At 35.6% G+C, this 144,179-nt stretch overlaps 3 protein-coding genes across 5 annotated transcripts in view; 2 read left to right on the top strand and 1 right to left on the bottom strand.

Moving 5' to 3' along the window:
* Nucleotides 1-1,288: 1,288 nt before the first annotated feature.
* zgc:163057 (Hemoglobin subunit alpha-D-like) lies at nt 1,289-2,499 on the bottom strand. Its single transcript, XM_056469758.1, has 3 exons — nt 2,156-2,499; nt 1,623-1,827; nt 1,289-1,502 (listed from the first exon to the last, which is right to left on the bottom strand). The coding sequence occupies exons 1-3, from the start codon at nt 2,245-2,247 to the stop codon at nt 1,374-1,376; spliced, it is 426 nt and encodes a 141-aa protein (XP_056325733.1). The 5' UTR covers nt 2,248-2,499; the 3' UTR covers nt 1,289-1,373.
* Nucleotides 2,500-34,497: 31,998 nt separating this feature from the next.
* Nucleotides 34,498-114,753, top strand: rhbdf1b (rhomboid 5 homolog 1b (Drosophila)). The gene is made up of 18 exons (XM_056469820.1): nt 34,498-34,752; nt 70,183-70,318; nt 70,441-70,583; nt 86,636-86,849; nt 88,812-89,018; nt 92,037-92,159; nt 94,426-94,589; nt 96,836-97,087; nt 97,506-97,617; nt 97,705-97,779; nt 100,217-100,378; nt 100,464-100,564; nt 100,649-100,712; nt 103,580-103,674; nt 107,722-107,797; nt 110,208-110,308; nt 110,447-110,600; nt 113,992-114,753. The coding sequence occupies exons 2-18, from the start codon at nt 70,211-70,213 to the stop codon at nt 114,409-114,411; spliced, it is 2,571 nt and encodes an 856-aa protein (XP_056325795.1). The 5' UTR covers nt 34,498-34,752; nt 70,183-70,210; the 3' UTR covers nt 114,412-114,753.
* A 24,959-nt stretch (nt 114,754-139,712) lies between these two features.
* Nucleotides 139,713-144,179, top strand: part of LOC130238519 (uncharacterized) — a 4,938-nt gene continuing 471 nt past the window's right edge. The window contains exons 1-2 of one of the 3 annotated variants that reach the window (XM_056469571.1): nt 139,713-140,926; nt 144,119-144,179. The exon at nt 144,119-144,179 is cut by the window's right edge and continues 471 nt beyond it. In XM_056469571.1, the coding sequence (XP_056325546.1) occupies nt 140,027-140,923 (897 nt within the window). In that variant the 5' untranslated portion in view covers nt 139,713-140,026 and the 3' untranslated portion in view covers nt 140,924-140,926; nt 144,119-144,179. Of the gene's footprint in view, nt 141,656-144,110 lie in introns of those variants that run through there. The other 2 variants (XM_056469570.1, XM_056469572.1) reach the window with 2 other exon arrangements.

Genomic DNA, 144,179 nt, shown 5'->3' with positions numbered 1-144,179 from the left:
GTTGGAGCTGGTTTAGCTAAGTTCTAAAGTCGCAGCAGGTACAATTTTCCACGGGTAAAGAATCTCTTGTTTAAACGCTTTCAGCACAACGGACAGCGCCATATTTCATATTGGACTGCAGCCAAGATTTCAGCACTCAAATCTGGACAGCTCCACACCCATAGCAAATATCACGTGATTAAGATATTAACGATCATTTACCTTTACTCATTTAGCAGACGCTCTGATCCAAAGCGACTTACAAGTAAGCATAAAAGACGCCTATCAAATCATCACAGTATGAGTATACTATTATAAGTATATAATATTAATATTATAAGCTATTTAGTCTACTACTGTAAAGGCTATTCAATGATACGTTTAAAGTTGCTTCATCTACAAGTCAATTTACTATTTTTTTCACAGCTATGGTCAAGTGCACATCTTAATTACTTTTAACAAAGCAAGCCCACTGAAATGATTGCATTCTGATTGTGTAAATGCAACAGCACCTCTTTCTCAATTCTTATATGCAGTCTATACAAACACTGTAAAATGCTTCTAAATTTTAAATAATGATAATATAGCCTACTTTTTTTTACAAGAAATACTTACTTTATACTTCAGAGTAATTGGAGCTTAATTCAGCGTTACCTGTCATTTCTTTTTTAATGAATGCAACATACAACACAGTAAAATTATTTGTCATTCGCAATATGCGTCAAAAACAAAATTAAATGTGTACACTTATTGACAAATTATTATAGTCTAATCAGATAACCTCAGAAGCCCAGGCTACATGTGACTCTAATATTGTGAACGCATTAGGGTAAATATAGTTTTTAGTGTACATTTATTAAAAGCAATGTTATTAGTTTCTTAAAAATAGGACAAAATCAAACTGATATAAAGGATTAACTGTAGCCTAAAGTATATCCATATGGCGTATGAAATTATTTGAAACAACACTATTTATTTTAAGCATTTAAATGCAGGTTCTCTAAAACAGAAAGAGCTACCCCTATGCTACACAACACAGCAACCTCGTTCAAAAAGGGTAGACTACCAGGCAAATTTATTAATCAACAAAAATATTAAACACAATAATCCCACAGAGGGCGCTAACGGATATATATATATATATATATATATATATATATATATATATATATATATATATATATATATATATATATATATATATATATATATATATATATATATATATATATTTTTTTTTTTTTTTTTTTTTTTTTTAATTGAACATTTTATTGCATTACATGCAGTTAGATAAGACAAAGACGCGTATTTTGGAAATTTATTTATTAAGCTAGCATATACATTAATAAAGACAAAGTCTGGCAGAACCATTCCGTCCTTCCTCTGAGGGCTCTTCATCGGAACTTCTCGGCTAAAACAGCTGAGAATGCCGACAGAAACTTGTCTATCGCCGCGTGCGTCACTGGAGTGAAGTCGTCACCCATTCGGCAGGCTAACGTCACAAGGATGCAATGATTGAAAAGCTGGAGAGAAAAAAAGTCTTAGTTATTTAAAGAGTTATTTAAAACCACCACGACAACAGGAGCAACAACAGAGAATACGTAGAAGTGTACTTGATGATTTAATCGGACAGACATGAACACCTTGAAGTTTGTAGGATGTATTCGTAGTTGGTAGGCATGGAACCTGCTTAGTGGTGCCAACGTTGTAGTAAGTGTGCTTATGTTCTTCGCACCCTCGGCCAGAGCCTCGACGATTTTCTTCCCGTGGGAGCGCAAATGCTCTGAATTAGCGCTGATATTTAGATGAGAGAAGTATGTCTTTGTTTTGGGGAACGTTGTGAACATCCTGTAAAGCCATATAAACAAGAGTGAAAACAAGCTCAAGAAGACATATTAAAACACAAGACCCCTTACAGTAGCTAACAGTCCGCTATCTCCTCCCTCTCTGTTGCCTACGTCATCTTCACTCATCATGGGCATATGCCAAATATGACAACACCATCAATCATTGACTTTTGATATTCAGAAAATTTAACGGCGAGCTATCAAGATAGGTAAGTCAGACTTTAAATAGCTTAATTCACATGATTTAGCCTCAGCCTGTTTATCAGTGTAAAAACGCTTTGTTTATAGGAATAGCTGGTTTATGCTTAATTCGATCTAAGACAGCATACCTTAAAAGAGCTTCAGATCCAATTTCCTCCGCCACTGGTGTCATTTTGGTCCATATCTCTACAATCAGCTCTTTTTCGGCACTCGAGAGCATTATTATGCCGTTAAATATTGCTTAAATACAGCTTATTAATTTACTACCAAACACAGCTGAATAAATAAGTTAGCTTAAGTTAAGACAATGGAAATAGATCGACGACTTGGCCGCTTTGCGATCACATAATTAACAATAAACTCTAGAAAAAAAGTTTAAAAAAGAAGAGTGCAGTTAACAGAACTGTTGTCGTTCCCGTCGGTCGCTCTCTTCACCTCACAGGCAAATGAGTTCATCACGTGACTGTTGAAACTGCGCAACTTGAGCCTGTTCTGCGTCACACTACTGGAGCCTGCGTTATCATTCAGGGATTCCTACTTTTTGTGATTTTTTTAATGGACTAATTATAGCCCGATAAAATGCAAACCAAACAAGTTTTTTATCACCATTAAGAGATTTATCATTTAACTTCTGTTGCATTAAGATCAACAGCTAATGTTGGTCTCCAGCACTTTTATAAATGAACTTCAAGCAGACTATCCTAACCATAAAATGTGTCCACTGTGTCACGGACTAATTCAAAGGGTAGAATAAATATATTTTTTAACACATTTTATGTGCATTTCTTTGTACACTCAACTAGTTTATTTGTTTATATGTACATATTTTTGGTGGTTTCATTATAGATAAGAACTTATATACAATATAATATACAATATAAGAATATAATATTTATTAAATATAATATATATTACATATAATATAATATTATATATAATATATTCCTGAATACATCCATGTTGTATTATTTGAGAAATAATAACATGCATCATCTTTTTTATTTTTTCATTGTTTTTTGTCTCCCTCTCAATGCTGAATTAATGATAATTGTTAAGTTGATCTTGTGTTCAGTATATGATTTTAGTATTGTTTAGATATATTTTAATGAGTCATGAGACTATAGTATTCAAACTCCAGACGCACATGATCAATGTTGCTCTGATGAAGGCAGTTGTTTGCTGAAGCATGTAGGTGTAAGGAATAGCAATGTCAATAAAGGCTTTTTAATATTTTTTCCACATTTTTCGAGTGCTTTGGATTGATTGTTGCAGTTTTTCTGATGAATCTCTTACTCAAAGAGCACCGATACATAATTTAAGCTACCCCTGAGCACTTTTTGTTTGATTTAGAATTTTTTTACATAATACATATTTTTTTAAAGTAGATTTTCAGAATTATATTCTGTCTCTGTCGCCATGATAAAATTCATTTGATACTGCCATTTAAACTTAATTGTTATGCAAACAGTTTACTTGTTTTGCAAGTGAATTTTTCATGTGGAACGTTAGCAGTTGAATAAAAGTTTAGATTTAAAAAAACTTTTTTATATTTGTAGAATCTTTTTAATTTTTATTTTATTAATCTTTTTATTGCAAAAAGATTTTTCTATTTGTATTTTTTCTTTGGCAAATTAATGATTGCCTACTATTAGAAGCTGAGTACTGAAAAGTTTTAAGCTTCTACTATGCCATTATAGTAGGGGGATATATATATATATATATATATATATATATATATATATATATATAGCAAAGTAAGGCTATGAAATAAATACAAATAAAATTAAAGGACTCTCATTATGCTCTGGTTAGCATGTACTTCAGTGATAGGGATGGGTGCTGGCAATTCCTCTGATAAACCCTCCTATCAGTGACTCAAGCTGGGGTCTTTGAGAGGGTGTAAGCAGAAGAGCAGTGTAATCACCCATCTCAGCGCTGCCCTGCCCTCCTGCTGGCACCCATTACACATGACTCAGCTAAAACTCACTGCCTTTATTTAATTCACTTCTTAATTAATGTGCAGCCTGATTAGGTCCATTCTTACTGGTTATCTGTGTTACTTACATATTGCTTGGTTTATTGAATTATTTATTTGCCGGTGTTGTATTTTTAAATGATGTTTCTATTTTTTAAATAGTGTATGATTGTAATATCATCCTCAAGAGTGTCGACCTCAAGTGCCATATCATTATCATCATGTTGTGTTAATTAAACACCAACTGGCAAAAGGGTAAGGCATTATTTTGATCCCATATAGACATTTTGTTGATTATAAGCAATTTTGGCACTATTTATGTGAACTAACCTTTAATATTGTCACATTTTTACAAGGTTTCAATAGTTAATGTGTTTACTACACTGCAAAAAAATCTTGATGTCTTTCTAGTCATCCAAATTTACTTCAGTCAAACTGAAAAAGTTATTACATTATACCTGCTAACATATTAAAACAAGTCAAAGTTGCATAAAAACATTTGTTGTAATGACTTTTTCATATTTTTTACAGTGTAACATGAACTAATAATAACAAAACATGTACAGACTTTAATAATGATAGTTTAACATTTACTAATGCATTATTAAAATACAAATTGATGTTTGTTAACATTAGTTAATGCACTGATGTGAGTTAACATGAACTAAAAACGAACCACTGTATTTTCATTAACTAACATTAGCAAACGTGAATAAATACTGTAATAAATGTATTGTTCTGTGTTTGTTCATAGTACATTAACTAATACAACCTTTTGTAGTGTTACCTTATTATCTATATCTCAATTTGTTTAATAACTAATTAATTTTGTATCTTAATTAAGTATGTCAGTGTATTCATCTGCCCTCACAGTCTGATTTTGCTGAATTAGCTGACATTTAGTTACAAACTTGCTTACAGTCAAAAGGTTGTCTAAAGGATACAATTGAGTTAGTGTTGCATTAATGTTTTTATCATGTTAAAAGAAAAATAAATCTTGGTAATACCCTGTTTGCCTCGTTTGTGAATGATTTGCTTTATTATAAAAGTTTAAAATGTAAATCGATAATATAAAAACACATAAAAGTTTGTTTTAAATAAAATATTGAGAAAAAAAGGTCATATTTGCCTCTCCAAGACAAGTAACAGAAATACAGATTTTACAACATGGATGTTTATGCAAAAAACATGCAAGCTGGAAATGATGAGGCTGACAGACAAACAGAACAGGGGTTAGGGGTGGGGTTAGGTGCCACGCCTCCTTTTTAAAATCGTACATTTTGGTGGCTGGAGTACTATATTATTTCTAATATAATAAAACAGAAATCTGTCACTTTAAATTATCATAATATTCACATGTCGATTTCACAATATTACAGTTTTCACTGCATTTTTAATGCAGCCTTGGTAAGCGTTGGCTAAAACATTTTACAAACAATAAAATTTGTACGGCAGCGTAATTATTTAAAAAGACTCAATTGCTTTGGCACATTTTTTAAAACAGACTTAACATTCTCTAAACTGTGTGTGCAAATCTCAAAACGGTTTGCTGGAACTTCAGAACTTTATTGCATGTCTGCAAAATATAGTTACTCCCCCAAAACATTTAATACCTGCTTTTTTTTGTCAGTAATTTGGCCAAGGCCACTAAAATTGTGTATTTGTCATTGTGTGGGCCACACTATTTAAAAAAAATTCTAATATTTCTTGAGAAAAGTACATAGAAAAAATATATATGAACATCTGTATTTATACAGTACATTTATTTTTGTACGAATGTATTACATGTAAAATGCAATATTGCGTGTCCAATTACTGTTTGGTATATTTCATATTTCTTATATTACCAAAGATTACAAACGATTGAGAAGTTATGAAGTCAGTTTAAATGAGAATTGATTCATCAGTTTTGATTAACAAGCCACATGCAATTAGTTTTTGTCCAAATTACAGAAAATTGTACTGTTTGCACACATTGTGCCAAAGCATTTGCAATTTGCTTAAATCAATCAGAAATGCCAATTTGATGTGAACAAAAACTGTTTAAAGATCAAGACTTGTGCTTTAATAAAATAAAAATTTAAGTCGAGAATTGAGCCAAAACAATTGAGAAAAAACTAATAATTAAATGCTTTTCTACCACCATTCGATTGTGCATAATATCCACTAGATGGCAACAGTGCAACAAAAGCAAATTTATGGAACAGATGATTCGCAAACTAGATACAGCCACTTAATGTGGGTAGCCTCTTATTTATATGCAGTAATTTGCATTTCTACTGCCAAAATATGTACTCACCCATTTATTAAAACCTCTGATCTCCAATAATTACAAGGAGTAGGCTATATATCAAAAGCATAGCCCTTTGTGTAGCATTTTGTTTGCTTGTGAGATAATCCCTTCTAAGTAAATGCTAGTTAAACGTTGGCGGAAGTGTCTTTCGTCTCTTTAAAAGAAATAAAATAAGGCAAACAGGATTATACATCAATTATTTCCCCTTCTTTAATCCTCTTGATGTGTTGTTTGCTTGAGCTCTCACTGGTAAATCACACATGCCCACCCACAATGTCTACCCTCCGCCTGCCAATATCAAACGTGTTATATTATGACTGAATTGCTCACTAATAGATATTCATCGCAGTTTACATTAGATTAGATGATTTAGAAAACCTCATGAGCTTCTATAAAGTCTAGGAGAGAGGGGAGCATTGTGAAGCATCAATAACTTTTAAGAAACTAAATATGTGAGCGCTATTTGAAATTCAAACAGACGCAATAAATCACCTGCAATGCTGCCCATCTGTTAACATGACCATCTATTTGTCCACCTCTTAGGCCATGTCATGTCTTCTGATCCCGCGAAAGCCCCCATGAGAGCCTTTAAACATCAATTTTCCGTGATAGCAACTCCCTCTCGGGACAAAAGTCTCAAGTGTTCAAAGACCGCAACAGACAGACATTGTAGTGTGGAGCTCCGTGAATGACGACATCTGTGAGATTAGGTTTAGAAGAAGCATGTGCAGATTATTTAAGTATTATATGTGTTGTATTTTATTTGGGGTTAGTAAATGTAGGCTATATTAAAGGTAGTATTTTATGAGGCTACAAAGGAATACTGTTTCAAATAAATGTTGATCCATTGAACTTTATTTTCACAAAAGTGTCCAATTTTTTTTCTTATGAATATTATAAGAAGTATAAATCAGTATATTCAAATATTTTCTGTCACTGGTGCTGTTTTTTTTTAATTACACAAATTATTTCCCCCCATGGTGCTTGGTTGTAGCTGGAAGAGCATCCACTGCATTAAACATACGCTTGAGTAATTGACGGTTCATTCCACAATGGTGACTCTTTATAAATCAGGAAATAATCCGAAGGACTTTGAGTAAATGAATGAGAGAGCAAATTACATTTTAAAGCAGAAAATAGTTGTTTTTAATAGTAATACACTGAAAAGGGTAGGGCAGTGCAAGTGAATGCAAGTGTGTATGGGTGTTTCCCAGTGTTGGGTTGCTGCTGGAAGGGCATCTGCTGCGTAAAACATATGCTGGATAAGTTGGCGGTTCATTCCGCTGTGGCAACCCCAGATTTATAAAGAGACTAAGATGAAGGAAAATGAATGAATGAATGAAAAGGGTAGGCCAAAATATATTTAAAGAGACAGTTCACCCAAAACTGAAAATTCTGTCTGCCATCATTTACTCACCATTTACAGGTCAAAAACCAAGTTTTTTTTTCTATTGAACACAACATATTTTAAAAACTGATAACAATTGACTTCCGTAGTATATTTCTATGGAAGTCAGTGTTTATAATTTTCTGACATTCTTCAAAATATGTTCTTTTGTGCTACAAACACTCAATAGTTGAGTAAATAATGAGAGTTTAAAATAATTTTGGGGCATGAGTATTTATCATGTATTATTATTATTATTATTTTTATATAATAAATTTTCGGGGTTTTCACCTTTATTGGAAAGAAAGTAGAGAGAACTGACAGGAAAGCATGGGGAGCAGAGAGAGAGGGGAAGGATCGGCACCGGACCGCAAGGCGGAATCAAACCTGGGTCACCGTGAGCATCCGAGCGCATGGGTCGACGCACCAACCACTACACCACTGGCGCCGACAATCATGTAATATTTCTAATAGTAAATATCCATAATTGCCTGATACAAGTCAAATAGAATCAAATATAATCTATTTCAAAAAATTACATTTACTATTTGACATGGCGGTGGCGCAATGGACGATCGCCTTACAGCAAGAAGGTTGCTGGGTAAAGTCGCGGCTTGGCCAGTTGGCTGTGTGGATTTTGCATTCTCCACGTGCTCGTGTGGGTTTCCTCCAGGTGTTACAATTTCCTCCACAATCCAAAGATATGCGCTATAGGTGAATTGAATAAACTAAATTGGCCGTAGTGTATGAGTGTGTATGGATGTTCCCCAGTTCTGGGTTGCAGCTAAAAGTGCATCCGCTGTGTAAGACATACGGATAAGTTGACGGTTCATTTCACTGTGGCAACCCCTGATGAATAAAGAGACTAAGACAAAGGGAAATGAAATGAAATTTGACAAACGCTTTATGAAAGAAATGCTGAAAGACTGACAGTAATATCCAGTAATGCAAACTCCTCATAAGATTTTAACAGTTGAATTTAATTAAATTTATTTTTACAGTAAGTGATTCCTAATGCAATTCCTAACTCAATGTGATGAGACAAGAATGATGTTATGGTGTTGATAGTGGCCTGCAAAGAAATGCTAGTAAATGTGTGCATATTTTAAAATATAATTTGAAAATAATTGCAAACGAATAGTCCTCAACCACAGTTAGGCCTGCATTTCCTGCAACTTTCTTCATAAAAACAACTGTGCTCTTTCAATAAATAAACATGATTATGGCCTTGTTGTATCAAAGTGTTTAGTGTGAATAAAATGTGAACATACATCTACCATCTTGTTGTCATGCGAATAAAAGTCTGTTGAGTCACTTCCAAAATCCTGATTCCTTCTCTGTGAATCCATGGAATCTTTCCATTCCACAAAAGGCTGTTTATAGGGAAAATAGTGAAAAGTTCTGATCTTCAAAACTAAGAAATAAATTATTCTTTTAAAAATTGTTGACTGAGAGGTTCCCGGAAATGGTTCTTGTGTAGCATCACTGCAAAACAACAAAAATATATATTTTGAAGAGTGTACTAAAGACAAATTTTGGACAAATGGACTTACTGTGAAGTTTTCATGCTTTCAATTGCACTTGATCTTTAACCCATTATTTGTCCCACTACATTTAGAATTCACAATTGAAAATGAAAGGTGATATATGCAGTGGGTAGCAAGATCGTCTTACAGCAAGAAGGTCGCAGGTTCGAGCCCTGGCTAGGTCAGTTGGCATTTCTGTGTGGAGTTTGCTTGTTCTCCCTGTGTTCGTGTAGGTTTCCTCTGGGTGTTCCGGTTTCCCCCACAGTCCAAAGGCATGTGCTATAAGTAAATTGGGTAAGCCAAATTGGCCGTAGTGTATGTGTGTGAATGCAAGAGTGTATGGGTGTTTCCTAGTGTTCGGTTGCGGCTGAAAGGGCGTCCGCTGCATACAACATATGCTGGATAAGTTTGCGGTTCATTCCACTGTGGTGACCCCTGACTAACAAAGCTGAAAAGAAAGTGAATGAATGAATATGCATAAAATACATAGTTTCTCAACATAAGTTCAGGTTTAGAAGGAAAATGTTCACATCCAGATATTGGGACGGTGACAGTTAATGTGTCAGTTGCATTCAAAAAGTTCAATGAATATCCATTTGCACAAGGGCTTTTGGATTTCCTGCACGTAGTGGAAAGTCAACATGGCTATTTAAAGGCTAAAAGGAAACCTAATTTACCTAATTGCAACATTTTGCAGTACAAGTGAACTTTAGAATGAGTGACCAAATGAAACCCTTGAAAATGACAGATGTAGTCATAGGAGCGTCCTTGCACTAAATTGCAATGTATTCTGAATGTATTCTATTATGCATCTATATAATGTATTAGAGTTTGGTAATATCATAGATATACTGTATATTCAGATGATAATGTGTTAGCTAAAGTATGATACATTGATTCACTTTGGTTTACATTGGATCTTGTATATAATATCCGTATTCTCTAGACTGTCCAAAATGCTGACAAACAACCTCAGCAATAAATACTGTAAGTCACCAGGGATCTGAAAAGTTTCCCCTGAACTGTATGTCAATGTATTGTTAGAGACAAGCAGTGGATTTACTGTCTGCAGTGCTGTTTGGATAAAAACATCAGCAGCAGCCCTGTTTGAAAAAAGAGAAAGCGCTCTTGTTTTTTGTCTGTTAACTATCAATGATTTACAGTTTTCTCTGTCGCTTTGGTACATTTTTCATATCAGAATTTAAATTTGCAAAGAAGTAAGTGCATTTCTCAAAAAAAATCGTACAAATAGCAAAACACTGAAATCTAATCTCTTGCTCAAAATCCTTAGTTCATCTCTCAAAAATAAATTTCTGTGTCAATGAACGTGTCAGTGCCATCAGAATGACAAGTCCTCGTGTCATTGTTTATGGATAAGACAATCAAATTACCTAGTCATGTTGTCAATATAACAGTGTACTCTGGAGGGGTCTTCTGATGTAAACTATGGATATTTTTTATTTATTTTTTGCTGTTTGTAGACTCTCAGAAATAATGGTACAATTTTGTAGCAAAGAAGGTACAAACCTTGATCACTGGGACAGTACCTTTTTATGGAACAGAATTGTACCTAAAGACAAAGAAACAAATTTGTACCATTGCAGTTTTTACCTTAAAGGGCACCTATGGTAAAAAAAATCTACTTTTCAAGCTGTTTGGACAGACATATGTGCATGTATGGTGTATAGACCATCATATTGGGGTGATATAAGCACACCCAGTGCTTTTTTTTCAATTTAACAACATAAAAAATGGTGGACCAATTGGAGCGGTTTTCAAATCGACCGCAACTTGACGTAGGAGAGCGGTCCCCCGCCCACCAATATTGATTGACAGGCGCGTCATCATATCCTCAGTTTGTTGATTCACGTCCGCCATTTTCAGCGTGAGTCGAAGCAATATCACTAAAGGAACACGCTAGCTCTATTTTTAGATGCAAGGCTCATTGGGCTCAACACAAGAGCAATATTCTCCACATTATCGCTCTAATCGGAATTATTGGTTGTATCTTTAGGTAGGTTTGCAAACATGTGTACTTCTCATTGAGTCTAACTTATACTTCAGCCGTTTGCATTTCTCACAATCCCAGAAGCTCCCTGTGATCTTAACTAGCATGCGTTTTAGAATTCTAAACATAGGTTTCTATCAGGTACACTCAAGTCGACGACTGGGCGCCACGGACCGCTGCAGAAACCTATGTTTATAATTCAAAAATGCGTGGCGCGACGATTCGGGACACTTCATGCTTCTGGTGCGCCACAGAGAGTGTCTGGTGTGCCGTGTCACGGCTTCGAGCGGCGCATCCGGTGCCTCAGTCAAAGTTAATTCAGTGTGTGGTTATTAGTTTCTGTGTACAAGCTCGGCACTTGAAACTAGCACACAGTTGGCTGTAAAACTGTACAACGACACAAATGATTTTGTACTCTCTGCTTGGTCTGTGACAGAGTCGTACATGTATGACTGAATGGTGACCCTCTCTCTCCTTCTCCGTCTGCCTGTCAGACTCTGTTGCAAACGCAGAGCGGGTGAGCTCATGGCCCCGCCCCCTTGTTACGTTGGCGGGAAGCCGAAACTAATTTACATGTGAAGCAACACACCCATAAATCAGTGAACTGTAGACACGCCCCCAACATGACACTTTTTAACATATTATAATAAAAAAATCTGAATTGTGTTTTAAACTGAACCTAAACTGGCACACTCAGAAGAACCATAATATTAATATTAAATCATAAAAAAGAGGTCAACTATGTTCCCTTTAAGGATATGATTTGTTCCATGGGAAACCAAAATGTACATTTGGTTTTTAATACCTGCAGATACAATATTGCACCTTCATCAAAGGTACAAATCTGATCCATGAAGGTACCACTACAGTGACAAGACACTTTGTACCTTAACAGTGTCAAATGTGTTCCTTCAAGAACTATTTAAAGGCATTTTGCTATATTCAAAATGTGTCAATGTCAAATGCAGATTTTTAAAGGTTATTTTTTGTGCAATTCACCTTTTCTTACAATAAAGAATAAAAAATACTTTAACATAAATCAAAAGATCAATTTTTTGCTAAACATTTCACAACACTTTTCACAAAAATGTTACAGAAATACATTCTCCCATGTACTATTTGAAACCTTTTTTTCACTAAAAAGTACATCTAAATAAATTAATTTTAAAATGGAAATAGAATTAGGCAAAAGTATTGTAATGAGATGCACAATGTCTGCATATACTAAATGTCTGCAAATACTAAAATGTCTGCATGGACACTTTGCATTTGCTGGACTGTGTCCAGCTCACGTGCTTAGTGGAAAGCAAACGCCAAAGAATGCGGATATCAGTAATGAAATTGTATTTATCAGAAAATGCTTAACAAATGTTTATTAAAAATGCCTTAAATGTTTAGTTTACAATACCTATAGTTTTGTTTTACCAGTTGGTTTGTATTATAGAACTTAATAATTAATGTTTATGAGTTTCTTTAAACATGATTTTTAATTATTTATAAAATCACTTTGCCTTAACAGTAATATTTATTTTCATAGATATTGTAATAAAGAAGTTGTTCAACACGTATGTACCTTTTTATGAGAACAATTGTGTACCTTCCTTTCAATTGTACCATAAAAGGTACAGAACGGTATCATAAGAGGTCTTTTCTGTACCATATAAGGTACAACTTTTACAAAGGGAACATTATAGAAAATTATTTGTACCACAGTGTACCTTTTTTCTGAGTGTTTACTGTAATTTGTTGCCAGATCATGTCATTGTGATGCAGAAAGGAAAAGACAGCACTGCATAGCACAAAGAAAAACAAAAGTAGAAATTTGAACTGGACAATCTCTTTTTAGATGCGCCTTCATTAGAAAAAGTCAACATTCACCTGGGACCAATTTTAGAAAGAGTTAGAAAAAAGTCTATTGGAATGTATAGAAAAATACATTATGACAAAATATTATGACAACTTGTTCAGCCATTTTTTATGTAAAGACCATGAACAAACCATGAGCAAACGATTAAATGTTGTGGGAGGTGAGACTATTCAACAGAGACCATTATTTTAATCACCATGACATAAGCAATCGATGTAGTAGGAAAAATCAGAGAATTTTACAAAATCATTTACATGGATGTACAAAAGCATTTGCAACTAGTTCCAAGAAATGAGAAACTGCTTTTTTGATGTGCGTGTTACACAATGATGTGAAGATTGAACAGGTAGTTTGGAGAATTTCAATTCTGATTTGAGAAATGTACCAAAGCGACTGAGAAAAACTGTAGGAGATCCTCCTACTATTGCTTTCGATTGCAAATGAGTAATTTGTGTGTATGTTTTGTGTAGCTATACAAAACTATGCACTGTAACTACAGCGGTTTCCCAGTCTCTTTCAGTTTTTTTAGCAGCTGTGGCCTAATGAAGTCTGAGACCTCCAAGCCATCTCTCCTCTCATGTCAAACACTGCAGTCTTTACAGGATTCACATTGCACTAAGCTACGTTTTTGTGAACCAGACATTGTATCAGTTGATGAAATACAGTTATTTTCCGTAAATTTTAACAGTTCTATAAACTTATTTTTATAACATATTTTTTACAGAAAAATTCTGGCAACCACAGCTGCTGGTATTTTTGTGTAAATTTAACACATTTTTTTAAAACTGTGTAACCGTGTTAGACCAATATTTTTTGTCATTATTTATTCACCTCAACTTTCAAATATTACTTTCTTTTGCTAAAACAAAAGAAATTTAGAAAAATGTGAGAGGGGTCTGGCTGCAGACTTGGTGCAGTGCAATCTGAGCTGCATGCTTTGCACCCCTAACCCCTCACGCTGACATCACTAGCTCCATTAAGTGCACTGTGTCTGACACTGCATTTCTGACAGATGCAATCTCAGCTTGCATCATAAAGGCTGCATCCAGATACTGTTGAAAAATGTTGGTAACTAATCAGTTGATTGCAACCACTGATTTCCATAATAATAATAAAAAAAACATTGAAATCAATGGATAGTTATCAAACTTTCTCCTTTTGAGTTCAGCTGTAGAAATTTACATAAACAAGAAGAAATTGAGTGAATATTATTGAGTAAACTATTCTTTGAAGCCAAATTCAATAATGCCATTCTTTCTGTCAGAATTTGGACTTTTTTCCCCCTAGTTTTGATTATAAACTGATAATAGAACACATATGACATGATATGACACATTATACTAAAGAAGATTAATGGTCATGTTCATTGACACATTTTTCAGTAATATTTTATTGAGGCAGAGCAGTTTTTCACTCTGGCTGCCCTACTAAAAGGCCCTTATGTAGCTACATTATAAGGAACAAGCAGGTCTCACTGTCAGCTTTCTGAGAGTATGGACATGTCATCATGTGGAGGACTACTGTAAACTATACTCCCTTCTGGCCCCCTCAAACTAGAAGGTCAGGATGGGAACACGAGAGAGCAGAAGCAGAGTGATTCTGTGAATGGCTGCCAGCTGTGCTTCCTGCTCTGGGCCTCTGCAGGGGAACACAAATCTTTGAAGTGGTCACGACGTGAAGGTGAACAGAAGAAGCTGAAGAGAAGGAGTATGAGAGCGTTTAAAAAAATGAGACTCACAGAAAAGCCTGCTCACTAATATAACAAGAAACCAATTTAAAATCATTACTGAAGTGAATTTTAAGTTTCTCTTGTTCTGAAAATCAGTAAGTCGAGTCACAAAGAGGCTTAAAGTTGACATTTAGACTAACAGCATGATTGTGAGTCTGACATTTCTTTATGCAATAGTTAGTAAAAAGTGAACGAGTAAGATTTGTTGACAAACTTTGATGCTGCCTTGACACAGCGCTTGAGTTAGCATGTTGTTAACATGTTTTAGCATGCTGCGAGCATGTTTCTAAATGTTTCTAACATAAATTAGCATTATTACAAAACTAGCTTTACTACATTGTAGTTAATATGAATTCTCTATTTTCACTCTGCTATTTTTTCTAAACAAAGATTGCTGAATTCAAAACAACATGCTAGCATGCTAACACCATTGAAGAAAAATGGTAAATACATCTAATGCCATAAATCATGTGAAAACTTGCTTGAATGCGACCGATAGCATGTGATTTGGATAATGTAATCAGATATTAAAATTTGTGATAATCAGATGACACTTTTTATGAGTTACCTGATTACAAGTTTCTACAATAGTGTCTGTCTGCAGACTTGCACATGCACGCTATTCTTTATTGATTTGTCTAATTTTACTACTTGAATTGTTTTCTTTCTATACTGTAAATAATATGTTATTGTTTCCGTTTTTTGTGTTTTCTGTTTATTTACTGTTGTGAATTGCATGATGGGATTTTAATCTCTGCTCTGTCGACTTTCTATTAAAATGTTCATAAAATTCACTTTTTTCAACTTTTTAAGGTAAAATGTTGTGAGAAGAATTATCAAGTTTTCATAATGGAATTCAAAAACATAAATAAACTGGGAAAAAAAATTAAATAAAATACACAAATCACAAAATGGGTCAATTATGCTAAATTATGGATATATTACACTGTAAAAATAGATATATTTACAGTGTAAAAATATAGTGTACTGTGAATGAATAGATGGATGAATAAATGAATGAATGGACAGACAGACAGACAGACAGACAGACAGACAGACAGACAGATAGATGGATAAAGTTAGCTCAAAAGTTAAAGGTGTACTGTATAGTGTACTGTACTAATACAGTGTAGTAGACAGACAGAAGGATGGATGAATGGATGGATGGATGGATGGATGGATGGATGGATGGATGGATGGATGGATGGATGGATGGATGGATGGATGGATGGATGGATGGATGGATGGATGGATGGATGGATGGATGGATGGATGGATGGATGGATGGATGGATAGATAGATAGATAGATAGATAGATAGATAGATAGATAGATCAAGTTATCTCAAAAGTTATAGGTGTACTGTATAGTGTACTGTACTAATATAGTGTAGACAGACAGACAGACAGACAGACAGACAGACAGACAGATAGATAGATAGATAGATAGATAGATAGATAGATAGATAGATAGATAGATAGATAGATAGATAGATAGATAGATAGATAGATAGATAGATAGATAGATAGATCATGTTAGCTCAAGTTATAGGTAAAAAACTTATATACTCAGAATAAATTATCTAAAATACGTAATCTAGTTTACTGACTACAATTTTCATCTTGTAATTTGTAATCAGTAACAGACAAAAAAAATTGTAAGTAATCTATCCAGCACAGAAGACAAATGCATTTTATGAGTACTTGGAGTATATCATGAAGTATGTTCTTAGTTATAAATGTAGTACTTAAACAGTATATATATAATTGTTGATGATTAAATACACGCCACATTGCGTATTCAGTATAACACAGTCCACCCAAAGGAGCCATAATGTCTGCAGAAACTCGAAAAGCTGGTATCTCACTTACAGATTTTGCACGGTCATAATTGATTTGATAAAGATGAAAGGAGCAAGAGCAGAAACTAAAATTACTCAAAGGTTTTCTTTGGCAGATGTGAGCTTTGAATATCAAAAGGATGAAATCATGATCTATTTTATTTTTGATGTTCTGAACAAAATCAGGCCTTTGTTATAGTGAAAAGAAGGCATTGATATTTTGCTTTGTGCTTTAAAAAAACATCTGCCTATTTTAACTCTTTTTTTTATTAACAATACTTTATCAGACATTCTTAATGTGTTACAAAATCATTTAGCATTTAGTTTTTTATTGTGCAATCTTTTGTGTTCATCAGAAAATAAGAAACTATTTTAAACAACTCAAGGGCGATTAAAATGTTTCATTTTTTGAGTTAACTACTGTATACCTTTAAAATAGTTTTTTTGCATTAATATTTATCATTTATTATTTGTAATCGCTAAATTTCCATAAATGCTTTAATACAATTCAAACACAGTATGAAATGTAAATTGTTTAAATAATGATAAACCAGTTTACATTTAATATTTGGCAGCTGTTCTATGAAAGAAATGTTAAACAACTGACAAACTACTAAGACTTTACCCTTGAAGCTTGTAATATTTGTGCTTCTGACATCCCGAATTCCTGTCTCAGGGACCATTGTCAATCCCGTCCAGCGAAACTACCATAACACACCACTCTCCCCATTATAACGACGAAATATCTTTTTAAAAAGTTGACAATAACAAGAGGAATAACTGTAACAACAGGTCACAAGAGACCATGTTTTCTGTGGCTAGGGTTTCTGTAGTGATTATTAAATCAAATTCACCACAATTCACTATGGACAGTGTAGTATATGTATGGTTTATCACCATGGACAGTACAGTATATAAAACTGCAATGGCTGCAGCAGCTCTCTCCATGCATTTAAATAGTATACTGAAAGACCCTGTCATTTACTGCTGGGATTTGCTTCACCTCAATATCATGGTTCAGAGGGTCAATGTCGCAACGTGACATCCTCTACACAATTGTATGAGTACCCTTTTCTCTGAGAAACTGGATCATTTTGAAAACCTTTTATCAATATAAACAGTTGTCTCTTCTAAGCTTTAACTTGAGGTATCCTGTTATTTTGAAGGATATGGAGCTAAGAATATGCCAAAACTATCTGAATTTGAATTGTGTTCATTTGAATGATTTACTATTGTAATTTAATAAATCTAAAAAAAATTTATATTAATTTCATTCATTTTTTGTTCGGCTTAGTCCCTTTTTTTAATCTTGGGTCACCACAGCGGAATGAACCACCAACGTATCTAGCATATGTTTTACACAGCGGATGCCTTTCCAGCTGCAACCCATCTCTGGGAAACATCCATCCACACACTCATCCACACACATAGACTACAGAAAATTTAGCCTATACCCAATTCACCTGTACCGCATGTCTTTGGACTGTGGCGGAAACCGGAGCACCCGGACAAAACCCACGCGAACGCATGGAGAACATGCAAACTCCACACAGAAACGCCAACTGACCCAGCCGAGGCTCGATTCAGCGACCTTTTTGCTGTGAGGCAACAGCACTACCTACTGTGCCACTGTGTCGCCTGAATTTCTATATACTGTTAAAAATTGTTTTGAATTTGAATCTTAATTTGAATTTGAATTTCATAACTTGAATATTGAACATCTGAAATGTAAGATTAACTGAATTTTTCAAGGCTGACTTCCAACAGTGTGTGGCTTAATTGTAACACCCTGTTACAACTAACCCCGCTGTTTCGTGTTTTTCTCAAAACTGGCTAGCAATCACTGTGTGTGTTTTACATCTTTCAAAATGGTTTAATCTTTTAGCCTATAGAAGACGGAAATCACAAAAATATAAGATTTTACATTCATACTTTCACAGATTTTTTTTAAATAAAAAAAAATGAGTATTATAAAAAATACTTTTATGCTGCAAAAATGGTTTCTCCTGTGTTTCTCATCCAAATTTTGCCAAACTTTTCAATAACTGGCAGAAAGACGTCTGCCAACACTGTGGTGAAAACCTCAGAAGCATGCCATGGTTAACCTTGAGCAAATAACTGAAAACTCTGTTACATTTAACCCTGAGTTACTTTGTGCCCCGTGCTCCTCTATGTGAGGCTCAGGAGAACACAATTCTTCTGCAAACTGACTATTGGGGGTCAGCATTTTTGTATAATAAATATATACATGCTTCAGTGAACCAAATTTAATGCAATTACATCTCATTGGTTAATCAATTTTATTGACTTTTTTGGTGTTTTGAGCGATAAAGAGCTGATTCTGACCTATACTGTAACCTCTGATGGGTTATTTCAGCAGACACCTTTACCAAAGTCACATTTAAGGACTTTTCAAGCTCTTTCCAGGTGCATTTTCACACTGTTCCAGAATTTTACAACTGTGGTAAATGACACATTTGCATGCACACACTTCTTCATCAAATTATATAAAATGCAGTATAGCATGTAGTATAGTATTTTAAGGAAAATTTTAATGATATGTTTGCCCAAAGCCATTACCAACACTGAAATGCTGCCTTTTTTAAATATCATCTGTTCACATCTAAGATGTCATATTTAACCTTACATTTATATTTGTTGAATGATCTGGTTTTTCCATATTTTTAAAAACATTACATTATTTTGCCTAAAATACATTGAAACCAAAATGTTCAATAAGTGGCGCCAAATCTCTATCTTTGTCACTGAATTGTTCATTCAGATTAATTTGAATCGGCTCATTTATAAATGAATTAAGTGACCCTCTGTGAATGACTCGCTCAGAGATTTCTTGTTAACCTCATTTGTTAAGTGCTTAAAACTTTGTTTTAAATGGTAACAACATAAGAGGTGTTAAAAAGTCTATAGTGTTGTGAATAGAGTACAGGGAAAGCCACTTGATGAGTTTTCAACATAATGTTTCTTTTATGTGACCCGAAACCAAAAGCATCCCCCCTATACTTAAAGCTAAAATACATATAAATTAAATTTTACGTTAGGATATATGTAGATTAAAAAAAAACATTTATTTTTTAACTATTTCCAGACCCGCCCAAACCCCCCACCCTTGTAATTTGCACCCTTTAATTCGTCCATAACCATGAATTAAGCGAGGCGAGTGATTCTCAGTTTGACTTTTCGGTGATCATCTACTCTTCCCTGTTGATGACTCCTGACCTACTTTCTGCTGAATTTGAATTTCATGATCTGAATTTCTGGTTTTGAGTTTTAGAATTTTGAATATGATGTTTCGAATTTCTTCATCCTGAAAATTTGAAACTGTATTTTTACAAACTGGATGTCTGCAGTCTAGGAATTCAGAACAAAAAATCTGAAGTTTAAAAATACGTCTATAAAAAAAACTGCCTTGAAAAATTAAGTAATCTTACATTTCAGATGTTCAATATTCAAGTTATGAAATTCAAATTAAGAAATTCAAATTCAAAACAAGAAATTCAAATTTAAAAAAATATATATTTTATCAGCATATGAAAATTCAGATTGATTAAATTACAACTGTCAATAATTAAAAGACAGTCATATTTACAAGGTTTTTTGGTGCACAAAGGTGTTCTTGGAGCTTTGTATGATTGCATTTGAACCTCTGAAATCACATGGAAAATGTTTTGACAGTGTTTTTGGTTCTTTTTTTGGACATCCCACGAGCCCTGCTGTCTATGGAGGATGAGAGAGCTCTATGATTTCACCTAAAATATCTTAATTTGTGTTCCAAAGATGAAAAACGGTCCCGGGGAGTTAGAACAACATGAGGGTGATTAATTAATAACAGAATTTTCACTTTTGTAATTGTAAAAACAAATAAGTTAACGTAATTCCTTAATGTTGTCCCACCACCAATCGGTTCTGTTGAAACCAGCATTTTAATATTTTACATCTATCTATCTATCTATCTATCTATCTATCTATCTATCTATCTATCTATCTATCTATCTATCTATCTATCTATCTATCTATCTATCTATCTATCTATCTATCTATCTATCTATCTATCTATGTGTACTCTAATTAGATTTAGTTTGCATTTAGTTACTTATATTCAAAAGAATATCAAAAGAAGATTGTCAAAATAAGGCATAACCAACTTGAATCCCCATGAGTTCCTAGTCAACCATTTTGACCAGTAGTTTTGTTGAATTACCAGCAAAGCCAGCGCGAATAGCACCCAACCAAATCTTTATTTTTATTGCCTAAAATAATTGCCTAAAATCAGATTCTGTACATCTGTATTACCACTTTGCACTCAAAAAAAAATATTTTTTTTGCTTGTTCAAACTGCTCATTTAAAATGTGCTAAAACAAAACAATTCTTGATATTTCATCGGGACAACTTAATTTTTTATGTTCAATCCACATACATTTGTTAAAAGTGCTAAGATAACTTTATCAATTTGTGTTGGGACAAAATGAATGATTTGTGTGGAACCCTGCAATTTTTTTACAGAGTGTTGTCTTGTATAGTTTCTTCTATTCCAAAAGCTTTATGAAAAATTTCTGGCCCTAAATTTGATGAACTAGACTAGACCCTGTCCCCCTAAGCTACTGCTAGTTCAGGTCCCTGGCTGTCTTTATTCGCTGCTAATAAACAGAGTTTGTGGGGAGCTATGGAAGCACTTACTCCTCTGACGTGTAATCATTTCCGTTCTCTTTTTTGTGTAGCCTGAAGAAGTGGAGCAGCAGAGATTGCCAGTATTGGTTAAGCGGGATGCAGACACAGAAGCCACAAAAACAGCATTGAACCTCAAATCTCTAATACACTGTGACAGATGACTGACAATAAAGAGGAACAGACTCAGTGGCTTATGTATAGGCTTTCACAATGTCACAAAACAAACTGAAGCACATGTGCCTCATAATTCAGTTTTGAACACTGTTGCAGTGTGAACAGACACTCTTGGAGGACACTAGATCTTTTATTCCAGCCATATCTCCAGAGTTTCTGGTGTTGTCTTCACTCTTCATTAACATTTAAGCCCATGATGCTTAGTAAAAAAACACTGGCTGTCACAACTAATTTTTAATACCATTACTCATTTGCAACTGAAATTTAACATGCACAAGTTCACCTATTCATTCAGTGGTAAATTAAATTGGTTTGCTGTGCTCAGAGAAGTCTGAATCCTAAGGCTCAACTTGAATTTAACACAGGCAGTATTAGAAAGAGAAAATGGAATAGAAGGGAAGTGCATAGTGACTAATGCTAGAGGCTGTGATCTTTAGCACCCTTTATTGGGACACCAATTTCCCATGCTTGACATGTCAGTTTGAGTACATTAGAACAGTAAAAGTAGATCAAGAGGGGTTACATTCCAGTAAACTCAGTTGGAGTTAAAGTTTAGTGGTTGAATGTGATAGAGGGCAACTATGGTGATATAAGTCTTTAGTCTTTTTGTTAGTTCAGCAACTAACATGCTGGAGACACCCATTTGAGTCCTGTAAAAGTAGAACCAGGGAATTTATGTAGGTGCCGTGACCCACATGAGAGTGAGCTTTAGTGGGGTGAGGCCATGCAGCTAGTATATGCTGTGGAAGTAAACCTCAGTCCTCTGACCTCAAGAGACAAAATAATGACTGAAAGTGTGGGAAAACTCTTTTAAAATCTTTTTAGTCAGCCAGACTCTGAAGACCCATTTGAACCTCGATTGGTAATTTGGTGATTTGAATGAGAGTGAGATTTAGAGAGGTGACTGTAGCATAGGCAAGCGTATCTGAATTGCTAAACCAAACATCCTTGGTTTCAAGAGGCACATCATAACTGACAGTAGAGTTACATTCTAGTGTTTTTGATAGTGTGTCAGGCCTCCATGCTGGAGACACCATATCAGGTTGGAATGGTGGGAGCAGAAATGTATGCTTTAGATTGGTGTGACCTGGATGGGAGTGAATTTTGTTGAGGTAACTTAAATGAGCTTTGCAGGTAAACCTCAATGTCCTGGTCTTCAGAGGTGCACCAGTGACTGACACTAAAGGCTACATGTTTTAGCTTACTCGCCCTACCTGCTGGAAATAATCTATTCAAGTCTTGCTTGAAATGGCATGAGCCGTAAACGATGGCGTAGAGTGCAGTATTTAGTCAACAACTTCTGGTCACGTTGGAAAAAAGAGTATCTTTTAAATCTTCAGCAGAGACAGAAATGGAATAAGAATCGCAGGAATGTGAAAGTGAATGACATAGTTATCCTTCAAGAGGATGTTTCACCACGCAACAAATGGAAATTGGCAAAGGTGGTAGAAGTGTACCAGGGAAAAGATGGCAAAGTGAGACAAGTCAAGTTGTTAATGAGCGACTCTTCCCTTGATGGAAAGGGTAAGCGATTGTCTAAACCAAGTTACCTTGAGCGTCCAATACAGAAGGTAGTCATTCTTCTTGAAGCTGATTGAAGACCGCTTGATTTACCTTATTTCTCCATGGGTTGCATTATTTTTCATAATTATGTGTAAGTGTGATTTATAAAAATATATATTTTTTATCAAATAAAATCACAAGTGATTTGGTGGGAGTGTAGCGTATGTCATGTGTCTTAAGATCTTATGCCAGTTTCACCTAGGAACTAATTAAGGCGGAGCTGATTGCAGGGGGAACTATAAAAATGATGCACCACTGTGAGCAGACAGACAAATGCATTCACTTTCTAGCATTCAACAAGCTAAGGGATGCTTATGCTTTTCTGGAGTTTCTCCCTTCTGTAACCAGCCAATGAGGTATGTTTCTTTTGTATGATTTGTTGATTTTGTTTGATTTAAAGTGTAATGTTGTTGTTGTTGTTGGTTTGTTTGGTGTGTGTATTTAACTTTGTTTATGAGCTATGCGATTTTTATGAAGTTAAGTTTGTGATCATTATATTGCTTGTGACCTTAATGTGATGATTTGGATTAATTTGATATGGAAATGCACTGTTGTAATTTTTATTTGTTGTATGTTTTTAGTTCTTACGTCTGATGTCTTCTGATCTGCCCTCTATGTTGAGAACTGAAGAATTGATATGAAAATAAACCAGTCAGTAGAAAAAAGACTCTTGCTTGTTTGTTGCTGGAGGGGAGCTACAAGAACCATAGGGTTAATGTTGGTTCCACGACCCAGATGAGAGTATGATTTAGTAGATAAGTACTAAAGAAGCAGACTCATAAGGGCTGTGCAGGAAAACCTCACTCCCTGGTCTCTAAAGACTCCAATTATTGATGGTAAAGGCTACATTCTTTTGCATTCTTGTGCTAGAAAATGTACAAATCCCACTTTGAGGGGTGCAAATAGATGGGTGGCAATGGCCCTGTGAACTGATATGAGTGAGCTTTGAGTGTAAAGCCCTGATCATTAGTCCCAGCTAACAATTTTAGGTTATACAAATTTGCCCTGAAGTTATAAAAACTTATGTTTTAAATGTTCTTAGAATGTTTTTTTTACTCAGAAAATATAACATTTATAAGGACAAACGGAGAACATTGTTCTACAAACTTTTTCTTCCAACATAATGAGAACATTCATCAAGCATAAATAAAAGAATTTTTTTTTTTTTTTTTTTTTCCACCAACATGAGGTACAAGTAACGTCTTAAAGAAGTTCCAAGACATCAACATTATGAGAACATTCAAGCTCATATAATGTCCTAAAGATGTTCCAAGAATGTTGTTCATGGTAACGTTAACTGGGGTGATGCTGATGCCAACCCAGCAAACTATTTTACATTTAATAGACGTCTAATAGACATCTAAATGTAGACAGCTTTGCTAAAACAGGGCTAAACTTGGGTTGTCAATGAAAATCTAATAGCCATCTAAGAATAGGCCAAAACTAGACTAGTCGTCATATAGACAGACTTTATTTGTGTAGTCATTAATTTCTGTCTATTTAGATTTTTACTGATAGTCCAAATTCAGCCTGGTTTTATCAAAGACAACTATGTTTAGACATCTTTAAAAACAAAAAAAAATGCTTACTGGGAAGGGTTCAAAATACAAATCTACCAATTTGGTTACAGTTCACAATTTCCCTTTATTTGATTCTGATTCATTTGAGCATGTTTCAGTGTTGCTATTGGTTATGTGACTCAAAGATACACAGCTGCGTGAGCAAAATATAAATCTATTCTGATGCCTACTAAAGAACCTATTTGCTGATAGCTGCTTATATTGTTATATAAATTTCAGAGAACAGTATAGGTGGTTTTACAACTGACACTTCCAGGAAACAACCATATTAGTTTGCACAATTTGGATAATTTGAATGCAATTTTTTTTTTTTGTGTGTGCATTAAACTGTACTGTCGTCCACGTACCGTAGTCTCTGTATGGTTAATGCAAACTCCAATGCAGATTGATTCTGATGTAAATGCAGTCATGCTAATTTTCAGAAATATGTAAGTAAAGTTTATTTATAAAGCACATTTAACTTCAATTTGGCACTGACCAAAGTGCTGAACAAAACCATAGCACACAGTCTAAAACAGTAAAATAACAAAAGTAATAATAATAGTAGTATTACAGCAACAATGCACAATAAAGATTAAAAACCTGTGAACGCTATAGAATAAAAATGTGTCTTAAGCCTGGATTTAATTGAGACAGAAGAAGCACTTGTAATGTCCGGTGGCAGCAGGTTCCACAAACGTGGAGCAATGACTGCAAAGGCTCTATCACCTTTCAGTTTCAGTCGTGACCAAGGAATTTGCTGTAAAATTTTATTTGACGACCTAAGAGAGTGAGAAGTTGGCTGTAGGTTAATAAGTTCTGATATATAAGATATGCAGTTCAGTCACACTACTTGATACAGACAAAATAAACCAATTGTGAAAGCAACCTCAGACTCAAACCTTACATTCAAATCAGTTTCCATTTTATTTTAGGAATTGCCCTAGGCTGCAAACTCATCCACTCTTCTATGCTGTAAAGAATCAGCTCAGAGGACTCATTTATTTAGGACAGCATGCTACATTAATCTCGCTTTAAAAAAAACACACATTTTAAAACAAGGTGTTCCTCATGAGGCATAAAGTACTGCCATTTCTTACTTTGAAATATGAATGAATACTGATCTGAAATGAGGCTTAATCAGTAATGCGCTGCATGTGGCCAACAAAAAAAAATCAATGGAACTCAAAAGAATTATATCTACAATATTGCTTTTTTTACAGGTTAGTTCATTCATGTAAAATACCACTTATTTTACAGTGAAGATTTAACAGCGAGGGGTTGATTCATTGGCAAGTGTTTTAGAGCCATGAGCACATATATTAAACCACAAACACACACCACTCGGCCCACAATCCATAAAGCAGGAAAACACAGAGGGTTCAGACAGGGTTAAATCTCAGGTCAGGACGTAATGTCTTCCACATGCTGATAGAGCTAATGATATGTATGCTCTCTCTCCTCTTTCTACCTGCATTCCTTTGTCAACGCAGAGCACTAAATCTCTGATAGTTCCCCCATGGAGGGATTGGGTGATACTAAGATATCAGTGCCTTTTCACTGCTTCCTCTGTGTAGAAAATGTACCCTTATGTGGAGCAGCATATCTGATTTGTTCTGCTTTCAGTTGTGTGCTGATTTTGTTATATCAGTGTGCAGGATCAAAGCTCTTCACACCTCATGACAAAAGCATAAGCCTGAGTGGCAAGAAGCAACTGCTGTTCTCAAGTACAGAACTTTTAAAATAGTGTTCACATTTCTGCACTAGCAAAAATGCTTTGGTTGACATGCAGACTTAAAGCGCACATATGATGAAAATCTACTTTTGTAAGCTGTTTGGGTGGATCTGTGTGTAGGTATAATGTGTCCACTGTCATATTGGAGTGATATAAACACTTTCCTGACATTAAAATAGGACCAGATCCCAGTGATTTTGAGGCCCACTGCAACGTGACGTAGGAGTGCAGTTTTTCCCACCCACCAAACTTATTGTCAGGTGCCATGTTTCAACCTTTTTTCGACTGAGATTTGTTACAACTCTCTGTGATTTTTTTTTATTTTTTTATTTTTTTTTTATTTTTTATTTTATTTTTTATTTTTTATAAGTTTTGTAAGTTTAAAATGTTTTTAAAACAGAGCATGTTTGTAATAAAGACGGTAAAATCGCTATTTAATTCTTTTCCGCTGTAATCACCACGGCCGTATGTTGTCAGTAAACGCTAATTTGTGTGTCTGTGTACTGCAAACAGCATTTGTGTGAGGCTCATCGTTTCAGAAAGGTTTGATACACTCCACCACAAATGCATCAAATAAATGTACTTGGTATTTTTGACTAATGAGCTGTATATCAGCCTCATCCGTCTCTGTCACTGTCGCTGACTGCTGTTTATCTGACTTAACGCATGACACCGAAGGCTTATCTTACATCTTGTAAAAGGGGTCAAATAGGTGTTAGAGCCAGTTTATTATTAATAATTGTATGTTATTTTGTTGTTGAAATGTTACGTTATGTAAGGGATAACTAAAGATTAAAAGATTCCTGACATATTTGTTTCATATTCATGTATGGCAAAATTATTTCTGATGCTTTATTATGTATAATTTGTATGATGTTTCTTTAATGCTCGCATTGTTTTCTCATGAGAATTTCAGTAAAGTATTAATGCAGGTAGTGGAGAAACAGTTTTCTTACCTGTTGTCAGTAAAAAAAAAAAAACCTTACTTTGTGTGTCTAAACGCTGTAGGAGACAAACTTAATGGGTTAATAAGGATGCAGGATGTAAGAATCATTTGGAATTTTATACTTTCATTTAAATAAACGCGCATTTGTTTACAGATTTGTCTGACATTGTGACGAGTAAAACTGAACATTCCTGTGAAGCAAAGAAAGATATAGTTTGCAGCTATAATAAGTGCGCTTCAAGGAACCAAAGACATTGTCAAAACTTTCTATTTGAGTTACTCGGTCCATGCGATTCAACCAAAGTTTCAAGAACACTTTTTGTGTAGCAAAAATTTTAAAATAAAGTAAATGCAACATTATTCAGGTTGGAGTGCATGTACGACATATTACCATTAGAGTCTGCAGCACGACACACAAGCGCCATATTGCCCATAGTAAACACACCCTAACATGATGCAAAAGACTTAAACAAAGAAAGTAATTTTTACATTATTATTTAGTTTTTGGCACCTAACAGTGTTGAAGTTTGATCACTGAAGTCACATGGAATGTTTTGACAATGTTCTTGGTTCCTCTTCTGGAGATTAAATGTATTGGGACCATTGCTGTACACAGCAGCATGAGAGAGCTTCTGATCTTAATCTAAAACATATTAATTTGTGTTCTGATGATGCATGAAGGTCTCAGGGGGTTGGAATGATATGAGGGTGAATAACAGAATATTTATTTTTGGATGAACTAACCATTTAAGGTTAACCCAAAATTATATTATGGCACATTTTCTGAATATTTTGTATTCCATTTCTAATAATAGCAACTGTAAGTTAATAAATGAAGATGCACAATAAAAGCCTAAAATGTGAAATTCAGTCAAAGGCTGAGCACTGGAAAATCCCATCCGGAAGTTTGTCCATCCTGCTGGAGGAATGCTACTCATTTTCAGGAAGGGGAAGAGGATGCATCCACATGCAAATCCAATCAACAAAGGGATGTTCTTTAGGGACAAGTTTACTTTTGTTTCCACTCATCAAATATGTCTCAGTGTTTTCTGCACCAGAAGGAGAAGTGATACCTGTTGGAATTAAAGACATGCAACACTGCATGTTAAAAAAACAAAAGACAACTATAAATCCCAAAAACATTCATAAGATATTATGCTGATGAAACGTTGCAGCTGCACTGGTCTAAATAAAATGATAGCCACACTTCTCTCTCTCTCCTTTTCAGCAGACACCGTGGTAACTACAAGAAATAAAGCATATAACATTCAAAATATGTATTTAAATGTCTCTCATATAAATGTTCACTGGTATGCATATGAACATGTAGGACAACTCTGAATCCAGTAACATCAGTCTTTACACATAACATCATTCACGTAAACTGACATAAAACAACACTATACACTAAATATAACAGACTTAAACATGAATTACCATGTGCGCCCTCTTAGACCAGGCAGATTATTGAACTTTTTCTGGCTTTGTATTGTTAGCTTTTTTCTGCCACCATGTTATTTTGGCCCATAATGGAATGGTCCCGCACTCCACTCAACTTAAACATGTGATCTGTTATGCAATAGTAATTCTTTCTTTTAAAAACCCATGACTTCAAACATTTCAAGGGCGCACATTCTCTTCTTTGAAATTAAATGTCACATTCATACATTTTGGCAAGTATTTAACACAATAAATTAACTCAAATTAAAATGACTTTATAACAGAAACATGTGAAGTGGGATGCTGACAAGGTGTGCTGATCCAAACGCAGGTTCATTGAGAATGGTCAGGAAAGCAACGGTCACAATCAGAAGCAAACAGATGTGTGCAGGCAAATCCAGAGTTGTAGTGAAAAACAGGCGATGGGTCAGTATAGGCAGGAGGCAGACAACACAAACAACAAACAAGGTGAGAGTCAAAAACACAGTAAGGCAAGGAACACATGTTGTAAAGTCACAAAACTGTAAAACAAGACTCAGCACTGATGTGTACGTGTGCGCGCTGTTTAAATAGTCTTGTAATCAGTCTATGAGCAGCTTCAGTTGTGTGTGTTAGCAATCAGCCAGGATTAGTAACCGGTGTGAGTGTGCAGTGCATGACTGGATCTTGTAGTTCATATAATAGCAGATTTGTAGTTCTATGCAATCTGTGTGTTTACCAGCGATCTGCCACGGTTAGATCACTGGTGATTGTGACATAAATATACATAACTTTGTGAAAAACCTGTGTTTGATATTTACGTGTTAAAAAGTTTCAGCCAATCTATGAGAAACAGGGGTCTAATTTCCAATGCAATCTCATGGCAATTCATAACTTTTTGACTTAGTGACTAATTTGTAGTAATTTGTACAATCTAATTTGAACATTTTAGTACAATCTAGTCATCCCCCAATGAGGATTATAGTAAGGGTTTAAAGGGACACCTCTTTTAAAAATGGTACATTTTCACATAAATGAAGTGAACTATGAATTTATCAGTTTTCTGAAAATAAGTAAAATAGTTACATTTGCATCAACACTATAAAGAAAGTGTTTCCAAAATGGTCAACTGAAATACAAAAACAACTACAAACAAACATACAAACAAACAAACATTTTAAAGAGCCCCTATTATGCATTAAAAGGTCATATTTTGGTGTTGGGGGTCTCCAACAACAGGCTGATATGCATGCAAGGTCAAAAAACACTTTCATTGTCTTATGAAATGCACTAATTTTTTTCTAATTATCCCAACGACTCCCATATGATTTGGTCAGCGATTCATTTGTTCCCAAATCCCTCCTTTGCGTGATGCTAATCTGCGCTGATTGATCCGATGACCCCGTCTGTTGTGATTGGGTGACTGCGTTCAGTGCGAGACAGAGAGAAATGCCCACCACGGCTTATCAACATTGTTGAAGTAGTCAGAGTGCAGAGTATATGTGTGAGTCCAATTCAGGAGTGCATTAAAGCAATGCAGTTGAACACCAGCATATTGCTCTTATCTTAACCATAAGTAAAACCAATGACACACATTCAGTGGCCCAGTGGCAAAAGCTGGACTATTTTGAAACTTGACCACCGCACGTGTGTAGGACAACTGACGATGGTCATAGAAATAACAAACAGCAGTGGATTGCAAGCTCACAAACGCATGGTAAAGAAAGCAGCACGCAACGCGTTTTCACCTTGGCTTTAGATGCATTATGTGAATATAAAGAGTTAACCAGATACAGTACAAGCCTTGTGGAGCAATTACAAGTAACAAAACACGATTAAATACATATTTACAAAGGAAACAAAGAGGCAACCATTTCAATTCAACTTACTTACACTTGTGAAATGGAGGAAACTGATCCGTGAACTGTGTACTGTAAAGTTCCTGACTAAGAAAGTCCCATACATCAATAGTCCTTTCTGATCCTTCCTTTAACAAACAACCTAAGAATTCCCTGTTGCAGGGTAGATTATTGCATTAATCACCAGAACGTTCACTCATTAATGATCACTCATCTTCAGTCATAATGTTATGGAAGCAGACGGACAAACAAGGTGAGTAAGTATAAATGATGTTTCCAACAGTTGAGCAGTAAAGGATGATATATGGATAAGTGAATGGAGTTCGGTGGAACTGATGATCCTTTGTGGCAGGTGGGATGACAAACACTGAGGATGACCGAATGCACACACCAGAGGGCTTGCGGGGAAGACAGACTGACGATACACACCGGGAACACTGGACAGACTGGAAGGAAATAGAGTAATGGTAAGTACAAAATGCTGAGAAAAAAGGGGAGTGATAACCAGGAGGTGTTTCACTCAGAGTCCGCTTCGTTGGAACGAGACCGGACAATGAGCGAAGTGAGGTGTGTGCTTTTATAGTGTGCTAGAGTGATTGGGTGCAGCTGTGCGTGATTAGAACTCAGGTGAAGGTGCTCATTGCGTGATACTGGTGGAAGAGCCTGGCCAATCCGTGACACATAATCAGTCCCATAGACACCCGCACTCTGTTAACGCTTGAAGGGAAAGGCGCGTTCACATTTAACTGTATCTGGCACTTCATATTTAGTAGTGTTTCGTGTTAATGTCAATACGAACAGGCAAAAGATCTGGATGAAAGATAAAGTCTGAGTCAAATCTTTCATTAAAAAAATCTATATATTTTTAAACAAGGTGCACTTTCAGATTTAAACCTCAGCTAAATGCTTTCACACACACTGCATAGAAGGTCATATTCACAATCTCATAATAGGAACTCTTTAACATAAAGCCAAATGCTTTGAATGTTCAGAGGTTTTGCCTGTATCTTCTTTATGTGTGGGGATTCCTGTTGGATAGTTTAGATTTTCTTTTAAGATTTTCATCATTATACTGTCATTTGTTTTGTTATAAACCCTATTACTGTTGCCACAGTGACTGTGTCCAGACTCTACAGTAATTCTGTTCTGAAAAGCAATTATAGTAGCTATAAACAGCTAAACTGGATCCACAGATGAGGGACCACATTTTACATCTCATTACAATGGCATTTAGTCCATGGCTACAAAATAACACTGGCGCGAGAGCTGTCAGTTTGAGTTACTTTAGTTTCCCTCATGCAAAACTGAAAGTGTTGTGATTTCTGACTTGGTCTTTTCATGTAATGTGGCAGATGTGAAATCTGTACCACAGATAACAGCATGGACTCCATTATACGTTACATAATAGCATCAGTGATATCTGTAAATATTGTGACTGATTGCTGACTAAATATTATCAAGCTATATGTGTAATCATATGTTTTGGCTCTTTACGTATAGATCTTTTCAGCACAAGTTCAAAATTTCAAAATGTACTAGTCTATCCAATAACACATGGTGAAAGTGCATTAGCTGTTGAGTTGAGTAGCTTGAAACCTGAAAAAGAATTAGCATGTCTAAGTTGAGAGTTTCATTTGGAATTGTCTATGTGCTTTTAAAATAGCTGTTTCTGGATGTATGGGTAAAATAAAATATGTGATTGGCTTTACTTAAAGAGATTTCACATTTTGAACATAAATTATGCATAGTTTTCTTGCTAATAACAGACATTCATTCACAGCGGAATGAACCGCCTACTTATCCAGCATATGTTTTTAACGCAACGGATGTCCATTCAGCTGCAACCCATCACTGGGAAATACCCATACACTCTCATTCACACACACACACACACTATGAACATTTTTTCTTAGACAATTCACCTAAAGCACATGTCTTTAGACTGTGGGGGAAACCGGAGCACCTGAAGGAAACCCATGTGAACATTGGGAGAACATGCAAACTTCACACAGAAATGACAACTGATCCAGCCGAGGCTCAAACCAGCGACCATTTTGCTGTGAGGCGACAGCGATACATACTTGCTAATAATAAATGAACAATATAAAAGCACTACAACAAAGATCATAAGCAGGGTGTAAAATAGTACTCTTGAGCGCTTCATGGTTAAGTATTATTTTGGCATATACATACCTACTCAAGGGCTCTTGATTACATGAAGAAAAAAAAACATTTTATTTAATAATAATTACATTGCAGTGATTTATTTTCCTTAGGTAATCGCTACTTTGCTTTCAAGCTTCTTTTTGGACAGATATATTGTAATTTAATAAAATTTTACTCAGTATTTTGAGTGACAAAACAAACCTTATTGGTCCTTTATATAGCAACATGCTAGTAGTAAACATGCATGTTTTTAAAAACACAAATGCTGAATTAGGAAGCAGAAAACATCTTTAATTCAGCTATTTAATTAAAGTCATGTTTGATAACTGTGTATAATAATGTATTATCAATCATATTGTAAATAAAGGTTTTTAACCCCTTCGGACCCTTTGTCCTTTACAATGGATATCTCGTCAGCCACTTGTTTTTTTTTTTTTTTTTTTTTTTTGAGGTTCCTGAGCATCTCATCTAATTTAAAGCCTGCAGTCAATGAAAGTGGACGATTGTCATCCAATCAAATGGCAGTAAGGCTCAGCATGTTGTAATTTGAAAAAAATCCACTACACTGAAAAGCAGCATGACCATACTTTACTCCACACACGTAAGCCACTTTACAATGTTTTTATTCAGATTTATTGATATGCTTGCCAATATTTCATAGATTGTATGTAAAAAAGAGACATTGCACTTACTAATTAAAGATCATTAACAAAAATCTTTTGTTACATTGCAAGCTTTAGATCAGGATTTTTTCAAATATGTCTGTCCATTAGGATGTACAATGGGTTCAAGATCTGTTACTGAAATTCAATCTCCAGTAATGCCGATTGAACTTTTTTATATATTAAAATATATTGATGTACTAATTCATTCCTGAAACAATTTCACATGCAGAATATTCAGATCTTGAAGTTCCTGAACGTATAGTAGATGGAAATATCTCAAATGTGGATGTTATGTGGAGTGATGAAGATAAAGTTAGTTATAAACAAGGTGCAATCTAAACAACAAAACCCTAAAAATGTAAGTAAAAATGTTACAATCTTAATGTTTGTGATTTTGATGATAATTTTTAAGATTATACCAGCAATCATGTATGTTTTTTGTATATTATGTTGGTATAAAGTTAGGGAAGTACAACTGTTCTAAAATGGACAAAATGTACATACAATATCTATACTTAAATGTCGTTGGATTTTTATTATAATGTGGTCTCATTTATAGGAGCCGATCAGAACTGGGAACATACTTTTACATTTTTCAGAAACTTGGAACATATGAGTTTGATATGAACTTGGAATGAAGGGGTTAATAACCCCTAAAAAGTAAACATCTTTGAATCCGCTGTTGAATGCAAGTCATGTTTGATAGCTATGATAGCTTTGTATAATAATATAGTCTTATCTCAAAATATAAATTGTAAAGAACAGGAATACAATACCATATGTGAAATAGTTGTATATATGATAACAAAACAACAACAACAACCCACCAAACAACAACAACAATAATTGTGCAGTATGTTTGTTGTGATAAAGCAATTGATGTTTCTTGCAATTGACATGACGTACATCAGTGGTTTCTGCATCCTTTTGCGGTTAGACTAGTATACATCAGTAGTCATTTTTTTAAGCCCATGATCGCCGCTGATTGGTGAGTGGAGCCCGCACGTCTTTGTAGTCTCCGCCCACTCTGTCTCTTCCTGCGCGTGTGGGCGTATTTACAGCTTGATACTGAACTAGTGCAGACTGATACTCGCTGCTCTGTGCTTGGCTCCAGAGTGGGAATTTACGCGACAAGAAGATGTTTTTTTATTTGCAGCGTTGTCGCGAATTTTGGATTAAGATCTGACTATGTAAGAAAAGTCCTAGCGCTTTTTGTACAGTTCAGTTATGCTCTGACAATATATTTCCTCTGCCTGCGAAGAAGGTGCATCACACTATACGCCGGTTCATGAACAAACAGTCGCTGAGATCTGCGAGTCCATCAGAAGGTATGGCTTTATTTTACGTTTGGTGTTTTTAAGTATACACCTAAAGTGTATTGTGAGTCAAATGTGTGTATACTCACGTCCATCTGAATGCGATATACAGATACTGCACGTTATTATTATTACTATTATTATTTATTTATTTATTTTAATTATGGCTGGTTTACAAACTAGTTAGCTCTCTACCTATTTAGTATTTTGGTGCACTTTATACGTGTGCTGACTAAAGAATGTATGTGATTGGCAACAACAACAAAAAAACTATACAAAAAGCATGCAGCTCCTTTACTATTCCTTTTATGAATATGTGCCTTTGTAAAATGGGTTTGCTAAGCGATTGCATGCATCTGTAATCTGACTGCTTGATAATCTGGCGTTTGGTGGATTAAGTGTAACGAACGTCACTGCTTTAGTCATTTTAATGCACATGGATTCTCCTCAATCATGGGCTTTTCTCTGTGCTCCAGAAAAGAATGAAACACTGACATCTTCATCTTATCAACAAATATAAACAGCTTGCACAAAATACTGTTTTATATTTTAAAATATATTTTGACGTCTGTCATTTTTGTAAAAAAAAAAAGGTCAACTCATTCTCACATCATGCGAGTATAGAAGATTATTTTCTTCAGGAGTATATAAAAGAAGATTCTGAGCTACTAGCTTTGTGAAGTAATCTACAAAATAATATACACCGGCAAAAGTAAAAGCAAAAGCAAAACCAACACTTGTGGTTTCTGAAAATACATCAAGGTTTTATGAAGTGAAATTATAACATGAAGATAATTAGTTATGCATTGAGTGCAAGTGAGCTGACACCATTTGTTCACAACATTTTCCCATATATGACAGTGTGATAAACACAAAATTGAGGTGAAGTTGGTTTTATATTCACACATACAGACTTATTAATATAATTTCAGAAAAGTATTCTTTGCATATTGTCCAGTGACTATCAAATTATAACATTGTTCACAGTCGAACAAGATTAAATATTGCTAATGTTGTTTTCAAGTCATACTTACATGTGATTTCAGACCAAGTATTCAAAGTACCATGATAAACTACATAGGGAGCGAAGGAACAAATGTCGATAAACGAATGTGCCAGTAAAAAACAACTTTACCTCAATAAACACAAGTTCCATTTTGGTTACCAATGGAAGACACATGGACCCACTGCATTATAAACACACAGCATAAGCTCACATGTGAGTTTGCTTCCATACATACAGTATCACATACTGTAGGTACTGTAATTATACTGGATAGGACAATAAGCTTCCAAACGATCATATCATTCTTGTGGGTGAACATTCCTTTTAATTGCAGCATTCTGGTATCAGTTTATCCCAGATAGTATAACATCCCTGCTTATTTCCAAGGCAGTTACTGCAGAAATTGTTTAAAATTTCTGCAGTAAAATTTGTTCAGAAATGTATACAAAGTAGGCTTAATGAATTTTTTTAAAATAAATGAGCCACTGAAGCCTTCATTCAAACTGAGCATTAAAAAAAAAAACTGAAATTAATGATAGGGGTGTAAATCAAGGGTGGCTCAGTGGCCTCAGTTACCTCACCCCACATTGAGAAGGTTGCTGGTTCGAGTCCCGACTGGGCCCGATGGCATTTCTATGTGCATGTTTCGAGTATTCTGGTTTCCTCAACAGTCCAAGTACATGCAGTATATGTGAATTGAATAAGCTAAATTGGCTGTAGTGTATGAGTAGTGTATGAGTGTGTGCGTGAATGAAATAATATATGGATGTTTCTCAGAGATGAGTTGCAGCTGGAAGGACATCCGCTGCGTAATACATGTGCAGGATAAGGTGGCGGTTCATTCTGCTGTGGCGACCCCGGATTAATAAAGGGGCTAAGCCCTAAGAAAATGAATGAATGAATGTTTCCCAGTGCTGGGTTGTGGCTGGAAGGTCTTCTGCTGCATAAAACTAATTCCAGACATATTCCAGAGTATATGGTGGTTCATTCTGCTGTGGCGACCCCTTATAAATCAGGGACTATGCCGAAGGATAGTGAGTGAGGGTGTAAATCGAATGTGTTGTCATGATTCATTCATTCATTCATTTTCTTTTCATCTTAGTCCCTTTATTTATCTGGGGTCGCCACAGCAGAATGAACCGCCAACTTATCCAGCATTTGTTTTATGCAGCGGATGCCCTTCCAACATGCAAACTCCACACAGAAACGCCAACTGACCCAGCCAAGGCTTAAACCAGCGACCTTTTTGCTATGAGGCGACATCACAACCTACTGCACCACTGTGATGCCTGTGTTGTCATGATATTTTTATGATATTGATACTCTTGGCCAGCAATATGATATTCATATATACAGTATTATACAATAAATTACCAAAATGCGAACAATATGAAGATGGTAAAAAATAAAAGTGTCTTAAAAATATTGATGGAGGTATCTTTTTTCTTTACACAAAAATGATTTATTGGTGCATACTGATGTATTGTTAATAAAATATTTAAAAAGTAGAGATTGTAACAAATAAAATTAATCAGAATAAAATTAATTGTTTCTGTTCTTTTAGAATTGTGGGGATCTGTACTTGTAATTTTAATATAAAGTTGTGATTCTGTTTATCCCAAGTCACGCAACTCTGTATGGACTAAACTGTTATTTTCAACCATCAATTTCCTCAAAAAAAAAAAAAAAAAAGAATTACAATTCAGAATACAGAACAGAAACTGTCTTCATGTTTGTGAAAGCTGCATCACACATTTTGCAGCTGCAGGTATGCACAAGGTGCACATGCAAAGCTCAAATGTCTGATGTCTAGAATTTGATTTTTCTTTTGTTTATTTTAATGGTTCCAATTCAAAAGTGTATTTTTAGAAAAAAAAGTCCAGAGCCTTGCAAAGCTTTCCACATTAATTTGTTCTCACTTGTGTTGTAGTGACTGACTTTTACAGTCATACCAGTATTTAGCCTGCGGGCACCATTAAAGAGGCCATAAAGAGGAAAGTGTCGCCCAGGAAATGCAGGAACACATTCCTTAAAATGGCTCCAAGTAGGGCTGAACAATATATTGTTTGAGCATCAATATTGCAATGTGTGTGTCTGCAATAGTCACATCGCAGAATTAGATTATTAATTAAAGATTAAAACATAAAGATATTATTAAATATTGTTATTTTATTATTTATGCATTGATGATGACCATGTTATTTTACTTTGCATTGTTCAATTTCTGTAGTTGAATACTATAAGACTCCCAAGAAAAAATATTAAGCACTGTTTATTTATTTTATTTTGCTTGTAATTTATTATAATTTATGCAGATGCACTAAATTAAATCCTATTCAATCTAAATTAATGAAATCTGTCCAAATATAGATTTTCAGATAATCTGGTGAAATGATATTAATATTGCAATATATATCACGGCAAAACAAAATATTACAATGTCATATTTTTTCAATATCATGCAGCCCTAGATCCAAGCGTAGTGTCTGGACACAGGAGCTAAGTTCAATGGTGAAAATACATATTTGGTGAAAAACAAAAACTGTTCTTCTCAGTCAACATCAGGAAAGTTGTTTCTATTCATTGTGTTATTAAACCATTATAATGCTTGCTCAAAATCAATAATTATTCAGTAGTGGACACACAGAGACAGCATGCTGTGTGCAGATTTTTGTGAAGATTTGGGGCCAACATTCAGCCATCTGGTGACTACAATACTCACTGAATCTCATTTAATACATTGCAGATTTGCATAAATAGGGCCATTTACAGTTCTTCTATATTGAGCTTGGACATTTTGGAGTCATTATTTCCATGCATGTTTTGTAACAACATAAGCATTTATCAGTGTGGCTGCTTTATGTTGGGTGTAATAAGTTAGTTATTGTAATTCAATTGCTTATCTGCTAAAAAAGTAAATTAAGGGATTACTGTTTATTTGTAGGTACTGTAATTTAATTACAGTTAAATATAATTTACTTGCCTTAAACTGTAATTAAATTCAACAGTTCTGCATAAATCATTGCAAAAAAGCAAATAATATATATTACATTTATTAAGGTTATATTTATGAGGACAATTTGATAATTTGTCAATGATATACTGTACAAATTAAGAGCAATTTTATAGTTTTTGTTATTCTGGTAATAACAATGAATAATTATTTCAATTAAAATGGTTTCATTTATAAGACTATGGTGTACTCTATGCATGAGAAACAATGAAATGGCTAAGAAATTGTTGACAATGGTGTATAAGAAATATGGTGTCATTGCAATTGTTTTTTCTATTTCAGGGGTAACCAAACTTTTTCTTATAAAGGGCCATAAATCAAACTTGATTGAGGGCTGCGGCCCGAAGTTAAATATACAGTTGAAGTCAGAATTATTAGAATATAGAATAGAAAATCAGGATAAATTATTAATGCAATGCCAAAAAGATGTCCATAGCTGCCAAAAATCATCAGACCCTTGACATATGTTATAGGTGAGTTTCTCGAGTGGAAATAGCTACACACTTGAAACTTGAACCAAATTTTAAAGGAGGGTACCTGAGGAGATGACCACAAAAAGGTATACATTTCTTTGCCAGATAGACCAAGATTAAAAACAAATGATTTAAAACACATTCTCCACTCAAATAAAACAAATACAATTCCAGAGAAAAACTAAATTTGATTAAGTATTTTTAAAAACAAACTAGGCTATTTTGATTCAAATTGAAACAATTAAAATTCACTCAAAAATATTTTTTGTTGCTTTTTCAAACTACTTATTTAAAATGAGCTGAAACAACACAATTCTTAAGATTTTGTTGGGACAACTTAATTGTTTTATGGTGAATCCACTTAAATTTGTAAAAACTAATAAGTTACCTTAACTCGTTTATGCTGTCCCAACACAAATCGATTGTGTGGAACCCAGCATTTTTTTACAGTGTAGATATTTCTATTGTCAATACCTATTTTGTCTAGATTTTTTTGTCATCTGTTGTTGAGATTTATAGGGATTTTTAGTAGCTCTCAATAAAAGAAGAGTAGAGTCATTAAATGCTTTATTGAAAAATAATTAATTACTTTTCACATAAACTAATTATTAGAAAGTCTATTTAAACTCAATTCAAAAGATATCATTAGTGGTTAATTACTTTTCTTTTTAAATAACGTACTGTGAAAATATAAATTTATATAATCTAATTTCAAATGAACAATAATCTACATATAACTGAAAAGTTCCATTCTTTGGTTTTTGATTATATCGTTTTATTAACAGCCCAGCCAGAGACATTAACCTTTGTCTTTCAGACTACAGGCTGAGCCAAAGTGATGCAAATGCCATGGGCAGGCTTTTTTACAACTCTGCCTTTGCCTTTGGGTGATGATTTCATGCTAAAGAAACCCTTTTGTTGATTAACTCATCTGATCAGTAGCTGGGCCGGTTTCTAACACCTATATGCAGGTTATCATGCTGACTCCAAAACTTAATTTGTATGCTTTGTTTAGCTATCTCCCCTCCTCCTAAGAAGACATTCAGACTTGTGATAAAACTCGCAGACCTCAGGCTGTCATCCACTCTGCAGACTTACATGCTGATGAGATCCGATCTGGAAAGGCAATTTACCCTGCCGACAACAAAACTTAGTTTGCATGCTTTGTGTTAGACTGTCCCCATCTACATGAATTACTGTCTGTAAAATGTATAAAAACTAGTGCTTGCTGTACTGTTGAGAGTTTCTTTCGATGACGCCACAGCCACGCTGAGTTCTTCTTATTAACGGATTCTGCTTTGAAGACAACTGAAAATTCGACTTGGTTTTTTGGGCTCGTCTTAGAATTTCACAACAGTTTGGTGACGTGAGCCAGACTAGAGAAATTCACAACAGTACCCATCCCTGGCTATATGTTTATAACTGAAGCGTATTACAGTGGAGTGTGAGTTGAATTTTTCTCTTGTGACCCTGGATGAGGATGTTGTGTGCGAGAATGATCCCATTTGTGGATTTATCATAAGCTTGGGTGATTTGCACTCACACACTTTGCAATAGCCTAGCAACTCTCAATTTGGTAATAGCATCAGATAAACACAGCAATTGACTATTTCTTGGAATAGGTGTTGTGTTATGAAATCACAGCAGACTGCACGGCTTTGTTCCAGTAGGCTCTCACACATCTCCCTCAAGCTCTTGTTAAATTCTGTGTCACAGCTTCCTTTCACAAGATCATATTATTGCTTATTCTTTGTAATTTTTTTAGAATTAAGTTTCATCCCTGTTGGTGTTTAGCAGTAAGTGTACACATCAGTTTTTTTTATTTCATTGGGCTGAATGACCTGTCCATTCTTGAGCGCAGACTGAAACAATTTTATTCATTCATTCATTTTGCCTTGGCTTAGTCCCTTTATTCTTCAGGGATTGCCACAGCGGAATGAACCACCAACTTATCCAGATGTTTTACACAGCGGATGCCCTTCCAGCTGACACCCTGAACTGGGAAACATCCATACACACTTATTCACACACATACACTACAGGCTATTTAGTTTATTCAATTCACCTATAGCTCATGTTTTTGGGCTGTGGGGGAAACCAGAGCACCCAGAGGAAACCCACACAAACACTAGGAGAACTTCCAAACTCCACACAGATATGTCAACTGACCTAGCCAGGACTCGAACCAGTGACCTTCTCGCTGTGAGGTGACTGTGCTAACAGCTAAAATTAAAATTTTTATCTAAGAATTGCAAAACAAAAAAGCATGTTTTTTTTTGTTTTTTTTATACAAAAGTATTAAGCCGTTTAATCATTTTCAGCATTGATGATAGTAATAAGAAATATTTTATATTCCTGTTGTACCAAACTCATATCGAATTATGACCCCAAAACTGAGGTACGTAACGAACCGTTGAAAGAGCCATATTTCAAAGTTTATTTTTCAGGTTAATTATCATCATTTTTTGAGTTAAATAATGACTTCTACTGAGTTGTATTTAAAATATTGTATTTCCTGTTAGTTTTTTTATTGCTCATGTGTCTTATGCATGTTGGCGGTAGCGCACGATTTGACCATAAAGGTAATAAAACTGGACTCAGAATTCCTCAACAGAAACAAATAAGTTGTAATATGTTGTAATACTCTAAGATACAAAGAACTTGATAGACTCTAAAGTTGTAAGCAAGCCAAGAGCACAGATACTGTCACGTGTGAAATAAGAGTACAAATATGGATCCAGATGCAAGTGAGATATTTAATGGAAACAGTGAAAATAAGCCAACAGGGCTACAAAAAGGTGAGGACACTGGAACTCTGGGGCAGGAACAGAGGGACGAAACCAATACCAGCAGTCACTCTTCTAGTCCTGAGCACAACACAGATACACATAAGCAAACACAACGAACTGACATAGAGACATAGAAACGTAGCCCAGATATAGGCTCCGTAATGAACCTCAGCTGGTGATCAATCAAACAGCTGAGTGCCGTCATAACACGTGACCAAACAAATACACGTGGAAAAACAAACAACACAAACCCATGTGACAAAACAGATACTCCGGAAAGCGCACAAACCTGCAACCGTGACAGATACGCATCAAAACTTGTGAAATAATCTTAAGAAAGTTACATGGTTCATACACCTTAACTTCAGTATACACCCCTACACCCCAAATATTTACATATAATAATATTTCACGAGTTCACACTTGCAATAGTTTCAGAATAAAGCGTATTTGGCGTGCTGTCCAGGGAGAGGGCTCTGAGCTCGGGGAAGACACCCAAACTCGAGTTATTCCTCTTATCAGGAAACAGAGAGGAATTGGGATTCGAGCGAAGTATCTAGCCCGACCCCAGAACGCTCCCCCCGGGATTGTAATGCTTAAGAGGTGAGGTGACGGGGTGGTGGAGGGATGCTAAAGTCGTAAGATGCTGCAGGTAAGACAGCTTTGGTATATATAGGGGTTTGGTCAAGAACTGATTGGATAATAGAATAATTGTCAATGACGTGCAGTATTTGATACTGAAACTTCTGCGCGTGCTCCTCCCGAAATTTGTTTATAAAACATCATTTCAAGTAAAAATCTGTTGTTTTAAGTTTTTTTTTTCAGCAGCTGGGGTTAAATTACAGATATTTACCATAAAATAACAGATGGTAAATTACAGAAATTTACCAGAAATTTAATTTAAGGAAATTTCTGTAATTTAAAGTCTGTTATTTTACGGTAAATTTCTGTGGTGAATCCTGATAAATCAGGGACTAAGCCAAAGGCAAGTGAGTGAGTGCATGTTGTTTTCAATTTCTCCACCCAAAATTTCACTTTTAAAGTTAGGGGTGTAAGTCATGGTTCAGCTTTGTTTGTTGTGGGAGCAGATTTTGTTGTAGTGTGGCCCAGCAAGATTAAAAACACTAGATTTACTTCTGACTTAATAGTAGCAACAATTAAACTTAATTGCTCTATTAACCTCATTCACTGGCTTTACATGTTTCTTTTTAGTTCAGTCAGCTGATGAGAGTGTCTGTGAGAGTATTTTACATGTAAGGAGGTTTCTACTCTTAAATTTCTGCAGATGGCTGCATTTATAAAACTGTAACAGAAAGTATACAAACAAACAGTTAAGTGGAGATGGGCTAGTTTAGACACATCCCACTGTGTTCACTTTCCAAATTTTTTTTTTGAGCAATTGGTTGAGATATTTGCATCACTGTCTTACACCTTCAAATGGATCCTTTGTATATTGTTACTATATCAGCACTCAGCAGCAACTCATATTTTTTATGGCAATACAGTAAATATAAATGAGAGATTTGTGAGGGGTGTACTCACTGTATGTTGCAATATGAACACAGTTTCACTAGATTCGTTGCATAACTATTTGCAAATAGGTGTCACGGTGGCCCAGTGGGTAGCACGATCACCTTGATTGCCCCCCTGTGTTCGTGTGGGTTTCCCCCGGGTCAGAACTTGAATAGAAAGCATTCTACGTCAACACTCGTCACCAAGGAGGACAAAGGCGCCCAAAAACACAGCGGCCTGAAATTGGATTTTTGTGCAGGATCGGGAGTGTAGGTATATTCTGAATGTAAAGAGAAGCTTGAAGGGCCGTTCGCATATTTCGTGTCTTTTGCGCGCACACCCAGTTGAAAACAACGAGTTAACAAGACAAGAATAAACCAATCAGCTTCATACTTTGCATGGAATATACACATTTCAGTAGACTAATTACCTCAGACAAATACAGAACACCCAAACACTGCAGTGCTTTTTCATACTATGGATGTCAGTGGTTACAGGTGTCCAGTTTTTATAAGCCAAACATTTTTGTGTTAAAAAAAAGACAAACAGGTTTGGAACAAGTGAGAGAATTTTGAGTTAAGTCTTTCGAATATATCAAGCTGCTGTGATCAACCCGTTGTATCGTTTTTCAATCAATATTAAATTACTGAAGATGCTGCAGTTTATTTAGTATTTTTATAGGTATATTTTATTTGTTTTAAAAGTAAATTCAAAGTAAAGTAATTAGTAATCTGATTACTTTTTACATTAAGTAATTTGTAAAATAATCAGATTACAATTTTTAAGAAGTAGTCAGTAATTTGTAGTCTATTACGTTTTTAAAGTAACTTACACAACACTGCTCTCAGGAGACAGGAAGTAAAGCTAGATTAGGATTCGGGTGTACCTTGATGACTTCCTGCCTTGGAATGCATCCATTAAAAGCAGCTTTTTCCAGCTTTTGGATGCAGTCATTGTCTTTGAAAAGAACCAATTTTGAACTGCCTGAAATGAGTTGTTCCATCATTGCTGTCAGTGAGACAGGAGCAGATGCTGTAATTTATTTTCTGTGAATTTAATTAAGCACCAGGGTATTTGTGTGGAAACGAAGAGATGGGAAAAACTGATACAGTAAGGGATTTGTGGAATATTCACCAAAAGTATAGATTTAAAAGAAGATTTGCAGAAATTATGTGAAGTAGTGGAAAGTTAAGCAAATTAAATGAGAACTGATGATCCATCTTATCTGTAGAATCAAATTTCTTTTATACATGATATTTTTAACTTATTTCTTAATTCTTTCTGTGAGTTCTGGCTGCTGATTTTGGAAGAACGAGCAGACCGGCAAGTAAACCCCATGTGTGGATAACCAGCCCTTTCTCTGCTCCTTCTGTCCTATCATTAAACCGCAGGCCTCGTCCAGTCTCCGTCTACTGTGACACGTTTTAGAAGATGCCACATTTGTGTTAATTAGTGAAGCATATTCAGCAGGAGCAGGATTTGACTGTAGTTTATTGTCACTGTAAGCTGATTTTTCTCCCCCACTTTGGTTTAGAGAAGGAAATATTATGAAGATTTAAGTTTATCCTGAATGAGCAGGGATTTTATAATCCTGGTAGCCTCTGTGTTGCTGGGTGGAGCAGCAGAGACATGGGTGGTGTCTGGTGCCTTAGGACATCACGTGGTAGGACAAGTTCATCTGCTCTCGGGGCAATCTGTGCGTCATCATATATTTCAGAGGCTTTTAGGCTCTTGTCAATGACCTCAATATATTTGATCATTCGACTTAATGCCCATCACTGAGGATCAAAACGCTTCTTAAAAAAAGAAAATAACTCAGTGTAGGCAGGCAATAGAGTGTATATTATGCTCCCCTCACACTAATTTGATTGTATAAATGTTAAAGAAGTGAATGCAGACTCTTTTCTTCTATTTGGTTTCATTTTTTTGAAACCATTGGCTGAAACACCCACATTTCCATGTCTAGCGCCGCAGGAACTTGGAACGGTTTTTGTTATAAGAACACATTTAGGGGTATTAAATTATCTCCTCTTTCAAAGTACAGCCTAATGCCGAGTTAAGACTGCACGATTTTAGCCCTGATTTTGACTTGCCTGATTTTGACTTGACAAATGGCTGAAATCACAGGCAAAACGGTTCTTGTTCTTGTGAGTAACATTCACGCAGTATGAACTATCAAAGACACAATTTTTAGAGAATCACCGATGAGTCTCTGATGCCGGTAAGATATTTGGCATGCTAAATATCAGGACCTGTCAGCGATTCGAATCATGCCGTGTGAAATGTTTTCTGATTGAAAATAACATCGGTGAGCCAATGAGAGAGCAGCATCAACTAGTATGGGTATATGCAGTCCAGCAGGAGGTTGAGGGAAGAAGTTAAAAGCGCTCATTTTCAGTTTATTTTAAGTAGGTATCGCTGCAGCTCGGAGACCTCGAGGGTGAAGAGGGAGGGACTTTCGCCACAAGTAGGTTGGGTTTAGGTGGTGTAGGTGGAGTAGACATTAATAAAACACATCAGGTTACTGTGAGGTTGGGTTTAGGGTTGGGGTAGGTATAGACATTCATAAAGCACAATATAGGACTCAAATTCCAGGTTTGTACAGCCCACTTGGAGATCAAGGCCTACCCACTTGAAGCTCAAGTCCCACCCACTTGGAGCTGGCTTCGACCTCCGTTTATACGTTTCTCATTTATTTGGACCCAAGAAATGGATGAAAAGCTAGTGGAAATTTGGCAGGAGCACCCGTGTCTGTTAGATCTGAGCAATATCACAACCGGGTCAAAAAAGAAATAAAGTTGAGGAGAAATTGCTAATTCCATGCCACTTCTCATGTGTTTGGTTGTGAGACGTAGTTTGCAGACCGAGACAAAAGTTGTCAGCGATACTTCCTATTGTAAAGTCATGCAGTGTATAACCTCCTGTCGCCGATCCATCTTGCAGTGTAAACAAAGCAGCGAGGAACGACTAACTGCTACCCCAGGGTCTTGCAGTGTGAAAACATCTGTGACGTGACTACTTTGAAAATCATGCAGTCGGAACTCGGCATAACCAGCACAAGAGGGACTACCAGTGATACAGTAGAGGGGTCTCGTTCAGATCATGAACATACAGTAGTTTTAACTTAACCAAAATTTTCAAACTCTGAAATTATAGAGAATACAACTAGAATAATTTCCAGGAGGGAAAATAAATTCTCAGGTGACTAGTTTCTATGACTGAGGATATTTGCTAACTTAATACAAAGTTCTGACATGAAACTCTGTTGGGTGTGCCTGACAGGACATATCTAATCTGCTCCTACTATGCCATTATTTATGTGGTGCATGTGATTGGTTGCTATTGCCTCACCAGCCAATGAGCTTGCTCATTAACATTTAAATGCCTAAAACTGTGGTCACACTGCACATTTTGCCCAATAGACAATTGTATGCATGGAAATACGACAGACCAGAAGCGCAAGCTAGTGCGATGAATATTGCATGTCACCGTGTTCCTTAATTCAAGCTTGGTCAAGCAAAATGTGACTTCTCTGTGCAGAAATTTGAAAAATATAGAGCAATCATTCGCTTCATCAATGTTAAATCTGATCTTGTTTTATCCTGTCCCTTTTTGCAGTGCCATATGTCAGAATTTCACATCCCCAAATTCTAGTGTGACTGTAGCTTTGGTGTTGTTTGCATTAGCAATGTGCGTTGCAACTTTGGATCTCTCCTCCACCTAGAGTATGTATTAATCTGCTACGTGATTACATGAATAATAGGTTGGCAGCAGTAGTGTAGAGTATCGCAGCATTTCTGTGAATATACTGGCAGTAGCAAATCTCTCCACCAGTAATCAAAAGCATCAACGTAGAAAATCTATGCAGCCAAGATCAAACATTGCCATATTTATTAGGACTGCATGATATTGGTATTGATATTTAGTTTTTCCGCGATTATAAATTACAGTATACTTTTTTGTTATACCTGGAAAGTTCTTTTTTATGTTAAGGTTCAGTTCTCGCTCTTAGCAAACCATTTTGACTTGCTTCAATAAACTTTTAACAAACAGGACTAGTAACCACTCATCCAGCCAGCAGAGTGGAGCCTTTGCCGGAATTCTGACTGCCTGTTCTTCGTTGGTTACTTCCTGTTTGGTGGCCATATTAACCTGGCCAACATTCAGTGCGAACTATTGCCAGTATCTGCTGCATTACCAAGTGTTTTCTCTTTGTTTTGTACTGCCTTTCTGTTCTGACCATTGTGCCTGTTTTGCTGACCACTGCTCTTGGATTACTGATTTTTCCTACACTGCCTTGTTTGGACTGTCTGTTTGTAGTGATGGTGAAATTAAGTTTTCTGAACCAGTGAAGTGCTCATTTCAATTATATTGGAAAAAGGTTTGTTACTCTAAGCTTTCTAAATCAGAACTCGATGGGGAACTCTGCTGGTTAAAGTGTGGGAAAGCACTGTGTTGCAAAATTGTCAAATGTTCACAACTGACCAACTCATTAATGTAGTAATACAACAACAGTGATATAAACAAATTACTCAATTACTGTAGTTTTTACACATAAGGCATGTTACATTACACCACCGATGACTGAAGTAAAATCCAAGGTATTCACGTTTATGGTATTCCAACTAGTCCTTCACCCACCCACTCGTTCCAAACAGGGATCGAACCGGCGATTCCTGCATGGGAGCCTACGGGATTCCTGCAAGGAGGCTACGGGAGCGATGCTTTCGGTTCGCACTTGCCAGCTGGCATCCGTTAACCACTATACTACGATAGGCAGTGGTCTTCTTTAAAGATAGTTGTAAAAAAATACGCTAATACACTTTAGTATGGTTCAAAACCTTTTTACTATAAATTACTATTGTACTATTGCCGATTTACTATAGTAGCAAGCAACAGCAAAGTACAATTTTAGAGTTGTTTGCAGCTGTGAATTACATCCTATGAAAAAACATCACGAAGGCACCAGGAGATAACTAACGCCATAACTCACTACTGTTTGCTCTAGAGAAAAAAATGAGTGTTTAATTTCTGAATATTTAAAAACAAATTTGAATAAATGTTGGAGTTAGTTAATATCTTTTAAGTTTTTTTTTTTTAACTATCACTCACTGCATTTTAGCAGTAAGAAGCTACCTTACAGAATATTGAGCTGAAGCTTGACTACAAAATTAAATCAAATCAAAATTCATCATCGCGATATCTGTTAAACAGATTGCAATTAGATATTTCCCCAAATTGCGCAGCCCTACTGCCCATGGTAAAAGCACAACCTTGACTGACCTGACATGAGGCGAAACAAAACAAAAAAATTATATTAGCCGTTTTTTCCCCACACAAAAGTGTTCTTGGAGTCTTCTTGAAGTATGTTCATAATTGAACCACTGAAGTCGCATGGTATGTTTTTGGTTCCTTTTCTGGACTTTGAATGTCTCAGACTGTTGCTGTCTAAGGAGGATGAGGAAGCTTTCAGGTTTTATCTAAAATATCTAAACTTGTGTTCTAAAGATGAACTATAGTCTTTGGGAGAATATGAGAGTAAGTAATTAATAACAGATTTGAAATTGTTGTGTTAACCACTCTTTTAATGGCTGCTTATTCATAGGCAAATCATATAAATGTGCAGTTTACTAGCTGTAAATATCCAAAAACATGTGATTGCAATAACACACTTCATCACACAGCCTTTTTAACTCCCTTACCCATGGACATAGCAGCTTTAGTAGGTTGTGGTCTAATAAATGGAGTCCAAAGCTTTTCACAGCCTGCTGCTTCATGACTGTAAGACTTTTCTGTTAGTTGAAGGAAGAATTTCTGCCAATCCCTCCAGAAATAATCACGTCTTTCTTCTCTTGTAGTGCCTGAAATCCTTTGAGGGGAAGGTTTTGGCATTCGTTTGATTCGAGACCTTGTGTGCCAATATTTGATCTTGGATGTCAGACGTTTGAAATGTTCATTTTATTGTCTATTTTCTTTTCAAGCCTGTGCACCATCTGCGTACAATTAACTTTTTATTTTCATACAGCGTGATCCAACAGAGGAAGTGTTCATGTCAAATTCACAGTGTGGAGATGCCTCATAATAAGCACTATTGTGAAAGCAGCCCCTTCTCAGACAAAGGCGACAAACCACCCTGCTGCTCTCTAATAGCCCCTAATGCACCATTTGCCCATCTGCAGACATGATCATTCTTGTTCTTTCTTTTGAATAGAAGACAAAAAAAGAAGAAATGGTTTTATGTGAGCACAATTCATGTTCTGCGGCCGAATGCTTGTGCAAGGCTTAGCCTGTTTGTGTTACAAGTTTCTGCATGTTGATGGAAGTTAGGATTGTGCAGTTTAAAGGAGAGAAGCCACTCAGTGGTCTATTAATTGGGTGTGTTGGACTCACTGGAGAAAACTGAAATGTGAACATAGATGGCGTTCTTTGAATTGAATCCCGAAGTCAAGCTTTTGGCAGACAGGAGTCAGCTAATGGGGGCCAGACAGGTTACTTTTAAGTTATATTACACTTGACATTTCTTTATCATTTTATATGGGGCAGAAAATATATTATAAATGCAGTTCATATTACACACACACACTAACATTCTCCAAAGTGCAAAAGGAGATATTCTGAAGAATGTTGTTAACTGATTCTTATTGACTTGTATTTTTGGCGTATATGATAAAAAAGCAATGTCTGCATATTTGTATAATAATGAATTTTGCCTTTCGAACCTGAGCAGGCTTATATCATCGATAATGCAACTGTTCAGTTTAACACTGGACATTGTTATATCATTTTAGTCATTTGGGATGCAGTGACACAGTCAATTATTTTGTGGAACAGATCCACAACTTTTGACGCTCACAAATTATCATGAAAGTTATTGTGCTGCACGTATTAGAACGTTTGTTGAAGGTGCAGCTGATGTGCAGTTAGGGGTTTGCATCTTTAATAAACTACGACAGTTTGGGTTCATTGAAAAGTAAGAATGATTAATAAATCCACATGAAACATCCCCTTAAAAGTGATGTCGCGTTGTTTCGGGCTTAGGCGTGCTTTGCACTCACACTACAAGCGTACCGCGCCAAAGCCCAACTGAATCGCGATCTGGCACACCTCTTTCAACTGGGCCAGGACTGGCCAACTGAACCGCTCCTGGGCTCGATTCAGAGCACTCACACTTGTCAAACGAACTGGAAAATGTGCCTGGGCATGGTCCGGATAGCATAGTGGGAGTGCACACCAAGTATTTGCTCAACAGCGCTCAAATGTTAGTGGGAAATGGACGTTTTTAATATTTCAGTACCAAACTCGATACTTTTGACAACCCTATTTCAAAAGGAACCAAAAGGTACATTCGACTTGAACCACGGATGCAGCCGGGAGCGGCAATCAACGAGATTAGCTGAGCACAGGCGGGGACGGAGCTGCAAACGAGGCTGTCAGGTCGGACACCTCGGGCTTGTATTTTGCTGCAAGATGCCAAATCACATGGCGAGAGCAACGATTTATTTATTTATTTATTTATTAATCCAATCACATTAATACAAAAATATTGACATTCCCAAAATAAGTGAGCTACACAGAAACAATTAGATATAAATAATGTTGCGTTTAAATTTCTTTAAATTTTTTTTAAACGGCTTGACAGGATAAAACTATTTTATAAATGTCTAAATTATTTTAGAACTATTTTAAAGAATAATTATTTATCTTAATTTGTTAAGAAAACATTATGGGGTGGCACGATCAATGATGACTATTATATTACAAGTCTGTAAAACTTATTTGAGTTGATATTTGGTTATTCACTAAAAATATATCATTTAAAGGGCACCTAGGTTACCCCTTTTTTCAGATTAAATTGGAGTCTTTTATATCTCCAGAATGTGTCTGTAAAGTTTCAGCTCAAAAAAAACTATCAGGTTTTTTATTATACCTTTTATAATTTTCTCTTTTATACCTTTTTGCACTGGGTGGCGGTTATGTTGTACTGCGCCTTTAATGGCCCGTTTCCACTGAGTGGTACAGTATGGTTCGGTTTGGTTTGGTACGCTTTTATGGCCGTTTCCACTGTCAAAAAGCGTACCGAACCGAATCGTACCGTACCACTTTTTCGGCACCCTTTCGAAAGGGTACCAAACATGAGAAAGGGTACCAAAAGGCGGAGCCACACGTGCAGCTGAACGCTATTGGTTTACAGAGATACGTCTTTTGCTTGCGCAACAAGCCAGAATGAAAACAAAAAACCCGCCATGTTTGAAAAACACAGCGAGAGATTTTAGCGAAATTATAAATACATATAATAACGAGCCATGGTCGATCTGGGCTCAAACAAACCTTGTCGTCATCTTGATGGACAGCCACAAATCCAAGAAGAAGAGCAGATTTACCCTGTGCCCCGTAGTTTTTTACGAGCCAGTCTGAGGAGCGAGCGGTTTCGCTTTCTTGCTAGCGCTCGCCGCGCGTCTAACATTATATCTGAAATAACAAACTTCTTGAGCTGATGATAATAACCTGCGCTTGATTATTGACGTGCTTTTGAAACCCGATCCTGTCAGACACTGACAAACGCGGGAGTGAAGCGTGAAGAAACAAAGGAGAAGCCGAGAAAAAAGGAGCACATTAAATACGGGCGAAATGTATACTTTATGTAGTTCTTCTGTAGTTGGTAACATATCGGAGACTGTAAGGGGCTGTATGTGTTTATATATGTTCATTTATTTAGTTATTTAATATAATTACAGACGTTACAGTAGGCTGTTTCGCACTGTCTTTGATCTGCAGTTATAATCAACTCATGTTCATTGAAAGGTTAGTAATAAACATTTCTACACAAGTATTTATGTGTATGAAGCATCTGTTTTGTGAGAAGTGCTTTTCATATGATATGTGAACGACCCATACAGCTTTATTGTAGACATTTCCTCCAGCGAGAATGACGTCGACTGAAACTTTCTGTCATACACCACGCCTACCAAAAGGGTACCCTTGTTAGTGGAAACGCAAGCCTGATAAAGGTGACCTGTACCAAACCGAACCGTACCGTACCGTACCAGTCAGTGGAAACGAGCCATGAGGCTAGTCCTCCCTGCCCAGCGTTTCTACGTGCCTTTCTGCGTGCCTTAATCTCCTCCCTCGGCTGCATCAGACAACAGACAGACTTAAAGGAAGCAGATCTCACATAGCGTTTGTGAGAAATACTACAGTAAGAACTTTACCAATGAGTATTTGATTTGATTATTTGATTTGTTGTGGAGTTGCAACAATGAGTCACACACATTGTCGTTACAAAGTTCACGCGCACACACACAGATACACACATACACAGCGCAGACACACACACACAGCGCAGACACACACGCACACAGACAGACAGCACGTGCGTTTAGCTTTGCACTCTTTTTGCACGCATATGTGACAGGATACAGGTTAATCTCCACTGCTGTATGAATATCTGTTATGTTAATGTACAATATAAACCTGATTTAACGTCCACAAACCGGGATTGAAGCGTCTTCCTTTATAATTGTTCTGACACGCGGCTGTGCTGATGAAGTAAAGCTGAAGTAAATCGCTGTAATTCAAAGTTGTGTGTGTGCGTGTGTATCTGTGTGTGTGTGTGCGCGCGTGAACTTTGTGTGACTCTGCGATGCAACTGCACAATAAATACTCATTGGTAAAGTTCTTACTGTAGTATTTCTTACAAATGCTACGTGAAATCTGCTTCCTTTAAGTCTGTCTATTGTCTGACGCAGCTGAGGGAGGAGATTAAGGCACACAGAAAGGCACGTAGAAACAGTGGGCGGGGAGGACTAGCCTTAAAGGAGCAGTACACCAAAACCGCCACCCAGTGCAAAAATGTATAAATAGGAATTTAATAAAAGGTATAATAAAAAATCTGATGGGTGTTTTGAGCTGAAACTTTACAGACACATTCTGGAGACGCAAAACACTTATATTAAATCTGAAAAAAGGGCTAACCTAGGTGCCCTTTAAAACATTTTAAACTTGTAAAATTTACTCTTGATCACTTTTGATGATCATTGATGATCTTAGCGAACTGAACAGACCTTTTATTCCCGGTTGCTTTGTACACATTCCTGTCTTGTTTATATGATAATACACGTGACTACCGGGACATGTTAATACGCAGCTGTCAATCATTTCGGTGGGCGGGGGGACCGCACTCCTACGTAAAGTTGCGGTCGCTCTGAAAACCGCTCCAATTGGTCCACCGTTTTTATGTTGTTAAATTGAAAAAAAAGGACTGGGTGTTTATATTATCCCAATATGACAGTCTATACATTATACCTGCACAAATGTCTGTCTAAACAGGTTGAAAATTAGATTTTTCACCATAGGTGCCCTTTAAATCGTATATGGAGCTGTATACAGTAAAGGGTCTGTATGGAAATGGTCGAAAATAAACCCATGCACACAACCTAGCATTCATAAACAAATAATATAACAAAAGAGATGGTTTGGCCTACTGCAGTAAAATATGTGTAGTCTTTTAAAAGGCATGACGTATACAAGATAGAGATGGCATAAAAAGTTAATTGTTTGTTTGGAAGTTTGTGAGATGTCCAATAATAAACGCAGAACACACATGGTTGTTGTCATGCGGTGAGTCTAGCCAATCGTGAAATATCGTTGTCATCATCGCAGCTCCTGCAGTCATTCTTCAGATGCTGCACCGGCTAAATCAATCGTCTATCCTCGGAGCGCTGTCGCGGTACTTAGATGCCGCCTGTGATCATCACACGGCATCTGCGCAGCGTCAAGCCAGACAAAATTTCTAACCAACATGCACCTCTTTAAGACAGATTTCGATCCATCTGCGCAGCGCTGCATGAAGTCGAACGCACCTAAAAACTTTGTTTAAACATTCTGAGTGACTTCAGTAGTTTACTGAAATCGTACAGTGTGGATTTACAACAGACAATACCAGTCTTGCATAATGTATTCATACACTTGGCATTTTTCTGATGGACACTCTTCTGTTTTTCAACCATATTTAGTTTTATATCTGTATACTGTTTATCTAAATGGCTGTAAATTGTTTCAATAATTTTTATTATCTCAAATAACTCTTTTTAAACTAAAAATTTCATTGAAAAGTGAATTGAAGTAGTCAAAAGGTGTTTCACAGGCTTTACTTTAGCACCAGTTTAATTTTCAATTCCACTTCAAATGTTGACTACTGTACATGGAAGATTATCTTTGCTAAAAATGTGATTATGGTGCTTTACATTTTGTCATAAGCACGACTTTACACACTCATTGTACATTGTGTATGGGTGGTCATCACTGTATCAAAGAAGGAAAGGGCATAGGCTGCTGTTTATCACTGAGGTTTATAATTGCAGTCTTTTATCCTTTTACACTTGCAGTTATAGCACTTGATCTTCTGACAAATTTATTTTTTATACTCTGCAAATCTGCCTTCTTTTTTGCCTCTTCATTATGGAAGGAATGGAAGAGGTTTTGTAAGGCTGAAAGCACTCCCCTCTTAAAAAAACAAACTCTTAAGGTTGTAAAGGGAACATGTACTTGTTAGGACTGATGTTATTTTTTTAAACACTGTATCTTTATGTTATCATTATAATAAAAAATTTAAATAAAAACTAAAGTAAATAAATATAATACAAAATGTATTAAATAAAAAAAAGAATTACATTAATTATAATAAAAAATAAAATCCATGCAGTTTACAATTTATGTAAATCAGGAACAGGTTTGGGCTTCCACAGATTCTCTTATGGCTTTTTGACTGCTGTTTCCTGGCAGTTCCACACAAACGGCGCCAGCAACAGGTTTTTGTTGTGTGCCATTCATGTGAGAGCCAAGTCTACACATTTATGGCTTTGAATGTTGGTCTGCTTTACCTCATAGTCTGCTAAGTTTGTGCCTTATGTCCCTTTTGGAGGAAAAACTTAAAGCATCTGTGTGATGGTTCTTCAGTGAATATCAAAAGCTCCCTCCATTTTCAACAATAATCAAGCTGTCACAGCATAATAAGTGTAAAAAAGTCTGCCAGACCAGCAACTGTGGTAAAGGTTAGTCTGTTTTTATCGTATTATTCTCAAACAGCTTCTTTTGGCAGTTTTAAGGACTGATTCACTAGGGAGCTAATGCATAATTGAAGGGATTTTCCAGAAGTAAATTGCTTTTGTGTCTGAAATATTGCCGTTTTCTTCTCTTTAGTGATGTTATGGAAGGTGTGGAGCCAACATGTCCCTCTTAATTAATGACACAGAGCCACTTTATTAGCACGGCTTAGACATTTCCATCAAGCCAGGAGTTTTTTAACTGCCCAAATCAATAGAGAACGGCCCACACACCGAGCCCTCTCTAGTGGGAAGTGCTCCAGGCGACCGTCACCCTGGAAAGTATTTAAATGAGGATCACATGTTGTTTAGGCATGTGCTGCAGAAAGTCCTCTTTCGGAGGCGGAGACAGAAAGATGTTTGTTGGCAGGTTGAAAGATGGATGTGAAGTCCCTTGTAGGACCGTCTAGCACCTCTGTTTCTCCCAGCATGCACCAGCAGTGCCATTCTGTCAGCACGCTGAAGTCCAGGGATACTTACTCTGATGTTTTTAAACTGAAGCACAGTCATTGAGTTTTAATGGAGCGTTTGCTACTTTACTGACTTTAAAGTGCTGTATGTGTTCAGAGTTCAGCCTAAAGAAAGTGTGGAGTAGTTTTTGGCTGGCTTATTGCTGGTTAAAGTTGATTAAACTGTAAAATAATTTTAAATATATATCTTAGACAATATTTAACTCTTTTTTAAAAATGTTTTGTTAATTTTATCCCCATGAATTCTGTTTTCAATCAATAATACAATCTAAAACCAGTGTAAGTCTTGTAATGTTTTTTAAAATGTAATTTGATGCTCAAGGAATATTATTGTTTATAACATTTGTGCTTCATATTAAATGTGTAAATATTTTATGCTATCGTATTGACGAAAATTACATTAGTAAAAAATTACATATCTTACATACTCACCGGCCACTTTATTAGGTACACCTTACTAGTACTGGGTTGGACCCTCTTTTGCCTTCAGAACTGCCTTAATCCTTTGAACATTTTTTAAAGGTGCTTTTTTTTTCAATTTTAGTAGCATGATTTATTTGAAAGGCAAAATTTCATTCATTAATGTTACGCATGTATTTACTGTCACCTTTGACCAAATGAATGCATTTCTTCCTAAATAAAAGTATTTTTAAAATCTTGCCTACCTAAAATTGAATGGCAAGATGCATTAAAATTCTGTTCATACGTGCAATTATATATCCATATAATTAAATGATTTATCTGCATCTATAAAAAATGAATAAAATAACAAACTTCTTTTTAATTCATAAAAACAAAAAATAATATACTAAGGTATCTTAGAAAAATTCTCTCTTAGAAAAAACTCTTTGTAATAACCTTTCTTTGTTAGATTAGTTAACCTGGAAAAGTAGTAAAAAGCATTATTAGTAAATATTCAATAGAACTAAAAAATCATGAACTAATAATGAACAAAAATGTCTAATAATGACTAATCAACAATGAATAAAGAATTAATAAATTTTGTAACAAATCTGTAGTTTTTAAATTAATGCATAAATTAATGGATCTTAACTACTTAACTACTTAACAAATCTTTAATATTTGTATCATAGGCCCTTTTTGAAACAGACTTGATGATTGATGATTAATTCAATATGTACTTTTTAAAATTAATTTAATTTTATATATATATATATATATATATATATATATATATATATATATATATATATATATATATATATATATATATATATATATATATATATATATATTTCTGTACCTGTATTTGCTTGTTAAAGACTGCATTCCTTTACTTTATCAGGGACTGTAATATTAGTCACAGACTATGGGCTCTGTTTAATGATCTAGGCCCAAAGTCTAAAGCGCAAAAGCAAGGGCTTGTCAGAATTCACTTTTGCTATTTTAAGGATGGAAAAATACACTTTGCTCACTGGCGCATCTCCTAACAGGGTTGTGCTTATTCTCTTAATGAGTTATGGGTGTGTTTTGAGCACAACGTGCCTTAAACCAATCAGTCTCATCTCTCACCCATTTTTAAGAGTCAGTTGCGTCACGCTATGGCACATTTGCTATTTACATGACAGACTTCGTAAGTGGAGAAACTGAATTCTTCACTAGCGAGAAAACAGTTAAACAGACCATCTGCAGCACGAGGATAAAGAACGAGCCTCCTCTGTTTGGCCACTTTACTTTCTCTTTCTCTTTACTTTTACTCTTTACTTCTTTACTTTCGTGGATAAGCAAACAGTGTTGTACGCACTCCGCTGAAGACATCCATTAGCCTACATATTTAATTTCATTTGTTTAATGCAAAGATTTGTTTCAAAACTATTTCTAAATTCAGTTCTAATTACCAGCAAACGAATAAATGATCAATAGTAGTTATATCCAAACACATGTACTATTCTTATGCCCCATATGGTGATGCATGCGTCTCCAAAACCCAACAGGTGGACAAATTAAACTTGTCTCTATTAAAACGAATATAAATATGCATATAAATAATGATACTGCTAATAAAAATAACTATACAAATGCAAATTGTCATGAATAAACTGAAAAAAGCCCCCTGAGGTGAAGAAGGCATGGAAGTAGTGGTTTTTATATTTATGTAGAAAATATTTTTTTGTAACATTTTAATCATTTTATTATTTTTTTATGTAAAGATATTTGTGTATTGCTGTACATCCTGTGTGTATTAAGCAATGTGTAAGCGGTCAATGGCACAGTCTATTTCAGTTCTTCAAAATAGCAAAGTGCCAACAATGCGCCTTAACAAACCTCCTTTTTAGACCAGCACACTCATGAGTCCACAAAGTGGCACAAATGGATTTTCCATTTAAACAACGTGCCGCAAAACATGAAAATTAGGGTTGTGCTGGTCTGAAAATAGCAATAATTGCGCCAAACATATCTTGCGCCTTGTGTTGGGTGTATGATAGGGCCCTAAGAGTCATATACTAAAATTAACCATAATTTTTTTTTACTTTTGAAGCATATCAAGCATATAATATTGAAACTAACTGACCATACAAGTCCTGCTGATCAGACTTAAAACGTATGCAACCTTAAGCCTTGTGTACTGTTAAAATTTACTATCCTAAGAGGTCAAATTTGTAATTTTTCAAATAGCATCTTTTCCCAACAAGAAAAAACACCAACAATCAAGAATGTCTGATTACATGCTGTCCTGGCTTTGCAATAAAAATGTCGTTTTAATGGAAGTTAGTGGAGCAAAAATAGCCACAAACATAACAAAAGCATAGTTTACTCAGTGTTTTGAGATTTTGAAAACTTTTTTTCTCAAAATGTTTGTCAAAATAAGGTTTGTCATCAAAAATCATTAAATTTTCTGAAACGCAAAGAAAGTTGGGGCCAAATTAAGACCCACAATCACCCGAGGAGTGGATGAAAACATCTCAAAAGCAAGGTTAAATGTAAGAACGGGCTGACCCATTGTGCACATTGAGGTCAACTGAGTCATTATAGTGGATTCTGTCCAGTTTTAACCTCACTGGCCAACCAAAATAAATGCTATGAAGTAGCGCAGAACAGCTCTAGCAGTCCAGTGGTATGTGCAGCATTTCCCAGAATGTGCAGCGCTCTCTCTCTGCCAGGCAGTGTGCCCAGATATGATAGATTCATGCCTGTGCTTTCGGTTCCTAAAGGTGCATGCAAGTTTTTCAGCATCAGCAGTTCACTGATGCCAAATGTCCCATTAAAACTGTAAAACAATCATTCGGTGACCACTCACTTGGACGTTTCTTTACTTCTGTGGTTAATTTATGAAAAAAAGACTGTCTAGTCTGAATTATTTAGCTTTTCTCTCTTTGAAATATTAATCTGGAGCATTAATCCGGGTAAACATCACAGCAGGGTTTCAGTCATTAGAGCTGAATGAATGTGTCTGTTTTGTGAAGGTTTGTATTGACGTCAAATGGGATGAAAAAGCCAGATCAGATTCCTGTGGCTTCTGTATGTCTTTGTCATCCTTCTTTTCTGAGAGGAACTATTGTGTTTATTGTTGCTCATGGAATGAATTTCACTGAGTTGAGCTAGTGTTTCAAACAAGACCAGTGTTATTAGGCAACTTTTTAAAAAAGGAAAATGTGCATGCCCCATAAATCGGTCACAAATGGCCGAGTATAGTATGTTATAATACTGCTTTTCTAAAAACATCTTACAATTTCTTCCATTTTTATTTCACAGCCTAAAATGACTATAATAGAATTTACTGCAATATGTTCCCCATATTTTGATATTTTATTTTACATAAATTGATTGAAATATTAAATGATAGAGCATCCAATTCAAATAAGTTGTTGGAATCATGATATGATTAAAAATCGATCCAAATTTTTTGTTTTTGTAAATTTTATAGTATGCTTAGATTTTATGTCAGTTTTGTGTTTAGTAGGTTACATCGATAGGATTTATTTTCACGAAAACTAATACAGATTTTAACAGAAAACATTCGGCCAATTCCAACAGTGATATTAGTCAATAGCATATAGGACTAAATGGTACTAGCTATTTTTTTCATTTTGGCCATTTATGATTTAATAACTATAAAACTTAAAATAAAACCCATATAACTATGATACCCTGGCGTTTCCTAATTGTGTGTAAATTTCTTTCTAACAATGTTAATTTATTTAAATTACAAAACACAAGTATTTCATGTGTTCACAAACACAAGTGCTTTGAGTACTTCTACCTTGATTGGCCATAATGGTCCAATGAACCACAACACTTTTAGTGTCTGCTACTTTTACTGTGCCTTTAAATATGTGCGCATCTGTTGCCTAGCAGCTTCCTGCTTACAAAAACATCCTGTAACTTTCTAATAGCGAAAACACAACTTTACATCAGACATGCCTTTGAAAACAACAAATTCAGTGCGGTGAAAAACCTTCCTTTCCTGCTTGCCGGACAAAATGAGGTATGTGCACTATTGTAAGACACCCCCCCCCTCATGATTGTAAAGCACTTTGGGTGTATGGCCATACACGATAAACGCGCTGTATAAATGCACAAATTACATTACATTACATTGTGGCCGGTCTATAAGTTGTACGCATTTAAAGCCTGTATTACCAAAAAGATTATATATTTGGCATAATGACCATTCTAGTAATTTTATAATTCTGGTAGTTCCAGTGTTAAATGAATTTTTATTGGATCCATTTAACATTTAACTGTCCAACGTTTACAGTTAAGATAAGAGTAAAAAAATAAATTCATTAATAATATTTATATATATTTATATATTTGTCAATAAAACTGAAGTAGATTTTCTTTGTTGCTTTCTGCTGTTCAATGTTTCTTTTAACAACAATAACATTTATTTGACATATAACAGAAAATATTTAATTAATAAACTAATAAATCCAGCGATGTTGCTATAAATAAATTGTGAATTTTACAATCGACTATAAAGTGCAGTCATTTTTAGTTCTTTTTATTTATTTGTTTATTTTTTTGTAGAAGTATTTAGCCCAAACTGAAAATGTTTTGTGCCAGTGTTTGAGCTTGGTGCACAAAAGTTACTTTTCCCATGCACATCAGACATTTTGTACACATTAAATTTAGGTATATGATATTGTTTACAGATGTCATTTTTGTTTTGCCAACATTAAATGTTTTTACTCTGAGAAAAAAATATTATTTAAAAGACGTGCAACCCATTGCATCTGTGTAATTAAATTTTTTTTTAATGTTTTTTAAATTATTGTTAATATGCTGAAGCAATCAAAAATTTGTCCGATACATTGGTGCATAGTGTTTAGTGTTACTCTTATTCTGTTGGATTTGACTAGACCAGGGGTGGGCAAACTCGGTCCTGGAGGGCCGGTGTCCTGCACAGTTTAGCTCCAACTCTAATCAAACACAACTGAACAAGCTAATCAGTTTCTTCAAGATCACAAGAAATCTAAAAGCAGGTGTGTTTGATTAGAGTTGGAGCTAAACTGTGCAGGACATCGGCCCTCCAGGACCGAGTTTGCCCACCCCTGGACTAGACAGTTTTTTTTAGCATTTCTTGCACTATTAAAATTTAAATTTAAAACATACCTGTGACAGTTACAGATAACATCTTCCAAGCTGGATATAAATGAAAGCCACACTGTTGATTCTGGATCACATATTTGATTGAATTGTTTGTGAGACAGAAAGCAAAGAAAAAAAAGCATCTCTTCTCAGGAAGGAAGTGCTCTCCAAATGAGCTCATTCATCACCAGACGACAAAATATGGACATCTGCCTTCCAGTTCTGTCCAAGAAATCCAGCTCAGTATCCCACTGAAACATCTGGCCAGAGTCGAAACAACCCCCATGTCCCATCTAGCACAGATCACATTAGGGGAAAAATACTTTAAAACTAGTTTATTGCAAGTTCAGTCAATACAATCTTAAAGCTATTTTCTTTAAAGTTACTTAATTGTGCAAGTGCATCATAAGTTCATCTTTATAACCATGATTTTGTTGTGTTTTTAATCAGTATGTATGTCTATAATATGTGTTCATATTTTAGATATGTTGGGTAAAGTAGCTTAATACATGCATGACTCATTATCCATAAGCAATAAAGAAGGGCCAGCTACAGTGTTTCTCTTTATTTATACTAAAGGGCTTCAAATTGTAGCTTAAAAATATATATATGTTTTTGAGGACATTTTAAAAGCAGCGGATGCCCTATCCAGCTGCAATCCAACACTGGGAAACACCCATACACCCTTGCATTCACACACATACACTACAGCCAATTTAGCTCATTCAGTTAACCTATAGTGCATGTCTTTGGACTGTGGGGGAAACCGGAGCACCCGGAGAAACAGTACCAACTGCGCCACCGTGGCGCCCAGCTTGTTTATTATAAAATGCAAAATAATGGTGGAGAATTGTAAATATTGAATTGTTTTGAATGCACTTCAGAGGAAACGGACCCTTTTTTGTATAGTTTAGAAGACATTTTTTTCATCTTTGCCTCCATGTAATGCATGTTAAAGTATATAAGCACTGTATTTTAAGCAAGGATATGTCATTTAAGGTTTTTCAGGTGTTTTATAAAACTAAAGTCAGAATGTTTCAATTTGGCTTTAAATTTTGAATAAATGCAATCTAATGTAAATAAGGGCATTTGGTTTTAGTGTTTGTTTAATGTTGTTTTTATATATTTCACCTCAAAATTGTCATCATTTACTCATCATTCACTTGTTCTAAACCTGTTTGTGTTTCTTTCTTCTGTTGAACACAAAGGAAGATTTGCTGAAGAATGTTGGGGCAAAAGAATGGCCATTGACTTCCGTTATTATTTTTACTATGAATCTAAGTGAAGTGGTTGCTTTTTTCTAAAATTCTTCAGAGTATTATGTTTTGTGTTCAACAGAAGAAAGGAATTTATAAAAGTTAAACCATTAGAGTGAGAGTAAATGGGGAGGATTTTGTAGGTTCACTGTAAAAAATGGTTTTAGTTGAATAAAATGAACTTTTCTAGTCAACTCAGCGTATATAAATCAAACTGACTAAAAACATTACGTTTTGCATTACTTAAAAAATGTAGTTGAAACCTGATAAACATATTAAAACATGTTTAAGGTAACTTAAAAACATTTCTTTGGGTGAAATATATTTTTAAGAGTTGCTCTTCTTCTGTAAAGCAGTGATTGAGGGTATTTTTGTGATGTATACAATTGTAAACTACACATGGAGAGTCATTAACAATTGTGCCAGTCAAATATTAGACAAATATTAGACATTCATTCATTTTCTTTTCGGTTTAGTCCCTTTATTAATCTGGGGTCACCACATCGGAATGAACCGCCAACTTATCCAGCATATGTTTTACGCACCGGATGCCCTTCCAGCCACAACCCATCACTGGGAAACCCATACACACTCATTCGCACACATACATACTGTACACTGTGGACAATTTAGCCTACCCAATTCACCCGTACCGCATGTCTTTGGACTGTGGGAGAAACGGGAGCATCCGGAAGAAACCCACGCAAACGCAAGGAGAACATACAAACTCCACACAGAAACGCCAACTGACCCAGCCGAGGCTCGAACCAGTAAACTTCTTGCTGTGAGGCGACAGCACAACCACACCACTGCGTTGCCCAAATATTAGACATGCAAATAAAATATTTCAAACCCCACCAATGTTCTCCAATACCAGCTCCTGCCTTGAGCAATGATTAGCTAAATGTTAATTTTTACAAGACTGCTTGGTCATGCTTGATTTTTTGCTGTATAATGGCCAAGGTGCAATATCAGGTGGTTGTATGGATGGCTTTTTACACTTATAATACTAGACGACATGTTTTACACTCTGTAGAAACTGTACTACATGGATAAATTTCCTATATATATATATATATACCATCATTTGATTTATTATTATTTGATTTGAAGCTTTAGTTGATCCCAAAGTGAAGATTGTCATTTACTCACTCTTACGTTCATATATGAATTTTAGGTGAATATGCTTTCAATAAAGGAAAACGATTTATTCATTTGATTAAAAAATATTCTTCATTTGTGTTGTGAAGATGAACAGTGTGAGGGAGTAAATGATGGATATTTTTTCATATTGGGGTGAACTATCCCTTTTAAGTAATGGGTAGAATATATTATTATTTAAAGTTATGTTCTCATATTTACAGTCATTTATTATTCATAAAGTATGACAGTACTGTACAACAGCGTATACTGTAACCAGCTAGACACAGAACAGATTGCCTTAAGCAATTGTGTACACTGTTTTTTTTATCCTCATTTGACAGTATATTTTTGTGTTTCATTTCATTTGTGTCTGGTTAAGGTGGAATGTGTAATTCACTGAAAATCAGCAGGTTTGCTGCTGAACTACATTTTTAGTGAAATTGCTAAGAATATTGGGGTCCCAGTTGTGATTTTGCTTTTGATGTTATACATGCTCTGGAAGTCTCTTTAAATGAAGTATTTTGCTGTAACAATAAACTTTACAAACATAACAGTACTCATGTGGGCTCCTTATAACATTTTGTGTAAGCAAAGGAAAGCTTTTGATGTATAAACGTTTACATGTAGTGGTTTCTTGATTGAACGGTTTGACCAAGCCTCAATGAAGGAGTGAATTACTGACAGAAGAGTGTATTTTTGGTTTAAAAACCTCAATTGTTTTAGATTCTTGACGATAAATTTAAACCCCTCGATTTTCATGTAGTGGATAAGAAAGGAGCACAGCCAGAGCATCCCCTGCTGAAATTTTCTAGCCTGACCAGCCAAGACCAGGCTGGAAATGGCTGGAAACCAGCCTGGAAATGGTCAAAACTCCTCTAAAACCAGGCTGGTCAACCAGCCAACCAGCCTAGGCTGGTTTAAGCTGTTTTTTTTTTCAGTAGGGCCAACAGTCACATCTGTGTGTAGGAGTCATTAAAGGAGGCAAAAAAAAAAAAAACCTTGAAAATGTAACCGTATTAATCCATATATTACATCGTTGTTGTTGTTTTTTTTTTTTTTGTTCCAGGTTTGTGTCCGCTAAACATACTGATTAATATTTTGTTATCAGATGAGTATCAGGTCAGATTTATGCTAGTGGTCAAAAGGTTTCTTATTGCCGTTAGCTTGTTGCTAACAGCTAAGAACTAAAAGTCTTTATATGGTAGTTAGCAATAATGTTACTGGATTCAAGTGGATTTCTGGAAAGTTGTTGGTTGCTCTGAAGCTCTGTTTCTGTAGTGGTTTACAGTCAGGCACTGTGGTATTATTTTGAGAGGAAAAGCTACCATTTCTTGTCGAAAGCAGAGAAGATATCATAGAAACTGTATGAATTAAGAGCTATAGCTATAGGTATACCTAAACTGATCTTTTGCCAATTCTCACACATGTTGTCCTCTAAATACACATCATAATAAAGTCAAAAGTTCAAATAGTTCTGGGAAATGCTGAAATTAATGTATAAGGAAAATACTTTAGGGTCACTGCTAACATTTGCCCAAACCTGACATTTCTACAACCACATTTCAATGTGTTTATTTGGACTAAAATGTGGTCTGCAGTAGGATGTGGTCGGTTCTTTTTCCCACAGGGTGTTATTTGAAGGATTATGTTTAACTTTCTGTAAAAAAATAAAAAGTACTATTTATTCTCTGTTTCTACTATGCTTCATGATCAGAACTGTCTGTAGTGACCGAGAGCGGCTCTTCAACCAAAGGTGTCAAATAACGCTTTTTGGCTGAGGCTTCACAATCTTTTGGTACTTAGAGGAAGTAATTTCAATGGGTTCAGTAATGATATGACAGTCTCTGTGGAATTCAGCCTCAGATATGCAGAAAAGAGCATTGAAAAGTGAGCAGAAAGAGGCTTTGATTTGTTTTGTGATCGTCTGTCACATTGAAAAGTTATATTTTCACTTATAACAGAGCACATACGTACACACTGAAAGATTTTGCAGACATTTTTCAAATGCTTGCGAGATCTTGATGATGAAATTCACTACTTGAGTCATCTTTGTGTTTTTTTCTTTATATTTTTATATAAAGATTTCCATATTAAGTTCTTACTAATGCATATTAATAACCAAAAATAAGGTTTTGATATGGTGACGCAGTGGTGCAGTAGGTAGTTCTGTCGCCTCACAGCAAGAAGGTCGCTGGTTCGAGCCTTGGCTGGGTCAGTTGGCATTTCTGTGGGGAGTTTGCATGTTCTCCCTGCGTTCGTGTGGGTTTCCTTTAGGTGCTCCGGTTTCCCCCACAGGCCAAGGACATGCCGTACAGGTGAATTGGGTAGGCTAAATTGTCCATAATGTATGAGCGTGAATGAGTGTGTGTGGATGTTTCCCAGTGATGGGTTGCGGCTGGAAGGGCATCCGCTGTGTAAAAAAATGTGCTGGATAAGTTGGCGGTTCAGTCCGCTGTGGCGACCCCAGATTACTAAAGGGACTAAGCCAAAAAGAGAATGAATGAATGAATGAATGAATGAATGAAGGTTTTGATATATTAATAAAAGGTCATTTAGAAAATGTCATCTTTTAAGAAGATCCTAAAATATAATAAAAATTCGTAATTTAGACTCATACAATGTACAGTGCATCCGGAAAGTATTCATAGTGCTTCACTTTTTTTCATTTTTTAATGTAACAGCCTTATTTCAAAACGGATTAAATTAATTTATTTCCTCAACATTCTACACACAATACCCAATAATGACAATGCGAAAAAAAGATTTTGTTAAATTGTTGCAAATTTATTAAAAATAAAAAAACCTGAAAAATCACATGTACATAAGTATTCACAGCCTTTGCCGTGAAGCTCTAAATTGAGCTCAGGTACATTCTGTTTCCACTGATCATTCTTGAGATGTTTCAGCAGCTTAATTAGAGTTCACCTGTGGCAAATTCAGTTGATTGGACATGATTTGAAAGGGCATATACCTGTCTATATAAGGTCCCAGGGTTGGCAGTGCATGTCAAAGCACAAACCAAGCATAAAGACAAAGGAATTGTCTGTATACCTCAGAGACAGGATTGCTTTGAAAGTTCCAATGAGTACAGTGGCCTCCATCATCTGTAAGTGGAAGATGTTTGGAACCACCAGGACTCTTACTAGAGCTGGCCGTTTGTGCATCAACAAAGTATTGAGCAAAGCCTGACAATACTTATGTACATGTGATTTTTCAGGTTTTTTATTTTTAATAAATTAGCAACAATTTCAAAAAATCTTTTTTCACATTGTCATTTTGGAGTATTGTGGAAAAAATGAATTTAATCCATTTTGGAATAAGGTTGTAACATAAAAAATGTGGAAAAAGTGAAGTGCTATGAATACTTTCCGGATTCACTGTATTTGTTGGCTATTGCTGTTGCAACATCAGATCAACATAAGGTTTTGTGGTGGAGTGGTCGCAATTGTTTGTGGGCTTAAAACATTTTTTTATCTATTTTTTAGTGCAAAACTGTATTGTTATGAAGCTGTGCTGATATAAAACCTTTTTTTCTTTTTGGTTTATTTGTTTTTCTGTTTAAAGATAGCAGCTTTGTAAAATGTTTTCATCATCAACATTGATTTCCAATACTCCAACATCATGGAGTTAAGTGCCTTTATAGAGTTGAACTGTAATGTTTGTTACCCAAAGTGACCTCAAATTGTTTTTGTCTTTATGATCGCTGTCCTGATCATATTCCATGTCTTTTTAAAATTAAAAATGGAAATTTGAAGAAGAAAAAATCTTTATTTTCTGATCTTCTGATGGTTTGGGTTTTCTGTTGAACAGAACTAAATATATATTGAAGAATGTTGTAAAGCAGCAGCCAGTGACATACATAGCATATTTTGTTCCTATTTTACTTACTACAATGGCTGCTTTTTCCCAAACATGTTTTAAATGTCTTGTTTTGTGTTTAACACAAGAAGAAATTCATAAAAGTACATTATAGTGTGAGGAAATTGTGATGAAAGGTCAATTTTTTTGTGAACTATAAATTAATAAATGCACAGGAAGGCAGACTTTGAACAATGGTGGGATGTTTAATAAGGAATGAGCAAAGGCAATTTCTTTAGCACAGCATACTACTTTAAATAAACAAACAGTGAAATAATAGGTGACTTTGCATCCTCTGCTGGGGACATTGGGGCACACAGTTGGTCACAGTTCATTTTTTAAGAAACTATATCACACTAATAGGCCATCATAAATTTATTTTCAGTGAGTTTTTATTTTCAGTGACATGAACAAAATATCAATACATTTTCATTCAGAAATGAATAATTAGATAAAAAAAACATAAGGAATAGTTCACCCAAAAAGATAATTCTGCCATCATTTACCCATCTTTCACTTGTTTGAAACATATTTGAGTTTCCTTCTTCTTTTTCTGATCTTCAAATAAGGGCGAGTAAATGATAGTTCACCCCAAATTGGAAATAGTAATTCCAAAAATGAAAGCGTTTCAAAACCTTCATGATTTTCTTTCTTCTGCTGAACACAAATTAAGATATTTAGAAGAAATCTGAAACCTGTAACCATTGACTTTCACAGTAGCAAAACAATAGAAGTCAGTTCATATAGGTTTCCAGCTTTCTCTTAAATATATTTTATGTTCAACAGAAGAAACAAGTAAAGAGCGAGTAAATTATAACATATTATTAATTTTTGGGTGAACTAACCCTTTAAAAAAATAATATTAAAAGATAAAATTAAGTACGAATTTTTGCTGTTTCTTTTTTATTTTATGTGGATTATGAACACTCAATTGAGTACAATCATACAGGATTTCAAGGTACATTTGAATCTCAAAATGTGACCTTAAGTGGTATAACATTGAAGTACATTATTGTCAGGTGTACTAACCTCACAGTAAAGCTGCGGTCACACCGGGCTTTGTGTGTGCAAAATTCTGTCGTGCGGCACTGCGTAAAGGGGCGAGATTAAACAAGATGATTAGACATTAAAAAAAGCCAGCGATTGCTCCATGTTTTCAATTTCTGTCCAGAGAGGTCCTGTTTTGATCCTCCATTGGTCTCACGCAGTCAAGTGATGCGATTTCGCAGGTTAGAGTTCACCAAGCTTGAACTTTGCACCGCAGCAACATGCGAAACTTGACGCATGACCCCGCGTTTCCGGTCTGACGCATTCGCGTGCGTATGAATGGAAGTCTATGGAAGGAAAAGTCAAGTGTGACCGCACCTTAAAATGTAAAACAGCATAAAGAGAAAAAAGATAATAAATAAATAAATAAATAAATACATAAAAAATTTAAATAAATAAAAATTAAAGCACTATTTACATCCAGGCTGAGAACGCATGTCATAATATAATTCCTTCCAGAATAATCTCATCTGACCATCTTCATTATACACATGGGGCTGCCACACAATACAATATGAATATGTATAACCATATACATGTATATACATTAACATATATTTATCTGTCAGATCAACATCTTCTATTGGTTTATAGCAGCAAAGTCAGGTCTTCTAACTAAAATATATTCAACCCATTTCCTCCACAGGAATATATCCTTTAAGTTGACAACAAAAGTGATTTTTTTCCATTGTGTAGATCTCAATAGTTGAATCTAGCATTTTTTGCTGTTTTATCCAAAATACAGACACAATATATTAGGCAATAATAAGTATTTTCTTTCTTATGGAAGCTGCTGAACAAGCAATGTAGCAGGCACTGTTTTTCTACAAATTATCTTACTACAATAATGCTTGGTCTAAAACTTTATATTCTATGTAAATAAATGATGATCATTGGAGGAAACCCTTGTTTTGACATTCCTATATACGTGTCTCACCACACGAAAATCCTGAATTACTGTATTACTGCTTATATATGCAATCATAGTTGGTCATTTAATGGCAAAAAGGGCCTATGAGTTCCAAGAGCACAAAAGCGTCTGTCATTTAACTGTGACTGAACTCTGCACTGGACCATCATGTCACAACAACCAGATGGAAATACGGATTATGGTGGCGGATATGGTGGTCTTATGTAAGGCATTGCTGTTTTGTGTGTGTGGGTGTATTGTTCACCCATATCTGTTCATTTGTGCTTATTTGCCCCTGCTTGATCTTACAGCTGGCTGGTAAGGGGAGGGGTGGCAGACATGTCCAATGCTGAGGATGAGAGCAGGAACGACAGCCTACAGAGGAAGAAACCGCCCTGGCTCAGACTGGACATTCCCACTGTGGAGGAACACAATCACTTTCTTCAGGTGGATATTATTTGGTGTTAGGATTTTGCTCAAAACCAAATAGGCTTTTTTTTTACTTTAAAATGCTTACTTTTTCGCATTGAATAAAGAAGAATTCAAATATGTTACTGTTCTACACACAGCCTGCCATGCGTAATAGTTTGTATCTGCGGAGTGCCAGTGTGCCCACTGAAAATATTCAGCTCAGATGCCCACCAGTCGACATCAATGGCTGCCGCAGACCCTCGGTCCTGCGCAAACCCTCCATTTCACAGACTATCAAGAGGTAAGATAACTCAAGTGTGCATGTACAGTATTGCTATTTAAAAGTTTGGGGTCAGAATTGAATAGAATTGATCTAATGCAGCAGAAATTATTTACAGTGTGACACATACTTTCAAGAGATCGCACTTAGATATTGCTTGATAATATTAGCAGGTTTGGCATGCTGTCCCGGGAGAGAATCCTGAGCTCTGAGATAATTGAGCCCAGGGTCGATGAGGGGGTACGAGACAGGGTGCGAGATCAGGTAGTTCTCGATCAGGGGGTACGAGATCAGGTAGTTCCCTCTGGTGAAGGAGGAAAAGGGGGAGATGGGGTGGATGGGGGATTCTTCAAACAACATAAGGGATAAGGGAGTAATACTAGACAGGCTATTTATAGTGAGTTTGGATTAATCCCATTGGCTTACTAATGATTACAGATGGGAGACCAGCTGCGATCAATCATATCACATGCTCTTCTCGAATTTTAGTTTGTAAAACTTCACTTATTGAAACGTTTTTCGTTGAGACTATTTCTGTTCATTTGAACTTTCTATTTGTCATAGTCATAGACTCCTGAACAAAAGTGTTGTGGTTTCCACAAAAGTATTAAGCACATGATTCTTGTTATCATTCACAGTAAAAAGATACGCTTATTGAGTTAAGAGAAAGATTCACGGAGCTTGTGTAAAATCAACAACAACAGCTGAGTTTGACAGGTCTTTGAAGCAAAAAGTTGGGTTCTACAGTTATAAAGAGATAGTTCACCCCAAAAAAGAAAATGTTTTGTCATCATTTTACTCGTCTTTCACTTGTTTCAAACCTGTTTGAGTTTTTTTTTTCCTGTTGAACACAAAATGTTATACTGAAGGATGTTGGAAAAAATAGCCATTGACTTCCATAGTAATTTTTTGTTCCTATACTATTGATGTCAAGGTTGCTTTTTTCAATAATCTACACAATGTCTTTTTTGTGTTCAATAGAAGAAATCATATCATACAATTTAGAACCACTTGAGTGAGTAATTGAGGAAATTTAGAATGAGCTTTTACTTTAACTTAAAATTAATAATTTTGTTATCATTTAAGTCAGGCCAAGTCAGGTCACCTCTATTTCTGTAGTGCTTTATACAATGCAGATTATGCCAAAGCTGTGTTACAGTAGCTATGTTTCCATCCACCTATTTTATGTGCATTTTGTATATGCCAAAAAAATTCCAGTATGCACATTAAAAAAGTCATGTGATTTTGTTATAAGAGATCATGTGATGATAAAAATGTGTGTGAATGGACAAACCAGCAGGCTGAGCACATTGTAAAACATCTGAAATGTTGTTTTGGTCATTCTAAAATGCCTTAACCATTTCAGTATTAGTGTTATTATATCATTAATTACCTCCGGAACTTTCAAGAGCGTCTGTGCTCCATGCTCACTCCTTCAAACACCACCACGCGTTCATTGCATGTCGACATTTGTCTTCTGAGGCACAAGTCATTTATTAAAGAAAGAAAAGATTGACAGCTTCTCCTAAAGCACCAAATTGCGGTTTTACTTTGGATATTTAGTGCCAGTTAATCTGGAAGTGACGATTTTGATCGCTGTGACTTATTGGATGGAAACGCTGCTTTATTCGCACATCTTTTAAGCTTATTACAGTTTTGCGCATAAAGTTAATTAGCATTTTTGGATGGAAACATAGCTATTGATGAAGAGCAAAAGTAGGAAAAGACATAACGATATTTCAATTTATCAGGCAGGTGGTGTAGCAGTAGCAGTGGTGTATAGAGTGCTAAAAATTTGTACTCAATTACAAGTACTGTTACATTGCTGAGATTATACCCAATTGCAAGTAAAAGTACTGGTGTTAAAAAGTACTTAAGGTAAAGTACAAATTCATCTTCATAAAAACTACTCGGAGTACAAATTACTTTTTTAGCTGGTGGTATTGGTGGAATTATCCATAATTGCTGAATCAGACAAGATCCACAACACAATTCACTCACCCCTAAAGATATATATTTATATATTTGTATACACACACACACACGCACACACACGCACACACAAACACAAACACACACACAAACACACACACAAACAAAATAAATAAAATGTCACAAAAATTAGCTTGTAAGTCTTCTTACCATTATGCGTTTTATAAAACCCTTTGGTAACTTTATAAACAGTATTAACTTATCCCCGTGTCATGGAATAACAGCAGGGTTTCTGGAGATATCATAATGTCAAATTTAAGACTTTTAAAGACCTTTTTAAGACCATTAAGTATTAAATTTAAGACATTTATCACAATATCAATATCACACGCATACACATAAAGAGAAAATGCAAAATTATAAATTTTGTGGTACAATAAAATTATTTAAATTGAACAGTACTGAAGACAGGTGAGATACACCATTGAACTACAGGGAAAAACAAACAAACACCTTTAGGCTGATTTATACTTTTGCCTGGCTCCGCATTGCACACCTCCGCTGACTTCGCGTGCAACTCATGAAATGGACGAGGCTTCGGAAAACATATGCTGGATAAGTTGGTGGTTCATTCCGCTGTGGTGACCCCTGATTAATAAAGGAACTAAGCTGAAAAGAGAATGAATTAATGAATGTCTGAATGATTATAAAGTTTTATAACCATTCAAGGTTTTTTTAAATCAAACTTTGATGCATCACTCACTTTTGTTTATATCTCGGACAGTTCTACCTATTAAAGTTAAATATCAATGACAAAAGAAAATGCCTTACTGTACAATTCTATTTTTTATTATGGCAAGAATAAAAGCAAAAAAAAAAACTTTTTTTATTTTGCCCACTCAACAATTCACACATTACTGTCTGGCTAGTTTTTATCCTCTACCTATAAGCTAAAAAGGCAATAATGGTCCAACAATCCTGTCCATTACCACCAATAAAGCATAGAAATTGGGCATCAGTATACTGTAAACCGATAGGTTCATATATTCTTTTCCAGTTATCAAAGACATAATTTGTTACTTAATTTTAGTTTGTAGCTGTTACATTGTTTTAACTTCAAAATTATACATTAGTGTAAAACCTATAAAGTGTGGAAAAAATATATTCTGTAATATTAAAACCACATGGGTCTCCACTTTTGCCAACGTTTTTTTTTTTTGTTTTAACAAACTTATCCCTCAGGTTTTTCCAAACTTTTTAACAAAACACTTTCCTCCTTTCCATGGCTGTTGCAAATTCTAGCCAAGAATTATTGGTCATCTGGTTATCTCTATGATGATCACGCATGGTCGGATCGTTAAGATGTCTGTACAGTCGTACTGTTTCAGACAAAATCTCTTCAAAGTGCTTCATATTAAAAACAATGTGTAAGCTGGATGGCACAGCAGAGGGCAGGTTTCATCCACTCAATTTATGCGCTTTTTGTATACTGTATGTACATAAAAAACAGTTGATGAAAACGCCATGATGCGCATATATTTTGAAAATGTGTGTGAATGGACAAACCAGCAAACTGAGCACTTTGTAAAATATCTAAAGTGTCCAGGCTTTTCATTGGTCCCTTAAAATTAGATTTTTTTTATTGGCTACCGAAGTCAGTGGTTGAAATATTAATTTAATTACAGTACTCTGAAACGAATTGTGATTTTAAAAGTAACAAAGTAAATTATTCAGCTTAATTTCAGCTTAAACTCAACTTGTACTCAAGTACAAGTACAATTACAGACTTAAAATTATACTCATTAAAGTACAAATACCCCCAAAATGTACTTAATTACAGTAACGTGAGTAGTTGTAATTAGTTACCTCCACCACTGGACACAACAATATGATTCATTACTATTCATTATACTGCTCGGCCACACGCATTTATACACTAATTGCATATTGCTGAATGTGCTTGTGAACACATTTGATCAAATAATTCCCGAGCAAACGGTTCAATCCGATTCAGTGTCGCTCGAGTGCTGAACCGAACCAGCGAAAATATTACACATATTTGACTTTAACTATAAGAATAAAGTTAGTTTGGAGTGTTTTGAGAATTAATATTTTTTTCTCCCAGAATTCATTTCACACCAACAAGCAAATAGTAGGTTATGGCAGATAATATTATAAATATTGCGTTACATATGTCATGAAATGAAGTTTTAACAGTTTTTCATGCGAGAATGTAGTTCTTCCAAACTCATATCTGCGGTTTATTTATAAATATCATGTGTAATTTTAAGCATGCTTAGCCGATAGCAGAGATTCTGACCTCCAGAGGCTGACGGCGCTCCATCATGCATGTATCCGGCGAAACCAGGCTTTAATCGGCTAGACATTATTGAGACTTGCCCCTGTCGTCAATGGCTCTATAATGAATGTGTTATGAAAAAAGTTTTAACCGTTTTTCATGCGAGAGAGTGGTTGTTTTAAACTCAAGTCTGTGGTTTATTTATAAAGATATTAATTTTATTTTAAAATGTTTTTTGAAATGTTGTTATTTTAGTATTTTAAAATGTTGTTTTGTAAATGCGGAGATATGTGACCTACATGGAGATGACATTTGCCCAATCCTCATGAATCCGTCTAAAGCAGGCTGGTCATTCGGACATTTACACTGACTTTGAAATCATTTTGGGTGTTTAACAGTCTTTGGTTTCATGAATCAATTACTTTTGTTCCAGTTTATGTTTTGGTTAAGCACAAAGTTATGTTCATTAAAAATTATTTAATATTTCCATGTTAACCTTATAAATTAAATAAAGGTGCAGTGCACCCAAAAATGGAAAACCAGGGGGCAGTTTAATGCACTGAACAGTCTGAAGAAAACTGGTTAGTTTATTTACTTCACAAAATAATTTGTCCAAAAAATTTATAATAATAATAATATAATATATAGTGTGTGGAGTTTTTCATGGTCATTTGCAGTACTGCATTTAGATGCACAGTAACTGATTTTTTCCCAAAATTCATTCAACACAAAATTCGTTAACCATGTTAACAGTATGGAAATGTCGAGAATACATTATTATACTGTGAAAACAACAATATATAGTAACACACTGTGCACAGCTTATACAGTAAGAAACTGTTGTATAATGCAGTATAATACTATTTATAATAATAATAATAATATTTAATAATAATAATAATATTTCAAGTTAACTGGACATGCCAAGTTTTAATATGTTATCTTACATTATCAAGTTAGCAGAACTTGCCAAGTTTAGTTTAAATACATTAACTTACATTTTCAAGTTTACTGAACTTAATCTGGCAGATTTTCTCAATTAAAAACAGAACAGACAACAAAATACATTACACATTTTATTAAAGATCTTTACTTCCAATTTAGGAATTAAACACAATGTACTTACAAAAAAGTAGTCTTTACAAAGTATTTTTCTTATAAAGTATTTTTATTAGGTAATTGTAATGTAAAAGTAATCTCAAGAGGAGAAAAAAAAAACTGTAAAACTAAAATACACAACTAGCACAGGCTCTTGGAAAAAATGACACCAGAATTTGGAAGATTATACAATCTAATCTCAACATCTTTATTTCAATGTTTTTTTAAGTGAGTGTATTCTTGCACTGCAGATATCAGCTCCAGTGTTCATCAACAGTTTCTGTTTTCTAGGAGTCGTCTCTCTGCTCAGCTCTTCTTCAGAATATGTGTGCTGTATGAATAATGCCAAACAATAACAAATCTTTACATTTCTTTCTTCACCATACAAAATATAAAACACTAGAGCTGAAAGACATAAACGTAACCTGTACACCAAATATTATTTACCTACAAATCATTACTTGCGTGAAGGCAGTGCTTCAGCTTTTAGTGTCTTATGACAATTCCTTGATTAGTTGTAGTGAAACTTGCAGCTCTACTTAATTTATCAGCACCAAATGCCCCACACTGCTTGAAGTAATTCTATGAAGAAAAGACAAAAATAAAGTCAAACATATTCAATAAATAGTGTACACAATCAAGACCAGAATAAATCACTAAATCTTTGAAATATAAATTTACTGAAATCTTTCAAAATCATTTGTCTACTGTTGCTTAAATATTTGTTTACTGTATGCATATGACAGGATACATTTGATAAAATCTTTCTCTGGGGATGTGCTGCAACCTTTAGAATGAAAAAATTGGGCATAAGTGAATTTTTGTAAATATTTTTCTTAAATACTAATCTACTGTAAACATACAAAAATAGATGTTTAATCAAATCTCACCTGTTGTAAGTCAGTCTGGCCTCTGGGAATCTGCTGCAACCTTTAAAATGAGAAAATCACATTTACATGTGTAAATTATTGTAAATATTTGATCTTAAATATTTGACTTATACTGTACATCTATGAATGGAAATACTGGTAAAATCTCACCTTTATTAGGTCAGTCAGCTCTCTGGGAACAACCTTTAAAATGGTTAAAGTACATTTAAATGAATGTCTGTTAATATTTTTCCAAAACATTTTCTACTGTATATAAATGGGACATCCATCAAAATCTACATAAAAATACCTGTAGTAGATTAGTCGAGGAACTAGAAAAGTAAATTTTTTTATACACATATTGAGATATTGCAAATTCAAACTTAAAACAAACTTTACTAAGCTTTATATATGTGGATAAACTCCACATGCATTAGCAAAGGCCTAATCTGCTCTACAAACATTTATACTGTGAACAATACATTGATGATCAGTTCAAAAATGTCATTTTACAAGTCATAACAAAAAATTTGAAGAAGCATTACTTACCAAATGTGATGACTGAACAATTAAAATATCTGGTGAAAAATGTTCTAAGTGTCTCACTTCTTCTGGTGTTTAACTGGCAGTTGGAAAACTGATTTAATGGTGCATATTCCACCATCTGCTGGATTGGAGGTATGGGGCTCAACTGAAAGGATGCTGGTGCAGCATGTTTTCAATTCGAGACACACACTCTATCACAGAGTAGTTGAGACAGTGAAACTGTTATTTACCAACATTAACATGCAATATTCAAAGCTTGGTGTCTAGAGTGCAAAATTTGCCTGGCAGGGTGTGGGTCCTGCATATTAAAGTTATCAAAGTTTGCAAAATGTGACATTAAATAGACCAAATCAGGGTACTTACTCATTATTTGCAGTCAACATCCGTATACTTTTCCTGGCTCCTGGAATGATCAGCAACACATGCTACAAATTGATGCATTCTGATAGAACCTATGTTTTGTTGTTATATGAACACGTTATTTTAAGTTTTCCATTTGCCTTCAAGTTAAGGTTGTTACAACTCATACTGTTGAGTACTGAATACTGCAAGTTGATAGGACATGATTTAAATTTTTCACCTGACTAAAACATTTTTTACAGTGTACAAGTACTTTTACATAAGACAAAACAATATTGTACAAAACAATAAGAAGACTTTTTTCAGAGAAATGAAGAGATTGTAAGACAGTGTCTGGATCAAATGCGCAAACTGGTGCAGGTGTCGGTTAAAGTGTCAGAGATAAATGTTTTCTACAGGTGGTTTGTCAAGCTCACTCACCTGCGTGAGGCACACTCAGAATTGAGTAATTACATGCAATTTATCTAAATTTATACATTGTTTGAAACATTTTGGCTAATATAAGTACACAAATCAGCAAAATATGTAACATTGGTTTGGTAGTTTTAGTAATGTGGTTTTAGTAAAGTATGTTGAATGCAGAAATGGTCATGTGTTCGCTGTAAAAAGAGTTTTTAGTTTAATCAAATAAACTTTTCTAGTTGTTATGAGCACCAGCGATCTAGCGGCTGCAGATCGCCAAAGGACTACAAATCCGCCATTTCATGGACTACAAGGTCCAGTCATGCACCGCTTACACATACATTCTCTTAGTTCCGGTGATTGCACACACACACGCACACGCACACACACACACACACACACACACACACACACACACACACACACACACACACACACACACACACACACTGTGTCAGCTGAAGCCACTCATGATGTGACTGCATGGACTATAAAAACAGCACAAACACACACATTGTTGCTGAGTCTTGCAAACTGTATAGTGAACATTTCGACGCGTTATCCATTGCCTTGTCCTGCCGTGTTTTAAACCCTCGCCTTGTTTTGTTTGTTTACGTTGCCTGCTGCCTGCCTGTACTGACCATCTGCCTGTTTATTTGACTTCGACTCTGCATTGCCTGTGTACATCTGTTTGCCCCTGTGTTGATCATTGCTTGCCTGACCATCTCTCTGCTATATAAACCTGCATTTGGATCCGCAACCCTGTTGTCAGTGTCACTTCCCAAAACACTAGTCATTTCAACTTGCATCAATCAAATTGACTGAAATATTAAGTTAAACTTTGTGTAGCTTAAAAATTATTTGAAACCTAACCCGAAAATATTAAAAGTATATGTTGTCTTGACTTTTTATGTCATTACATATTTGAGTGTATTTATTTATCTTGCTCATATTTAAAGATACAGACACTAAATAAAATCTTTTATCTTACTGGGATGTCTGAAGTTCTTCACTGTCAGAAGATAGAAGATGTCATTTTAAATGCGCACACACATCAGTATTTCAGCATCTGTTCTTCTTGTGCTTATATTTGTATCTTTTATGATATGAGTCAGTTCTGTTTGCTAACCTCTTGTCTTGCTTCTCTTCTTCTATCAATATGACTTTGTCAACTTTTTAAATGCTACTCATTTTTTCATCTCTGTTCTGTAACTAAACGGTATACTTCTCTATCTTTTCTCTTACCTTGTTTCTTCATCTGTATTTCCTGATCCTCCACACCTCAGTCCCACAGGGAAGAGGGTGCGCTTTGAGCAGATGAGCACCGTCCTGGTTAAAGGCCACTGCGTCTCACGACTGGAAGCCGACAGGCGTCAGTCACTGCCCCAGATCGTCCTCAGGTACAACAATACCAAAATACAGGCCCAGTCACTGTTTGTTTGTTCAGTGCAGCAGTTAGTGCGCACCAAACAAGTGGTGCAATCTGAAATAAACCACAGACCAAAGACAACTGAAGGTTTTATGCAAATTATATATCATGAAAGCCGTTATTGCATTAAATCATTGTACAATTTTTGTTGTGACAGTAGGTGAACTAAAACTAACAGATCAAACAAATTAAGAAAACCAAGGGTGAACACAGCCTCGTTTTAAGATAAATTATATAAAATAGCACAGTCCCCCTGACAGTTATTAGCTGCTCCCTAATCATCCATAATAATTCATTTGCCTTTGAAGGAATGTCAGAAAACACACACAGAGACTCCTGCATAAACACACACAGCTTTTTTCTCCCTCAAACACTAAAACAGGAGTGCATCAAAGCCTTCACATCTGCCTGTATGGGTTTGGCTGTGTTTAAAGATAATCAACTGATAGTGTATTGACTCCAGTCTAACATGTGTCTGCCATCAAAGGAATATCTGAGCTGTGGGAGATGAACATGTTACGGCAGAAAGTGTTATTCACAGAGCTGAACAAACTGCTTATGTGGGCCTCTCTCTGCGCTTTTCAACCCTACCGCTGTTTGTGACTCATGCTTTATTCATGTAAATGTTGTTCTGCACAGGTCCGATGGCACAAGTGTTTATTCACAGTGTGGGTTTCTGGAGTGCCTTGAGGTTGCAGATGTGTTTAGACTATATTATTACTGATACCTTGCTGATTTGCAGGGGGGAAAAAGATTCAGTTTGTATATTGTATTGCATTTACACTGTTGCCTATACAGTATATTTACATACAGTTGAAGGCAAAACTGTTAGCCCTCCTGTCAAATTTGAATTCTTTTTAAAATTATTTCCCATGTGAGGATTAACAGAGCACATTTTCACAGGACTTTCTATAATGTTTTGTTTTCTTCTGGAGAAAATAAATCTTTTAACTTAACTTAACTTAACTTAACTTAACTTAACTTAACTTAACTTGCCGATAACCTAATTAATCTTGGTTAGACTTTAAATTGCACTTTAAGCTAAATACTAGTATCCTGGAAAATAACCAGACAAATTTATTGTGCTATCATTATGGCAAAGACAAAAATTAGTTATTAGAAATAATATAATATAAGTATATTGAAGTTTATTAAAGATAATAACAGGATAATAACAGAGATAGGCATGGGACGATAACCGTTTTCAAGGTATACCGCGGTTTGGAAAAGTAAAAATAAATAAATAAATAAATAAATCAGTGTTTTGAAACTAATGAAGACAGCAGAAGTAAATGATTCATTTGAATTATTTAGCCTGACACTGCTCCAAAATATTTTAAATCTTTAACAAAATAAATATATTGTGTTCAAAGGGGAAAAAAGTTAAAAGACATTTAAAAATAACTGAATTTAGAGCAGTGAGCACAATACCTTGATACCGTGAAACCGTGTTATGTTGACCCAAGGTTATCTTACCGTCAGAATTTTATACCGGCCCATGCCTAACCAGATAACAAAGATAATAACAAAAAGTAAAAAAAAAAAAACAGATTTCAAGGCAAGGCAAGTTTATTTATATAGCACATTACATACACAATGGTAATTCAAAGTGCTTTACACAATCAAGAATACAAGAAGCAAGAAAATAGAACTGATTAAAAAAATTAAAAATGATTAAAAACAGATTTCATTCATGTTATTCCTTTTAGCCCACACCATACCAATGTTTTTTAGAAGACATAAGAAAGCAATATTTGATGGTATAAGCCTGATTTTCACACACAACAAATGAAAAGCTTTCTTAACCAATTATCATTTTATGACAAATATCTAAAGATAATTTAAATTTATAAAAATGTTATTACAAATAAATAAATAAATTAATTAATAAATAAATACTTCTGTGTATTTTAAAATCCTGGTAATCAGCCTGTTGCTTTATAAAGCCAAGCAAATCTATTCTTCTGGTGCAGTAAAAGGGAGGGAAAAATAGGCAAGAAGAGACAAACACAAGATCATTTTAACATCAGTTTTAAGTGGTCATGTTGATTTTAAAGACTGAAAATAGGCAATGTCAGATTGACAAACACAGTCTATTTATTTATATGAAATGTTTTATCTTTGCCCACTTGATGATGCTTAAAGTCTTAAATGCACTGGCATATTTTATGTCAAGAAGCACACTGGTGATATTTTTTCTTGAGGCATGTTAATAAAAGTTGTGTCCTAATTTAATTAATCCTAGTTTAATTTAAGCTCTGTCTGTGAAACTGCATCTCAAAAAGCTACCAGACAACAATTCTGAAAAAGGGAAGTGGACTGAAGGGTATTTGTTGCCTCTGTTTCTTCTGTTTTTTTATATTAATTTTTAAAATTCTATTATTTGCTTATTAATTTTATTAATTTTATTTTATTTATTTTATTATATAACTCTTTGCTTTTTATATGCTATTAATTGTTTTGTTTTTTTGCACTTTTTATAAGAATAGTGTGTGAAAGGGATATTAGATATATGCACATATATTTGTTAAAGTATTGCATTTTCACTTTTGGCTAATAGTTGATTATATGTAAAATCAATGATCAGTAATTTATTGCTTAATATATTATTAAGCAATAAAATCTTTAAATTCTCTTTAAAAGTTAGATTGTACATAGTTTGCAATGACAGTTTTCCATTATTTATTTATTTATTTATTCCATTATTTTTCCAAATTTATTGTGCTTAGGGCTCCCAGGTGTACAGGGCTGGCCCTGGCATTATTATTTGAGTCATGGGTGATTGTGCGCATGATCCTGGATGAATTGTATTAAGTGAGTCTTTTAGTCCCAGATCTCAAACTCACCTCATGTTTCAGCACGTCCCCTTCTCTCTTTCTCTCTTTTTTCCTCTCTCTCTCTCTCTCTCTCTCTAATAGTCAGATGAGCTGGTATTTTACAGCGTGTTTACACACACTCTTCAAACACTGAGTATCATCTGAGTAGGCGGCAAGACTAAAGTGGATAAGTGAATCACTGCTGGATGTCTCAGATATATTTAAGGATGTTTGAATGTTTAAGAAAGTCTCAATTCTTTGGACTTACCTGGATTTAGAGCTGGGTTTCTGCCTGAGCTCTGCATTTACCTCTCTGACTTTTATTTGATGTTTGGGGCTAGAATGAAGAACAAGGAAATGTATCTGTTTGTGTGATGGCTTGTGTTGCCCCTCAGTCTCCGAAATGACGTTTCTTGCCTCCTGGGATGAGTTAGACAGGTAGGCTAGTGGAGCTTTTTAATGTTGCACCATGTCTTTATGTGTGAGGAGCTTCAATTATTTTATTCATGCTTTTAAATTTAATTAAATTTAATTTAATTTAATTTAATTTAATTTAATTTAATTTAATTTAATTTAATTTAATTTAATTTAATTTAATTTAATTTAATTTAATTTAATTTGATTTTTAATTTAATTTAATTTAATTTAATTTAATTTAATTTAATTTAATTTAATTTAATTTAATTTAATTTAATTTAATTTAATTTAATTTAATTTAATTTAATTTAGTTTAATTTAATTTAATTTAATTGTTAGCCTTGTTTGGTTTATAGATTTTAAGCATTAATAGCTCAAAGTATTCTCTGACAATGCATATTATTTTGTTGCTTTTATTCAATTTTGTAAAAGTAAATGTTTAAAGGGGTAGTTTACCATAAATGTTTTATTTTAGTTTTTACATTTTCACATTATCTTACCTTTCTTACCTTCTTACCGTGGTTCCAAACCTTTATGAGTTGATGTTCTTTGTTCAAAAATATATTTTGAAGAAAGCTGAAAACTGTAACCATTGACTTAAAAACAAGTGTGGAAGTCAATGGTTACAGGTTTTAAACATTTTTCAATTTTTCAATATCTTCTTTTGTGTTTAATAGAAGAAAGACATTCATAAAGGATGATAAAATATGACCAAATTTAATTGATTTTAAAGTAAAATAGATACTTCCATGGATGAGGTCAGTGAATAAGTTCTAAATTAATTTGCTCTGTGAACAGCCAACATTTTTTTGTGAAGTGGAAAATATTCTTTGATTTTCTTCTTCAGAAGTTTCTGGATTACTTTGGTTTATGGTCTGTTTTGGTTTACAGATCATCTCAATGTGTCTGTTTTCATAAGTAAACTGCTAATAATTTTTTTTCAACATTATCAACATTATTTAAGGGTATATGTATAGTAGAGGAGTTTGTTCAGGCACACAGCGGATGGCTAAGCAGTAATTTACTTATATCTCCTGGTTGTCCAAAAAGTAGCATTAAGGTGGTGGCGCCCCTTCAGTTGGCCTCCCTTGTAATGATGCACAGCTGAGTCTGTTATTACTATGTGTCCTTTTCTCTAAACACGGCTGATGTCCTCACTGTATGGCCAGCATTTACACACATTACTTCAAACACTTTAAAAAGGCGTGCTTACTCTGTTCTGAATTGTGTTTAAAAGTGGTTTGCACTAATGCATTTTCGTCTTGTTTTCCAGACTCTCAACATCATTCAAATAGAACACAGTTTCTTGAGAAACAAAATTCTACAAGATGTTAAGAGGTTTTGTTTTACACTATTAGACCTACTGAGCTTTACAGTTCAGTAAAGTAAAGTACCGTATGATTTGGTATTGGTCACACTGATCAGGCTTGTGTTTTCACTGTCAACAGTATCGGAAACAATTTACAATATGGCACATGTACGTAGTTAATGTATTTACTAACAAGAACAAACAATGAACAGCACATTTATTAAAGTATTTATTCATCTTTGTTAACATTAGTAAATGAAAACGCAGTTGTTTATTGTAAGTGAAAGGTGCAGTAGGTGATCTGCCAAATTGCTAATCGGTTAGCATAATATCTTTGAAACACAGTCTCTCCCCTGACGTCCAAAGCCACGCCTCCTGAAACACGAATGCACACACCTTAAATATGACAGTAGACTACTCACTACATCATTTCATTCACCAGTTAGAAAACTTACTAAACTATACTTATATACTATACTATACTATACTATACTATACTATACTATACTATACTATACTATACTATACTATACTATAGTACTTTATAATACTACAATTCCCAACCAAAAACTGTATTAAATCTAGCACCTTTTCAGTTGTGCAGCAAGCAAAACTTGTCATAATGTGCAATATTTCATACATGCAAGGATCGCTGGTCTCACTCTCTCACACGTTTTGTCCTAAACCGACTACTGGATGCTTAGTGGTTGGCCAGCGGTGTGCAGGAATTACACTTATTACTAAGCCATACTTATATGCTATTTCAGACCGAATATTCAAAGTAGCATGTTAAACAATATAGGGAGTGCGTAACAGGTTGTCATTGTTCAAAAATGAATCAATGTGAATATAAAACTAACTTCACCTCAGTACAGTAGGTTATGTGAAATAGCGCTTTTTACTGATGTTTTGTTGTTAAACTAAATACATTTTTTTGTTTCTGAGAACAATCACCTACTGCACCTTTAATGTTAACCCACAGTGCATTAAAGAAGGGATACATCCAGTCTGTTTTTGCGGAATTAAGCCCTTTGGCCTCATACAACGAAAAACCTGTTATGCTTTATTCCACGATAACAGTTTTTCCACAATAACAACCTTTATCCCACTTATTACACGGCTATTGCCACAAAATAAAATAGGGTCAAAGCTGTAATAATTAATTAATTATTTTATTGAGGGCAAAGTTGACAGAAAAAAAGATGTTCAAATATTATTTTAAAATCAAATTAATCAAACATTTATCATAAAGGCAACGCAAGGCAAGTTTATTTATATAGCACATTTCATACACAGTGGCAATTTAAAGTGCTTTACATAAACAGGAATAAAAGAAACAAGTATAAGAAAATAAAAAACAAATAATAAAAATGATTAAAAACATATAAAAACAGATTTAAAATGTGTTAAAACAGGTTATAAAATAATGAAAAAGAAAAGAAAGACATAATAGTGAGATCTGTTAGAAGTAGCACAGTGCTCATTCAGTAAAGGCACAGCTAAACAGAATGTGCCTAATGTTGGGGCACATCTGATCATTTCTGGATTCCAGCAGTGAGGGGCACAATAGCTGAAAGCTGATTCACCCTGCTTTGACTGAACTCTTGGAATTTCAAGTTTATGTGATCCTAAAGATCTTAGTGATCTGTTAGGTTTGTATTCAGTGAGCATATCTGTAATATATTGAGGTCCTAGGCCATTTAGTGATTTATAGACAAGTAGTAATACTTTAAAATCTATTCTGAATGTAACTGGGAGCCAGTGTAGAGACCTAAGGACAGGTGTCATGTGCTCTGATTTTCTGGTTCTGGTCAGAATCCTGGCCGCAGCCTTCTGGATGAGCTGCAACTGTCTGACTGTCTTTTTGGGAAGGCCAGTGAGGAGTTAATTACAGTAATCCACCCTGCTGCTGATAAAAGCTTGAACAAGTTTCTATAAGTTTTCACTGGAAACAGAGCATCTGATTCTTGCAATGTTTTTGAGATGATAGTATGCTGACTTACTTACTGCTTTGACATGACTATTGAAACTCAGATCAGAGTCACACCAAGATTTTTGATCTTATTTTTTGTTGTTTGACCTTTAGAGCCAAGGTAAGCATTCACCTTGAGAACCTAATCTCTCTTCCCAAATGCAATGACTTCAGTTTTCTCTTTGTTTAACTGAAGAAAGTTTTGGCACATGCAATTGTTAATATCATCAATGCACTGGCAGAGGGTGTCAATGGGGCTGTAGTCATTAGGCAGTAAGGCTAAGTAGATCTGAGTGTCACCAGCATAGCTGTGGTAGGAAATTTGGTTCTTTCTCATTTAAAAGGCACTAAAACATCAAGGCATAAAACAGCATTTTTTTCCTCAGGCCATCTCCAACTTAAACAATTGCGCACACTTGGCGAATAAAGCTCATTCTGATTCTGATCAAGTAGATTTATTGGAAAATCATCCTCAGATGTGTCTCAAGTAGTTCTTCAGATTTATCTTCACTCTTCAATGGATTTGTTTATTTTTTCCATTGTCTTTTTAGACCTATACCTTTGTATAGTTAGTTTGATAAAACAGTTGTATTTGTACTATAATAAATACTGATGTGACTACAGGGGCACAGCAGACTGGTTTGGGGTCAGCAATGATTTGGATGCCACCCAGAAATGGCAGCGGAAGAGCTTGCGGCACTGCACCCAGCGCTATGGCAAACTGAAGCCTCAGGTGATCCGAGAGATGGACCTCCCCAGCCAAGACAATCTCTCCATGACCAGCACTGAGACCCCTCCTCCTCTATATGTCCCACCCGCACATCATGGCATGCAGAGGGTAAGCTGAACACATACAATCCTTTGCTTAAACTATTCTATTTGAAACCATAGGCTACAAAAATAAAAAGATGTGTGGCATTTTTTCGTTTGGGAGTCATTTCCACTGTGGAAAAATGAAACCATGTCTCAGGTATGGTTGATGTCATGTTTTGAATATTGATAAAGGTGACATCATTTGGAGCCTGAATCTGTATTGTACTGAGCTTGATGTACTCACAAGCACATAAAATTGACAACACACTTTGCTTTTATGGTGTTAGATAACAATAAAAGAAAACTTGACTGAAACCTACAATATCGGAAAGTTATACAGTCAAGCTCGAAATTATTCATACCCCATATGAATATTTTCAGGCTTGACTATATTTATGAATATTTATTTGAAGTTTAAAATGGGATTTTGGTTAGGTTTTTCATGTTTAAATGTTTATGCTACAATTTGTTTGCATGGATGGCCGACATGGTGGCTCACAGCAAGAAGGTCACTGGTTCAAGTCCTGGCTGGGTCATTGCATTTCTGTGTGGAGTGTGCATGTTCTCCCTGCTTTCGCATGGATTTCCTCCGGGTGCTCCGGTTTCCCCCACAGTCAAGAGACATGTGCTATAGGTGAATTGAGTAATCTAAATTGGCCGTAGTGTATGAGTGTGAATGAGTGTGTATGGATGTTTCCAAGTACTGAGATGTGGCTGGAAGGGCATCTGCTGTAAAACATTTGCTGGATCCGTTGGTGGTTCATTCCGCTGTGGCGACCCATGATGAATAATTGTTTGCTTGGAAAGGGCATAATTTATTGCCAATTCTGACTCCCAGACAGCCACCAGGGGGTGATAAAAATGTTTTGGCTTCACTTTTCAGAAGAATGTATGAGGCACACTTGTTAGAAATCAGGGAAACAACATTGTTTCTAAAAATGAGAGTCTTCCACACCTGCCTCATTTAGTTTAGATAGGTAGTTAACCAGACATTGTTTGCCATTTTTAGTGGTTTGATTGGGCAGGTGGGAAATAGACAATCGTACTCTGGTACCCACCAAATGGAGACCAAGCAAGCATTTCAAGACCTGTTCGAAAAGGTGGTCTCGGTGCACTTTCAAACAAATCCTGGATCAGTTCAAATGTGAATCAACCACAAACTGACCCAAATGCAAAAAAAAACACTTTGCTTTTTTGCACTAAACCAGCTGCCGTAGTCAGCTATGACATACATTTTGGGATGAGAATTTTTTTTGACACTTGACAGCTGTGAGGAGGTCCATACTGTCTCCTGACTTTTCCACAGCTCTTTGTTTACTTTGTTTACTTCTGTGTGTTGCGCACATAAGTGTCCCATGCATTAAATCTAACCAATCAAAATGCAGTTCAGGAAATTTGTCCAGCCAGTGACTGATGTGGATTTTGTCATGTGCTTTTTGGTTCATTTCAGTTGGTTTAGTTCAGAGCAGTTGGTCTGGTGTGAAACAACGTAATTCTACAATGTATCATTTTTACCCTTGGTCTGGACCAAAGGAAAAGTACGATAGGTGTAAAAGCACAAAGGTACAAAACTGTTACTGGGCCACTACTACAGTTTAACTTTTCATTTAACTACTGCATAACATTAATTAATTACATGTACTTACTGTATGCTTAGGATGCAGGTTAGGTTTAGGGTTAGTTCCTTGTAATTCTAATAACTATAGTAAGTACACAAACCATGTACAACAAAGACACCTTAAAATAAAGTCTTACTTAAAATAATTTTAATTTATGGTTGCACTATTCATTTAATATTAATATTTAATTTATAAAATATTAAATTTCTTGCTGTAAATTCAACATGAGTATTTATCCTTGCACAATTTTATAATTTGTTTTGTAGTCCATGTGCCCTTGTAATGTGTATTTACCACAGCTGTTGGACTCTATGTGGAGCTTATGGTATATAATGCAGATCATCACTTGCTGTTTATGCTTTTTGCAGATTGTAGACCCGCTGGCTCGAGGTCGAGCATTCCGTAATGTGGATGAGGTGGATGGTGTGAATGTACCTCAGACCCCCATCACCCCCTGCGCTGCTTCCCTGTGCTCCTTCACCAGCTCCCGCTCAGGCTTCAACCGGCCTCCCCGCAGACGCAAGCGTGAGTCTGTTGCCAAGATGGGCTTCAGAGCTGCTGCGGCTCTGGTCAAGGTACTGTGAGACCATTAGTTAAGCATGTTGCATTAGAACTATGCATTGATCGATAGCAGGGGTGCTATAGATTTTAAAGTTCTGTTTACCAAAGCAAAGACATTTTTTCTATAACATATTTCTTCTAAAGAAAGTCTTATTGCTTTTACTTTGGCTGTAATTACAATATATATACAAAACATATAATTGTTGAACACAAAGGAGATATTTTGAAAAATGGTGGAAACTGATAACCATTGACTTTCGTAGTATTTGTTTTCCCTACAATGGAAGTCAATACTTTCTGGTTTCCAACATTCTTCAACAGAACTAAAAACTCAAACTGCTTTGAAACAAGTCAAGTGTGAGTGATGATAGAATTTTCTTTTTCTTTTTTTTGCATGAGCTATACCTTTAATAAAATTTTTGTGACACAGCTACTTTTTTCAAAGTGCTATGAACCCCCCCCTGTCTCAGCAGGGTGTTTTCACACCTCTAGTTTGAAAAAAGTCAGCAAAGTGTGTGAGTCCAGCTTTGTTTAGGTGGGAGTATCGAGTGGCCAAAGAGGGAAGGATTTGCATGAAAAGGGGAGTTGCACACGTGCACACGCTGATTTTTACAGCAGCAGTGAGATAGACAGTGACTAGGTTTACATGGACATCAGTAATGAAATTATTTGCCTTATTGTGAATAAGACGATTAAGGTGTATAGAATAATATGATTAAGGTGTTTACATGAGTTGCATTTTAAATGTTTCTTTCATGATCCCGTCTTACATGTTATAGTGCATAATTCGATTAACATCATTGCCACTCTATCCACATTTTCTCTGGAGCTTCATGTACTTTCGGGTACTTTCGGGTGTTTTATTCTTAATTTGTCCACTTTAACTGCAGTTTGGCACTTTCACTTTCATTCAGGAACATTTCATGCATGCCCCCATGACAAGCAAGAGATTGGATGTGAGGAACTGCTAGAAGAGTGTAGTTTTCATGAAATTTGATACCACATGCCGTATGGGAGAAAAAACAACTTCACTTTAACTTAGTAGGTGCAGAGGATATCGTCAAACCGTCATGTGTGTGTAGACTATCCTGTCACAAAATGCGGCGAAAATCCTACACGACGGTAATAGTTTGATTAAGGTGTTTACATGTTTATATTAGGAGAGCAGCATTTACAGCGGATCTTTCAGTCCATAATTTTGTAGTAACATTACGGTAATTGTGTGCAGTAACTATACTGTACATTTTGACTAAGGTATGTCTTTAAAAACTGAGAGTACTGCTGACAATACTAACTTTGCCATCTGAATAAACAAACAAAGAACACCAAGCACACACTTATAATCTGTAGAGACAGGACAATGAACACAAACTGGAACCGTATCTTTTTTTAAATGAAGACGAGTGGCAAATCCGGATTTCACCATTTGCAGATTTGAAAAGCTCTCGGGTAAAAAATGTTTCTTACAAAAATATTTTTGTTACGTGTTAGCAGACCACTGTAATCCACACATCCGGGTCCACGCACTGCGCTCTCATAGAAATGAAAACAAAACCTTTGTTGTGGCACATTTATAAACGCAACACTGGCGACCCATGTCTCCAAACTATTTTTTTTCTTCCACTTGTTTGAATTATGTTCATGTGGCAACACAATGTGGCGTCTCTCTGCCATCTGAACACTGTAACAGGTAAAAACAGTCTTCAAAGCTATTATGCATATCAATGAAGTTGCACCTCATTCACAATAGAGCGCACTGATTGGTTTGAACCAAGTCTTTCTCATGAATTCATGCTGAAAACTCAAAGACGTCACCTTGTACCGCCCGCTACAGACATCCAATCTCCACGCTGGAATTTACACAAGGATTTCATCGCCGTGACACAACTTTTAATTTTTTTTTTTCAAACCGGAAGAACAAATTTGCTTAAAAAAATGCAAAAACAACCAATTTTCACTTTTTTTTGTGAAATACAGTATATGTGTCCTAATAGTGTTTTTAGCTGAGTGGGCCATATATATGTCTGTCAACATCTCAGATAATGTGTGTTGGTGTTTCGTGACTCTTTAAGTACATGCATATCAGAACCTTGAATCATTAGTATAGAAGCAGTGATTAATTGTTTTAAATGGAAAAACTTCAAGCCTCCGATATTAAAAATGTTCAAAAACAAAAAGCAGCATCAGAATTCCAGCAGAAATACCAGAGAAAATAATGCATCCACTATTAGAAGAACCAGAACTAGAACAACATTGAGATTCGCGGGATGTACACGGCCTGCTTTAAAAGACAGAACTGAATAGCTCCAAATAAAGTGATTTAATTTCTCAGATTTCCGGGGGAAATCATGCTCTGCTTTTATTATCACCCCCCAGACATGAACAAAACAAGTTCCCAGACAGGAACAAACAACAGGATAAAGCGACCCACTCATTTCAGACAATTGCTAGAAAAAAAAATCACCTTTTGATTCGAGTCAATAATCATTCCCTAAAATTCCGAAATCTCCTCTGAGCTTGAGTGCCTCAATATGACGTGAATGCCACTGGAACAAGATCGTAATAAACCCAGCCATGGTGATTATCATAGATTACTTCGGAGGCTCACTTTGACGTCCTTGTAAAAGATTGTAATAAACAAATATTACTTCCCCCTCCCCATAATCTGTTATGTAAATGTTTATCTCTGGCTTGACTTGTTGGCCCAGATTTGGCCCAGTTTCAGATGACCAGGCTATAGGCTGGGCACAACGCTAACAGATGGCAATGATAAATCCACTGGAATGTTCAGCTGTTAGTCCGAGAGAGAATATTCTGGAGCAAGTTGAGGTAATAATCCTCTGCTTGGCTCCAGAAACGCCGCAGCTGCATTGGAAATGACGTTTAATCTCTGCTGTCATTTGTGATGTGTAGGTGATCTATAATATAACAGATCTTGTGTTTGTTATATGAAGATTAGGTGTAGTGTTAAGCTGGAAGCTGTTGATGAGGATGATGGTGAAGATTATAATGGTGAGTGTTGGTGGTTTTAGGGACGTTCTCTGCGGGAGGGGGCTGTTCGTCGATTGCCGAGGCGCAGTTTTGCTGCTGCCAGTTTCCTGGATGAGGACACAGTGGATTTCCCTGATGAACTGGACACCTCTTTCTTTGCCAAGGTAAGACTGACTCCAAAACCTGCTGTGGTTTACAGTCCAGACTATTACAATGCTGCCACCCAGAGGTTGTGTTATGTACAGATTATTGAGCTATTTTGTTGGTCATTGGATATTCTGATGAATCAATAAGTATTTTAAAAATAAAGTGTAAAATGAGCTACTGCATCAAGCTGTATATCAAATATAGACATGGTGCTGCCAAAACTTTGCCATTGATTGATTGTATTCCCTTCTTTTTATGTTTACCTTTGCATCACCTGTAACTCAAGACACATTGAAGATATCTTTAATATACAGTCCATTTAGATATTTTTGAACACACTTGTCTAAAAATGAAAGCCTGAAATACAAATAATGTTGAAAATAAAATGTTTGTTTTTCTTTCTTTCCAAACATTTGAGTTTCACATATATAATTCTTCCAAAATTTGTGTTCCTTAAACTCTAGAAGTATTAAAGATACCCTAATTAGATTCGAAATGCTACTTCCTATCAAAATCTCAGTTTTCAAGTCATCATAAAATTCATTCCTTGGAATATTTAGATCAATGAGACTCAATATATACATAACCCACGTATGGTTTTGACAACAGACAGTGTCTACAGTTTAACAATTTGCTCAAGAAGCCATACTAAGATATAAATACAGTTGAAGTCAGAATTATTAGCCCCCCTTTTAATTTTTTTGTCTTTTTAAAATATTTCCCAAATGATGTTTAACAGAGCAAGGACATTTTCACAGTATGTCTGATATAATTTTTTCTTCTGGAAAAAGTCTTATTTGTTTTATTTTGGCTACAATAAAAGCAGTTTTTAATTTTTTAAAATCCATTTTAAGGTCAAAATTATAAGCCCCTTTAAGCTAATTGTTATTTTGATGGTCTACAGAACAAACCATCATTATACAATCACTTGCCTAATTACCCTAAGCTGCTTAGTTAACGTAATTACCCTAGTTAAGCCTTTAAATGTCACTTTAAGCTGTATAGAAGTGTCTTGAAAAATAACAAGAAAAATTATTTACTGTCATCATGGCAAAGATAAAATAAATCAGTTATTTCAAACGAGTTATTAAAACTATTATGTTTAGAAATGTGTTGAAAAATCTTTTGTCTGTTATACAGAAATTGGGGAAAAAAATAAACAGGGGGGCGAATAATTCTGACTTCAACTGTATCAATGTTTATTGAGCCATACAAATGAGGAGTACAAAAGAACAGTTTGTTGAAAACCAAAAAAAAGAGGATATTACAATATCTGCAATACTTGAACTTAAGGCATTCAGCTTCAGGGAAAATGTTTAATCTGGCATCATTGGTAATGCATCATAGATTGATAAAGTCAAAAGACTACTAATAGAGCTTCTAATTCTGTGCAAAATGAACATGATGGTGTTGCTATCTTTCTAAATCATTTTACTTCCCTTCCCTTCCCAATTTGCCTCCAAATCTCAGGTGAACTATGATTTGACCCCTTCTTTAAAATAGGGCATTTTGCAATACATATCCATCCATGCCTTTTAATATTTTGCCTTTCATCACTAACGTTTTTTTGTCTTTAAAATGCTAACAAAATCCAAAATTTGAGTTGATACAAAGTGACCATATTCCTAAATTATCATAAAATATGTTCACTACCAGTCAAAAGTTTAGGTCATTAGGATTTTTAAATGTTTTAAATAAGCTTCTCTTGTTCACCAAAGCTACATTTATTTAATCAAAAATACAGTACAAATTGTAACATTCTGAAATGTTAGTGCACTATAAAATAACTGTTCAAAAGTAGTTTATCATTTAATTTAATAGTTCATTCCTATGATATTACTCCAGTCTTTAGTCACATGATCCTTCAGAAATTACTCTAATATTTATTATTACTACTACTATTATTATTATTATTATTATTATTATTATTATTATTATTATTATTATTATTATTATTATTATTATTATTATTAATGGTAATAGTAATAATGACTGGAGTAATAATTTCATTTGAAACTACAAACAATAAGAAAGCATTTTTTTTATTCAGTTTAAATAAATATTTAACATAATAATAATTTAACATTTTTTTTATATTTAATAAGTCCCACCCAGATGAACATAATCATTTTCTAAAATAAAAAAAAAAACATGAAAATAAATGACCCCAAACTTTTGACTGGTAGTTTATATATTTAAACAACTAGTAGTTTTAATAATAATTAACTATTCAAACAGAAATATGAAGAAAGTATAAGTTAATTAGCCATGTTGTCTATTTAGGATGGGGTTACCCATGAAGAACTGTCCACATACGCAGACGAGGTGTTTGAGTCCCCTTCTGAAGCTGCCATTAAAGAAACAGATGCCAGTCGAGCAGGAGATGAGCGGGACCTAACGGGCAGTGCCCTGGAGAAGACCGAGCTGGAGCGGAGCCATCTGATGCTGTTAGTTTATGATTATATTGTTAACATTTTAAGAAAGCTAGATATTTAACAATCTAGGCCCATATTCACAAAAGTTTTATCTTAGCATTCAGAGTTCTCCTAAATAGCAGTGACATTTTTCACCAAGAGTTTTTCCTTTCACTACAACAGCGGGGGAAATAAGGTTGAACATGTGACTATTTTTCTCAGAAAACATATTTATAAAGGTGCCAATGACTTGAAATGTTCACCAGATGTTGGTAACAACCAAAGATATCCATATATGCAAAGAAAACAAATCTAATTAGTTTACCAATTAAGTTATGCATAATAAACTGGAATGACGCAGGGAAAAAGTATTGAACAAATGAAGAAAGGGAGCTGTAGAAAGTCAGTCAAAGCCCAGATTGCTGCTGAAATCTCTCAGTAATTATTCAGCAACCCTCTATCCCTCATCATTATAAATTAATATTCTTTGCTTCAGTCCAACATCTACATTATCAGGATGATGAAGATGAAAGTTGACATTTCAGCAAGACAATGATCCAAATCACAGCCAAGAAAACTCTCAAATAGTTTCAGAGAAAGAAAATCAAGCTGTAGAATGGCTCAGCCAATCACCTGACTTGAAGCCAATTTAAAATACAAGTTAAAGATCAGATTTGATAGACGAGACCCACAGAACCATCAAGATTTTTGCAGTTCATGTCACTTTATTCTTCAAATGAGAGGTGTCTTTAAACTACCATCACCAAATAAGCCTTTTATTTTTTATTTGCTTGTTTATTTAACAGGGACAATACACTTGACATTGTTATGCAAAGACAACCGATGTTGCGTACATAGGGAATATAGCATAAAGCTAATTTGTAGCCCTCGTCCCTGGTTAGGCTTTACATTATTCATTTATCCATTTTCTTTTCGGCTTGGTCCTTTTATTAATCTGGGGTCGCCACAACGGAATGAACCACCAACTTATCCAGCACATGTTTTACGCAGCGGATGCCCTTCCAGAAGCAACCCAACACTTTGGGCTTGTCGGGGAAACCGAACCACCAAGAGGAAACCCACGTGAACACAGGGAGAACAGGCAAACTCCACACAGAAATGCCAATGACCAGCGACCTTCTTGCTGTGAGGCGAATATGCTAACCACTGCGCCACCGCCCAGCTTTACATTAAAAAATAAAAAATAAACAAGAAAAAAACACAAAACAACAAACGTACAGTATATACAGAGCCACAAACATAAAATGTAAGTCAATCTGCATACTAAAGAGACATGTAAACCTGACCAATCTGAAAGAATAATACTTAATGTTCACATTGCTGTAAAGATTTCAACCATTCTTTCAGCTTTACAGAAAATACTGGGAGTTCTGACTGTATTTTTAAATCAACAGGCATGGCATTCTATAGATATAAACCTTTCACTGAAAAAGATGGCTGATCCATGATCCCACTTACTGCCCCTCTAGTCTTTGCCTCATCACTGCTGATTTTATGTACAGTACCAACTCACAGACTACTTTAGGGGCAAAAGCATATTACATAAAGCATTAAATACGTTTTAGTAGTTTAGTACTTTCTCCTTGTGTCATTCTATTGTTATTACACATAACTGATTATTAATAACTAATAAATAACTTTTCTTCTGAAGCAAAGATAACAGATGAGGTTTGGTCTTAGTGATTTAGGAGTCCTCTTTACTGCTCCTGACCCTTCACAAATTTGGGAGCTAGCTTTAATGAAAAAATACATTGTTTAAAAAAGTTCAGTATTACATTTATGGACTGAGACCCCCATTCATTTCTATGATTTTCTTGTTAATCTAAAGTTATGAGCCTTAAAGGGATAGTTCACCTAAATAAGACAATTCTTTTATCATTTGCTCTTCCTCCACTTGTTGTTTGAGTTTCTTTCGTCTGTTGAACACAAAAGACGATATACTTAAGAGTGTTGGAAAAAATGGCCATGGACTTCCATAGTATTTCTTTTATGGATGTAAATAACTGTTCAGAATATCTTGTTATGTGTTCAAGAGAAAGAAGAAATTCATAAGTTTTGAACCACTTAAGTGTGAGGAAATTGGAAGGAAATTGTCAATTTTTGGAAGAATTTGCCCTTTAATGAAATCTTTCTGTTTATTTTTTAATTTTAAGTTTTAAAACTTGAGTGTGAGTAAGTAAAGAGGATTTTTTTACATCTTGAGGTTGAACTATCCCTTAGAGATTTTGTGAATACTGATTACTGTATCTCTGTCTCAGGCCTCTGGAGAGGGGTTGGCGTAAGGCAAAGGATGGTGCTCTGGTTCAGCCTAAAGTGCGCTTACGGCAGGAGGTGGTGAGTGTAACCGGACAGCGGCGTGGTCAGCGCATTACCGTGCCTGTTAAGAAACTCTTTGCCAAGGAAAAACGTCCTTATGGGCTTGGCATGGTGGGCAAACTGACCAACCGCACCTACCGCAAACGCATTGACAGCTATGTGAAGAAACAGATCGAAGACATGAATGACCACAGGTATTTACCACACTGTTGCTGGAGCTCTTGCAGACATTGACTATTGTGATAACATATGTATAGGTGCAATTATACAATTTGTGATTTGAATTAAAGGGATAGTTCACTCAAAAATTTTAAATGACCATTTACTCATACTCAAGTGCTTCAAAACTTTTGAGAATTTTTATTTTCTGTTGAACACAAAACAAGATATTCTGAAGAGTGTTTGGGAAAAAAGCAGACATTGACATCCATTGTAGGAACAAAATGTGCAATGGAAGTCAATGGCTGTTTGTTTTTGTTGTTGTTTAACAGAAGAAAGAAACTCAAACAGGTTTGGAACAAGTGGAGGATTAGTACATTTAATTTTTGGGTGAATATTCCCTTTAATTCTAAATGTCTGTACAGTGTGATGAATTGACGTTTTATCCTACAGGCCTTTCTTCACATATTGGATCACCTTTGTTCATTTGTTGATTACTGTCCTGGCGGTTTCCATCTATGGCATTGCACCAGTGGGCTTTTCACAACACGAGACTGTTGATTCTGTAAGCGAAACCATGTTCAATTGGTTTTGTTACAAACCGTGCTTGTGTTTAATGTGGTATATAACCTGTTATATCATCTGATTTTAGGTCTTACGAAACAAAGGGGTTTATGAGAACGTCAGATTCATGCAGCAAGAGAACTTCTGGGTTGGACCAAGCTCGGTAAATATATCTAATGCATTTAAAGGGACAGTGCACTCAAAATATTAAACGTATTCATTTTTTATCACCCTCAAGTGGTTCCAAACCTTTCCTAATCAGGGGTGGCCACAGCGGTATGAACCGCCAACTTATCCAGCATGTTTTGATGCCCTTCCGCAATCGTGCTACCCATTGCGCCATTGTGACGCCCTCCAAACCTTTATGAGTTTCTTTTTTCCACTACCCCTGTCTTTCCCTTTAACAATCCTGACCATTTTACAATTGTTTTAATATTACAATAAAGTCCCATTAAAGGTGACTCGGTGGCCCAGTGGTTAGCACCGTCGCCTCACAAGATGAAGGTTGCTGGTTCGAGTCCCAGCTGGGTGAGTTTGCATGTTCTCACCGTGTTGTCATGGGTTTCCTCAGGGTGCTCCGGTTTCCTCCACAGTCCAAAAACATGCGTTACTGGTGAATTGGGTAAAACAAAATTGTCCGTACTGTATGTTTGTGAATGAGTGTGTATGGATGTTTCCCGGTACTTGGTTGCAGCTGGGAGAGCATCCGCTGTGTAAAACATATGCTGGATAAGTTGCCGGTTCATTCCGCTGTGGTGACCCCTGATGAATAAAAGGACTAAACCGAAGGAAAATGAATAAATGATTAAGTCCCATTAGAAAACATTTATTAGTGAATTAACTAGTACAGAAATAACCAACTAACTAAAAAATTAAGCAAGGAGTATGACACTTATTACAGTGTTTATTCATCGTATAAGTTAGAAAATAAAACACAGTACAACCTTTTCTTGTTAATGCACGTTATTTCAGGTCCATTAAATAATATTAACAAGCAAATTGATTTTAATAATGTATTTATTTATGTTTAAATGTATTTGTTTTCGTTTTTGTTAACTAGTAATATAAAATAGAAACTACAATTTGAATGTGTTGCTGAAATTTTAAGCAATTTATAAATATGCTAAAACTATAATTTTTTGATTAATATTATTTATAATAATTAATATAGTTTTATGAATAACATAGGAAATAAACATTTTATTAAACAGTTGTATTCATTAAAATAAGACGTTCATTTTTAGCAATAGAAAGATAAAAAAAACAGAATATTAATTTTAAACATTTTTTTTTCTGTTTCTCTTGATATTTCCTGTTAATTAAATTTTTTTAAAATATTTTCTCCCAACGAATTAATTTGGGTGTACTATTTTTTGGACTGTGATGGTACTTTTTAAATTTATTTTAATTTATTTATTCATTTTTTATTATAGTTAACAAAACATACAGGCTGAAAAAACAATATAATGAAATATAGCAATTCAACTACCCCCATCCCACTCCCCAGCGGTCTCTTTAAACTGGGGTATCCAATGAATAGAAGTTAACAGAAAAACAAAAACAAAGTGCAGTATCACGTATCAATTATACAAAATAAGGCTAATGTTGGGCTAGAAGTTTTTTTTTTGTAGAAGTTAAGCCAGCCAACAACTTTTTGTAGCTTGGTGAGATTCAACGTAGAATCATCATTTAGTAATAGAATGGAAGAATTCACCAGTACAGGATGTTCAATCATTTTAGATAAGATAACACGCACCCGGCGATGCGGTGGCGCAGTAGGTAGTGCTGTCCTCTCATAGCAAGAAGGCCGCTGGTCAGTTGGCGTTTCTGTGTGGAGTTTGCATGTTCTCCCCGCGTTTGTGTGGGTTTCCTCCGGGTGCTCCGGTTTCCCCCACAGTCCAAAGACATGCGGTACAGGTGAATTGGGTAAACTAAATTGTCCGTAGTGTATGAGTGTGAATGAGTGTGTATGGATGTTTCCCAGAGATGGGTTGCACCCGAAAGGGCATCTGCTGCGTAAAACATATGCTGGAAAACTTGGCGGTTCATTCCGCTGTGGCAACCCTAGATTAATAAAGGGACTAAGCTGAATAGAAAATGAATGAATGAATGAATGAATAACACACACCTCATTCCAAAATGTTTGTACTTTTCCTCATTCCCACATTATATGAAAAAAGATCCAAGCTCCTGGTCAGGACATTTATCACAGAGAGGACTAAAGGAGGCATTGATACGATGTCTTTTGAGTAGGTTCTATGACAAAAGTTATAGTGAATGAGTTGGTGATTGGGATTTTTTTGATATTAAGTTTTTGTTGTTGTTGTTGTTATTGTTATATTTGTTCCAGTTTGGGCTTTATAACTGACTCTTCTGTGTGTATGGACAGACATATTATTATAAAGCATTTTATAGAAAATATGAATGAAAAAGATATTAACGTTTAATATGTTATATTAATAATTATATTAATATATAACTAATTTATCAGCTAAAAAATAAAATAAACACAGTTTGAAATAAAAATGAATAGTACAATAGTGTACAGTAACACTAGAAACGCCATAATCCAACAGTCAGTTGTTGTGTGTGTCCTGCAGGAGGCGCTGATTCACCTGGGAGCAAAGTTTTCCCCCTGTATGCGACAGGATGAAGAAGTTCACCAGCTCATCCAGCAGAAGAAGGCCAGCGAGAAACACTCAGCCTGCTGCGTCCGCAATGACCAGTCTGGCTGCGTTCAGACCTCTCAGGAGGAGTGTTCAGTCAGTTCCTGCTTTGACATCACGTATGTACTTTAATATGTCCTCTCCAGCTATATTTAACCAAACGTCCCTGTAATGTTCTCAGAGCACTCTGGCATTATGGGTAAAGTGGCCTCAGCACTCAAGTGCTCCAGTTCTAGGGGATAACGTGCGTCAGTACGGCTCCGTGTGCCATCAAGACCCCAGGTATATTTGTAATCCTCTTTACTTTTTTAAGCTATTCTCATCTTCTGTTGGATGAATATTTATTCTGTGTATTAATAATGTTAGGATTTGTCTGGAGCCTGCCTCAGTTTCTCCTCACGTGTGGCCTGATGACATCAGCAAGTGGCCGGTGAGTGTGAAGCTGTGATCAGTATCACCGTGCATTATGTAGAGTGCCCAATATACAGTCTTATGCAAAAATTTGAGCACCCCTTCGTGACTGCATAATAACATGCTTTTTCTGTATAAGAGAAGATCGCAGTGAAATGCCATTCGGTTTCTAGAGAAAGTTAGATTATGTCATGTTTTTCAGACAGAAATATGTAGTGTAGCAGTATTGAGATGTGTGAAATTTAATCGAAACTGAAAAATAGTCTATGCAAAAGTTGGAGCGCCCTCTCTTTTGTGTGGATTTCAAAACCTCTAGTAACGTAATGTTGATTGATTACAACACAAAATTGATATGAGTGACTTGTAGCTGATTGCTAGCTGTGCTTCTCCTTATTGTGAACCTGAAAGTAGCAAGAGGGGAACCTCAAAATAACTTCCTAATGATCTGAAAACTAAGATAATTCATGAACACGAATTAGGAGAAGGATGCAAAAAGCTATCACAAAGGTTTAAATACTCTATCTCCACAGTCAGAAATATAGTAGGAAAATGGAAGGCCACAAGAACAGTTCTGGTGAAGGAAAGATGTGCTAGACCAAGAAAAATATCTGAAAAGCAAAGGAGAAGAATGGTTAGAATGGTCACAGACAAGCCACAGACCACCTCCAAAGAGCTCCAGGAACATCTTGCTGCTGATAATGTCATTGTACATCAGTCCACAGTCCAGCACATGTTCACAAAGAACAGCTGAATGGAAGGTGATGCAGAAGAAGACTTTTCTGTATTCTGCCTGAGAGTTGTTTGAGGTATGCAAAGGCTCATCTGGACAAGCCTGAATCATTTTAGAAAAATATAATGTGGACAGATGCCACAACCATAGGCGCTTTGCATGGCAGAAAAAGAAAATAGCATTCCAGGAGAAGAACCTGCTCCCTACTGTAAAATATGGTGGGGGCTCCATCATGCTGTGTGGATGTGGGGCAAGCACAGGTACTGGAAACCTTGTCAAAGTTAAAGGCCACATGGATTTCACCCACTATCAGCAGATTCTGAAGAACAATGTTCAGGGATCAGTCAAGAGGCTGAAGTTACGGCGGGGTTGGATGTGTCAGCAGGACAATGACCCAAAGCACAGTTTCAGATCCACCAAGGAATTCATGGTCAGACACCATACAATGTTCTAGAATGGCCATCTCAGTCCCCAGACTTGAACAACATTGAAAATCTATGGATTGATTTGAATAAGGCTGTTCCTGCTCTGCACCCATCAAACCTGACTGAACTGGAGAAATTGTGTAAGGAATGATGGTGCAAAATGCCTTCAGCACGAATTCAGGGACGTTGGGGTGCCCAAATTTTTGCAATAAAATTTATGTTAGAAATAAAATGTTGCTTTTTCTCTAGGGTATAAAATATATCCAAATGAATTTGCTGATTTGAAACGCCAGCAGGCTTTGGCTTGCAATTATGAAAATTTACGGGTGGCCAAACTTGTGCATAAGCCTGTAAATGAGTACACCATTCACGGATGAGACATTGACGGGTTTCTCTTTTAAATTCATATTTTCTATAGGATACTTTACATTAATATATTTGTGTATATATTACATTAGATTAAATTAGATTTGTTAGTACCACAGCCAAAATTGGAACTAATTTAACAAAACTGCTTAAGATAATGGTCCAAGAATTAGTCCACTCAAATTGATTTAATAGCGGAAAATGTTAAATTAAATTTTTATAAACAGAAAAAAATCAAGAGAAATAAAGCAATATATAAAATTTAGTTAAAGTTTATATTTTTCTTTTTACAATATTTAGTTTGAATTTAAATGTATTGTCTTTCTATTCCTAATGTTGTTAGATGACCACCCTCTTACCTTAATGAATATAACTGTTTAATAAAGCTGATTCGTTCAAATGCAGAAAAATATATTATCTATATTCACTGTGAAATAGATTAAAAAAATATACGTTTTCAAAATGGCGTGTACTCAATTATGCTGTGCACTGTATAATTAGCACTTCATTTTTATGCTGCTATACTAGTGCTTGGCAATATAGCCAGTAATTTATCACAATTTAGTAAATAATCACAATCAGATCAGTTTTTATCAATATTTCTCATGGTAGATGTCAAATCTAGTTGAAAGGTAGAATTTGGGTGAAAGTTGCAGTTTCAAAGCATAGTTTACCCCAAAATGTACTTGCTATTTACTCAGTGGTTCCAAAAACTTTTGAGTTTCTTTATTCTGTTGAATATAAAAGAAGCTATTTTGAAGAATGTTAGAAAGCGCTAACCGTTAACTTCCAAAGTAGCAAAAACAAATACTATGGAAGTCAGTGGTTACTGTTTTTCTAAACATTTTTCGAAGTAGCTTTATTTGTGTTCAGCAGAAGAAAGAAACTCAAACAGGTTTGTGATGGGTGAGTACATGATGACAGAATTTTTATTTTTGGGTGAGCTATCTCTTTAAACGCTTCTATTGTCAAAGCATGATGCTATGTTATCAGTTCATGCTCCGAAATGAATAACACGTACAAAAATTTTGTTTAAAGGGATAGATCACCCAGAAATAAAAATGTACTTGCCATTTAGTCACCCTCAAGAGATTTCTCAAAACAAAAACACAAAAAATATATTTTAAAGAATGTGGGAAACTGGTAACCATTCACATCCATTTGAACTATACCTTTAAATATTTTGATTTCAATTTTAGTCAAATGAAACGCTGTCATCCTTAATGTCATACATTTATATTTATATCATTTATGACAGGATAACGAATGAAGGCAGCAGAAGATTATATCAAAACATGTGTTATCATTTTATGGAGGGAAAATGATAATTTTAATAATTATCATTTTCTTTTTTGTCCCTGTCAGATATGCACCAGGTACAGCACAGGGAATCACACTAACCTGCCTCACATCGACTGCGTCATCACTGGTCGACCCTGCTGCATCGGAACCAAAGGAAGGTTAGGAGAATCTGCAGACACACTTGTTCATGTTAACTTGATGGTATCATCTAAACTATGTAATAAAAAATGGACTTGTACTTTTAATCAGACTACAGTTACAGTACATTACAGTACATGTTAGAGCTGGACGATATTGAAAAAAACTGACATTGCAATATTTAATTTTTCTGCGATACATATTGCGATATCGAATATACTTTCAATATTCTGAAATGAATGGCTCTATTTGTATATAATTCATAGTTTCAGATTGATTGGGATAATTTTGTAGTTTAGTGCATCTGCATAAATGAAAATAAACCAAATCACTAGCATTGACAAATACAGTGGAGCAAAGATGAAAATGTAACGCACAGAATTTTATGGTTTTCTAAGAATCTACCAGGCAAAATAACAATAAGCAAATGTAAAATATCACTGCATAGTCTACATCATATAAATACAGTTAATCTTTCTTAAAGTTAAAAGCATTATAATATATTGCCTGAGTGTATTAAACTGGTTTGAAATGCTCACAGACCTTAAAAACAAATTAATGTTGATTAAATTCAGTAAAATTTAGCAGTGAACGTATGATTTCAACTGTGTAAAATCCCAACTTGACATTGCAGATACTGCGATGTGACTATTGCGGACGGGCACATTGTCATATTGATGCTGAAACAATATATTGTGCAGCCCTAGTACATTATTAAATACATTAACTAATATGAACTAATGGAACCTTTTAGTAAAGTGTTAACTCTGAAATTAGCAAAGATATATTAAAAATGGTTGTGCTGCTTAATATTTTTGTTAAAAAAAGTGATTTGAGATTTGTTGATGAATAGAAAGATCAGAGGAACAGCACTTATTTGAAATATGAGTGTATAGTTATATTATATTGTAAATGTGTTTGAAGTTTGAATACTCTCCTGTTGCCAACATTTTTATTTTATTTTTGTCTGGAGTTTACAGATTTTTTGCTTAAATATAGCATAGCGTATGAAATAATCAGTTTCATTTTTTGTTTATTTCAGCCTTTTCTGTGTTTTGATCAAGCATTCCAGACAAATAAATGTGTGCATTTTATAAAATGAAAAATCTACTGAGCTTAAACTTTTGAAAGGTAGTTTTTGCAACAACAAAAAATTCTTTCCTAATTTTGAATGAGAACAATATGCCAGCAGGTACTGAAAGAGGTCATATGGTAACAATAAACATTAAGAGAAGTGAGGGGTGAACCTGGTCATTGTTCTGCTGCAGGACAGCAATGTGATTTTACTGCACAATTCGGGACATGGGGGAGCATTTACAACTATTAATCTTTGTAAAAAACTGATTTACTTTACATTCTTTAAATTGCAAATATATTGTTATTACAGTTTATATAATGTAAAGGATTACAAAATAAAATACAAAATATAAAAACACTAAAATACAAATAATATATATGCAATAATCAATCAACTTTTCCCCCTTTTTCTTGTATAGGCTAGTGTTTGATTTATACCAGAACTTACCTGCGCACAAACAGCATCATGCACAAATACATGTTTGCAGATACATGCTGCAGTGTTAATGTTATTATATTTGTGTTGTCCAATAATTAGTTGTTTGTTTTGAGCGGTGTTTGACAGTTTTCAGTGTCACATGTCACTTAAATCTGGTGTGCCACAAACTTACTAGTTGTTTTTTTTATTTCAGTTTAGCAAACAAAATGCAAAAACTCTGAGTAGAAAAGTATCTTACTAATCTCTTAATGGTTTTATGAAGCATTACTCAAAATAACACATTTAAACCAAATTGAGCTAAACACCCAAAAACATCATTATGCACATGTCGACCCCTCATTTAGTTTGTCAGTCACTTTTAACGGTGCCACAACACACTCCAACATATTTTGCAATTTTCTGTGGCACCTGACACAATCCGCTAGTAAATGCCACAGCTTCTAGTGACATATGCCACAATCCACTGGCACAACTCCTAAAATCATGTTCCACTAAACACAAATTGATATCAAACCTGTACAGCTTGAAGTAATTATCAGATGTTATTATTTTTAAAAAGTTGAACCTCTAGACAATTAAAAACAAGCTTTCATATGTGTTTTTTTGAGCATCACGTTGCATAAATCAGGCATTTATGGCTCATAATGAGTACGTTTACATGGACACCAATAATCAGATTTTAATATGATTAAGACAATATTCTGATTAAAAGTCTAAGATGTAAACAGGGTTTTTTTGATGACCTTAATCTGACTAAAGTTATATTCGCACTAAACAGAAATCGAATTAAGACATGTGGAGTATGCTGATTTTAGTCACATTATTAAAGTGCAGCACAGACATGTAAACAACGCAATCAAACTATTACCCGCGTGTAGGATTTTCGCTGCATTTTGTGACTGGGTAGTCCATACAAACACGGCTGTTTGACACTATTCTCTGCAGCTACCGAGTCAGTGAGGGATCACAGACACCTGCATCGCGAAATGCGGAGGGTTTTTTTGCACATATCATTACAACAACACTCCTCCAGCAGTTCACACTCGCATCCAATATCTCATTTGTCACTCCGGGCATGCATGAAATGTTCCTGAATGAAAGTAAAAGTGCCAAACTGCAGTTAAAGTCGACAAATTAAAAATAAAACGCACAGGAAATGTGGATAGTGTTGTGACGCAATGACATTAATCGAAGTGAAGTTTTACAAACTAATTTCGAGAGGAGCACGTGATATGGTTGACTGCAGCTGGCCACTCATCTACATTCACTAGTTAGCCAATCAGATTAACCCCAACTCACTATAAGTAGCCTAGCTAGAACTACTCTCTTATCTTTGTTTTCCGAAGAAACCCCCCATCCACCCCTTCTCCTCCTTTCTTCCTTTACCACGGGGAGCTCTTGAGAACCACCTGATCTCGTACTCCCCTCATATGCTCTATGGACCAGGCGGGAGCCCTGGGCTCACCTATCTCTGAGCTCAGGGTTCTCTTCCGGGACAGACCTGCTAACAGTTGTCAAACAATATCTAAGTGTGAACTCTTGAACTATGTGCTATAACATGTAAAAAAGGATCATGAAAAGATTGTTTAAAAAGCAACTCAACTAAACCCCTTAATTATATTATTGTCTTATTCAGATCAAGGCAAATAATTCGATTACTGATGTTCATGTAAATGTAATAACTGATGGATTTGCAGCTACAGTATCCCGAACTAAGTAACAATATGAAAGTTGAGTAGTTGATGATGATATTTAGAAATTTTGTAATGTAAAGGAGTAAGATTTTATGTAACAGAATATTAACATGCTTCCTGAACATTCACAAAGATTTCATTTAAATGCTTTATTTTATGGTTTATGAGGGAAATAGAGTGATGATTGATGAAGATTTTAAAAAGCCTAATTTCAAGCATCATTTCATACTGACATTTCAACATTTTAACTCATATTTTCATAACTCACACGTATAATCATTTGAACCTACAGTGACTTCTTGTCCTGGCTAGTAAATTATTTTGAAATATAGTAAAATGAATGCATCATGTACTCTTGATGCATCATTATTGATAGTCAGTGTGTGTGTGTGTGTGTGTGTGTGCGTGTGTGCGTGTGCATGTGTGTGTGTGTGTGTGTGTGTGTGTGTGTGTGTGTGTGTGTGCGCGCGCGTGTGCGTGCGTGCGTGTGTGTGTGTGTGTGTGTGTGTGTGTGTGTGTGTGTACAAATAATAAACAGTAAAAGTTCAATAGTAAGTTAATTTAGTCCAAGTAACAAATCTTTAAAAAAAAACAGTTTTTCATTTCAATTTTATTTCAGTTTTATAACACAACAAAACAATGTGAGCAATTATTTGCTGAATTTTATATTTTAATAATGTTGTACATGTAGAGGGCTTAGAAGTCTGTAAAATTAACGTAAATTCTCTTACAAAAGGTGCTAAATTATTCACTTGTGTATGTATGTACTGTACTCTGTGTTTAGTTTTTTGTCTTCAAAAAACTTGATTTGCTTTAATTGTATATAAATCATTTTAATTGAAGTGTGATTTGCACAGGTGTGAGATTACATCGAGAGAGTATTGTAACTTCATGAAGGGATACTTCCATGAGGAGGCCACGCTCTGTTCACAGGTCAGTAAGCATTTCTTCCTCTTGAGGTAAAACATTTTGTATGTAAGCACACACACACACGCACGCACGCACACACACACACACACACACACTTGTATATGTGGTTTACAAGGACTCTCCACAGGCATAATCTATTTTGTACTGTAAAAGAACGTTTATTATATTGCTATATGGCGACACGGTGGCTCAGCACTGTCGCCTCATAGCAAGAATGTCTGTTGGCATTTCTGTGTGGAGTTTGCATGCTCTCCCCGTGTTACTGTGGGTTTTCTCTGGGTGCTCCGGTTTCTCCCACAGTCCAAAGAAATGCACTATAGCTGAATTGAATATTGGCCATACTCTATGAGTGTGAATGTGAGAGTGTATAGGTGTTTCCCAGTACTGGGATGCGGCTGGAAGGGCATCCGCTGTGTAAAACATATGCTGGATAAGTTGGTGGTTCATTGCAGGCAAGTACGGTGGCCGGGAAGTGCAAAACAATATTACAAAGTGTGAAACACTTTTACAAAGCTCGAGACAAATATACATTTTGAAAAACATTTTTACCTCTCATAAGACACAATTACATAAGAAAAACAATTTTACCAAGTACGAAACAAATTTACATTTTAGAAATAAATTAACAAAACGCAAAACACTTTTAAAAGTCCCGAAACAAATTTACAATTACAGATTCCTTACGGAAAGGGAATGTCCCACACACCGGAAGTGACGTGGAATGTACCACACACCGGAAAGTATCAGCTCGTATGTGACTTTGTAGACACAGGTTAACACGTCTACAATTATAAAAATCATGGTTTTATCAACTGCGATAAAACATTGTTTTGTCATTTAGAGCTATTCTGAGAAAACATCAGCGTGAGAGTATGTAGAAACATGTAAACGTAAGTACATGGAAACAATCAAAGCACGACATGTTGACTGATAAAGATATCCAAACCGACTTCACCATGAAGATCCGGTTAGCTCAGTTAGATCGGTTGATACCTGCGCTGAACCTTTTGACTTGGGTTCGAATCCCATTGATGACATGTCAATTATAATTATTTCTTTACATTAATTTTTATTAATTTATATAAATTTTAGTACGGTCATCATAAACCGCATTGACATATAAACTGCCTTGTCATCAGTGTTGGGGGTAATGCATTACAAGTAATGCGAATAATATTACTTTTCCAAGCAACAAGTAAAGTAATGCATTACTTTAAAAAATGTAATGCGAGTTACTTTTTAGTTTAGTTTATTCACTTTTAAAAAAATAAATTGCTGAATTAAAATGAAAGCAGTTACATTAAATTCCCCATACAATGAGTGAATGCAGAAACAGACAGAAACCTTTCATTTTTGCGATGGAAATATTCTCATTATTTTGAACACTTGGAAGAAAAGAAAAAGAGGATTATCTGTATGGCCTGTGATATACTTTTTAATAAGACAAAAAGTACAAAAGTAGCAAATGCATTGCTTTAAACTTTCATTAATATGTACTGCATGTAGAGCTCTGGGCTCAGGAATTTCTCAGAAGAGAATATTATCCTACATAATTTTTTTATGTGAAAGTGTTTTTTTAAAGGTAAATGAAGGTTTTACAGTGTGTTGTTAATTGCAAAGCTCCTCTATTAAAACCAAAAGGAAGGAAAAAAAAAAACTCCTGCAAGTTCTGACAGTAACTAAACAATAAAATCTTAAAAAGTAACCAAGTAATGCAACTAGTTACTTTTTGGGGAGTAACTCAATATTGTAATGCACCACTTTATAAAGTAAATTTCCCCAACACTGCTTGTCATATACAAACGTCTTAGCCATGTCATATACAAATTTGTCCTCATAAATCACATAAACAAATACATACACACATACACAGCTGTGGAAATGTAGGTGTGGTATGGGTTTGGCTATGGGTTTGTAAAATGTAAATATTTGTGAGGTTCCATAAATAACTGACAACATTTGTGAAGCAGTTTAAGCTTTGAACAGTTGGTCAAAATAACAATTATTTCTTTCAAAATCATGGTTAATCATGGTTATTAAATTGTATTTAAGTTTAAATATTGGGGTTGTGTTGTTTAACAATTAATAAAAACAAGACTGACAGCATGGCACATTGTTACAAAATGACATATTTTATTAGAAATTAGAAGAATTGTCATCAGTAGTTTACAAAATGAAAACTCAAACACATAACCATCACTTGTAAATCTTGAGTAACTGATTATTTAAGGTGATCTCTTATTTTTATTCCAATTTGTGCTGGTTTATAATGAATGTCACTACAATGTGCAATTGTGCAAATCACCAGCAGGGGGTGTAAAGATCTACATTTGTCCCAGTAGCTGTAATAACAGTGTACAGACAGAAATTACAATTTGTGTAATTACGGATAAAACTGATGATCTGTTTTCAGGTTCATTGCATGGATGATGTGTGTGGCCTCCTGCCTTTTCTGAACCCGGAGATCCCAGACCAGTTCTATCGGCTCTGGCTGTCTCTGTTCCTTCACGCCGGGTGAGTAGGAGGAAGCGTGATCCGTCACAGGGGGGCCTATTGTGAATTTCCCAATAAAAGAAATGCAGTGTCAGATTACTGTCCTGACAAAGGTAAAGCCGTGTTTGATTGATAGAGAAAGTCTCTGTTTCTCTGCAGGATCCTGCACTGCCTGGTGTCTGTGTGCTTCCAGATGACCATTCTAAGGGATTTGGAGAAGCTGGCTGGCTGGCTGAGAATCTCTATCATCTATATCCTCAGTGGGATTACAGGCAACCTCGCCAGTGCCATCTTCTTACCGTACAGAGCAGAGGTACAGGAAGACCTAATGAGTCTGAATCAGGGATCATAGAGTTTCTTTGTTCAGTAATGAGATTATTTGACTAATTTGGACCCTCAAATCTTAAAAGTTCAGTTCAGCCTTTCATTGGTCTGTAGGGTATTGGCACTGAAAAGATTAGTTTATATATATATATATATATATATATATATATATATATATATATATATATATATATATATATATATATATATAAAGAAAAAATAGCACAAATGGATTAAACTGAGCAAAAGTTCTGTTACAAAGCATTTTGAATTGTATTTGCATAATATAAAAAAACTCTACACTAAAATCAACACTAACACACATAAACACTGTTTTACAATGCAGAATTCTTTTATTAAACACAATGATTAAAGAATACAATGATTTAACAATAATATTTAATAAATGGCACCTGCTATTATTAAGAGCCCAATCATACACCTGGAGCAAAAAGGCGCTAGACATGTTTGGCATGATTTGTTGCTATTTTGAAACCAGCACAACCCTAATTTTCACGTTTTGCACCATGTTGTTTAATTGGCAAATCTATTTGTGCCACTTTGTGGACTCATGGGCGTACTGGTCTAGAATAGAGGTGTGTTAAGGCACATTGTTGGCGCGTTGCTATTTTGAAGAACTGAAATACTGTGCCATTGACCAGCTAAAAGCTATGCACCTATGTAAGCCCTAATACTTACACATTGCTTAAAACACACAGGATATACAGAAATACACAAATATATTTACATATGAAAAAATTAAAGGATTAAAATGTTACTAAATTATTATTTTTCACATAAATATAAAAACCACTGCCTCCCTGCCTTTTCTCTGAGGGCTTTTTTCAGTTTATTCATGACAATTTGCATGTGTATAATGTTATTATTATTAGGAGTATTATTTATTATATGCATATTTATATTTGTTTTACTAAAAACAAGTTTAGATTTGTCTGTTTTGGAGACGTATGTGTCACTATATGGCGCATAGAAATAAGACTTGTGCTTGGATATAACTCAGTTTTTTTACCACACTTCGCTATTATTGTTCATTTATTTGTTTGCTGCAAATTAGCACTGAATGTAGAAAAAGTTTTGAAACAAATCTTTGCGCTTAACAAACTAAATTAAATATGTCGACTAATGGATGTCTTCAGTGGTGTGCGTACAAAACCGTTTCCTTATCCACAAAAGTAAAGGAGTAAAAGTAAAGAGAAAGAGAAAGTGAAGAGGCCGAATGCAGGAGGCTCGTTCTTTATCCTCAAATTGCAAATTGTCTGTTTAACTCTTTTCTTGGTAGTGAAGCGTTTAGGTATTCTTAACTCATTAAGAAAATAAGCACAACCCAGTTAGACCATGCACCGGGGTGCAGAGCATATTTTTCCATCTTTAGAATATCAAAAGTGGATTTGTATACGCCCATAATGCATTTGTGTCATGTGCTTTAGGCTTTGCGCCTAGATCACTAAAATAGAGCCCTAACTCTTTGAAGTGTACAGTCATACTGGTGTGATCGGTCTTGCTGGTTTCAGGAGCATGAGATTAGATCGGTTTGATCAGAACATTCAGTGTGTCATGCAATCATCTGCTAAATTTAAATCTGCTTGCGCTGAGCCTGAGAAACATGTGCTTGTGATTTACTAAATAACATTGATTTAAGGTTTCAGATATTTAAAGCAGAATTCATGTTCTTACATAAATTTGAGAATTGAAACTTCAGCTATTTTACAATGATCTTAGGATGTTTGTCAATGTGAAAAAGTGAAAAAGTAACAAAAATAAATATTTATAAATCATGTCATAAATCATATGCATGAATAAATAATCTGGGTTGCAGTGTGTTGCATGATAGACTTGATGCGTCACCATGGAAAGTTTAAAATGACACTTTTTACATAACTGGAGTTAAGGTTCGAGTCCTGGCTGGGCCAGTTGGCATTTCTGTGTGGAGTTTGCATGTGCTCCCCCATATTGGCATGAGTTTTCTCTGGATGTTTCCCCCACAGACCAGACATGCGCTATAGGTGAATTGAATAAACTAAATTGACCGTAGTGTATGAGAGTGTGTGAATAAGAGTGTATGGATGTTTCTCAGTAATGGGTTATGACTGGAGGGGGATCCACTACGTAAAATATATGCCAGAATAGTTGGTGGTTCATTCCACTGTGGCGAACCCTGATAAATAAGGGACTTAGCTGAATCAAAATGAATGATTGAATGAATGAACCCATGCAGGGTTAAAATTTACATGTGAAAGGGTTAAAGAAATATAAAAGGCACAAGTTCGAAGCAAGAGACAGAATTAAAATTACAATATATAAACATCTCTGCTATCAGTCATACTGTTTGCTCTGGATTAAATAATAGGTTCGTAGGATTACAGACTGACTGATAGATATACCTAAATTGAATTATAGGTTGTATTTAACCACTATAGAGACATGCATCACACTCAGTGGTCAATTCCAAAAGAAGTGTCCAAGGTAAGGCTCTGTAGGTGTCATGAGTGATGAACTGTCGCTGTTTTCCTGGTGCATGGTGCAAAAAAAAATGTTCAAATATATAATATATGTTATAGACATCTTTATAAATAAACTGCATATTTGAAATCTAAACAACTACAATCCCACATTAAGAAATAATAAGAATTAATATGACATCAGTATTGTACAAGACAGATTATGTGTTGCAGATACTGGCAGATTAATGCATAACTAACTATTTATACTGAGTTGTTTGTTGAGTTGTTTATTCAGGCACATTTTCTAACTTTAAAATGCTTTTATTTTTGTTATATCTATATTTATCATCTTTTACTTGCTTCTCTGCTGTTAAAATGATTCAATTTATAAGTGTGCAAGTGTATGATATACACATAATCTGTATCGATGATACCCATTATAATCTATGTTGTCAGTTGAGTTACTGGAACGACGTTCAGATTAGCCTCAAACTTCACAGCAATGCCTGAACATCTAATGCATATGGCACATCAAACTGTCTCACTAATAAATTAATCAGTTATATTAAAAATAAATATATTTTTAAGTGTAATAAGTAAAAGTAATTTTAAATTGACATGCAGACATATTTGACTAACCACCTAGTTCCAATCTGCCACGCTGAAAAAAAAAAAATGTCTGCAAAATTGTTGCAAACAATTTATATGGGTTAAATTTGAACTAACAAATTAAATTTAGTTATGTTCAACTTAATTTGTTTGTTTAAATTCTGCCTAATTAAACTGCTTACAACCATTTAACTTAAAAAAAATTGTAAATCCAAAGAATCATCTTAGAATAGTGCAGTTTATTTGAGTTGGTTGAGTGCAAAAATGTCTCTGTCAAGCCATAAAACATCCCTCTGCTTCTAATGCCAGGTGGGTCCGGCTGGCTCTCAGTTTGGCATCTTGGCCTGTCTGTTCGTGGAGCTGTTCCAGAGCTGGCAGATCTTGGCCCGGCCATGGAGGGCCTTCACCAAGCTCTCATGTGTAGTGCTGTTCCTTTTTGCCTTTGGCCTGCTGCCCTGGATAGATAATTTCGCTCACATCTGTGGCTTCGTCTCGGGCTTCTTCCTGTCCTTCGCCTTCCTGCCCTACATCAGCTTCGGCCGCATGGACATGTACCGCAAACGTCTTCAGATCCTCGTGGCACTTACCCTTTTTGTGGGCATTTTCTCCAGCTTTGTGGTACTCTTCTATGTTTACCCAGTTAAATGCGAGTGGTGTGAGTTTCTCACCTGCATCCCGCTGACGGACAAGTTTTGTGAGAAATATGACCTCAATGCTCACCTCCACTGAGGCCTTGCAGAAATAGGGCTGCACTTGAAGGCATCTGGATGCCAACTCTTGACTCTTAAGCTTATATAAAGTACACTCTTTTTATATAATGTTGTTTAATATGGAAAGTTTTATTGTTTTTAATATTTCTCCGGCTCAGAGAGTCCGCCCCAGGAGGGAAGAATAGCCAATTGTGCCTTTTCATTGCCTACCAGCTACTGCCATATCTGAGTCCTGTTATATCAGAGCACTTTTGGAGCAAACCTGTAATGCATGTAGTGCTACTACTACAAAGGTAAAATTTGGTAGCGTTTTAGCTACCTGTTCAAATGTAAAAAGACAAAATACATTGTGGCAAAATCACTAAGTCTGCTGTCATGCTTGGCTGTTTTTCTACTTTTTCACTGAACTAAAGGCTTTGTCTCTACAAACACCTTTGCAACACTTCAAAAAAACATAACTATAAATTCAATGAGTTTATAGAGCTGCTTATGTAGCCACCATTTTTATTTGTATAGGGACCTACTTAAACATACTGTATTATGTTGTTGAATGACTAAAAGATGATAGTCATTTGAATTTCAAATATTGCTTTGAGGCACAGAACCCAGTGAAATGTCTGTTCCAAATAAAAAGCAGCATAATTATCCTCTCTTCTGCAGACAGGGGTTTTCGTGTGTCTTTTGTGAGGAGAACAATCCCATAATGCAGTGTTTTTCAACCCTGTTCCTGGAGGCACACCAACAGTACATATTTTGGATGTCTCCCTTTTCTGACCCATTAACTTCAGGTGTTGGAGTCTCTTCTGATGTTATGATAAGTTGATTCAGGTGTGTTTGATTAGGGAGAGGTTGAAAATGTGTACTGTTGGTGTGCCTTCAGGAACAGGGTTGGGAAACACTGCCATAATGCACTGAGAGATGCTCAGGTGCGCACTAAAATCGGTTTGGTACGAAATGTTTTAGCAAAATAATTAAATCTTTTTATAAAGATGTAGGAAAGACAAACACAAATTATTCAATAAATAACTGGTGTGTATGTACATTTATTTATTTTATTTTTTAAATAAGAATATATTTAACTGTTCAAAAGTGTTATCCAATTCCAACATTATTAATAATAATAATAATAGAGCACAAAAATTGTTAGCATGATAAGACACTAAATATTTGAGTAATAGAATTTAACAGGAATACATATAAAAATATTAATATTAATAGTGGAATATGGTTATACCTGAAAAAATAACAATGTAAATTAGTTGCTCCAGAATTTAAACCGCTCAATTTTGACAATATCAGATAGAAACGTATAATATATATATATATATTTTTAATTGAAAAACAGTTATTTTAAATTGTAGTATTATTTCTTATTATTTAGTTCTACAAAAATACATTAATTTTTTTTCTTAAAGGTGTTTTATTGAACATGTTAGATATGATACATGCAATACAAATAGCTTTTCACTTTTTCTTTCTTTTTTTTTGACAACAAACAAAATCTGTTGCACACATACATTTAGGTTCTATAAAAATACATGAATAATATTAAAATAAAATACAAATAAATAACATTATTAAGTAAAAGGATATTTTACTCTTGCATATAAAAGGAAAGGAAAGGAAAGAAAAAAAATAGTAGAAAATAACAAAGGTTCTACTCTTCTAAAATAACCAAACGGTCTATCTTCTTTATGTCATCTAAAACAGGTTGCAAGTGTGAAAAAACATATGAGTACATCTTCTTACAGTACATCATATTTTCTCTAAGGTCAGGTGGTGTAGAAGTTCCATAAGCCATTGCTTAAAGGTTGGAGGGAATTTTTCCTTCCATATGAGCAATGTTAACCTTCTAGGTAAAGGCGTAGCAAAGGCAATCACATTTATCTTACTTTTATTAAAACATAAGGACTGTGGTGTAATACCAAATATTGAAATTATGGTTGATATACATCTATTAAAAATTCTTAAATAATAATAAATTGTGGAATGTTGGACACTTCATGTAGTCAAAGATTTAATTACTTTTACACTCTAATAATGAATGACAAAATAACCTGATAAATGTCATACTGTAGACGAAGTGTGAACAGAGCATAATTTAGGACATAACTATTGTCCCATAACTGTATTGTTTTACAGTCATAATGTATGTACTGATGTTGATATGCAGGATGCTTGTTGTGAATTATGGGAGTAATGTACTGTAAGTTAATTATTGATTGAAAATACTATCCAATCCAATATAAAGTCAATTAATTAGAAACAAATGACTTTTTCCACAGCAAAACAGACATACTTACTTACTCCCAGTGCCATTTACAGTACATCAAAGATGATATTTAGCCGCACCATATTGGTGTTTCGTAACATCTAGTATTTATGAGTTAAGTTGTTAGCTCAACTCTCAACCATCAATCTGGAGGACCAGGATATACACTACCGACAATTTAGCTTACCCAATTCACCTACTGCACATGTCTTTGGGTTGTGTGGGGAACTGGAGCACCCAGAGGAAACCCACGCAAAGATGGGGAGAACATGCAAACTCCACACAGAAATACCAACTGACCCAGCCGGGGCTCAATCCAGCAACCTTCTTGCTGTGAGGCGACAGTGCTACCCACTGTGCCATCGTGTCAACCCAATACAGACATATGTTGAAAATTACAGTATTGTACTGTACTGTAAAAAAAAGATGGAGGAACAAAACAGTGAACTCAAAAGAGCGTTGACCACATTATGTTTGAGATACTAATCTCACATTAAAATACCACGTGTAATGTTATTTTTAGTACCTCCCACTCGTAACTAGTTATGTTTCCAGCCACCCTATTATGGAAAGTTATGATGGAACTACAATGGAAACACATTTGCAGAATAAGTTCCAGCATGCACATCAAAAAAGTCATGTGATTTTAAGAAATCATGTTTATAACAAAAATGAGTGCAATGGCACAGCATTAATGGACAAACCATTGGACCAACTACATTGTAGAATGTTGTTTTAGTCATTTTAAAAACCCTAAGCCAAAGTCTGTCATCAAAGTGATTCAGTGTTATTACTTCCAGAACTAGTTTGAGTGGCTTCACTCCCAAAGAGCGGTCTCATGCTTTCAAAAGCCACCGCGCATCCATTGCATTTTGTTTTCATCTTCTTAACGCAAGTAGTCGTAAACAGTTTAATATGTAAGAAAAAGCCCACAGTGGCTTCTCCTACTGCAGCAAACTCCATTTTTCTTTTTGATAGTTGGCACCAGTTTATCAGGAAGTAACCATTTTGTTCTCTTTGACTCATTGTATGGAAACGGTGATTTATTTGCAAATAATTTATACGATATTCCAGTTTTGCGCATAATTTGTACGCTTTGATGGAAACATACCTATTGTGTGCTTACTATTCGACATAATCTGTTTTAGTTCTTTTCAATCAAATCCCCCAAACAGAAAGTGTGACCCATAACTTGAAACGCAGTGGTCACATGCAGAGAAAGGTGGACAGGTGACACCAGAACTGTTGTTCTCGGGTATAACAGAAGTATACTTTCAAACATTCCCCTATTACCTCTGTTCAAACTCGGAGTCCACAGACAGCTGCATGTGTTTGCATACTCATCTGTGACAGAGGATGATTGGCCTGATCTGAGAGCAGCTCTTTGTGCTGTAAGTGTGTGTGGGGGAGGTTGATGATTCCTGCCATCATTCTGAAGGATCTGCAGGAGTCTGGAGAGCGCATCACTGCATTAATAGAGCTCCGTCTTCACGCTCCAGCGTCTCTCCTCCACCTCTGGAAAAACACAGGAGAAAAAAGGCTCCTCTATTGTAAGCTATATGCTAATTATAAGTCTCCCATCCCCCGTTTCCCTAATGTAGCAAACACAACACCGCGAACCCGGTGTTAGTTTAGCCCAAATGGTAATTAAAAGCTAGCTAATTAATGTGTGCGCTGGGCTCTGGTCTGCAGTGGTCGCTCAAGTGCTCTTCTGTGGCTGTTCACAAACACTGCCACTTTGGCAGGAAAGTCTCCTGCTGTGTCTCAGTTTACTTATCTGCTTGTACTACAGCTTAAAAAGTATGCAGTCCTTTTGTTAAGAGAAACAGATATACTTTTGACTAGCAGAGGAAGAGGTGAGCTTCAGAATGTATTAAATCATCATGAAATTGCATTTCATGAATTCATTACACAATATATAAATTACATAATAAAGCACTTTTTTATTTTATGATAAAGTCATCACAACAAATGTTTGTTTATGTTACTTTAACTTACGTTGACGAGTTAATCTGGTTTCAACTACATTTTCTTAAAGGGCACCTATGATGAAAATCATATTTTGAAAGCTGTTTGGACAGAACTGTGTGTAGGTGTAGTGTGTCCAGACATATTGGAGTGATATGAAGACAATAAGTCTCTTATTTTAAATTTCCTGATGCTAAAATAGGATCCCATTTTGAGGCCCACCACAACGTGACGTAGGAGTACGGTTTCCCCGCCCACCGATTTGATTGACAGCTACGTATTAACATGTCTCCGTAGATCATCAATCAAACATCAAATATGATCAAGAATGAGTGTAACAAGTTTAAAACATTTTTAAAATTGTGCATGTTTGTAATTACAGCGATTTTACCATCTTTATTTTATCCCCACAACCACATGTCAGCACAATTATAAAAGAAGACGCTTCAATCTCAGTTTGTGGATGTTAAACCAGGTTTATTTTATACATTGACAGATATAAATGTGCATCCTTCCTGTCACATTTGCTGTGCAAAAACAGTGCAAAGTTTTTTTTATTTATTAATTATTTTTTTTATTAGAATATACAAAAGGTACACAATTTAAGATAATGCACATACAAAGAAAAATGAAACAATAACAAAAAAACAAAAAACAACAACAATACAATCAAGTACCGGCAGGTGCGCGCGTGTGTGTGTGTGTGTGTGTGTGCGCGCGCGCGTGTGCATGTAAAGGTAACATGGTAAACAGGTCAGAGTACATACAAAAGGAACAATAACAGTCACTACATGAAGCAAGTAACTTATATAAGGAGTGACAACAATGCTAGTGATATAATGATAGTAATAATGAGAGTAAACAAGCAAGAAAGGACAACAGTAATAATCATTAACAACAACCACTACAATAATAAAAATCTCTCTCTCTCTCTCTCTCTCTCTAAAAAAAAAAAAAAAAAACATTACTAATGCTTTGCTTCTTAGACTTTACACACCTGAAACTTGTCTATAGCACTTGCTCACTGCTGCTCTTATAGTTGTGTAAATTGCTTCCTTGTCCTTATTTGTAAGTCGCTTTGGATAAAAGCGTCTGCTAAATGACTAAATGTAAATGTAAATAATAATACAAATAAATCCCAAATACTACACCTACTACTACTACTACTACTACTACTACTACTACTACTACAGAGAGTTTCTAATGCTACAACTATTACTACTGCTAAACAGTGCAAAGTTAAACGCGTGCGCACTGTGTGTGTGTGTGTGTGTGTGCGTGCGTGTGTGCGTGCGTGCGTGCATGCGTGCGTGCGTGTGTGTGTGTGTCCGCTGTCCTCATGGGTGTTTTGAGCTGAAACTTCACAGACACATTCTGCAAACACTTAACACTTATCCTAAATCTTAAAAAGGGGGTAAAATAGGTGACCTTTAAGTTACAACGTTCCAAAGTTTAAATTTAAAATACAAAGTTTTACTTAATATTTTCAGTCAGTTTGATGCAAATTGAGATTACTAAAATCTTAATTTGTTTCAACTAAAAAAATTAAGGCAGGAAGAATAATTTTTTAGTAGGTATTCATTCAGTTAGCAATATTTAAATACATTACATGTTCTGACTACTGTATATGGTTAGGGTTAGAATGTGAGTTAGGCTAAGGGTAAGTTGCATTAAACTATGCATGATTATTTGTAATTACTATAGTAAGAACATGGAACATGAGGATGCCTTTAAAAAGTGTTAACCACAATTTTATCTTATCGTCCTAGAGAGAGAGAGAGCAAGTTGTTTGTTCATCAGCCTGTCATGAGTCATTTATGTAAACTAATCAGATTTTTAATTTTTAATTTTTGCATAATGATGAGTTTATTGATGAGTTTATTTAAAGAATACTTTTAAATGTGTACTTTTTGTGTTTTATAAATGTGTACTTTTACTTTCCCTTGATTAAATTTTTAGTGCTGTGTCTGTATTTTTACTCCATTCTTTCTTTCAACCTGCAGTCATTACTTTATTTTTTCTCGTCTATGAGGACTGGCTGAGTAGAAAATCTTGTGATTTCTGTCCGATCAAATCGCACATAGAAAGTAAATCGCATCATACTGAACAACGTCAAGACATGGGCGCTTTATAAATGCAACAAACCAATTTGGAAGAATTAAAAGTGTCCAAGAAGATGTCCAGAATCTTAATACGCAATGACCCAGAGACTGTTCAGACTGTACATCACTGATGAGAAGATACTATATGATGACTGAATCAGCCTTAAACAATAACTAAATGCACAACAGAATGTTACGTTTACACACACACACAAATTGCATGTAAATGCATCTACCTTTCACAGCGTGATACTCTTGAGTACTTTTAAAGGGCTACTTTTTACTCAAACTTTGAGTAATATTTACAACAGACATTTTTACTTTGCTTGCACAACATTTTTTGGGCAAGTATAGGTACTTTTACTTGAGTATGATTGAGTTTACTTGAGTATCAGTTCTCATTGGCCCGATTCAACATGTAGAACTGGCATCAGGATGTCAGCTGAAGAATGCTCTGACTGGTTGTCACGTAGCAAGTGACATAGCAAGTAAACAATTCAAGTCAAGAAAGGCACACAGACACTGGAGACTGTAATTTTTCAACATTTCTCAAATATTTGCAAACGATATGTATTTATTAGATTATCAGACATATTTGCACAAGCGAATCATTCCATGGTAAGTGACAATTACTGTGACAATGGTACTAAATGCTGTTTTGTTTATGCTCTGTCTGTGCATCAGAAGTTTGGATTCCTTTTGTGGAATAAGAAAACAGATTTCTGCCCTGGTGGAACAGAAACATAAATATTTACATTAGATGTCGCCTATGCCATTGTTGTCTATTGAAGGAATGCGTCAATAGAGCTGCCATTTTGGTACAGGATAGCGCTCCTTGCAATGAATGTGGGACTGGCCATTCGGAGCCATAGATATATACACATATAAACATATATCTACGATCAGGAGTTTTCCCGGTGGTCAGTATGCAAATATTTTTAAAATTATGAATATTAGAATTTAACATCACTTTTCTACGTCAATGAATAAGTGATCGCATGAGCATTGCCAACAAAGAATGAGTGTTTGTCTGTATGGAAATGTGTTATCCTCCCTACCTGTTAAATTTGATCTAATCCGTGTCCTGAAACACACCCCCTCTCTTGTTTCTAATTCTAACGGAGGGAGCGATTCGTTTGTGAATGAATCTCCGTTATGAACGACTTGTGTGAACCATCGATATCCCTGCGTCTAATGTACACATCCATCTTTCTGATCTAAATGGTATATAACATTTTTAATATTTGATAATTTAGGGTGGACAGTATGCACGTTGAGGCGCAGGCACTGCTTTGTTATTAGGCACCCTTATAAGTTACTTCAAAACTAGCCATTACTTCACTTAGCCGACAATAATACAAGTTTCTGCCATCAAGGTCTTGTTGTCATATTTCATTTACATTGTTTGCTGATTTTATTCAACAAAAGCCTAGAATTTAGTGCGAGTTGGTGCTACTTTGCCTTACGGTCAGTGCAGTAAGTGACTGTATTATCATTAATAACGTTAATTCTTGAGCACAAAAGTTTGTGCCATACAAAATCGTAAAAAACAAAATCTTACCTATTAAATGTTCTGCCTTTATGCTTTGTTTTCTTTGTTTGCTCATTACTACATCTGTACGCAGTGCAAAAGTCCAGCATCTTCACACTGGCTTTAGCCTTGACCAAGTGCAGAAATGACTTTTGTCCTTGGAGCACCGTACAAATATGGTGGGGATATTGACGCATTCTCAGGGTTTATATGCTATATTTAGTGTATGGAGCAGAAAGACACATCCTGCAGAGGCGCAGAATGTGCAGGTTCTTGTTTCAGTCAGTTTTCATACCTTTGATGTGTTCACACCAAGCGGCAACCTCCCGCTCTCCCTCGTAAAGCTAATATGGAAGTAACTGAAACTACTATTCATCGAAATTCTGCTAGGCCTGGATCCATAATAGAGCAGATTTCTATTGACGCCACTGTTAAAATGGCCAACTTTACAGCAGAAAAAAGGTGTTTACAGCCTGGTACAAAGAACAATTTTGGTTCATATAGCTAATATTACCCTTTATGACAACTTTGAGGGGGTGAATTTTTTTATAACTCATCCGTTTCATTTATATTAAGTTATATTAAGTCTGCATAATTAAGGGCATGACCATCTGAGTGACAGCTAGGTCTCGCTGGTCGCCGTCACTTCACATCAGCTGATTCAGGCTGATTAGCCGCTGAACTCAGCACATACACTGTATTTTTGTTTTGTTTTATCTGGCTTTACACAGTCAGTTGCCTTTTGGATTTATTTCCTACAATTATCAGATGATATGTCGTGCTGTGTGCACTTAATTGTATTCACAAACCATTCATGTGGCCTCTATTTCCCAGGTGAGTGAAATTATACACTTATACCATCTCTATAAATGTTTCTGTTGCTTTGTTTGCATTGTATTTCTGTGAGCGCTTTGGGACTGAAAAAAGCGCATTATAAATAAAATGTATTATTATTATTTAAGATAAATTTTCATTTATATATTTTTTTAGAACTTGAATGCACTTCAAGATTGATTAGCTGTAGGCTCTAAAACAGTCATCTGAAACATTGTCATACAGTTTTATGCCTGGATTTCATAAGTAGCCTTGCGTTTACTAACACAGACTATATTTGAAGTGTTTGGCAGTAATTTGCATTTTCTTCTGGTAGAAAAACATCATGAGAACAATGTTTAGTGGCTCAATGTATTACAACAGTAATTTTAAAGGACTAAACACTTTATTGCTATAGTATACCACCAAGCACATGTGGTCAGAACACGAGTCACAGGTAATGAATTATTAAGCGTTCTCCAAAAGAAAAGTTTGTCAAAGCAAAATGCTAACTCCGCTCACGCTCCGCCTTGCGATGATGTGCAAACAAAATGGCGACGATTGGCCATGCCTATTTGTAGCTTCTTTTGCATTCTTCAGAAACCTATGGGTGACGTCACTGATACTATGTCCATATATTTTACAGTCTATGGTTCACACACAGCTTTTTGGTCCAGAGCTTGGGTTTGGTGTGTCCCTGCCTTTAGGGTTGTAGGTTGCAGTATCCAAAATACACACAAATACCATTTTGATGAACGATTACAACACAGGCATCCTTCCTTTCTGTAGTAAACAAACAGGGTCAGTGTCTTTGTTGTCAGTACTTGGATGGGAGACCACATGGGAAAGCTAGGTTGCTGCTGGAAGTGGTGTTAGTGAGACCAGCAAGGGGTGCTCAACCTGCAGTCTGTGTGGGTCCTAACCCCCCAGTATATGATGGGAACTCTATACTGCTCAGTGAGAGTCATCTTTCGGATGAAACGTTAAACAGAGGTTCTGACTCTCTGTGGTCATTAAAAATCCCAGAATGTCCTTCAAAAAAAGAGTAGGGGTTTAACCCCGGCATCCTGGACAAATTTGCCCACTGGCCTCTGTCTATCATGGCCTTGTTACCATTACCATATCATAATTGGCTTCATCACTCTGTATCCTCTCCACCAATCAGCTGGTGTGTGGCGTGCGGTCGTCGTGTCATCCAGGTGGATGCTGCACACTGGTGGTGGATGAGGAGATTCCCTCTAATGTGTAAAGCGCTTTGAGTGTCTAGAAAAGCACTATATAAATGTAAGGAATTACTACTATTATTTTTATTCATTTATTCATTTTCTTTTTGGCTTAGTCCCTTTATTAATCTGGGGTTGCCACAGCGGAATGAACCGCCAACTTATCCAGCATATGTTTTACGCAGAGGATGCCCTTTCATTCGCAACCCATCTCTGAGAAACATCCACACACATACATTACAGACAATTTAGCTTACCTAATTCACCTGTACCACATGTCTTTGGACTGTGGGGGAAACCGGAGCACTCGGAGAAAACCCACGCCAACACGGGGAGAACATGCAAACTCCACACAGAGAGGCCAACCGACCCAGCCGAGACTCGAACCGGCGACCTTCTTGCTGAGGCTTCACCCCTATTATTATTATAATGATTTTTAATAACTCTAATTATTTAAAGGGATAATTCACTCAAAAATTATTATCATTTACCCGTACTTCAGAACTGTTGAACATAATAAAAAATATATTGATGTGGCTGTTTTTACCAGCATTTTTCAGTATATCTTCCATTGTGTTTAACAGAAGTAAACAATAAAAGTTCAGAACCATTTGAGTGGGAGTAAATGATAAGGATTGTTTTGTAATCTATCCCTTTAAGGATGCCCATTCACCTTGCTTGAAATTCTTTTATCTTAGTTATTTGCAGACCCACATGGAATCTGCACGCACAAAAATCCCCAATTTTTTTATCCCATGAATGAATTTTTGAGATACGTTTACTTATGTGAATGCGTGTAAAAATGTATTTAATAAATTTTTGGTAAGACTTTATTTTGATGGTCCCTATTGCAAATTTTGTTGACTAAAATTTGCAATGCAACTATATGCCAATTACTTCATATTTGAGTATTAGTAGACTGTCTGCTTAATATATGTTGATACTGCTCCTTCAACAAACATTAACTGATTATAAGAAAACCAATTTTTATTTTGATGCCATTATTATTGACTAATATGGAAATGCTTAAATGCTTAAAGTCATTCTGCAAAATTCTGTGTTTTGAAACAGTTCAAAACAATTTATCAGTCATTAGTGTAGACATTCAGTATCCAACGCAAACATACTGTCACCTTAGAATTATAGGGTTCTATCTGCGTTCTGAATGATTTTGAGATACTGATCTTCAAAGTTTTTGCATTCCATATAGAAAATAGTATTTGTGTAACATTTGTTTTTTAAATAAAAGGTCTTAAGATGTAAACAACTTATAAAAAAAAATCACATAATGTAAGTAAGTTGTCTTTTAATAAGATGTCATTAGCTCAAGAATGTCAGATAGAACCTTATAATTCTAAGGTGATGATACACTTTCTACTGTTTTCAACACGCTAGCTTCAGGATGCACTTTTTCTAATCTCACATACTATTTAGTGTGGACAGTCTGCGCATTTATGCAGCATCAGCACCATGCCAGGGAACAATTACCATCATTCCCTGCCGTCGAACTGTATTTGATATGTGTCTTTAACTTGTTCTGAACCCCGTCTGCTACTTCCAGACTCAGATAAGCACAAAGGAGCAGCTGAGGGAAGCAGTGCAATCAGATCTGTTTAGCAGCTCTATACATCAAACCCCACACAGGCACTTGAGAGGAAATTGGCCATGTCTCCTCCTGCCCCCATCCTCTCCTTCCAGCGGCCCATACACATGCTAATTTAAGGGTAAGAGGGCCATATCGCAAATCACTGATCAGAATCAAATCAGCATGCAGGGGGATCCTCTAATCCGCTTCTTCAATTGTGCATAACAAGCTATTTGCTGATTAGCGAGTCGCTCTCCACCGCAGGGAATGTTTGGGATACAGTGCGGTGACGTCTCTCCATTAATCTCTCACTCTAATCTCCTTGATTTCTGGTTTTATTATATGCTCGTCTGGTTTTTTTTTTCCAGTAGTGGTTCTTCAGTTGTCTCCAGGAACAAGCTATGAATATAAGGCACTTTCTGATTAGTGTTTTTATGGAATAATACAGAGGGGATCAGAAGTCTGGTGATGCTTCTAATTTTCTTATTTGAAAACATTTCAATTAACTACAACCCAGTGGTCATATTCATATCAAAACAACATCAAATTGACATCAAGCATTACGTCAAAAATGCCCATTTGGTATCAACATATTGATGCTGTTTTGACCACCAAAACAATGACAGAAACATTATTATAATACAGAAAAAGTTGTGTTTGTGTGAAAATTTTCATTTGAAATTCAAAGTTTAAACTGGTTTTTGTATCCCTACACTATATCTAAATGCATCTGTTTTTGATGACAATGTTAGATATTAATTTAATGTCTACATTTTGACAATAAACAGGGATCCAAAAGGATTAATGATTCCAGAAATAAATAAACTCACTCACTCACCAACTCACTCACCAACTAACTCACTCACTCACTCTCACCAACTCACTAATTCACTTACTCACTCACTAACTTAATCGCTCACTCACCAACTCACTCACTAACTCAATCATTCACCCACTCACATACTCAATCCCTCATGAACTCACTTACAAACTCACTGACTCACTCATTAACTCACTAACTCAATCACTCAGTAACTCACTCACTCACCAACTCATTCACTAAATCACTCACTCACTAACGTAATCGCTCACTCACTCACTAACTCACTCATTAACTCACTCACTTACTAACTTAATCGCTCACTCACCAACTCACTCACTCATTGACTCACACACTCACCAATTCACTACCTCACTCACTAACACACTCCCTCACCAACTCACTCACTTTCTAGCTCACTCATTAACTCACTCACTTCCTAGCTCACTCATTAACTCACTCACCAACACTAACTCATTCACTAACTCACTCACTCATTAACTCACCGACTTATTAATTCACTCACTCACCAACTCACTCACTCATTAACTCACACACTCACCAAATTCACTCACCAACTCACTTGCTAATTAACTCACTCACCAACCCACTCACTAACTCACCAACTCACTCACTCACTAACTCATTAACTCACACACCAACTCTCTAAATCACTCACTCATTAACTCGCACACTCACTGACTCACTTATTTACTCAAACATTAACACTCACTAACACTTACTTAATCACTCACTCATTAACTAAATCACTCACTCCTTCACTCAATCATAACTCAGTCACTCATTAACTCAATTCCTCACTAACTCAGTCACCAACTCACTCATCCACTCTCTCCTTCAATTACTCAATCACTCACCAACTCAACCACTAACTCAATTAATCACCAACTCACTTACTCTCTAATTTCCTCATTCACTAACTCAATCACCCACTCGCCACCTCTCAAACTTACTCACCCTCTAACTGACTCACTCACAAACCCACTCATTAACTAACTCACTTATTCAATCACTCTCACCAACTCACTCACAATCTCACTCATTAACCACCTTTTTATTCAATTCCTCACTAAACTCAATCACTAACTCACTCACTAACTCACTCACTCACCAACTCACTCACTCATCAACTCACACTCACCAATTCACCCACTCACTCACCAACTCACTAACTCAGTGGTTCTCAATTCCTTCCATCCAATATTCAGGAAGCATATGTTTCCATATATAAAAGAAGAAAACCCCAACTGTTAAGGCCCGTGCACACCGAGACATTTTTTGCTCGCATTTTCCATCGATGTTTAACGCCTCGTGACTAAATAAAGGGTCCACCAATCACATTGGCACTTTTGCTCACGTGCATGGAGCTGCTGAAGTTACAGTAAACAGCACTTGGAGGCGCTCAAGCGCAAAACTGTCAATGCGAGCGCACATTGAAGAAGATGCCCAGAGGCGATATGAACGCGGAGCTGCTTATTGCTCTGGTGAACAATAATCATTTCTTCATCGCTAGAACTGGAGCTACTTGAACCATCCATGCGTAACAACAAGCGTGTCAACTTTGTCTTCTTCTGTGTTACAAGCGGGTGTCAGAAGCTTAAAGTTGTGTAGCGCCATCTAACGTCAAGGAGTGATTTTGCATACTCTTCTGCTCGACGCCAGTGAAAATCACTTAGGTTTGAATCCGGAAAAACGTCTCGTAAAACACTGACGATAAACGCAAACGAAAAGCGTCCCGGTGTGTAGGAGCTTTCCAATTTAATGGTTTCCAATTCATGAAGTGAAAATCGTCATTAATTCTCAAGGAGTAAGTAGATTCAGCAGATGACTTCCAATGCAGAACAATACGGCAACTGGCCAGGAGTGACACAAAAGCCACAAAATCTGCCTTTTATCTTGAACAGTGAACTGAAAAAGCAAGAGTACCAAACAACTTTTATTTTTGACGTGTTTTTTTTTTTTTTTTTTTTTTTTGTTTTGACATCAAGATGTCTACCGGGAAGTGACACAGGAACTGAACAGCATGAGCTCCACACATTCAGCTTCAATGGAAGACAAAATAACAGATATTTTGTGTAAAGGACTTCATATGATCATTGTAACAAGTGAGTCTCTTTTCGTAAAGCATATTAAAATGGTAAAAATAGATTTTGAGTTTTTCTGTTGTTGCTTTTAGTTGTTGACCCAATTTCTCAATTTCATTTTGACTCAAGGGCCACTGTTAAGTTTTAAAGGGCCCGCCTTCGAGCTACTATTTGACAATAAAGCAACTTATTTAATTGTAATTTCATATGAATAATAAAGAGATATTTTAAGCTCTTTAATGCAGCTAGATCGTTTGTTTTTGTCATTTCATCATAATTATTATAATATTTAGTTTAGTTTAGTTTAGTTTAAAATGACAGGAAAGGATATTGCAGCACAGTTTCCTGAAATACGCACTCAAAATAATATTTGACTAATGAAAATACTAATATATAACGTGTTAAACAAACAAGGTAAAAACAATAAGTAAAAAACATCAAACACTTAAAATTGTAAGTGATCTATACAGCAATTTAAGAGCGCGAGGAATAAAGAAGAGTTCATGATGTGACATTTTTCAAAGCAAGAAGGTCGCTGGTTCGAGCCTCGTCTGGGTCAGTTGGCATTTCTGTGTGGAGTTTGCATGTTCTCCCCGCGTTTGCGTTGGTTTCCTCCGGGTGCTCTGGTTTCCCCTATAAGTCCAAAGACATGCGGAACAGGTGAATTGGCTAAGCTAAATTGTCCGTAGTGTATGTGTGTGAATGAGACTGTATGGGTGTTTCCCAGTGATGGGTTGCAGCTGGAAGGCAATCCGCTGCGTAAAACATATGGCAACCCCAGATTAATAAAGGGACTAAGCCAAAAAAAAAAAAGGACGAATATAGCAAAGGTCTTATGTCACCGAAAAAGGTAGGATGACACTGGAGCCTTAGGCAGGAAACAATGCAGTGGTGCTAAACTGTCATTGAGTATTTTGGTGGGAGTACGTAAGGTGGCTTTCTCACGCTTTTCTCTCAGTGTTGGAAAAGTTAATAGATAATAATAAGTTAAAGATAATATTCTCCATAATAATAATTACAAAAATGTAGATTAATTTAATTTGTTAATTGTTATTTAAATAACATTTGTTGTATCATAATATTAGATTTAAAGATATATTTTGAGCATTCTGCATTAGATTAATTAATTTTTTCAAAGAATATTATAAATAATTATAATATTTATAATTATTACTAATAATGATATGGTTGCACATTTTGTTTTTATCACTAATTTAGGTAACACTTTAAAATAATGGTCCATTAATGAATGTTAAGGGGCAGCACGGTGGCACAATCACCTCACAGCAAGAAGGTCGCTGGTTCGAGCCTCGGCTGGGTCAGTTGGCATTTCTGTGTGGAGTTTGCATGTTCTCCCTGTGTTTGCGTGGATTTCCTTCGGGTGCTCCAGTTTCCCCCACAGTCCAAAAACATGTAGTATAGGTGAATTGGGTAGGCTAAATTGTCCGTAGTGTATGTGTGTGAATGAGTGTGCATGGATGTTTCCCAGTTATGGGTTGCAGCTAGAAGGGCATCCGCTGCATAAAACATATGCTGGATAAGTTGGCAATTCATTCCACGGTGGCGACCCCAGATTAATAAAGGGACTAAGCCGAAAAGAAAATGAATGATTGAATGTTAATGTATTTACTAACATTAATTATGAATAATCTTGTAAAGAATGTATTAATCTTGTTCAACATTAACTAATGCATTGTTAAATTCTGAAGTTGTGCTTATTAAGATTAGTTAATGCACCGTGAGTTAACAAACTAACATCATTTACTTAACATTAACAAAGATGAATAAATGCCATAATAAATGTATTGCTAAGTATTTGTTCATGTTAGTAAATAGATTAACTAACATTAACTAAGGGACCATTATTTTAAAGTGTTACCCTGTATTATTGCCCATACTTATGTTAGCTTGACATGAAAGTTTAGTGGATTTAACAGTTCACTCGTCTGCTCAAGAGGAGACTTTTTGTCTTCCAGCTCTTGACAGGTTAACCACACTTCTGATCAGTGGTTTGAGACATCCTTTCATCTCTGGATAAATACAAAAACTCAGCAACAATGTGGTGCAGCCTGTCCCATTCCAGTGTTACTCGCATTCCTGTTTATGTTGTGTTTTTAAAGCACATACCCCAAACAGAAAATGAGCAGCATATTCTACTTCCTTTCAGACTAGACTCGAAACAAAGCCATCAAATTAAGAACTAACCACTTTGTGTATGTTAAACTGCATGTGATTTAAGATTGTGATTCATATTTAGGCATATGTTCATTCATTTTATTTAAGGCACTACCAGTGCTCCAGATAATCAGCCAGTTGTATCTATAACTAATCCCAAACTAAAAAGAAATGTTTAAAATATTTTGCCTTATATTGTTTTATTGTTCCCATCACTATGTTCTGGAACAATAAATTATACACAATCACAATTACAGACTCCAGTTAAACTCTGTCAGACATTCTGACAGAAAGTCTGAAAGCCTGTAATTGCGATCATTACCGACTGACATTGCATTGTCATTTTGATAATGTATTGTAAGTTGAAAGTACTTGTGAAGTTAATTGTATTCTATCTAAAGGAGGCAGGTCACCAATAACTGAATGGCTTGCATTTACTCACCAAACACTTGTCACAAACCTCTTTCATTTTCTCATTTCTGTTGACCACCAAATAAGTCAATTTGAAAAATCTTGGAAACGCTGCTGATGTCGATAACCATTGACTTCCCTAGTATCTGTTTTACTGGTTTCCGACATTTGATGTTCTGAATTTCTTCATCTTGAAAATTTTAAACTGTATTTTTACAAACCCAATATCTGCATTCTATGAATTCAGAACCAAAAAAATCTGAAGTTTGAAAATACGTCTTTAAAAATCTGACTTAAAAAATTCAGTTGTCTTAAATTTCAGATGTTCAATATTCATGTAAAAAAATCTAATTCAAGTTAGGAAATTCAAATATAAAACATTTTAATGGCACATAATATTCAGTTTTATTTAATTACAATTGTTAATAATTCAAAATACCATAACTCAAATTCAGATTGTTTTGGCATATTATTAGCTCCATACACAGCAAGAAGGTTGCTGGTTCGAGTCCCAGCTGGGTCAGTTGGCATTTCTTAGTTTGCATGTTCTCCCTGTGTTGTCGTGGGTTTCCTCCGGGTGCTCCAGTTTCCCCACAAGTCCAAAGAAATGCACTATAGGTGAATTGAATAAACTAAATTGGCCGTAGGATGTGTGTGAATGTTAGAGCGTATGGGTGTTTCCCAATACTGGGTTGCAGCTGGAAGGGTATCTGCTGCGTAAAAACATATGCTGGATAAGTTGGCGGTTCATTCTGCTGTGGCAAACCCTCAAAAATAAAGGGGCTACGCCAAAGGAAAATAATTGAATGAATGAATGAATGAATGAATACTTGTTACAAACCACTTTCTTTATTCATTCATTCATTTTCTTTTCAGCTTAGTCCCTTAATAATCCGGGGTGACCACAGCGGAATGAACCACCACTTCCTTTATTCTGTTCAAAAGTTAAGATTAAGTTAACTCAAACCACTTGAGGAAACCGATTGCAACAAACCATTTAAGTTCAAAAACTAATCCTAATGAGTACCGTGAACTTAATCCATTTGAGTAAATGAAGCTATTTGAGCACAGTAAAACCCAATAAATGATGAGAACTCAAACCAGCTGAGTTCTGTAAAACCCAATAAGTTAAGGCAACTCAAACTGTTTAAGGAAACCGATTGATACTATTTATTTATTTATTATATAGTTAAAAAACGAATCTATATGAGTAGTGTGAACTTTCTCCATTTAAGTCGAAGTAATGACCTTCAACACTGAGTTCAAAACCCCTTTTCAAATGATTAGAATTAACTTTCTGTAAATTTTGAGTTAACTACACTCATTTCATTTGATAAAGTTGACTGTTGGATTTTACAGTGTACTATGGAAGCCAGTCCACAAGGTTACAGGTTTTCAATGTTCCTCACAGCATCTTCTTCAGGGTTAAACAGAATAAAGATACAAAAGGTTTGGAACCACTTGAGGGAGAGCAAATAATTAGTACATTTTCATTTTTGGGTGCACTATCCCTCTAAGGAAGTGTTAGACGATGGCAAAGGTAAGCTAAATGTAAACTGAGGAAAAGAGCAAACACAATCCAGCGTTAATATACAAAACGAATTGTAACATCTGATAATATTTTTTAATAGTGTACGTCATGTTGAGTGAGCGCTGTGTGCTGTACCTCCATCTGATCGGCTGCAGGCAGACGGCTGGAGTGGTGGAGAGATGGATGGATGAAGGGGGAGGTGCAGCTGAAAGCCGATTCTGAAACAGGAACCTGGCAGCTGCGCAGCAGGTGGTCAGTGGCAGGCTGTCGATCCTCATTGTCCCGCAGATGAGCACGTAGAGGCACCGCAGACCCCCAAAGCCACTGCTGCAGGTCAGAGGCACACAGGTGAACAGGGGGCTGGATGGACACCACACACCTGCCTCACACACACACACCGCAACGTCACACCTCGCTGGAGAGACAGAGAGACCCAGCTCCACAAACCTGGTCTGTCTGCCACCTGTGCCCAGAGCCGTCATTCTAGAGCAGCACATAGACAGCAGGCAAATCTACTTAACACACTGCAGGTGAAGAGGGGACACAAATAAACTAATCACCATACTTCTGAATGATTATTTTATAGAATTAAATGCCTTAATATAACATAAATTATGTATCTTAATTAAATATGTTGGTACTATGAGGGGGTGTCTTTATTTTCAACAATGTCACACTGTTGCACCTCTACTGACAATGTTACAATTATTAATAGGCAATAAAAAAGTAAGTGAATTGGAAATAGAAATGTTAAATTGAGCTTAATAGTCATGAAAATAGAACAAATAAACAACTCAACGGATTTCTAAGTGACCCTTTGACCTTCATGACACCTGCTCTGTTTACCTAGAAATTGTTAACTAACAAGCAAAGGGTAAAAAACTGTAAATGTAACTTTAAATATTATTGTAGTGAATATGTCTATAATATAAAATATTAACCAATCATTTTTAATAGTCTGCAAAATATACTAAGAATAACCACATCAGTAAGCTGAGGATTACAGGTTGAAAAATATTGCAGCTGTTGGACAACATAATGTACTTTTGAGGCTTTTTTAGGCAAGAATATAGTTGTTTTGTAGCAGTGCAAAGACGTTGGCATTGTCCATCTACAAGATGGCGACAGACACTGCATAATAAGTCCTTAAATTCACGGTAAAACTACAAACAACAGCAGATCAAATCATTATAAATCAGGTAAGTGACATTCTAAGTCAATCTCTCTCTTTTGTATGTTATAGTGCTGTATTTATATCATATAATTGTAGTGTATATAGTGTGAGATGGGACTCATATCAGGAATGTATGTATTTTGTGTTGGCCACTCTTTGCATAACCCTGATTTCCTTACTGCAGACTGGTTCAATAAAAAGAAAGAAAGAAGAAATGCCCGCATGTGTTTAGCATTTTTTCCCTTATCGCAAACACAACAGTAATCTGCTCGTGTTTGTGTCGCTTTGGCTTTTTCGGGGTTAATTATTGTGATATCCCGATTGCAACAGAAATACTGAGAGGTTCAGTCTTATATTCTTATAATGTGACCAAAATCATTTGTTTTGTCATTACTTTAGAAATTACGCTAGAGAATCATTCAAATACTAGCTCTAAAGTGACGTTTGTGAAATAGTAATGGTATGGTGGAAGTAATTCCTCATACAAAAAGATTTTAAGACTCTTGTGTTTGATTTTCTTTTCAATATACACGATTATGCCTTTAAACTGTTGTATAAATGCAATATAACATGTGTAGCAGCGTGATGTGGCTGTATATCGTCACTGGTGGGACACTATGGCACTCGGCCTGCAGCCTCGTGCCAACACACCTCCCACCAGTGCCGATTTACAGCCACATTGCACTGTGTGATAATGCTCATATATATGTACATACAATTGAAGTCAGAATTATTAGCTTTTTAATTTTTTTTATTATTATTTTTCAAATAATGTTTAACAGAGCAAGGAAATTTTCACAGTATGTCTGACAATATTTTTTCTTCTGGAGAAAGTTAATCATTTTATTTCGGCTAGAATAAAAGCAGTTTTTAATTTTTTTCAAAATATTTTAAGGTCAAAAGTATTAGCCCCTTTAAGCTATATATATATATATATATATATATAGCTTAAAGGGGCTAATACTTTTGACCTTAAAATGTTTTCGATATGTTTTAAATATTATTAACTGTCATCATGGCAAAGATAAAATAAATCAGTTATAAGAGATGAGTTATTAAAACTATTATGTTTAGAAATGTGTAAACAGAAAATCGCTAAACAGAAATTGGGGATAAAAAATAAATAGGGGGCCAATAATTCAGGGGGGCTAATAATTCTGACTTCAACTGTTTATATATTGTAACAGTGAGTCTGAGACAGTATTAGAATCCATATGCAGAACAGAGACATCAACGGGTAAACAAGCAGAGAGTCGGCAACATGTAAGCAGTCCAAGCCAAACAACAAACACGGGCAATTCCAGGAGACGTAGTAGTAATTCAGGCAGAGGATCAGTGCAACAATTATCAGTCCAAAACAGATCAAGATACACAGGGGCAAATCCAGAAGACGTGGTGAGAAGGCAGGCAAAAGTTCAAGGCAACAATAAGCAGTCCAAATCAGAGCAAGACAGATAATGTACTTGATCAAGGCAGGCAGGGTCATTCACAGGCAGTCATAAAAGTCTCTTGGAAAAACGCTTGGTAAGGCAGGTAGACAGGCAATACTTCGCAAGGAAGCATGGCCTGGGCTCTCGCTGAAATACAGCACAAACAGAAAGTAACTGCAGAGGAAGCGGAGCTTATAGTTGGGCGAGGGCTCCCTTTGCTGGCGTGGCGTTACATTATATATATATATATATATATATATATATATATATATATATATATATATATATATATATATATATATACACACACACAGTGTTGGGGAAAGTTACTTTAGAAAGTAATGCATTACAATATTGAGTTTCTCCCCAAAAAAGTAACTAGTTGTGTTAGTCCCTTTTTTGGTAAGTAATCCATTACATTATTTTTGAGTTACTTTTGCATTACTTTTACCTTTGCTGAGGCTTGATGTCTTTTAAAACCTTTTTCTTCTTGTTTTTTTAATAGAGGAGCTCTGCAGTTAACAACGCACTGTATAACCAACTCCTTCGTTTACCTTTAAATAACACATTTAAAATAATTATGTAGGATAATGTTATCTTTTGAGAGCTCCTGACCCTAGAGGTATACATGCCGTACATATGCATATCATATACACATCATCTACTTTTGTGCTTTTGTCAGTTACATAAAATCACTGTCCATCGAGACAATTTTTTTTTCGATATGTTCAAAATAACGAATGCATTCTCTCATTATGTGCATGATTCAATGTGACTATGATCATTCAATTTCAGAAATTAAAGTAAATTAATTAAACTAAAAAGTAACTCTCATTACATTTTTTAAAAGTATTTAATGAAACATTATTACTTATTTTTATAATGAATGCGTTGCTTTACTGAATACTTTCAAAAGTAGTATTATTGCATAACTCATGTTTCTTGTAATGCGTTACCCCAACACTATAAAATGTGTATATATATCATTATTAAATCATACAAAATCCTTAGAGAAATAGTTGATCTTACATAAAAAATGCATACACAAGTTAATTTAGTTCATAATTTTAAATATAATTGAATACAATTTTCAAACACCCGTGTCAAAAACACAAGAAAACACTGTTAGAGGCTATAATTAAGCAATTAATGAATTTTTTTTTCTGTGCTCTGCCATTAAAAAAGCCATTAAATTATCAAAAATGAATAAAAAGTATTAAAAATCACAAATGTAATAGAACATTTGTATGTATATTATGCACGTATGCTCAAGATCCTAAATGAGAAAACACAAAACAATAAAAACACAAAAAAATGTATGTAAAAAAACGAAGAATATAAAAACAATATAAAACGAAAGTTTAACCACTCTCGAGTCTTTATTCAGAAGCAGCCTGTTTAAGTCAGTGACAGTCTATTCATTCTGTTTCAACAGTTAACTGCCTGCTCTCTATCTCTGCTTCTTTGAGCTGTCAGATCCAGGCCTCGGGCAGCGAGGGCTCGTCTCCCCCTGCACCTCTGATCCTCAGCCCTTCAGTCTTCTGTTTGTAAATTACATTTCTGCTAGTTAGGGACATGTTTAACGAGCTCCTCTAAACCCACACAATGCCCTCTCAAGGAAAAATGAGTGACCTCAGCGGAGCAGATGCACAGCTGGTCATCAGGATATTCTGATGTTTGTTTACACACATCCAATTATCCGTAAACATATTCTGACAATTACCTCCAGAGAACTTTGACAGACAAATACGTAAATATGAGATCAAATTTAAATAAGTAAATATGCAACCACTAATGGCTACCTTCAGGATTAAGCGCTTTGTTTTACTCTGCTCATTTTTAAGGAAAAAAAAAAACAAATCAAGTGTACAAATCTTTTTTAGTAAATAAATAGTAAATAGATAGTAAATAAAAGTGATGACTTAAAAGGTTACAGGTTGGTTTCGTGTCTGATAACTTATTTGTAGAATTCAGTGTTAATTATTGTTCAATTCATAAAACAATTGAATTAAAAAATAGAAAACATTGTAATTCATTCATTTTTCCTTCAGCTTAGTCCCTTTTTTAATCGCCACAGCGTAATGAACCGGCAACTTATCCATCATGTGTTTTAACACATCATGTGTTTACACAGCGGATGCCCTCACACACACACTCATACACTACGACCAATTTAGTTTATTCAATTCACCTGTACCGCATGTCTTTGGACTGTGGGGGAAACCGGAGCACCCGGAGGAAACCCACGCTAACATGGGGAGAACATGCAAACTCCACACAGAAATGCAAACTCACCCAGCCAGGACTCGAACCAGCGACCTACTTGCTGTGAGGTGACAGTGCTAACCACTTAGCCACCATGCCACTCCAACACTTTAATTTTGATACAGAGTTCATTCAGCATTTAGATCATATTTTTTAAACTATAATAATACACAATTAATGCACACATTATTATTCGGTGCAATTACTGCATGCAGTGGAGATCTAAACTAGAGAACAACCTGCATATTCTCGAGGTCCCTGCTTAATTCAATTTAACAGCAGTAAAAGAATATTTTTACGTTTTTGATAAGTTACTGGTGTTAATCTGGAACACAGTGGTAGTTTCCTTGATATCTGACAAGCCCTTTTTAACTGATCATATCCACTGAACATTTTAAAGCCAGACAAAATAATTACAGTGGAAAATTGGAGTGACTTTATCTTTACTTTCATGGATTTTTTTTGTCTTATTCAGATACATGAGTAAATTAAGATGTTTATCTGAAGCTCCTTTAGCAACACGCAGTTCCTTCCCTGCATTCATCATCCAATCAGTCAGCAATATTTATGCGAGTCAATGAGCTAACAGTCATGTTAAAAAAAACATTACAGTCACAAAACTGGCGAAGAGATAATTAAGATCACAGCTAAATTCAAAACAAGGGCCTTTTCACTTCCTACTAATATCTGACTGAAAAAAATACATTTCTTAAAGCTTTCTTAAAATCATTGGTTTTTTTTTTTACCACTATATTTTCTACAAAATCAGAGTTATATATAAACCATATATATATATATATATATATATATATATATATATATATATATATATATATATATATATATATATATATTTATATTTATATATATGAGAATATTAAGTAACGATCATGTTCCATGAAGATTTTTTGTAATTTTCCTACTGTAAATATATCAAAATTAATATTTTCATTAGTTATATGGTTTGCTTTAGTTATATGCTTTGCTTTTAGTTATAAAGCTAAATGCTTTATTTGGACAACTTTAAAGATGGTTTTCTCAATATTTAGATTTATTTATACCCTCAGATTCTAGATCTTCGAATAGTTGTATCTTGTACAAATGTTGTCCAAACCCTACATCAACTGAATATTTATTTATTCAGATTTAATGTGATGCGTAAATGCATAAACCTCATTTTCCAAAAAATGTTTTTAGGTCCAAAAGGCTGTTCAGTGTTGATGAGGAAGCAATTAGCAAGGTAAATTATGGTGTAAATCTAATCTCTATTGAGAAAGTCTTACACTAAGTCTTGTGGGTTATCCAAATTTTAGGAACAACAAACAATAACTTGACTTCTATTTGATAATTTGGTATCAGAAGTGGCTTATATGAAAGACAAAGGCCTGCAGACTGCTTATTTTACCAAAATAAAATATGATCATGTCTTGATTTTTAATTAATTTAACTGGGACAGTAAGGTCTGACTTATCTAAAAGTCTTGTCATTTAACAGAAATAATGTACAGTATAGAATATAAAGTCATGGTGCAGTGGAAAAAGAATGAATATTGTGTATGACTCCCATGAGTTTAGAGGACTGTATCCATACATCTCTGCAATGCCTCAAATAACTTATTAATAAAGTCATCTGGAATGGCAAAGAAAGTGTTCTTGCAGGACTCTCAGAGTTCATCAAGATTCTCTGGATTCATCTTCAATGCCTCTTCCTTACCCCAGACATGCTCAATAATGTTAATGTCTGGTGACTGGGCTGGCCAATCCTGGAGCACCTTGACCATTTTTGCTTTCAGTAACTTTGATGTGGAGGCTGAAGTATGAGAAGGAGCGGTATCCTGCTGAACAATATGCACTCTCCTGTGGTTTGTAATGTAATGGGCAGCACAAATGTCTTGATACCTCAGGCTGTTGTTGTTGCGCATGCTCGAGTGACGTCACTGCTTCGCTGCGTTTGTTTGGAGTTCGCTGCGTTTGTTTGGAGTTTAGATTCGCAATTTACATTTTTATCTTAAAATACTTCCTCATTCACTAAATATTTATCTCTCCTACTTGGGGTGAACAATCTCCTAACACACTCATACAAACAAATCTACTTTTAAACGTTCTGTTTCTCGAGCATCCGCTTGGTGTTTGTAGCTTTAGCCTGCTAGCACCGCTGGTCAGCTAAAGCTACCAACCCCTTTCACACATTTATTTTCTCACTTTCTGGCTTTGCTCTTCACCTTGTACAATGTCGCTTGCGTGTCTGTCCTTGAGTGCAGGAGAGGCATCGATGGAGGCGCTGGAGCTGGAGCTGGAAGCGGTGGAGTCCCAGATTCGCTCGCTGGAGACGAAGCGAGAGGGCATCAGGGCTCTGCTCTTAACCCGTACTCGCTCGTCTGAGGTAAGTGTCCGATACAACGACAATCTCCCAGTTTCTTCAACCCCGCGTGTTTCTCTGTCCAGGCCCAGCGCACCGAGGACGCGGTGCACCCAGGCGTCGTTCACGCCGACTCCCGGCTACCACGGCCCCTGGGTGCAACCGCGTAAGGTGCTTGCCAGGTCCCGGGGCAGAACGTCTCCTCCTCCGGTGTTCGAGATCCCCACGGAGAACCGCTTCGCCCCTCTCCGCGAGACGGGTCGCGATGTTGCCATCATTGGCGACTCAATCGTCCGCCACGTCCGCTCCACTTCCTCCAAAGGTAACAAAGTACGCACTTTCTGCTTCCCTGGTGCCCGAGTTAAGAATATTTCTGCACAGATACCTACTATCCTGAGCGCTGCCGAGAGCCTCGGTGCCGCCGTCCTCCACGTGGGGACGAACGACACCGGGCTCCGGCAGACGGAGATCCTGAAGAAGGACTTCAGGAGCCTGATCGAGACGGTTCGACGCACTTCGCCCGCCACGCAGATCATCGTTTCTGGACCGCTTCCTACCTACCGCCGAGGAAATGAAAGGTTCAGTAGACTTTTTGCTCTGAATGAATGGCTATTAACATGGTGTGAAGAACAGAAATTGCTCTTTGCCAATAACTGGAATCTTTTCTGGGAGCGTCCTAGGCTTTTCCGCGCTGACGGGCTGCACCCCAGTCGAGCTGGAGCTGAACTCCTGTCGGACAACATCACCAGAATACTTCGCTCTATCTGACTAGTAAGTAAAAATTCACAAAACTCACAATTTAGCCACACAGACTCCTATTCGTCCCACAAAAATAACAGTAATGCATACCTAACTAACCACATAGAGACTGTGTCTGTTCCTCGTATTATTAGATCAAGAAACAAACGTACTGTGTGCTCCAAAAATAATCTATTAAGAATTAAACCAGAAAAAACACGAAAAAGTGAAAATACAAATTTCATGAAGCTTGGTCTCCTAAACATCAGGTCACTAGCACCTAAAGCACTTATCATAAATGAAATAATAACAGATAACAATCTTAATGCACTCTGTCTCACTGAAACCTGGCTGAAACAAAATGACTATATTAGTTTAAATGAGGCAACTCCTCCAGGATTCTTATATAAACATGAGGCTCGTCAAACTGGTCGTGGTGGTGGAGTTGCGTCAATCTTTAGTGATATTCTTAATGTTAATCAGAGAAACGGACTTATGTTTAGCTCCTTTGAAGTACTAGCGCTTAATGTTGTCCTTCCAAACACTATGCAAAAACCTATGTTATCTCTCGCTCTAATCACCATATATAGACCTCCAGGACCCTATGTCAATTTTCTAAAAGAGTTTTCTGATTTTATCTCTGACTTACTAGTTAAAACTGATAAAATACTAATTGTAGGAGACTTTAACATCCACATAGATGACGCTAACGACACGTTAGGGCTCGCGTTTACGGACTTGCTGGTCTCACTAGGAATAAAGCAAAATGTTATTGGTCCAACTCATCGCCTAAAGCATACACTAGATCTAATTCTGTCTTATGGAATTGAGGTCACTGATGTAGACATTATACCACAAAGTGATGATATTACAGACCACTACCTCTTACTATATAAGCTGTGTTTACCTGAAATTAGCAGATCCGCTCCGATATATCGTCCTAGTAGAACTATTGTTCCATCCACTAAAGATGAATTTATAAATAACTTACCTGATCTTTCTCTACTTCGAAATGCACCCGCAAACGCAAATGACCTTGATGTAGTAACCAGCAGTATGGATGCCATCTTTACTAGCACTTTAAATACTGTGGCACCCATCAAACTAAAAAAGACTAGAGAGAATAAAACTACACCATGGTATAATAGTCATACCCGCGCTCTCAAAACAGCAGCCCGTGCCCTGGAACGTAAATGGAAAAAAACTAATTTAGAAGTCTTTCGAATTGCATACAAAGACAGTATGTCCAGCTATAGGAGGGCTTTAAAATCTGCCAGGGCTGAGCACCTCCGCAAACTGATAGAAAATAATCAAAACAATCCTAGATTCTTATTTAACACCATCGCTAAATTAACAAATAATCGGTCATCTTTGGAACAAAACGTTCCACCGCAAATTAGTAGTGATGACTTCATGAATTTTTTCAGTGATAAAATAGAAGGCTTTAGACAGAAAATAGGAGATATTAAACTTTCTGCACCGCCTTATACTTCAGATCCAGTAAACACGCCTCTGAATCTAAATAACCTACAGTGCTTTAAAATCATACAACAGGAAGAGCTAGACAAAATTATAAATAGCTCTAAATCAGCTACGTGTATATTGGACCCAATTCCAACAAAGTTACTGAAAGAATTGCTACCTGTTATAGGAGAACCTCTTCTTAACATTATCAACTCTTCTTTATCTTTAGGCCATGTTCCAAATCCCTACAAGTTAGCTGTTATTAAACCTATTATTAAGAAACCACAACTGGAACCCAGCAACTTAGCTAATTATAGGCCTATTTCAAACCTTCCATTTATATCTAAAATACTAGAAAAAGTTGTTTCTGCTCAATTATGCTCCTTTCTGCAGACCAACAATGTTTTTGAAGTGTTTCAGTCAGGTTTCAGAGCTCATCACAGTACAGAAACTGCATTAGTGAAAATAACCAACGATTTACTCTTAGCTGCTGACCAAGGGTGCATCTCGCTATTAGTTCTACTCGATCTTAGTGCGGCATTTGACACCATTGACCATGGTATCCTTATTAATCGCTTAAAGTCTACAGGTGTCCAAGGACAGGCCCTACAATGGTTTAAGTCATACTTATCTGACCGTTACCAGTTTGTAAATATAAATGGACAGCCTTCACAAATCAGCCCAGTAAAATACGGGGTGCCTCAAGGATCAGTTTTAGGCCCTTTACTGTTTACAATATACATGCTACCCCTGGGAGACATTATTAGAAGACATGGGATCAGCTTTCACTGCTATGCAGATGATACTCAATTATATATTTCAACTAAACCTGACGAGACGTCTAATCTGTCCAAGCTAACTGAGTGTATTAAAGATGTTAAAGACTGGATGACCAACAATTATCTTCTCTTAAACTCAGACAAAACAGAATTATTACTTATTGGGCCTAAATCCTGTACACAGCAGATCTCACAACTCGATCTACAATTAGAGGGATACAAAGTTAGCGTTAGTTCTACTATAAAAGATCTGGGTGTCATATTAGACAGCAATTTAACTTTTAAAAATCATATTTCCCATGTCACAAAAACTGCTTTCTTTCATCTGAGAAATATAGCTAAGTTACGAAGTATGCTATCCATCTCAGATGCAGAAAAGCTAGTCCATGCTTTTATGACTTCTAGGCTGGACTACTGTAATGCTCTGTTTGCTGGCTGCCCAGCATCCTCTATTAACAAACTTCAATTAGTACAAAATGCAGCTGCCAGAGTTCTAACCAGGTCTAGAAAATTTGATCACATCACCCCAATTTTATCCTCCTTACACTGGCTGCCTGTTAAGTTTCGTATTGAATTTAAAATATTGCTTCTTACATATAAAGCTCTAAATAATCTAGCTCCTGCTTATCTAACCAATCTTCTGTCTCGCTACAATCCAACTCGCTCTTTAAGATCTCAAAACTCAGGACTTCTGGTAGTACCTAGAATAGCAAAGTCGAGTAAAGGAGGTCGAGCCTTCTCATTTATAGCTCCTAAACTCTGGAATAGCCTTCCTGATAACGTCCGAGGCTCAGACACACTCTCCCAATTCAAAACTAGATTAAAGACCTATCTGTTCAGTAAAGCATACACTTAGTGCACCACTTACGGGGCTTCCACACAGGTTATGCATCTTGCTGATATACACTGTGAACATCAGCTACGCTAATTATTTTCTTTATTCTCCATTTCCACCTGGGGATACTCTTCCCGAGGCCCTCAGACTATGCAGAGTCACTGATTCGATCCAAGACCAACGACGAGATGATCCCAAGGTTTCCATA

Source organism: Danio aesculapii, chromosome 12, assembly GCF_903798145.1.
Source record: "Danio aesculapii chromosome 12, fDanAes4.1, whole genome shotgun sequence".
Lineage (NCBI taxonomy): Eukaryota > Metazoa > Chordata > Actinopteri > Cypriniformes > Danionidae > Danio > Danio aesculapii.
The sequence above is the reverse complement of the archived record's forward strand: the minus strand, read 5'-3'. Positions and strand labels throughout refer to the sequence as shown.

Coding starts and splice junctions, on each gene's coding strand:
- rhbdf1b (XM_056469820.1), top strand. CDS start 70,211: ATGTCCAATGCTGAGGATGAGAGCAGGAACGACAGCCTACAGAGGAAG. Junction 92,160..94,425: donor ACACCTCTTTCTTTGCCAAG/GTAAGACTGACT, acceptor TTGTCTATTTAG/GATGGGGTTACCCATGAAGA. Junction 110,601..113,991: donor TCTTACCGTACAGAGCAGAG/GTACAGGAAGAC, acceptor TTCTAATGCCAG/GTGGGTCCGGCTGGCTCTCA.
- zgc:163057 (XM_056469758.1), bottom strand. CDS start 2,247: ATGCTCTCGAGTGCCGAAAAAGAGCTGATTGTAGAGATATGGACCAAA. Junction 1,828..2,155: donor GGATCTGAAGCTCTTTTAAG/GTATGCTGTCTT, acceptor ATGGCTTTACAG/GATGTTCACAACGTTCCCCA. Junction 1,503..1,622: donor TACATCCTACAAACTTCAAG/GTGTTCATGTCT, acceptor TTTTCTCTCCAG/CTTTTCAATCATTGCATCCT.